Source organism: Thunnus thynnus, chromosome 13 (assembly GCF_963924715.1).
Source record: "Thunnus thynnus chromosome 13, fThuThy2.1, whole genome shotgun sequence".
Taxonomy (NCBI): domain Eukaryota; kingdom Metazoa; phylum Chordata; class Actinopteri; order Scombriformes; family Scombridae; genus Thunnus; species Thunnus thynnus.
Window position 1 is genome coordinate 15,297,074 of NC_089529.1, and position 129,220 is coordinate 15,426,293.

At 40.3% G+C, this 129,220-nt stretch overlaps 9 protein-coding genes across 16 annotated transcripts; 3 read left to right on the forward strand and 6 right to left on the reverse strand.

The window, feature by feature from the left end:
- Positions 1-9,124: 9,124 nt before the first annotated feature.
- On the forward strand, positions 9,125-22,353 carry supt20 (SPT20 homolog, SAGA complex component). 3 transcript variants are annotated; one of them, XM_067608230.1, is made up of 24 exons: positions 9,125-9,277; positions 9,783-9,878; positions 10,066-10,101; positions 10,263-10,388; positions 11,074-11,200; positions 11,319-11,422; positions 11,603-11,719; positions 11,888-11,941; positions 12,319-12,458; positions 12,664-12,820; positions 13,091-13,147; positions 13,288-13,365; positions 14,218-14,387; positions 14,471-14,503; positions 14,617-14,728; positions 15,088-15,193; positions 15,898-16,053; positions 16,659-16,971; positions 17,104-17,216; positions 17,651-17,706; positions 18,257-18,367; positions 19,342-19,432; positions 20,145-20,233; positions 21,381-22,353. In XM_067608230.1, the coding sequence occupies exons 2-24, from the start codon at positions 9,876-9,878 to the stop codon at positions 21,525-21,527; spliced, it is 2,496 nt and encodes an 831-aa protein (XP_067464331.1). In that variant the 5' UTR covers positions 9,125-9,277; positions 9,783-9,875; the 3' UTR covers positions 21,528-22,353. The 3 variants fall into 3 exon arrangements, with proteins under 3 accessions (XP_067464331.1, XP_067464330.1, XP_067464332.1); XM_067608229.1 differs by having other exon boundaries at positions 9,126-9,277; positions 17,101-17,216; XM_067608231.1 differs by lacking the exon at positions 20,145-20,233 and having other exon boundaries at positions 9,126-9,277; positions 17,101-17,216.
- exosc8 (exosome component 8) lies at positions 22,338-25,947 on the reverse strand. The gene is made up of 11 exons (XM_067608232.1): positions 25,877-25,947; positions 25,428-25,464; positions 25,207-25,270; positions 25,045-25,118; positions 24,890-24,935; positions 24,218-24,323; positions 24,049-24,094; positions 23,851-23,947; positions 23,446-23,566; positions 23,243-23,349; positions 22,338-22,552 (listed from the first exon to the last, which is right to left on the reverse strand). Exons 1-11 carry the CDS (start codon positions 25,891-25,893, stop codon positions 22,434-22,436), a joined length of 834 nt encoding a protein of 277 aa, XP_067464333.1. The 5' UTR covers positions 25,894-25,947; the 3' UTR covers positions 22,338-22,433.
- Positions 25,948-27,216: 1,269 nt separating this feature from the next.
- On the forward strand, positions 27,217-32,429 carry alg5 (ALG5 dolichyl-phosphate beta-glucosyltransferase). The gene is made up of 10 exons (XM_067608233.1): positions 27,217-27,553; positions 28,135-28,303; positions 28,874-28,920; positions 29,271-29,339; positions 29,454-29,546; positions 29,641-29,754; positions 29,867-29,926; positions 30,021-30,172; positions 31,221-31,306; positions 31,788-32,429. The coding sequence occupies exons 1-10, from the start codon at positions 27,491-27,493 to the stop codon at positions 31,901-31,903; spliced, it is 969 nt and encodes a 322-aa protein (XP_067464334.1). The 5' UTR covers positions 27,217-27,490; the 3' UTR covers positions 31,904-32,429.
- A 3,519-nt stretch (positions 32,430-35,948) lies between these two features.
- smad9 (SMAD family member 9) lies at positions 35,949-42,275 on the forward strand. 2 transcript variants are annotated; one of them, XM_067608234.1, is made up of 8 exons: positions 35,949-36,088; positions 37,841-38,393; positions 39,178-39,393; positions 39,634-39,891; positions 40,064-40,174; positions 40,353-40,574; positions 41,159-41,415; positions 41,678-42,275. In XM_067608234.1, the coding sequence occupies exons 2-8, from the start codon at positions 38,195-38,197 to the stop codon at positions 41,819-41,821; spliced, it is 1,407 nt and encodes a 468-aa protein (XP_067464335.1). In that variant the 5' UTR covers positions 35,949-36,088; positions 37,841-38,194; the 3' UTR covers positions 41,822-42,275. The 2 variants fall into 2 exon arrangements, with proteins under 2 accessions (XP_067464335.1, XP_067464336.1); XM_067608235.1 differs by lacking the exon at positions 35,949-36,088 and adding an exon at positions 37,378-37,508.
- A 74-nt stretch (positions 42,276-42,349) lies between these two features.
- Positions 42,350-45,830, reverse strand: rfxap (regulatory factor X-associated protein). The gene is made up of 3 exons (XM_067608237.1): positions 44,814-45,830; positions 44,476-44,586; positions 42,350-43,679 (listed from the first exon to the last, which is right to left on the reverse strand). The coding sequence occupies exons 1-3, from the start codon at positions 45,240-45,242 to the stop codon at positions 43,575-43,577; spliced, it is 645 nt and encodes a 214-aa protein (XP_067464338.1). The 5' UTR covers positions 45,243-45,830; the 3' UTR covers positions 42,350-43,574.
- Positions 45,831-52,689: 6,859 nt separating this feature from the next.
- LOC137195682 (serine/threonine-protein kinase DCLK1-like) lies at positions 52,690-100,580 on the reverse strand. Of its 4 annotated transcripts, XM_067608238.1 has the most exons (17): positions 100,090-100,579; positions 99,132-99,527; positions 98,104-98,453; positions 82,125-82,224; positions 77,852-77,959; positions 69,795-69,889; positions 61,802-61,883; positions 60,715-60,887; positions 60,481-60,600; positions 59,052-59,198; positions 57,673-57,806; positions 57,368-57,445; positions 57,147-57,243; positions 56,937-57,017; positions 56,702-56,815; positions 56,368-56,441; positions 54,931-55,134 (listed from the first exon to the last, which is right to left on the reverse strand). In XM_067608238.1, the coding sequence occupies exons 2-17, from the start codon at positions 99,490-99,492 to the stop codon at positions 55,077-55,079; spliced, it is 2,172 nt and encodes a 723-aa protein (XP_067464339.1). In that variant the 5' UTR covers positions 99,493-99,527; positions 100,090-100,579; the 3' UTR covers positions 54,931-55,076. The 4 variants fall into 4 exon arrangements, with proteins under 4 accessions (XP_067464342.1, XP_067464339.1, XP_067464340.1 ...); XM_067608241.1 differs by lacking the exon at positions 56,368-56,441 and having other exon boundaries at positions 52,690-55,134; positions 100,090-100,580; XM_067608239.1 differs by lacking the exons at positions 77,852-77,959; positions 82,125-82,224; positions 98,104-98,453; positions 99,132-99,527; positions 100,090-100,579 and adding an exon at positions 71,463-71,650.
- A 3,781-nt stretch (positions 100,581-104,361) lies between these two features.
- Positions 104,362-109,621, reverse strand: ccdc169 (coiled-coil domain containing 169). Its single transcript, XM_067608244.1, has 8 exons — positions 109,258-109,621; positions 109,088-109,170; positions 108,754-108,864; positions 108,217-108,257; positions 107,120-107,218; positions 106,516-106,569; positions 106,008-106,081; positions 104,362-104,856 (listed from the first exon to the last, which is right to left on the reverse strand). The coding sequence occupies exons 1-8, from the start codon at positions 109,332-109,334 to the stop codon at positions 104,661-104,663; spliced, it is 735 nt and encodes a 244-aa protein (XP_067464345.1). The 5' UTR covers positions 109,335-109,621; the 3' UTR covers positions 104,362-104,660.
- A 125-nt stretch (positions 109,622-109,746) lies between these two features.
- sparta (spartin a) lies at positions 109,747-117,355 on the reverse strand. 2 transcript variants are annotated; one of them, XM_067608242.1, is made up of 8 exons: positions 117,162-117,355; positions 115,493-116,296; positions 113,715-113,909; positions 113,087-113,243; positions 112,714-112,908; positions 112,372-112,533; positions 111,816-111,906; positions 109,747-110,990 (listed from the first exon to the last, which is right to left on the reverse strand). In XM_067608242.1, exons 2-8 carry the CDS (start codon positions 116,270-116,272, stop codon positions 110,720-110,722), a joined length of 1,851 nt encoding a protein of 616 aa, XP_067464343.1. In that variant the 5' UTR covers positions 116,273-116,296; positions 117,162-117,355; the 3' UTR covers positions 109,747-110,719. The 2 variants fall into 2 exon arrangements, with proteins under 2 accessions (XP_067464343.1, XP_067464344.1); XM_067608243.1 differs by lacking the exon at positions 109,747-110,990 and adding an exon at positions 111,142-111,590.
- A 716-nt stretch (positions 117,356-118,071) lies between these two features.
- Positions 118,072-121,643, reverse strand: ccna1 (cyclin A1). Its single transcript, XM_067607092.1, has 9 exons — positions 121,417-121,643; positions 120,149-120,307; positions 119,814-120,033; positions 119,597-119,712; positions 119,208-119,434; positions 118,846-119,050; positions 118,631-118,744; positions 118,385-118,518; positions 118,072-118,185 (listed from the first exon to the last, which is right to left on the reverse strand). Exons 1-9 carry the CDS (start codon positions 121,417-121,419, stop codon positions 118,134-118,136), a joined length of 1,230 nt encoding a protein of 409 aa, XP_067463193.1. The 5' UTR covers positions 121,420-121,643; the 3' UTR covers positions 118,072-118,133.
- Between the last annotated feature and the right edge of the window lie 7,577 nt (positions 121,644-129,220).

The following is a 129,220-nucleotide window of genomic DNA, read 5'->3' on the forward strand; positions in this document are numbered from 1 at the left end:
TATGGCCAACACAGTTAAGTTCATAATCATACTGTTCGTCTTTGTTTTTTCTCCCAAATAAATTTGGCTAACCTGTTGCTTTTTTTAAACCACAAAAGTAATATCCAGGTTGTAACCAGGATTATCTTTTAGTCAATATTGACGCAGTAACTATCTAATTCACATTAACTTTTTAAAAGTCTCCAAAGTCTTTCACTTTCTTGACTTTGGTCAAAAACATGGAAGGGTAAGGACATAAAGGTCACATGAAAGATCCAGCTGTGATCTCAGCTGGACTAAAACCTCACAGCGACTCCTAATTTCCAAATTTTACCCCAAACAAAAAACATAATGCAGAGAAGTTTGGAATTCTTGTGAGCCTTCGGGGAGGTGTAATATTGAGCAAACTACCAGATAAATATCCCCCTCCACCCCCTCTACCCCCTCCACCCCCTCTCTGTCTCTCTCACACTCTCTCTCTCTCCCTCGCAGTTCTGTGATGGATGAGGTCAACGTAGACCGCACAGAGAGGACGAATGCTTCTACTGAAGAAAAACAAAAAAACTGAATTCATTTCTGCATGTGTTCAGGGAATGTCAAGGGAACTGAAGCCTTTGAACTGAAGATCAATTGTATAATTGAAGACAGCCTTTCAGAAAACATATTCCTTTCTTCCCTCTGTTTCACCATATTGTACATAATTACAACTTGCCCACATACTGCTTTCTCTAAGTCATAAAACAGCTCAAAACTCAAAACAACATATTCCCATATCTTGGTAAGAATTGTCTGAGACAGTGAAATTTTGTTATTTTAACCGCAAACGGTGGTATTTAGCAACAGTAGATATATGTATGTTTAGACCAGATACATGCAGAGAAAGCCATTTGTCCCGCTGCAGCTACCGGGCCAAATCTCTGTGAGTGTTTTGCTCCTATCCTCTGTGAAATCATGAGATTTTTCTTCAGCACTGTAATCCTATACAACACGACAGAATTGCTCATTGTTTGGAACAATAGCTGAGTCACAAGCTCATAGTGTGCAGTTCAGATATGCAGCTATAATCCCTCACTATAAAACTGTGAGTAGCGGCCCTCAGCACCACAAATAATTTGTTTTTCCCACATTCATAAAGTAAAAATGTACGTATGCTTTTTTTTTAACCTAACATGCACACTTTTGAGCAATAAATGGTTTCTCCAACTTGACAGGTGAGAGCTAAAGACTGAAAGCTTCTCGGACTAATGTGAGTGCAAATACAAACTGAGGATATGATCACTTTTGGAGAAGTAAATAATTAGTTCCTTGCTCACTGAGTAATGTTAGATAGATTTTCTCCAGTGTGAGGACACTTAATAGTGTTATTAAACTGTGTGAAACATTTTCAAGACTGAAGAAGTTTTGGTTTAGATGCATTTTTGTGCAGTTAATGGATGAACTTAAGGTAGAATAAGTAATGTTGCTGCCGCTGTTGTTTAATATCTCATGTTCTTGTGATGTATTGTCATTTGTTTGACACACAACATTTTCTTAATGCCTCTATACAAAAAAGCTTTTCACTATCCATTTGCATATTGTGAGTTAATGTTTTGCACCTAATTATTCATCTTAATTCTAACCAATAAGAGGTGTTTGTTATTTGTTATTTTGTTATAAAACAGTCAGGAAAACAGTGTGAGTGTAACACATCATAAAAATTTTAGTTCCTACACTTTTGCACCATATACTTTGAAATGTGACATCCTCTAGAGAATTATTTCATTTGAAAATCTGCTTTTGAAAGTTCTGGATTTGGAAAATCATGACATCGCTCCACTTGGGCCGAGGTTGCTGTTGTAAACTCCAGCACAGCTGCGGTCCTCATCTCTTTGCTCATGAGAAAGAAAAAAAAAAACCCTCACTGAAATGGAAAAGTCTTCTTGCCATACTGTTTCAAGGTTCCACATCTGTCAAGGTGAGAGAGGCATGAAAATGAGACAGACTAGGGAGTGGAGGGAAGAAGAGTAAGACTAGATAGAGCAGGTCCAATATATTTTTCAGTGATGCCCACTGTTTGTCAGCACTGTGTGAAGAATTGCCATTCCCACTGGACATGCAAGTTTGTGCCATATGGACACAAACAAATGCTATAATTTATGATCCACTGGTACATCTGAATGTCTCATTTATGTCATTATCCATTTCCATCTCTTGCCGCAGTGCTCTTGTTTATTTCACTCACAGTTCATCCTCGAGACTGGAAAAACATGAGCAGAACTCATGGCACAGCAAAAATAATGACCACATCTAGTCCCTCTGTCCTCTCTGTAAACAAAACAACATGGTTCTAATTGAGAAAGGTTTTTTTATCATGGGTTTTTTTATCACGCCTCAACACTTTTTGGATTTGAAAGCCTCCAACAGCTTAGGCTAAAAAGCCTGCTTTATGCAAGGTATTTGGAAAGTCATCTGATTCTTTTTTTTTATCCTGCAGTTTTACTTCTCATTACTAATCTCTGATATTAACATTTTACCTTTTTTTCCTTCATAAAGTTTTTATTCACAGGTGTTATGACTCATCAGAAGCAAATGTTGGCAGGTACATGAGACCACCTCTCAACCTTTTAACACTCAGTTATTAGTCATGTAAAATCATTGTGAGCAACTAAATATAGATAAATAGTAAGAGTATGTTGCCAAATGAGGGTTGGAAGAGTGTAATAATTAATAAATGTAAGAGAGGAACATAAAAGTGAATGAAAGCTAGCCAACAACCTCCAAAATCCTTGAGTCAAATACTTTTAGTGTCACCTTTAACAATGAGCCAGTTCCCAAAGCTACAGCAACATTTTCATTTTGTGTGTAGTTGTGCAGTTCTGAATAAAAAGTCAAGAGAATTTTCCATGGCCTATGTGTGACCTTTGCAATTTTCAGTTTAGGTCTCTTAACGGTCATGATCACTTACAACATCCACAGCAGAACAGAGTGGAGACTGCTATAAACAAAACCTTTCCAAAATATAAAAAAACAGCATTTGGTATGCATTAAGAAAATAAAATTAAACTGAATGAGCAGTGCATATACAAGCTGATTTCCTCATGTTAAAATCGGGTCTCTATCATTCTCTAAATGCCCGTACAAACCAAATTAGACAATTCATGTTTCCCAGAGGTCTCAACTCTGGGTGAACTTATGAAAATTAAGAGCTGTTTAAAGTACAATCAAAATGCTGCTTACATAGATGACCCAGACAGTAAGCGATGAGTGCAAGCCATTTGCTACCTCTACCTTGCTGGAGTGCACCTTGGATGAGCAGAGTAATTGATTCCAGGTCCTAATTTGGAGAGGAGCTCAAATCCTGCAGCTTTCTCCGCATGGTTGCAATGCAGGAATTGATTTAAGGGTTCGTAACTATCCAACTGTCATTTTCTATTTGTCAGGAGAGGAGCATTGGTATGAAAAAAAGTTTCCACACACTAACTTGATCTGAGTGCAGATCTTATATTGATGCTTTCATCAGTATGTTAATTTGACCGGAGCATCTTCAAAACCGTTTGGCTTTTAAATTGTAGTCTTAAATAGTATCCTTCTCTGTTGTTGATGAGGATGCAAATTGCAGTCGAGGAATGGCATTCAATAAGATCAAAATAGAAAAGATATGAAGCAGATGCATTGCACCAGCTTGTTCCAAATCTGACAGCCCATAATCATCATTGTCATCATCATGATTATCAAACTGGACTCTACTGTACCTGACTCGTAATATTGCATTCAGGAATAATGCCATGCATCTCAATCTCACGTATACTTTTGTCTTTTCTTCATTATGGTTTTCTTCAATACGATGTCCAATTCTCCAGCTGTTCAGTATTATATGCTTATTTATTCCAAGTTCCAACCAAGCACAATCTTCACTGGTGAGGACATAAAGATTAAATTATTGTGAGGACGTTTGTCAGTTCAACACCACAGCCTGGTTCTTTAGCAATGCCCTGGATGGAAACCAGTCAGAGGAAAAAGCTGCAGAGATGATGCTCATTGTGCAATTTGAAATTGAAATTTATACACATAAAAAGTCCAATGCCCATTGGTTTGATTATGGGATTTTTTTTTTTTTAAATCACTGTCCAGTTAGTGGTATTGCTGTGATCTACACTGATTAAAATCAGTGATGCGTCATTTCTGGTCAATTTCACATAATAAAGCACGCCCTGGGATTTGAGTTAATGGAGAATCAGGGATTACTGAGGCTATACAAACCTTTTTAGTTCAACAAAAAACACTATAAATGACGTGTTGGCAGCATCAGCAACAGCAAAATAACTGTGGCCATGAAACCCTGTCCTTTGTGTACAGAAGAAAGGCTTTTTGAAATGTGACTGACCCTATGCAAGCCCAGTCACGTATGTGGACTTTGTGTGCATGTTTGTGTGTATGTGTGTGTGTGTGTGTGTGTGTGTGTGTGTGTGTGTGCGCAGCAGGTGAGGACTGGTCCTTACTGAGCCCCACCCAGACCCTTTCTGCCCTCATAAAGGAGCTGCTTATACTGTTGAGACATTGATGTTGAAAGAAAACTTTTCAGGACAGACAGCCAGAAGAAAAAACAAAACTTGCCTACTGATGCTTAAACCAATAATGGTTACAATAATTTTATTATATAACTGTTCTGTTCCATGTGCTTACATAGTATCTTGCTCCTTTTATGTTGGCTTTTTAAATTAAGAAATCCATTTTTATTGACAAGTTTCTTAACCTTCACAAAGTGTTTAAGGGGAACAGTATGTGTTTTTGAGTTATGCATACCTTTATGGAAACATAATGTCTTCAACTGCAGTAAATGTCTGTTGTTTGCTGTTCTTACATACTAAAAACACCAATTGCCTCTTATATTTGCAGTTGGAAATGTGAAATTCTTACAAATCTATTGAATCCAGTTATCCTAATGAATCTGCTATCCTGCTCTTCCCCCTACTGTACAATTATGGGACTTCAACCCACCAATATGTATACATTGTATATAGTATGGGCTGCAGTTATACATAAATAGTTTTAATCAGTTGTTTTGATTTTCTCTCAAATTTGCCAAAATGTAAGACATCCTTCAAAATATAGAATAATTTAAGTTAATTAATAACTTTTCAAATTATAAAACTGTTCTCAGCCTATATAGTGAACACAGAGTAGCACACTGATGATATCTGGAAGCAGATTCAAATACATATCACTGCTTCCTCCTTTGTTACTGGTTTTCTTCACCTCTTCATTCTTTTACCAACTTCACTCTGACACTATTTATTTTATTTTAGCCAAGAACTATAACATTGTGTAGCATGTGATCCTGCTATACTGACACTCTGTATATTGGTTAATCAAAACCCTGCAAATGGTTTATGTTATTCTTTTTACATATTATATTTGATTAAGATGCAGAGTATGAGCTTTAGTTCCATCTGATCATTTATTCTGAAATTGTTGGTAAAGTGTGATATCTGGACTGCTGCTGTTTCAACCCTATGAATTAATCTTGGATTTTTTATTTGTTCATTTATTTTTTGTAACCTATATTATCCATACTGCAAACTTTGTTACTTTAAGTCAGAGTCAGCAGTCCAATTAGCCAATTGTTTGTATATTGATCATTATTTATACTGTGATTACCCTCTCTGGACAGACTCCCTGCAGGAGCCTGGTGGAGTTGGGTTGTCAGGGAGATTCAGCTCACCTGGACTGATGGGCTATAAGCTGCTTATAGGAGAGGAGGAGAGGAGGAGAAGAGGAGAGGAGAGGAGGAGAGGAGGAGAGGAGGAGGAAAGGAGGAGAGGAGAGGGGGCAAGTGAGCTCTATTTTTAGTTACAATGTCTTTACAATGTTTTTAGTTACAATGTCCTTTATTTTTAGTTACAACTCATGTGTGGTCTCTCTTCAGCCACGTTGTTACAATACTCTGGCTATCAATTAATTATTAATCAATTAATAATAATTTCAATTATGCCTCTATGGTCTGTTTATGGTCAACAGTGAATGCATGAATGAATGTAATACGTCAAATACACTAAAAAGGGCTTCAAAACAGACTTAGAGAGAAACAACATAAAGACTACTGGAAGCTCCTTCCTTGCACTAAATAGTAAATAAAAGTAAAAGTATTGATTAAAGCTTCTGATGTCCACAAATTCATGAAGGCACAGAGCAAAAGATGAACATCAGAGTGCCTGTAATAAATCATGCATTACATTATAAAGACACTTGCATGCTTTGTTCCTCCTCAGGCACAATATTCTGTGTGTTTTCATTTAAATGTAAGTGTCAGAATTTTTTTTTTTTTTTTAAAGGAAGGAGTTACCAATTTCCTTTACTGTATGTTAAAGTCAAGCATGGCTGGATTGATGATCTAAGGAGCCACTGGATAAAAACAAAAAAGTTGCTGGGCCCCCATTGACCTCCCTTTCCCTTTTCCTCAGTGCAACGTGTACAGTTTTTTTCTATGCTGGAATATTACCAGGTCGCAGATTTGCTGTGTGGTGCAATGATAAAACAGATGCAACATATCAATGCAAAGCTTAGTAATAAAGATCCTAAAACAATTTAGTCATACATGCTCTCAGGTAATAAACGGGACTCACCCTTTTCATTTCAGTTGATATTGTACATAAGTGATGCATATTCCCAAACAACTTTCAGTTACATTAGCACACACTAGTTGACACACAGTAAACCTTTGGGGCTCCAGCTGCCAACTTTGCAGTTACCATGACTAAGAACTGTCATGTGCTTTGTATTGTTTATGTAGCCTATTGTTTGTATATTTGGCAAACATCAAGTACCATCATTTTTAGGCCAACAGTAAATGATCGATGATGTGTATCTCAAATTTAGTTGAGATTTATTTCTGAAAGTCCCCCTTCATTCAGAAATGTGATTTTCTTCTTGCTCCTACAGTTGAATGTTTGAGCTTCAGAATGTTGTCAGTTCAGAGTTCTAACATTCAGCTACTGAAAGTGGAAAATTTCTTTGTGCTCATTGAAAATCAAATTTTAAGGGGCGGCATACGAGCACAATTTGTGACATCACAGCTAGTTTGGAAGTCAATCCTGATGTAATATTCAACTTACATAAGTGTGATGTGCAAAACCTGAAGTCTCCACTGTGTTTAGGCTACACTGAGAATGGACTTGAAGTAGGAGGATACTTATGTCCAGCAGTTAAACTTTGGAAATTAAAAATATTTGCATATTTATAAATTCTGGAATTTTTAATAAGGTTGAAGGTGTAGATGTAAACTTAAGGATTAAGATTTTATGTGTGTGTTTGTGTGTGTGTGTGTGTGTGTGTGTGTGTGTGTGTATGAAAAAAACATATCAGACACCCAAGGTGTCTGAGCAATGGCGCAAGTAGAGATAATTCATCCCCATTATTCAATTTGCAGGAGCAAAGTTATAATTTTGCAATCCCACTTTTTGTCTTTTTAAAAGACAAAAAGTCATACAGTCCCTGCAATCAGATGATTATATTTAAGCAGCCTATATCAATGATCATTTTACTGTTTTCAGCAAAATCAAACAAAATCAAAATCAACAAAATCACACATTGTTGGAATGTGTGATTGGAATTCATTAACTGCAATCATTGACTGATAATATAACATAGGAAAAGATAGGCTAGCGTATGTTGAATGAACCTGCCAAACTTTAAATTAGCTAAAAGTAAGATTGTACTGTCACCAAAATGCTGAACCGATTTGCAAGTCAACATTAGCTTTGCCAGCCCGCGCACCTAACGTTAGCTCGCTGATTGGACAGCATTTGGCTGTTTGCAAAGGAATCGAATCAGAGTTGCCTCTTTTAAAGGACCAGTATATAGGATTTAGAGGTGTCTAGCGGTGAGGTTGCAGATTGCAACCAACTGAATACCCCTTCCCTCCCCCTCCTCTTTCAAAGTGTGTAGGAGGACCTATGATGGCCACAAAACACGCAAAAAACATGAAAGGCCCTCTCTAGAGTCAGTGTTTGGTTTGTCTGTTCTCAGCTACTGTAGAAACATGGCGTTGCAACATGGTGGCCTCTGTGGAAGAGGACCTGCTCCCTATGTAGATATAAAGGGTTCATTATAAAGTGTATAAGGTGAAAGGTGTAAGGTGATTATACACTAATGAAATCATATTTATGGATAATATGTACCATTTCTGCCAATATTTCTGCCAGTTGATCCCTCTAAATCTCACACACAGTTTGGCCAACTCGCACGCATTAACTGTGAGACTCACGCAACTGACACTTTTCACATACTCTCAGGCCATATGTCCATTTTCAAATTCAATCAAACTATTCTTGATGCATTGTAGGTTTTCATAGCACCCTCAATCTAACTAATCTTAACTAGTGCAGGTGGCTGTTTCTTGACTTAATCCAAGAGGTTAGGTGGTGTAGAAATGCAGGAAATTTGTTTTAAATTACCTTTTTTTTCTAGGGGAGGACCCCCAGATGCCCCCGCCAATTAGAATCTTTCCAAGTTTACTCCTCCATTTTAAAATATAACCAGGCACCCGTGTCAGACACAAATTATTATTCAAAGTAAAGTATTTTATATATATCTTAAAACATGTCTGTGAATGACACCGATCACCCCCTCAATCCACACTTCACACTACTGGCGTCTGGACGTAGATACAGGACTCTGAAATGGAGAAGAGCTTGCTTTGGCAGAAGTTTTGTCCCTTCTGCCATAGGAGCACTAAACAAACTGACTTATTTGTGTGTGTGTAATACATGTATACTTGTTGGGATACAGGCGCTGGAATAAATGTATTTATGTATCTGTATGTATATCTGTACCTTGTGGTGAGGTTATCTGTATGTTTCTGTGTACATACAAGCTGTGAAAACAAATTACCTGCTGCACAATAAAGACGGTATCTATCTATGTCTGGAGGGGATCTTTAATTAAGAACCAATTGTATTAATTCATAGGCAGTTACAAACAACAGGCAATTACTCAGCAAAATACCTGCGCATACCTCATAAATGTGCACATTCTCTCGGTGCAAGGGGGCCAACAATGGACGTATAATAAGATCTTATAATACATCCGTGGGGCCAACACGTCTCAAAGTTGTCCCTATTGATCAGACATTGATCAGCAGCATCACTTGTAATAAAGGCACTTGATGTGGCTCCGCCCCCCGCTGCCCAAACCGGAAGTTTAGCTGTTGTTGTCACACTGGAAGAAAATGGCTGCTGCTCCGACTTTTTTTCAATGAAGACACAATTTCATTTCGTTTTCTTGCATTGGAGCTACAGTCGACCGCTATGCAATCCAGAAGGCAAGTCCATCCTGCTCGTTGAGATTGACGTCGCTTTATCGGTTTGTTTCCCAGACGACGTGACATCATTAGCGTAGCTGGTAACTTGCAGCTTGCCCAGGAACGGGCTAGCATGCTAACGTTAGCCATGTTAGCCTCAACGGTCAGGCGTCAACGAGCTTGTTGCTATTCAGCCACTCTCTTCCCTGAGCTTACAGTCACCAGAGTTCACTAACCCTTGCTAAGCAGTTTTAGCCACTCTGAGACAGATTGTGCATGTATTCACTTTGCTGAACTATTCGGAATATAGTCAAAGGATGAAACAACTTTGATGAGACAGTTTCGCTCGTCAGTCTTCTTAGCTGTTTGTGTGTGTGGCATCTGATTGAGTGCCAGCCAGGTTATTTGGCATCAGTGCTGTCTTAACAACCTGGCAGTCACTCCGACTGTATCTGTGTTTATTTATCTGCCCTCTGCGTTTGTTTGACCATGCTGCGTGCGATACGTCTGCTGTGTTGCTGTGCAGGGTGTGAATGGTCACTATAGGAAGGTGACAGTGTGGGGCAGAAAGGACAGCATCGTCTACCGTCACTCGCCTTGCAGCTGGCGGTGGACCACAATGGTAAGTTTTATCTCTTTTAGGTTTCATTTATCTCTGCATATTCAGTGGACATCCAGTGATGTTTTATGCCAGATGAATAAAATATTGCAATAAAACAAGCACCAGGTCCGGCATAGCTTTTTTTTCCATTCAGGAGTTTCCATTGTGACTATTTGTGTTTCATTTTACTCTTCATTATTCCCCTCAGCAACAAGTTTTGGAATATGCATTGGATCGAGCCGAGGTAAAACCTGTTATTTCAGTTTTGTAGGTTTGTAGAAAGATAAAGGAATAGTGTTTTCTCAAGTGTATCCCTGTGCACCTATTGCATGCACTAGGCATTGATCATGCTAGTCAGGCACTATATATCACATTTGTTAATGCAGTGTGTTATCTCTTATTCAGTACATTGTTGAAAGTGCTCGACAACGACCAGCCAAAAGAAGAATATCTTCAGGCGGGAGGAAGAGTTTGTATCAGAAACTCTATGAGTTGTACATAGAGGAATGTGAGAAAGAGCCAGAGTTAAAGGTTTGTATTATACAACTTTACCCTCTGTTATAACTAGGTAATTATGGCTACTCATGGAAACCTTGTTCATTCCAATCTATAGTGAATGAGTGGGGGGGGGAGCGATTAAACTGTGTTGTTACTGATTTCTAACATGCACAGGTTAATTTGCATTGAATAAATTTAAAGTTTATCAAGGCAAGAAGTTATAAGCAATAGATTGTTTTTGCAACTTTGCATTTTTTGCATAGTTTGTTTTTTATGAACTGGAATAGGCAAATTAAATGGTCTGAATGTATTTGTTTAAGTTGTGCTGTCAGGTTGATAAGTAAAATTGGTGTTTAATCAACATGGACATCACCCAAATAATTAAATGTAAGTTATATGGCATGTGTTGTAACAATTCAGTCACAGGGACGCTCCAGGCCCACATATATTTGCAAATATGTGAGATATATTTAATTTTATAAAAACAAAACATTGTCAGTCCTTGTTATGTTTTATTTTTTAAAGCATATAAAACAGTACTATTACTGTACTAGTACTAGTTACAACCATAACTTAAGGTAAACATGAATTAAAAGCCACAATATATATTTTCTCCTATATTGTTGTCATAACTGTGTGAGATTTGTATTGCTAGTACGAGGGATTTGTCTCATATATGTATGTGTGTTTTGGGGGTTTTTTTGTTGCTTTTCTGAAGAATTTGAGGAGAAATGTGAATCTACTGGAGAAGCTGGTGTCTCAGGAGTCTGTGTCATGTCTGGTGGTCAACCTGTACCCTGGGAATGAAGGCTATTCTCTAATGCTCAGGGGCAAAAATGGGTCTGGTAAGAGAAGTCAATAAAACAATTACCTAAGTCTATTCAGTCAACCCAGTTGAGTTTTTCTGATCTGTGTATCACATTTGCTCCATATGTAACACACATGTTTGCTCTTGCTTACTAGATTCTGAAACCATCCGTTTGCCATATGAAGAAGGAGAACTGCTGGAGTACCTGGATGCTGAGGAGTTGCCTCCTATTCTGGTAGATCTGTTGGAGAAATCACAGGTGTGTATGCTCATCTGCACATATACAAAATGTACATACACATGTGCATAAAGCATTTGGAAGATTTTAAAATGTTTTCAATTGTTTCAACAGTAAATTTAAGTTTAAAAATTATGTGATGTGAGATTACACTTCAAGTATCTTGAAGTATACTCATGCAACATGTGTATTGTGTCTCAGGTGAACATCTTCCACTGCGGCTGTGTAATAGTAGAGGTGAGAGACTACAGGCAGTCTGGTAATACCAAGATGCCCACCTATCAGAGCAGACACATCCTGCTGCGGCCAACCATGCAGGTAAACCAACAGAATGTGTGGAAAAGCTCTCTCACATAGGCCGAAACAATATGCAAATGCTATTTGAGCAAATGTGATGTTTGACCTGGAATGAGTGATTAACCTACATTTAACCTTTAATTTACAATGGAAATGCTGAGGTTTTTTAATCTGTTTTTTGCTCTGCAGACTTTGATCTGTGATGTCCATGCCTTGACCAGTGACCACCACAAGTGGACACAGGTAAAGCGTCAGCACGAATGCTATGAAACATTTTCATGGATAAATTCAGTCATACTTGCAAATATGTTCTTATTTTCCTAGCTCTGTAATAGAGTGCTTCAAGCACATCTCAGGTCTCTATTAGCGATCCAGCCATGAGAAGTGAACATTAGCACAAGTGATTTAAAATATGCAAAACAATACAAGATAAAATACAATTATTTGTCCTGCTTTTTCTATACTCTTTCTTCCTCTGGAGCACTGTTGACGTTATTGCCTTAGCCAGTGAAAATGTTCTTGACCATAGCATTTGGCTGTCCTCCCCTGTGCCTTGAGTCCTTTTAGCATTAGCACATTGCGCAGGTGTTTTCTGTAGCAATCTTTTTTCTCTGCTTTAGGATGACAAATTACAGCTGGAGAGTCAGTTGATTTTGGCAACGGCCGAACCTCTGTGCCTGGACCCCTCCATTTCTGTCACCTGCACAGCCAACCGCCTGCTCTACAACAAGCAGAAAATGAACACTCGCTCCATGAAACGGTACTTGACGCACTCACACGCTCACCAGGGATGGAGTCAACTCATTTTGAATTCAGTCACGCCAGGAAATAAACGCTCATTTACGAATGTTTTTCTTTTTAGTGAAAGAGCTGAGAATGAAAGTTTGGTGATTGTGAAAAGAAAAAGTCACTTAATAAAAAAAATTGATCATTTTAAAGACACACATTCTTTGTTTATATTTTAGGTGTTTCAAGAGGCACTCTAGAGCTGCACTGAACAGGCAGCAGGAACTGTCTCACCTGCCCATGCCACCGCAGCTACGACTCTACGACTACCTACAGAGGAGGAAGGAGAGAAAACCTGTTCCTGTCATAGACCTGAAGATCTCCAAGGTCGGAAACGTAAGTAGTCACCGTACGCCCAATTTGACTAGCATATATACACTGCATACGAAACATACGCTGACAACTATTTGGTTGATCTCACTCTATAAAAATTGTTTACCTACGTGTCCACCCACCTGTTTACTATGCGCTGTTGAGAAAAGTCTCTTATCCTACTACAGTATAGGTCAATGCATGCCGTCGTAGTGCCCTCTTATTTTTGCTCATACCTCTCTGTTTTTCCTGTGCTGCTGTCGCCCCGGCTTCTTGGCTGTCATCGATTCGCAGTGTGTTGACATGTGGAAGCAGAACAACTGCCAACTAAGTGTACCGAAGGAAATTGATGTAAGTAGCGCAGTGTTACTCTATAACACTGTCACTTAAATACTTGAGCCAACACCGCTTAAAAAGCACTAAACTCAAAGTCTGGCAGTTATAATGTAGCGGATAACAAACCAGATGGATTTGCCTGTATGTTGTTCTAGGTGGAAAAGTACGCTGTGGTTGAGAAATCCTTGCAGCTGGAAGACTCTCAGCCCACTACTGTGATTTGGCCTGCTGAGGTAAGCGTGACAGGAGCATTAACACTCTCTGAGGGTACAGATCAATAATGGCTGTTTGCTGTTAGAAATAGAGAAGGATAAGTTGTGTTTAATGTATAATTCCCTACAAAGAAAATGACACAAAGGAAAAAGTGTTGTTTCAATCCCCTGCATTGTCCAAAATTACTACTCAGCCTCTTGGTTTTTGCACACAGAAATATTTTCCAAGTGGTTGAACCAACAGTTTCCTTTTTGATGGTCAGCTGCAAATACTATCGTGCTCAACCCACAAAGCTGCCGTAAATGTGGAACCGCTCTGAATTTCACACATGTTTCCGCATTTCTGGGGGGAAAAAAAGAACCATCCTCAACTGCAGATAGACTGTTTCAGGGACATTGTTTCTTTCCATAAATGGTGCTGGTCTATTTTTCACATATGTCCAGCATACTTCATCCCTCATGAAAGTCAATGAGATGCAGGGTAATATTTTGTGGGTGCTGGGCCTTAAACAGGTGGTTCTAGACAAAGGCAGGATCGTGAGACTAGTTGCTAAACTGAACATTAGTGTTTGTGACTAGAAATTATATAAAACTTAATCTTTTCTCTCAGTTTACCCCTTCCTTTGCTTTCTCCTCTTCTGCATTCTCTCACCCTGTCTTGATATATTTTCTTTAATGTTGGGTAAAGTGAAAAATATTCATGAAAACCAATTAAGCAATACTTTTGCCAACACCTCTGTGTTCAGTCACCACTGAACCATGACTTCATAGCTGCCCTCTTCTGAAGTTTGGCAACAACATGACATGAATTTTATTCCGCATGTCATGCAAACCTCCCTCATTCAGCTGTCTTTGTCCACTTTTTACACACAGGAAGTTGTAGATGATTACACGTTTGAGTGTGAGGTCGGGGGTCAAGCCCAGAGGACCAAGGTGTCTATCTTCCAGTCGATGGGAGACCCGCTGGTGTACGGGAAGATCTACTGTGCTAAAGAATCAAAGGCAGAGGAGGACAGCACAGACTTAAAGCTCATACATCCCCCGTAAGGACAACCTCTGAGATAAATTCAGTACACATGACTGAATATAAAACTCCACTCTGAAGTCTCTTTTGTCTCATTCACAGGTTTCTCATAGGCTCAAAGATAGACGCAGACCGGTAAGTCACCTTTGTTTGCTTTAGTTGGGATGTTAATCATGTCCGAATACACGGTTTTAGGGATTTGCTGTTGGAGAGCATGGTATACATTATGTGTTGTATCTGTGTTACAGGTTTCTTACTCAGTACAAAGGAGTATATGAGAGAGATGTGAAGTGTCAGGTCAAAATGTCCCATAACTCAGGCAACGTGGGACAGGGGCCTCCCTCCCCCAACAAAGATGAGGTAAGTGCAGCCATGCATTGGTGAATGAAGAGTGCGAAGCTTCTCTGGGTTTGTGGAATTTAACTTTCGAATAGAAGCTGAAAGAAATTGACACCTTAACCAGGGAGTTAAAAAAGATGTGGTTCATCTTCAGCTTCATCTTACCTTTTCTGACATTGATTTTGTTTTTGTTGATGAAACACAGATTAGAATTTCCTTAATAAATTTAACTTAGATTTTTTTAAAGTAAAAACCATGAGCCTAATGAGCACTCTTAATTAAAGATTGACCGTGCTCTTGTGATTTGCAGTCTGCATTGTTGAGAAAATTACTTTTGTGATGCACTGTGGCTAACAAACTGCTTAAAATGTCATCCGCAGGGTGATGGTATTTCTCCACTGGTCCAGACGTCTGTGTTGGGAAAAGGGGTGAAGCACCGCCCCCCTCCCATCAAACTGCCTTCAGTATCAGGCAGCAGCTCCTCAGGTACATCTACTACCTCTGACAATGAGAAAGCGCAAACTTGTAGTGGCTTTACATCACCCCAGAGAGCATAAGCAGTATGGTAAAAAACGGCTACAGAAAGAAGGGGAAAAGTGATAAATAGCCTAATTTGTGAGTGTGTTTGTGTGTTTCCTCAATTGGAAAAACCTCACCAGTTGCTATCTATGGTACTCTTTCTCCTATGCACCCTTTCTCCTGGTGTTTGTTGAAAGGAATTCTGGAAATCATAGAAAATTTCAAACCAAAGTAGACATGACAGGTTGGTGGGAAAAGGTGCAACCACCAAACCTTAAATGGCAACACAAAAAAACTTCTGTACTGCATCAAAAATCATAGTTTGATTAACTTCAGCAGCACAGAAGTCTCAGAGTTACATTTTTCCTTTCGTGGCTAGCATTGAGACTGCAGGGGGATACTCAGGTCAGGTGGGGAAGGATTGACCCTGCAACACCTCTTGTTAAGATAAAGATCAAGACCAGGGCAAACATATATTGTGTAATTTACTCCAACAAGTTTATGAAGTTCTTAAATACGAAGTTATAGGGTTATAAAGTTATATTGCACATGGAGGGCTCTGTGTAAAATTGCCTCCTAACCAGGATGGATCCAGATCTGTTTAATACTCCCTGTTTATGATTGTGAAAAGGGTGCAGTACAGTATCTCATCTCCTCTTTTTTTCCATCAGGTAATCCATATAGTTCCCAAACCGCCAGTGGTCTACTCAAGTGTCCTACACCCCCTCCAGCCAAAAGCCAGTCTCTGAACAGGAAGCACTCAATGGAGCTGGGTCAGGTGGGCTTGCTGTCGCCCGCCTCCCTCTCCCCTATGGGCTCCACACAGAGTGAGTACAGCCGAGTCTGACTAACCGTTTGGTCGCTCGCTTTCATCAGACACAGTTGTGAGAATTAGTTGTGTTGGAATGTCTTCCATCAGCGCCTTTCAAGGCTTCCCAGTTTTCCAGCATTTGGGATTTTTTTTGACAAATTATGAAAAATGACTTTGACAAGGGTCCAAGTCTTAAGAAATATGGAAGAGGACATGAAAAGCACAAAACTACAGAGACGTTTCTGGACTTTAACAAGAACACGGAACATTGCATCACCACAACCTTTTTTTTCTTTAGTATTATGCGTTTTAACTAAAACCATCTGTTGTCTAAATTGTCACAAAACAGGGTGAAGTTTTGACAGCTTCATTATTAAAAATGTAACTTCTTAGCTGCATTTCAGGAAGATTAACTTCCATTAAGCCCAGCAGCCATTGTCATCAATTTAGCCACAAAAAAATTAAAAGAAAACATTTAATATACAGAAGTGTATAATTATATACACTCACTCATTATAATGTAATTTTATAAAGCTTTATAGGCATCACCTTCAATAGCAAGATATTGTCTGCGCTGTCTTAAATAGTTTTGTCTGTTTTGACACATTTTCAACACTTAAGGATCGGGGACCCCCAAGCCATCCACCCCCACACCCACCAACACGCCGTGCTCAACCCCACACCCCGCCGACTCCCTCAGCGCTCCTCTCTCGGTGACCCCGACCCCTTCAGACCCTCCCATGGTTCAGAGCCAGTCGCAGCCCACCCTCCTCACGCCTTTCGCCCAGCAGCAACTGGCTCTAAGTCAACCTCTGCCCGTAATGACCATTCCCCTGCCCACCATGGGTACATCCATCACCACGGGAACCACCTCGTCGCAGGTCATGGCCAACCCTGCGGGGCTCAATTTCATCAATGTGGTCAGCTCCGTCTGGTAAATATTGAACCGTCTTTGATATCTGTTCTCCACTTGAATCCTCAGCTTGTGTTTTGTGTCATTGTATCACAAACAGAACGATGCCACGCTGTCACTTTTCATGACCATCATTTGTTGTCTATGTAGCAGTCCTCAGACTTTGATGAGTGGCTCTAACCCCATGCTGGGTCCAGGCCTTAACTTGAGTGGAATCCTGCCATCTGGAGGCCTGATGCCCACCATGCAGTCCACAGCACAGACTGGTAAGAGATTTCATTGCCATGCCCGCTTATGTATTACTAGTACTATAATTAAATAAGAGCAGTTAAGACCAGCTGGGGGACATTAGGGTGATGAAGTGAGCATGGAGACTGCCCCTCAAATGAAATCCCCATGTTCTTTTGCATGATAATTAATTCCTACAAGCTACAGGACCCTGACCTTTGAATGGCATCCTAGAACATAGCCAGCCATTTGAAGCAAACCAGGAGCATGTGAGAATTTACTGTACTGCTGAAGGACATTTCAGAGGGTTGAACATATTGGCTGTTCGGGGGAATCAAAAAAGAGACTTTCACTTAAAAGACAGTCCACCCATGTGACCACAAAGTGACAGCGCCAACCTTTTGGAGCCTGCAGGAAAATTCTCAGTCTGTACTGTGCTGTCTGGTAAATGTAACTCTGATGTGTGTTCCAGGGAGTCCTTTTGGCCTGAACAGCAGTGCTGGGTTGAGACCACTGAACTTACTGCAGGTATAACTCGGCAATAATGTTAGTAGCATGCACTGAGTACATGTTGTTTAGAGACTCTGTCCCAATCCTGCACCTTTTGTGGAATAGCAATGAGCTGTGTGTGAATCAACTGCACAGCTTAATCTCCTCACACTTGTTTTCCTGTACTTCACTGCATATGCCATCGTTAACACCTTTATTTCAATTGGTCTAGTGCCATGAGGGCAAAAGCCTTTCCTGGTGGAGGTCAAGGAATAGTGGCAGAAGGAGTAATAATATATTATCTGAACACAAAAACAGCCTGCTTGTTGATCATCGCTTGTCCGATCCCCTTCATAGCCCTTTTGTAGTTCTGATATGTTGAAAGTGGTAATGGTTTAGTCACCCTGTGTTGTTTGATTGCTTTTGTTAATTCTCCCCTTTCCCTCTTGTTTGTTTTCGCTTTTTTGCGTACATGTGCATCATTCTACTCCATGTGCATCCCTTCCTTCATCCTCATCTCCGTGTCTGTTACTCCCCCTGCTTTTTGTTTGTTGGTGTATCTGTGTGTGTGCGCGTCTTACATCTCCAGATCCCCACTGGGCCTCTCATCTTTAACTCTCTGCAGCAGCAGCAGCTGTCTCAGTTCTCCCCACAGCAGAGTCAGTCAGCCACCTCCAGTCCTCAACAGCAGGGGGAGACGGTAAGTCACACTTTGCAATACACATGGACAGACTTAACAAAATGCATGTTAATTTGATGATTCTTTCATTTAGTGGTTTTGGACAGTTTGAGTTTAGTGTTTAAGGCAGAAAGACTTATAGTGTCTTCAGGGTAACTACACAACAGTATGTCAGAATGAAGTATACAGAGGAAAATGTTTGGAGTCCACAAAAACAGATTCCTTCATAGAGAAACTGAGAAATATGTAATAACCAAGACTAGCCATTTATCAACAAAACTGTGTTACCTGGCTTGGTTAGGGCGGTGTTAATAAGCCAAGAAACCAAAGTCAGTCAACAGTCATTACAGACCCTTACAAACCTGGGCTGTATGGAACAGAAGTCAGAAAATTAAGCCACAATAAAAAAAATAGGACCAAAAGCGTATTGACAAATATGGCTTCAGAGCAAGAATTTGAAATCGCTCGGGTCACCAAACTAAACTCCAGGCCTGAGTCTCAAAGGAAATTCTGTGGAATGACTGCGTGACAGCTTTCAAGATACTCTTTGACCTACAAGAGCAGGCTTGAACAAATTTGCAAGGAAGAACGGGGGAAATCCAGCAGTGCCGGGCTGATACTGACGTATTCAAGAATGCGTTTGATGAGAAGCCATAACCACTGCCAAAACATCTCATAACCACCTAATCACACAGGGCCTTCACTGTTCTGGACCCTCAGATGGGAATAAGCAGTATCATATTTTAAAAAATATTTTTTCCACGGTGTTCTTTTTTTGTTTTTATCTCTGATCTCTTATCATCTTCAACATTATTTTGCTTTGTAAAATACTTTGAATCCAAAAACATAGTGGTGTGCTCAAGAAACTTGTGCAAGTGCCTGAAGTTAACTTTCTTTAAACAAAACACAGTTGAATACAAGTGTTTAACATTATGGGGAGGCAAATGTGTGACGATGACCTTGCTGTCTTGTGTTACCTTTGACTTTCTTTGCAGGGCGAACAGGGGTCGGACCAAAGTTTAGGAAACCAGCAAACAGCGGTCATCAACCTGGGAGTCGGAGGCTTCATGTCTCCACAGGCAGCAGGTACGACCCACACACCAACACGCAGACAACCGAATACACACTAAACCCTCACAACCCTCTGTAAAAACATCTCTCTTCGTCACCTAACCTGTTTCAAAAACAAAATGACACCATGCCACTAACTAGTACTAATAAGATATATTTTACTAATGTATTTATTATTGTAATTACTGTACAGTAGGACTCATTGTCTTTAACTAAACCTGATCATTTTACTGAAGTTAGCCATTATCCCTCTTAATGGAGCATGTAACAACTGACAGGAGAGTCTCAATTTCCCCCTCTACTCTGCTACATTCTCCTTTTTTTTTTTTCTTTTCATCTATTGTTTTTCTTTTGCCCCCACCCTCATTTCTTCCCCCCTTGTCTTCCTGTCTTCCTTTTCAACCTCACTCTCGCCTTTCCCGGCTCACCCTGTTCATGCTTTTTACCCATAATCCAATGTCTATGCACACGGTCATTTCCCTGTGCCTCCCTGCAATGTTCCTTCTCTTTCTTTCACTCCTTCTCTTCTCTTTTTGTGTGGTTATGCACCCTCACCCCCTCCCCCCTCCTCCTCCTCCTCACTGTCCCCCTTTTTACCTGAATGTGCATTTTCTATCTTTATACTTAACTCCATTCCTCCTTCTGCTTCTCTCACTCTTGCTGTCACATCCTCCCTCTGGGGCTCCCTCTCTCCCCCTCCCCTCCTCCCCCCTCCCCTCCCCCTTAGTGCTGTCCCAGTTGGGCTGTGGGCTGGACGGGTCAGGGCCCCCGCTGCCTTCTCCAAGGCTTCAGCAGCAGCACCAGCCACAGATCCAAGTAATACAGCAACTTTAACATCTATATACACATATACATGTCTGTAGGAGCCAAATACTGAGGCAGTGGATAACTTTCTAGGAAAATAGATTCAACTCTGCCTTTATTTAGCTTTATTTAGTGCATACTTGTATGTCAAAGAATAAAAATAAAAGTTCTAAGAAGCTGAATTTTAAAGACTTTGAATATTTGAAACACTTAAATATTGTAAAGAAGCATTGAAGAATAATGAAAACATACTTTAGTCTAAATCTTTACTATTTTCTTCACCACTTGCCTTCTGGAATTTGTTTTTTTCTTTGTTGTAGATCCACACCATTTACTCCATTTTGTGTTGTATGTTTGGTTAATATGTTGTTTGACAAAGAACACAGCAGTCCCAGTACTCCCAGCAGCCCCAGACACCAGAGCTTGTCGCACTTTCCATGGCAATAACTAACAGTGTGTCGAACTGGGAGGCATGTTCTTACAAAGCACTTAGCGATCGGGTACATACTGTTGAAACTTTGCTGACTGCATCATGACAAATTACAGATGATAGGCTGCTACACTGTAAGCATGAACCGTAAGGTGTTAAAATACTTTTTTTTTTTTTTTTTTTTTTTTTTTGCCCAGTTGAAGTTGCTGACTTACTCAAAGCAGAAAGCACGGTTGCTAAGCTGCATGTCTGTTGTTGCTAAGGTCACAGCCAATAATTCTTTGTGTCTCCAGAACGCCACTGGTGCTGCTTGACTGTATCCTGCCTCACTCCCCAACACACCCCCGACCTGCCCCGACTCTGTATCTCTCTACCTTTCTCTCCCTCCCCTCTGCAACCCATTAACCACTCTTCTGTGTTTCTCTGCACACTCCTCTTTGTATGTCGAACCAGGCTTTAGTGTAGCTTCACTAATCCAACGCCACTCATAGACTGTCGACAACATACTGTAAAGCATTTTGCTGGAAATCTTAAAGGTAGTCTGATTCCAGTTTTCGGTGAGGGACTCTGCTGACTCTTTACCCCCCCTGCTGCAGATGCTTACACGTACTACCGCCTAAATAGAAGATCCACTGACAACAACATGCGTTATCTTGCTTGTAATAATGTACTGAAAGACCTTCTGATATTTTTTTTATTTTCTAATCTTTTTTTTTCTGCACCGGACAGTTGCAATTCTTGCAGCACCAAATGCAGCAGCAGCAAATGGCTATGGGAGCAGCAGCTCCTCAGGGGGGAGCGCCACGTCAACATACCGCCAGCCAACCAAGAAGTAAGAGGAAGAGAAGCACGCCGCAACCCCTCCCAAAGTCATGACAGACTAATATCACACTAAAAACCCTTCCCCCCAGCTACACAAGGACGTGAATGATCCATACTGTGCTCTTTGTCTGCCTCGTTGTGGAGACTGCAGACAAAAAAAAAAAAGACTTTTTTTTTTTTTTTTTTTTGTCCTTTCTGTTTGTCTTTTTCTAGCTGACGAATTTGTATGTAATGGTTGTCAGAGGTTTTGGAGAACCAAAACTGTGTCCACCATAGAGGATGGGGTGGGTTTTTTTAGAACAGGGGAGCCCTACACTTAAAGAACCTTTAGTGATATTTTTTGAGATGAAACGGAAAAAGATGGTTCTCGTAGGTAGCAGGCTTCCACAATAATACATTTCCCCTTCAGGAAGACTTTTCTCTATGGAGGCCCTGTGGACTGAGAGGATCGTTAATGCACATTCTCAGAGGATTCCTCGTGAGCCTGCCTGATCCTCCTGCCTCCGCTTGTTTGACCCCGGTAGAAACTGCCCTTTAAGCACGGATCCCAGCTGAGCTTACTGACACCAAACCCTCCACCTAACCATTACATGTGAAAATGCAAATTCTGATCTTGGAGTAGTGCCTGGGGGCAGCTCTCTACCTCTCAGTCTGTTGGAAGTCTTTCGTCTGTTAGCAATCCCGGCACAGGGCTCAAACCGAGGACTCGAGATCAACATGCAAGACGGTGTACCTGCTTTTGTACAGCACATTTTGAAAAGGCATTTTCCTTTTAATTAGCTCCGGAGCCATGAGCGTATTCTTACATCAACTGAGTGTGTGTGTGAGACATTTCTGGACACTGAGAAATAATTTTTTAAGCAGTCTTTGTCAGCAGTTTTATTGTTATTAAAAAAAAAAAGAATATATATTGACAGTGGAAAATACAGCTTTTAGATAAAAAGCGTTGTCTGGGACTCTTTATTGTGCCGTCTTCACACTGTGTATGACTTTGTCAATGAGTTTCTGGATCTCTTTCTGTCGTGCTGTCGCGCGGCTGATAAACTCCTGCAGCTTCTCCGCTGACAGTGACGTTCCACCTAAGCCAAAGGGAAAGATTAACAGTGATAACTTTTTTTTTTCTCCTTTCCATTCAACCTGACAGAAGAAAAGTTTATATTATTTTTCTTGATGCCTACGTACTACTGTCTGCCAGTTCTACAGTTGTAATCGGGATTCTGACTGACCACCATCCATTTGAGATTGAAAGAAAACGTTTAGGAAACAGCTGACCAAAGAAAAAAAACAAATCTACTCAACTAAAACTCACTACATGACACTATCTTTAAAGGTGCAAGTGAAAAAAAGAGCTGATTGACAGAGATGCTTGAGCACACTGCTGCCTCCAAAGCTCTATGAATTCTGGTAAGTGCCATTTTCATATGAATCTCTATAGAAATGCCAAAAACCAGCAACAGAAAAAGGACACAAGTGAAAATCTACGTATTCTATAAAGACATCTAATACTTAAAAATTGGTACAGCTTTTTTAGTTTTTACTAACAGCTCTGATTTAACCTTTTTTTTATGTTTTCTGACTCTAAAAATACTACTGAACTGCATACAGATGTCGAAATTAAGTCAAGATAAATAGGACCAATTGTAGAAAAAGAGCTTGAAAACGGGGAGCTCCTGTTGAGTTTTTCTTTGTGTGATTGATAAGAAATTGGAATCACACTGAGTATAAGGCGACACAGGGAGAGGTGAATCATCACAGACTTTGTTTCTGACCTGGTTTGTGTAAAGAGCAGAGTCGACCTTCTTCGTCCGTCACCACGGTGAGCTGAGCGGTCGACAGACACTCCTCCTCAGCTGTGGGGTCTACGATCAGTATGGAGCTGCGCAGGGAGGATTAACAAAAGATTTACATCACGCTTGTGAACGCAGAATACAGTTTTTATCCTGGTTAGACAAACTGAAAATGATTCACTTACTCATCGAAGATACAAAAGGAAGCACCGACTGGATGTTTGTGAATTTGCAGCCCTTGTCTCTTTTCTAAATTCACTTCTGGTCCACTTGTCTCTGTGTTGATGGTGACCTCTGGGAGTTGTGCTGTAGGGAGCAGAGAAATTGTGAAATTAATGAACTGATAAAAAAAAAGCAGCAACAGAGATGGAAGCTCCTTCTGGCCAACACCATAAAGAATGAGTTCACTAGATGACATGCAGAGATTAATAATTGTGGGAAAATCAATACGCTTACTGGATGAAAACAGAAGAATACCAAAGGTTTACATTACAATCACACCTCTGTGTTTCTAGTCATTTATGAACTCTGAAAGGGAAAAAAACTATTTGTTCTTGGCTTGAATCTGTTCAGTTCACTGCAGCACGTACTGTTCTTCAGGGCAGCCAGCAGGGCAATGATACAAGCATCCAACAGGTTCCCATCGTAGTCGAGACACATGATGTCGCAGTACAGCACCCAGCAGAGCTACAACCGGAACGAGCAGAATCAGGACCATCGATCCAACATTCACAACGATCAACAATCTTGACTACACCAGCGTTACATGCGTGTTTTTCTGGACTTACCTTTCCTCTTTCAATGCACAAGTCCTCTGTCTGGATCACTTCAGAGCTACAACATCCATATAAAAACAAACTTAGGGTTAGTAAAAGCAGTGGCAGACGTTAGGTGAGTCAACACACCTGATGTTGCTGTGAAATGAAAATTTAAGAAATGTGGATAAGTCAGTCGTACCTCTCGATTACATCAGCGATGAATTGGCTGGCGGATTGGGCTTGTTCTCCTGGTGGGCCCGGCCGAAACCGAGAGGAACACAGAGGCGGCAGGTCCACGTTGGGTACTAGCGTTGGGTAGCAAAGCACACAAATTGAAAACATTAAACTAACACAATTTTTGCTCCTGGATAGTAGGTGTTATTTCCTAATTGCATATGCCTAAAAAATATAGAAAATTTCTGTTATTCCCTTCAAACTTTGCTTTTGTGATGGGAAACAGACGCATTTGCACATTTTCATTCATATAAGTCAGAAAAACATGAAACAAAATGAATGTGTTTATATTAAAGTTATACAAAAGTGACCACAAAAGATTTAGAAGGGAGTAGTTTTTCTGAGATTCATGATTATACTGTGAATCACTTTCATATAGTCTCCCATCATCATATCCAGCGATTCTTATGCTGTTTTTTCTGACTTTATATGAATGAAAATGTGCAAATTCACCTGTTTTCCCATTGGAAATAGATAAATATAAATCAAGAGGCATATATTTTTGTTTGAATGAAACAATGCCATGGAAAACTATCACTGAAGTCAAAATGTCCAAAAAGCTACAAATATAAAAGTCCATATTCAATCAATATATTAAATTTTCAATCAAAATCTGATACCCTCCTACCGTACTCACCTATATAACCTTTTCCTGGTGCCTCCACTGTAGGGTTTGCCAGCTCCTGCATATAAACACATGCAACAAAGTGAGGCTTTGTCTCTTCATCATTAAACATCTGTTCACTTCATTTAAAAATGAGGTCTTGAACAGCTGCATTTACGATCATTTACCGCTTTGATCCCACAGATGACTGTAGTGTTTCCAACCTTAACCAGCGCTGAGCCGTCTGCTGTGGATATGGAGCCTGTACAGAGCAGCCAGGCAGATAAAATGATGAAAACACAGTTAATGCATCATTTACTGTAGAGGTGATCATCAACACTGTGCCTCACCTATGTTTAGTGTTGTTGCTCTGAATTCTGACAGATCCCGTCCATCAGGTCGACAGTTTTCTTTCTGGAAAGGAGGAAAAGTTTGAAGATGGTTAGATGATGTTATATGACAGCAGTGACGTTAACGATTAATTGCAAATCACATCCGGTAACTCAGCAGATCAAGCTTATATCAACTGTGAGCTGAAGGCGGACAAATGTTTAGTGTTTTAATTACTTACCAGGAAGCTCCTGTGGTACTCCAGAGGCTCAGCAGTCCTGCAAGTGTTAAAGTTGACAAGAAAAGGAAGGAGGAAGAAGAAGTTATTGGCTTACAGAGGCTGAAGCAGTCATAGATTTACTCATCAGTAGTGACGGATGCTGTTCATTCGCTTGTTCAGAAATAAACAGTTACAAACTCCTGCGATCAGATCAGTGACAACAGGACGGGATGTTGGCTGTTTTTTTGTCTTGGAGCAGCTGAACTCTTCAGCAGTCTGATATATAGTTTATGTATTGACACAGTTACTCTGAGCAGCAGAATAAAATCCGGTTCTAACGAAAACCCGCGTTGTTTTTCTAACAGAGGTCAATGATCAGGTTTAATGTAGCGCTGCTGATGGATTCATTTCGGAGCTAAAGATAACACTTCTTCTAAAAAATGTGTAATTTTCGATAAATACACTCTTACTTGAAACCAGCCGCCATGATGTTTTGATTGACCACATGGGTTTGGTGTAATGCTACGGTAGCCGATAGGATGAAACACGCCAGTTTCAAATGTGATTCCGCTAACATAAATGCCCCTTACATTTATAATAAATAATAATAATGATGATGAATTTAATGTGTACTGCACTTTTCATTCGCAGTACCGTAAAAATCCAATCTCCACAAACAGGATCGATCGGCTAGATTGGCTTATCGAAACAAAATATCACTGTACTCCAAATATTTGAAATATTAAAAAACACATTATTTGACAGTTGGGTTAAAATAATATTCTGCTGGTATCACAGTTGGTTATGTGCTCTTAGGCCTACACTGAAGACATTTGGTATTCCAGTAACTGCACGAGCAGATTATTTGATGCAATACATTCAAGTTTTTTTAAGACTGCTGCAAAGTTGATTTGATTTCATTTATCCAACAAACCCATTTCTAAAGAGTAGAAGCAACATCTCAATCCTGTGGATTTTGTGATATTGGCACAGAAATAATTATGAATGTGGAATTTTCTCGGATTGATGTGGAACATGTCTGAAATTTTTTGTGGGACTAAGATTCAATTACAGAAAAGAGATGTATTGTATTGTATGATAAAAAGACAATGACAGAAGTCATTATATTTTTATTTAAATGGTGAGTTTTATATCCATAAACGTAAATGATCACCAGTTCTAGGTGAGACCACTTATGCAGTGTTTCAAAGTAATGTAAAGTCTTGATGGTACTCTGATTCTCCATCCATGGACAAAATATTTTCTTTTCTTTTTTGTGTATTCTTTGTGGTTTGAATGACTTTGTACAAACCAAATGAAGTTGTTAAAAATATAGAAAAATAAATAAATAACTAAACAACCAATCTTTTCAGTTTTTACAAGCTTTCTAATCTTAATTAAGGATTCAGAAATGTGTGTGACAACATATTTGTAGTTGCCTATTTGTATAAGGAAGTAGGAGTTCCAGAAAAACTGGATGAGCTCTGAGGTTTTCCAAAATAATTTGGAAAAAAAGCTATCTATCTATCTATCTATCTATCTATCTATGTGAATGTCCCCAGCACACTACTCAAATGCAGAAAGGATCCTCGAACTAACACCTAAATTGAATGCTGTTTTAATTAATGTCATTAATTGCACAAGAGTTATTCCATGTTTCATCTATCAAGGTTTAATAAATTGTCTCCTCAGTCACACATACTATAATTGAGTTCTTGCTGTAGTTTCAACTCCTGTCCACTAGGTGGCAGCACGTGCGTCACTGCGGGCTGCTCGCTGCTCTCTTGCCTCAAACTGATGATGTGTCGCGAGAAGAGTCACTTCCACTTCCGCGTCGCCGTTGTGTTCACTTGTGATTGGAAGTGGAGTTCACTGAACAGCCCACAGAGTAATGGAGATATAAGGACTCTCATGTAGTGTCTCGCTTTTTAATTAGTCCTGTACGCTTGTATTTTCTTTAATTTCCTGGAAAGTCCGACCACCGTCCGTGGGACACGAAGGAAAGCAAAGAGGAAACAAGCTAGCTCTCAAGCTAGCCGCTTTGACTGGTGGGCTGTCAGTGATTGCAGGGAAACTCATGGAAAATGGATTGTCTCTGTGAAATAGTACAAGCCTTGGTCGCGTTGGCAGCTCTAGCTTTGATTGTGGTAAGTAATTACAATGTTGAGTAAATATTGTGTTGTCAGAGAGTTGTTGAAGCTTCTTGTAGCAAGTGTTTTCTATGTAAGAAACCTTTAGGCAATTGTGAACTAGAGTCTTATTCATCCTATACCTTACCTTGATTTTATGACACTTCCTTTTTGCATTGCTTCCGTTTATAAACACTTAAATTAAGTTGTGTATTCTGAGGGGGAAATGCTCCAAAGCAGCAAAAGAAAGGTGAAAAACCAAATTCTCAGAAGTTAAAACTGAGAAAAAGATAAAGTATTAAATTGAAGCACAACACATGATAACGACACCAAAAGTTCTTGCCCCAAATCATGACTGCTGTGCCTCTGCTCTGCTACATTATAGGCCTCAATGGAAGTTGTGTCATACAGGTTTAGTTACTGAAGATATTACACATTATATAAATAGTTGTAAAGATTACATGCAGTCAAGCATATTTCCTGTATCCATTTCTTTTTTCTTTTTTTTTTAAAGTTCATATATCTATGTTTAAAAACTGTAAAATATACCTGACGGCAAGAGTAACCAGAGTGCCATTCTCATTTTTCTTCCCTTTCAGGTGCTTGTAATAGCACACGTCACTGCCGGGATGGTGAACCTGACACGCCACGAGAAGGAGAAATACTTCCTCACCGACACAGGAGAGAAAGAGCTCTTCCCCAGTCTGCATGATCCCCACTCCAGAGACCTCTCTGTGGTGATCCCGGCGTATAACGAGGAGCTCAGAAGTGAGTGATGAGGGGAGGGTAAACCCAGGTTTCTGTCTGGAAAGTCTGCGCAGTAACTAGATGACAGTGTTGCAACTTCTCATTATCGTGAAATATTGAAAAATTGTTCTCACTATTTCCCAAAGCCCATGTTGACATATTCAGATTCCTTGTTTTGTCTGACCATTAATATAAAACCAAAACATATTCAGTTTCTTAAAGGAAAGGACAAAAAAACCCAGTAATTATTCACATTTGAGAAGCCACAAGCAGTACATTTTTGGCATTTTTGCTTACAAGATTATTTCTCTGTCAGTAGACCAATTCATTCATTGACTGATCATTTCAGTGTCAGTGACATTTGCTGTTGATGCCTGCAGATACAGTAAACTGTTAAAAGCCATGTTTACCATGTTTACAGGACATGTATAGAATGTATAAGTCTGTGTTTTAAAGACCTAATATTTTAATTTCCTCATTGAGCAGTTGAATGAAACACAGTTAACTCTGTGTTGAATGATAAATTCTGCACCATCAATTGAGGAGTAAGTGAGTAAGATTCTAATATGTGTGTGATTGTGTCATTTTCAGTGCCTGTGATGTTAGATGAAGCTATGGAGTACTTGGAAAATAGACCTGTAAGTACTCAACCTCAAATGGGCAGCACTAAATTCAATCTTAATCATAGTAGTTTGATAAAAGAATGATGAAAACGGCACGCCCCATCTCTCTCTCCCTTCATTTCCTATCATTTCTCCACTGTTGCTATAATAAACGCATGTAATGCCAAAAAAAAAGAATGATGAAATCAATGACCAACAAAGGGAAACAGTTTCAACAGAGTGGAGCATCCTCTGAATGCCGAGATGGTCAACAAAACAAGCTTATGACTGTATCTGTTATTCTCAAAGGTGCCAGTAGGTGGCAGCATTTAACTGGAAAAGTGCCTTGTGTGATACAAATCCCTCCTGTTGTTTCCTTACTGCAGAAACAGCACCCCTCTTTTACCTATGAGGTCATTGTGGTTGACGATGGCAGCAAAGACAAAACCACAGAGGTAATTTTTGGAAATATTTTCCCAAGAGTTCTATTTTTGCTCCACTCGCTTTTTTTCTCAGCTAAGTATTTCAAAGTGATACCAACAGAAATTTGTTTTGTGATGTGCTGCCAGGTTGCTTTGCGCTACACAAGGAAGTACGGTGCAGATAAAGTGCGGGTCCTGACGCTGGTGAAGAACAGGGGGAAAGGAGGGGCCGTGCGGATGGTGAGATTGTAGCTGTCAAACCCATGTGTGCAACAGTATGCTGTGCACTTCCTGTTGATATAACATTTGTAAGTTTTGTTTGTCTCTTTTAAAGGGAACTCTGAGCTCCAGAGGGAAAGTCATTCTGATGGCAGATGCTGACGGAGCCACAAAGTTTTCTGACATTGAAAAAGTGGAAGCTGGCCTTAATGACCTCAGTCCTAAACCGGTGTGGTGGTGCTCTGTTTTTGTTGTTCTGTCTCACATATCCTCATGTATAATGTATTAAGAGAGGGCAGTACAAGTGTGACCATCCTAAACATGCCCGTCTGTCTATGCAGGAGAATATGGCAATCGCCTGTGGTTCCAGAGCTCACCTGGAGAAAGACTCAGTAGCTCAGGTAATTGTCGGTCTTTTTGTCTGCTTGGACACCAGAGTATTGTAGACTATGCCTGTTTAAACATTAAGTGACCACTGTCGTGTCTGTGCCACAGCGATCCATGTTTCGTACATTCCTTATGTATGGCTTTCACTTCCTGGTGTGGTTCTTTTGTGTGAGAGGGATCAAGGACACACAGTGCGGCTTTAAGCTTTTCACACGTGAGGCTGCGCTCAAGACCTTCTCTTCTCTCCATGTAGAGCGATGGTAAGGACTTGCTTTCCACCACGGACACTTAAAGCTTCAATGTGATGCCGCAGTAATGGCTGTCATGTGCCTTTGTGCTTAAAAAAATGTACAATTAACCAAACATTAATCTGTATGATGTTAAAAAAAAATATGCCAATCACAAGTTTTCATACTGTCAACTAAGGGATGGTTTAAAAATGGCTTCTTGAAACAGGTTTTAAGAAACATGTTTCTAAAAGTGCAACCAGCTAACTGGTGCTTGAATAATTTTCAGTTATTTCAGTAATTGAATAATGAAGTGCTGGTTTAAAGGCAGTGCACATCCACACAGGTGTTTTCAGTTACTCCTGCTAATAAAACGTAGTCATGAGCTATGCTTGGAATTCCATAAAGTCACAAAACTCCCGTGGACCAATAAGAATGATCACAGGGTAAGTTGTCCCGCCCTAACAGGGGCAATAAAACTGACAGGAGAGAGGGAGATGTCAGTCAAGCCCAGTTTGTACCCGCCCACACAATCATGAGGAGAGGTCTAATCATCCAACACAAGAAAAAACACCTGTGTGTGTGTAGACTATAGGTGTGAAGGAGCTTAAATATTGTCTGATGAAGCTTGTTATGACTATAATGTGCTGGGAATTAACACATTTAGTGATAGTAATATGCTGCCTCAATAGCAAAAACAAGACCTTTTTTGATATAATACTGTATAAACATGTTTTTTTCTGCAATCCTGTTTTTCATGAAGTAAAAACAAACCATCCTTCTTAAATGTTTAATATCTGAACACAAGCAGTTTCACAATAACCTTTTTCTGAATAAAATAATCTTGTAATTAGATAAATAAAGATTTTCTTGCCTAAACATTCTGATTGGAGTCAGGAGCTATCTAGTCAAAGAATGAGTAAACAAGATTAAGAGTCTGACTAAACATTCAATGGCAGCTTTTGAGATTCTTCAGTACTCAATATTTTGGTCCTTACCAAAAAAAAAAAAAGTACTGATGTTCTGCACTCAGTTGTAGTGATTCGGCCAATGTTGTGCACTTTTCTCTTTCCTCTCACAGGGCTTTTGATGTGGAGCTCCTGTATATTGCCCAGTGTTTCAAAATCCCCATAGCAGAGGTGGCAGTCAACTGGACTGAAATAGAAGGTATGTATTTCATGGACATCTGTCCACCCACGATGCCACTTATCCTTAGTTCTATAAATATGTCTGTTGGATATGTTTGCTGTTTTATTTCTTCTAGTCATTCCTTAACATTTTGCCAATGATCGCATATTTTAGATGTTATCACTCGTTAATCTATGTAGGTGTTATTCCTTTTTAAAGATTATTTTCTTCTTCTTCATTTGTTTTACTTGCTTCTTCTTGTTTTTGACTGTCAAATATTCACCGTGTGAGTGTTGCTTTCTTTGATGCTCCTCCACTTCCTGGCCTGAGATTCATAAAGCGCCTGTCTTCCAACTACTTACCTAAGCTTACTCAGTGCTGCTGTGATAAAGACTTTTCTGATGGAGTTACTGAATGGCCTAACAGCAGTAAATGTCAGCAAACTGGCATATTTCCACTTCCATTTGCACAGTAAAAGCATCAGTTGAGAATTAAGTGCCTGTGCGTTTTGCTCTGCCAGGGTCCAAGCTGGTCCCGTTTTGGAGCTGGCTGCAGATGGGACGAGACCTGATTTTCATTCGCCTGCGATACATCACCGGGGCCTGGAAGCTGCAGTCACCACATAAGACTGACTAGCCAATCAGATGAGCCCTCGTATCATAGAGACAGCCTATGATCGGGCCGTCAAACCTTTGGATGAGGTGGGATTCGCGGCTGTGTACGTCATTCACTGTAATCAACGACAAAAGAACAAAGTAGAGTATTTCACATCCATTGCTCTCCAGATGTTGCCTCTGGATGTGAAGTAAGGACACGGTTGCAAGTTCCTCATGATCCTGCCTTTCTTTCTTTTTTTTTTCATTCAGATATCGGCTTGTGATGGCCACCGTTACGCGAACGTTTCTGTCGCCACGGCTTACAGAAGGCCTGTATGACTGATCCGTGTACTAAGTTACTTATTGTTTATATTGTGGCCAATCAGTGAGAAAGTCTTGTAGTAAAATGTGGAGGATCTGATCATCTTTGTCTTTTCTGATTCAGGAAGGTAGAATGAATGTTATTATTATAAAGGGAGGGATTGTATTTTTAAGGTAACTTGACTGTGAGTTGGTGTGCTGTATGACTTGAACCAAAATAAAAAAAAAAAATAATGTCAATGATTTATGATCTGGAAATCATTATCATTCTACTAACAATGTTTTGTTTTTGTTAAAAGCTTTGTTGCAGAGTTGTTGACCACTTAATCCTGAGCTAATAGAGATCTGCTGAGGCAGGTTAAGGAGGAATTATAGCAGTCAAAGCATGATGTCTTTTTCTGAATCTTAAAGCTGAAGAAGAGATCTGATTTTCCTTGTTTGTAAAAAAAAAAAAAAAGCAAGATTGAACCAGTGGTTTCACGCGGAGCTCAAAATATATTTTAGGATTGACTTGAATTGCACAATTTTTTACAGTGTTTAACATTTAAAGATTTTGTTGGTTTCAATCTGATATTCTTTCAATCAGCTTCCTGTCTCTTTGCTTGGTCACACTCAAAACCTCATCCTGCACATGTATACTATCTTGAGGCGCTGATATCTTGCTGCAGAATTCATAAATTGCAAACAGTGTGCAGTGTGACTATGCATGGCTGTTTTCATCTTAGATCACTGGTTACCAAATTGAGCTCTCTGCCTCTGTCAGGCATCCTGCAGAGTATTGTCAAGGAAATATCTGTAAAATTGTCTTGTCTAAAATGAATCTAATTACAGTTTATTTAATTTGGTATAAAATTAGATTTAACAGCTGTTATTTGGGATGAACTGTATGAAGTTTCTAGTGGCTGTATTATCATGAGTTTGGCCTTTTCTTGACATGAAAGAAACTGGGAAACCCTGGATTTTGTTATTTATCACCAAAGTCATCCCTTTGCCTGTCTCCTACAACCTCATGTGGACATCATCTTGGAAAGCGTCCAGTAAGCGTTTTTGCGGTCTGACTAAATGATCTTCTTGCTGTTTTCTTATGCAAGCCAGAGGTCTGGGTTCGCGCTGATGCAGACGGAGGTCTCTGGGGCCTCCCGGAGCCCCGGGGTGCGCATCCTGTTTGTGTTTGTCTGCAACCAGACGAGACGCAGAGGCAACGGAAAGTATCCTGGCTGCCCTTTTCTAGTTTTACACGTTAGAGGTTATCGATCCGTGTCTGATATCTACTCATTCACTGCGGATGATGGGAACACAGGCAGGATGTAAACGTAAAGAAACTCTCAGAACACTTTTTATTGTTAGAAATGACTCCTACAGTTTTTCTGCAGGTGACTGGACAACAACACTAAAACTGCTAGAATAAAAACAGTCATTAAAATAGTATTTATTTTCCTCGTCATGCTCATTTCTAACAGGAGTGAAAACAGATCGTTTATTATTTTGTTATGGGTCCGTCGTGGCTTCTGTCTGATGGACCACCACCTATTTATGGCACACCGGATTATCATGGTGCATGTCGATGCTCCACCAGGTGGCTGGAAAAAAAAAACCATAAGGTTTTTGACAGGGTCCCCTGAGTGGTTTCACTTCGTGTTGGAAGTATTGTTAGGTTCCGCAGCAGTTGCTGTAAACTGTGAAAATGTCAAACTTGTAGACTCACTGTCGCCAGCCGGGCTTGCGTCATTAACTGGACCAGTCACGGCACTCCCAATAAAGGATCGTATCCATCCGCAACGAGAAAGACCTCCGCATGGCTCCCAACAAAAGATGATGAAACAACTTAGATTTATAACAGGAAAAAATTATGAGGCTTGATTTCACAACACGATTGAATTTATGGGGGGGCGACGGCTGATAGTCCCTCCACTCCTCCATGCGAATTTTTACTTTTAGCATCTTTAAGGCTACAGGTGCATATATTGTGCATGGGCTTACATTTGTCTCCTTGGTCCCTGTGGGAATAGCTGTAGGCTATAATTTCATACCATAACCTAAACAACTATTTTAACATATGTAAACACAGGCTCGGAGCACCTACAATATAAGCAGTTGACAAACAGAAGCAACCTGTTGTAAAGTTTTTTTAAAAACTTATGAAGTAGGTGCATGTCACTATCACAACTACACCTAAATCCACCTTAATCGCTATTAATAGTGTAATCTATATAGCTAATGAGCAATCCACTAATAAAACTATAATGCAATACGGGAATGATATCCAAAAAAAATCATACCACAGACATTGTATGACGTTATGAATGAATAATACAAACACTGTAAAGCACAATAGCACCATTATAAGGCTACTACAACATTTGTCCTTTAAAGAAAGTTCATTTGAATATTCTGGAAAACGGGGAACAGGTGTGATTGTTTTTCATCCTGGCCCCTGTTAGTTAGAGCCAGCTATGCCTGACACTGGGCATGGCTCAGGTGGCACGCACTTCACACACACGCGCGCGTGTTTGCAGCACGGGCGCGTGCACCCCGCTGACGCTGCGGAGCCTGAATCAGAAATCCCTGAAATCCTGGGAAAGTTCCAGGAGGAGGAGGAGGAGGGGAGGCGGAGGGATCTTGCATGCAGGCGCTGCGGTTCCAGCCAGGCTGACGCCGCCGAGGCTGTGTGGCGCTCGGCTGGGGCTGCTGGAGGAGTGGAGGCTCCGGGCTCTGCAAACCTGCGTCAAGGCTGCCGCAGAAGACCAGGACAAGACCGGAACAATGCGGGGCTTTGTGTTCACAGTAAAGGCGGAAGTTCAGTCATCAGTCAGACCATTAATTACTGTAGGTCTGGAGTATGTAAATCCCTAAATGAAAATATAATAGTTTGTATCTTGTATTTAAATGAAGGCCTAAATGGTGCAAGTTAAAAATATGATTATTAACCTATATCTGTAAATAAGTATGTTACTTTTTCTTAGGCTAGTTATTCTTTATTTAAATTATGAATAGCCTAAATGTTATAACTCTCATTAGGTATTGCAAATTAGATTTAAGGATTTCATTTATTTATGTAGTGTTGTTTCACTCACTACTTTTCTGTCTGTGTTGCAACCAGACACACAAAAAGAAGTATCATTTAAAATCCCTTTTAAAGTATCTTTGTGAGTCTATTTGAACATTTAAAAACAGGATATTGAAAAAACATCATTATTATTATTATTATTATTATTATTATTGGAATAGTCTGTTATTGTATGTTCAAAACAAGGAGGCCTGCACTGCATAATTTGCACACAACATTTTTAAATGAGATTTTTTAATAATAATATTAATACAGGTCTATAAGTGACATTATTTAAGAATGTCCATTTGGTTATAATTAGTCACTGATGTCTTGTAAATTACTCCCCAAACTTCATATTAACTGCATTGTTTTGCAAAATCCAGAATCTCAAATATCTCCCTAATATGTTCTCAGCTCAAAAATACACTTTAAGTGTAAAAAAACAATCTGTTTTGTTTCTATTGAAGTTGAATTTGGCCATCACCATGCATCAATTATTTTGGGTAATTAATGGGGTTTGCACATGTTAAATGTGGAATAGCAACTGAATTTAGAATTTCACCGAACATTTCCCCCTTTTTGTTTTCATGGCATTGTCGTGAATCTTTGAGTCTGATTTTCGTTTTAGCTGACGCTTTTCAACGCTTTTAATGTGAATCACGCAACCGGATGCACTTTTTTATTGAGGCTGACTTGACACTTCACCGTAAACACACGCGCACAGACACAGTCCACACACACATACAAGCAGACACACACCTTCGCTGCCCCAGTGTGCTGGCCTGACCTACAGTCAGACAGGGAAGCCTCCACACGCTCACGGCTGTCTGCGATGCACTTGTTATCATAACAGAGGTGAGAACATCAACCAATCATTTCTTTTCATCACATTTTTTAACAGATTTCTTTGTTTTTATATGTTATTGCAGGACTGTAAACTAATATATTTTTTAAGATTGTTGAATACATGTTGCCTAATACCTAAGAAGTGCTCACTTGCACTGTCGCAGCTTTCTGTGGATGAAACGTAACTGTGATTATAGTGATATAATGGTTTAAACAAAGTATTGATTTTGTAATCAATATGCTATTTGTAGATGACTAAGAGAAGAATCACTGATATTCATCAGTATCCGCTTTGATACATGTGCCGTATTAAGATCTCTGACTTAAATTAATAATGACTTTGTTAGCAAACTATGACTAGAATAATTTTGTATGTCAGGCTTCTGGTCACATGTTGTGCCGTCAAGGTGTGCGTTCAGAGGTCAGGGCAGAACCCGGATTTTGTAGAATTGAAATGACTCAGTGTAGTGAAAGGAAGCTGGCGTGTTTACTTTTTTGGGAAGGGGGTGTCCTGGTGATAAAGCATTAGGTAATTAGCCTATCTGAGCCTGCAGACTGAGTGACGCCAGGCTCCATAAAAGCAGCAGCAGCAGCAGCAGCGGACTGATGCCGCATTGAGCTTGTGCGCTTTGCTGTCATTGTAAACCTCAGCTGTCTGTCTGTCTGCTTGTCTGCGGGAAACCAGTGTTGGTCACATTTCTGTCAACAAACACAGGACACTGCTTATTACCTGTGCGTATTTTGAGACCTAACTTATTTAAAGGCCAATCCTAAATAATAATAAAAAAAAAAAACTTGTGGTGAAGTTTTATATTTTAGAGTTATTGGATATTAATGCCAGAATCAGTGGCAAACTCTTTGTCTGCCTCAGCATCATGTGTGCATCTACAACACAAACAAACGACGTGGGTAAAGTGCAGAATGAAGAAAAGAGCGGCTGTAATCTGGCATTTTTACAATTGTAGCCTACTACATAATGAAAAACTGTGCGTTTTTTCTACCACATGGGTCAAAACGTGATGTCTTCAGAGTCTGTACGGCAGAACGTTCTGCTACAAGATATAAAACAAGTAGATCACAATAATTAACTTACTACTGAGTCTCACTTACTTTCCTGAATATCTGAGAAAAGTTGGAGTGATTTATCAATAAGTTGGTGCTGCTGGAGAGAAGGATCATTTTCAATAGTTTTTAAATGGACAGAAAGACACTAACACAAAAGCTCTCTCTCTTTCTCTTTCTCTGTCCCTCTCTCTCCCTCTCTCCCTCTCCCCCTCCTGTCCTGTGATGTGTTCTGGCCAGACAGTATGGCTCCTGGGCGTCAGTGGCATGATCATAGAAACAGAGGCCAGAGAGGACATTCCTCATTGTTGGTGAATCTAGAAATGAGCTTGGCCATGTTGCCCTGCTCTTTCTCAAACTGTTTTTGGTACGTGTTTCATTTTCTCCACAGAGAATATCGACCTTGTTCTTCATCATGTGGAATGTTTGACACAGGCATGGTCGGTCTCTGTAACAGTGCTCTGCTGATGCGTCTTACTTATCATGCCCAGGTTGTTAGATATGAGCAGATTTTGCTCATGTGGTGCTCAGATTTCATTTGGCTCTTGTCATCACTCCAGACCAGCCTACCACCTCAGTGACTCTGGCTTAATTCCCCTTACAGTTAAATCCCAAGTTCTCTTTTCTACCTTACTCTTACTCAATGCTTCTGTTTCAGCTAAATTAGTAGTTAATACTTTCTCTCACTTCTCTTGCCAGATGATTGAAACTTGACCTGGATTTCTGGCTGTGTGTGGAATAACCTTCCCTGCATGAGGCTTCGGATCCAGAGCTGCCGGATCCCTTCTGTGCCAACACAGATAGGGGATTTAGGGTTCGCACTTCACTGGAGGGAATCCAACTCCTCCACCGACGCTGCTCGGAAGTAACAGCGGAATACAAAAACCAGCCTCTGTTTACACAGACTCACTGTGCTACCTCTTTTATAGTTACCTCCCTGTTTCTTTTCTGTCCTGGCTACTCATTATTTGCCTCCCCGCTCCTGTCCCCAAGGGAACTTTTATCCCTTTAACAGCACCCATCAGCTCATCTTGCCCCCTATTTATCCATCTCATGATGAACTCTTCTGCCTCCATTACATCCCTATTCTCCTTCACCAGCCCGGCAGTGAAGCGCCTGCTTGGCTGGAAACAAGGGGATGAGGAGGAGAAGTGGGCGGAAAAGGCTGTGGATTCTCTAGTGAAGAAATTAAAGAAGAAGAAAGGGGCAATGGAGGAGCTGGAGAGAGCCCTTAGCTGCCCCGGACAGCCCAGTGAGTATCACAGTGTTGAATCTAGTCCAGTGGTTCCCAATCTGGAGGACCCATGTAAGGGGTCACAATATAAACCTGAGAGAGCTTGAGATGGTTTAAAGGATAGGAAAGAAGATAAAACATGCTTCTGCTAAACATAATGTATTTTTTCTGACCTTACTGTAATGTTTGCTCGCTTATCGTGAAAAACTTGATGCCATTTGTGATTGTGTTCTTGCACAAGACCCAGAAACCTGCCCCACCACTATTTTGATCTGCACTGAAAAATTCTGACTAAAAGCCTCAAATGTAAACACAGTAGTCTGATGTTTTATCCAGCAGATGCATCACCGTGACTCCTTTGTAAATCAATACTTGTCCGATTATCATCTATGTTTATAAAACTCTTCTCACTATTTATTGTTTATATTCATATTCAGCACCATCAGATTAAGTGAAGATGTAGACATGGCACAAGCAGATCATCCCAGTAAATAAATAAACATGCATGCAGCAGCAAATACAAAAGTACAGCAGAGTTTCTGTTATGTAAGTGTGACTTAAAAGCTTCAGCTGATTCTGCAGAATTCAATTTAAAAAGTGCATGATAGGTAGTCGCAGTATACTCTTTCACACTAACTGTGTTAAATACTTTGCATACCCTAGAAAACACAAGACAAAGCAGTAATTGTTAATTTATGTCTAATCACCAAGGTAACAACTATAATAAAGGCTACAAACAGAAGCAGTCCAAACATATAAACGCCTGCGCAGTATTGAGATCCATGCTGTTTGATTCTTTCAGGCAAGTGTGTGACGATTCCTCGGTCACTGGACGGCAGGTTGCAGGTGTCCCACAGGAAAGGTTTGCCTCATGTCATCTACTGCCGGGTGTGGCGCTGGCCTGACCTGCAGTCTCACCACGAGCTGAAAGCCCTGGAGTGCTGCGAGTTCCCCTTCGGCTCCAAGCAAAAGGACATCTGCGTCAACCCCTACCACTACCGGCGTGTGGAGACCCCAGGTACAAAAATGAGAGGAGAACATCCTAAATTAGGTCATTGTTGAATTTTAATATCGTAACAGAAAAGCTTTTATGGGTTCCCAAATAGAGACAGGACATCTGATCTATCACAGTGTTCCCAAGCCAAAAGCATTTGTAGTAATATGATCTTTTATAACAGCATCTGGCTCCTGCTCTGTCTCTCTTTGTCTCTGTTCGCTCCCAACCCCCCTCCAACCCCACACTCTCTCTCTCTCTTAGTGCTGCCGCCAGTTCTGGTCCCACGCCACAGTGAGTTCAACCCTCAACACAGTTTACTGGCAAAGTTCAGGAACGCCTCCCTGCACAACGAGCCTCTGATGCCCCAGAACGCCACCTACCCGGACTCCTTCCCTCCGCTGCCCTGCTCCTCCTTCTCTTCTTCCCCTTCTTCTTCCCTCGCCCAGTCTCCCACCTCACAGAGTTATCCAAACTCCCCCAACAGTTCTGCAGAGCCCGGCAGTCCGTATCACATCACAGGTAGGCATCAAAACAAGCAAGCTGATACTAAGATACTTGTTACAGTTTATGTGAAATATTCAAACACCTGCTGCACGTGCAGAATGCAGTTTAACCATTGCTGAGGCAGATTCCGACTTTTTTGATTTTGCCCATTTATCCTCTTCCTGTGCTTTGTGACATGCTTTTCCAGCTGAGACTCCCCCACCTCCTTACAGCATGATGGAGACAACCCCTCAAGAGGATGTGAAACCCAGCAACTCCACGGAAACCCCCAAACTCACATTTTCTGCTCCACACAGAGGTAACTTAAGTTCACATAACCGGAGATATACAGATAGTAGAAATACATACAATAGAAGTAATATTTATTTATATTAAGTAGTACGTTTACTGCAATATACAGCTACTTGTATATGATATGATAGATTTTATGTATAACACTCACCTATAAGTGAAACCTTCTTTGTGTTCCTGTTGAGATTTACGGCCGGTATGTTACGAGGAACCAGAGTACTGGTGTTCCGTAGCTTACTACGAGCTCAACAACCGAGTGGGGGAGACTTTCCACGCCTCATCCCGCAGCGTGCTGGTGGACGGCTTCACAGACCCATCCAACAACAAGAACCGCTTCTGCCTCGGCCTGTTATCCAACGTCAACCGCAACTCCACCATCGAACACACGCGCAGGCACATAGGCAAAGGTAGGCTGGACGGCTCAGGCAGGTAATTCATATCAGATCAACTCTACTGCGTATTTACTTATTGGATGTAATATGGAGCAAGGACTGCTGGGAAGTTTTTTAATAGATGCCCAGTGTGTATACCTCCTGAATCCTTGTGCTTTATGATCCTTCAGGCCAAATATTGTTTTTTTTTCTCCTGGTAAAAGAACACAGAAAGCCGGCCTTTGTTGGACAGACATCAAGTGTCTCTGTGGGTTATAGTAAACTGTACACTGCGAGGATATGTGTGGTTTGGAATGATAGGGGTGATAGAAACGGTGGAGAGTGGTCAGACAGAGGCCTATTTCAGTCTCCTATTCAGACACTATTAAGACATTCCTCATTTACAAGCATAGATGCCCTTGTGGGTTCCCTGTGGCAGGATATGAGGAAAACACAAAGTTTCAGTTTGTACACAATGAAGTAACTGAATATGTATATCTTTGATTATACATTTTCTATGTACATGCTTTAACATTTGAGTGATGTATACGATTTTTGCTAAATTTAAGTCAATTCACTCGGGATTGACTTTATCATTTATTTGTGTTATTTTCTCTCAGGTTTACACCTGTACTACGTAGGCGGCGAGGTCTACGCAGAGTGCTTGAGCGACAGCAGTATCTTCGTCCAGAGCCGCAACTGTAATTTCCAGCACGGCTTCCACGCCACCACTGTGTGTAAGATCCCCAGCGGCTGCAGCCTCAAGATCTTTAACAACCAGCTGTTTGCTCAGCTCCTCGCCCAGTCTGTTAACCACGGCTTTGAGGTCGTCTACGAGCTCACCAAGATGTGTACCATCCGCATGAGTTTTGTTAAGGTACTGAACTTTTTCTTGTTAAATTAAACATTTAGCCACATTTCCGCTTGGTATGGCTAAATAAAACGGGTTGGTTGTGCACTCGGAGTTTACAACTGTAACTTGACATGTTATTTTGATCTTAAAGTGCTGTTGAGCATGTCGAATCGCACTATACACAAGGATATAGATTACACTTGTTCACTTAGCACCCATTAATTTTAACAGTTAACTGAGCTGCTAACATGCACAGCTGAGATTTATGGTTGTGTCCTCTCCTCAGGGCTGGGGTGCTGAATACCACCGTCAAGATGTGACTAGCACCCCCTGCTGGATCGAGGTGCACCTGCACGGGCCCCTGCAGTGGCTGGATAAGGTCCTCACACAAATGGGCTCCCCTCACAACCCTATTTCCTCAGTGTCATAACATGAACACACACACACACTTTGAAGTGTGTGCGCCATTTGCTCCTTCACACAGGTAGTCGTAGATTCTGTATGTCCTTCTGACGGTCCTTCTCTTGACATCTCATGCAAAAGAACAAAAATATCTGTTAGAGCTTTGTGGCATCATGCCGGAAAAATGAAACACATGTATGACTGAATTTCATATAGCTAACTTACTACTGTTGTAGTTAAACGATCAAGTGTTTCTTAATTTCAAGACTAGCATTAATCCTCTGTGTTTCCATTGGGACATGTTAACTGCACTCCAAGACAAGAAAATGTGGTATATATTTGTAGGTACTCAAAGACTTGTGTTATTATGCATTATAAATGTTATTATTGTAGTATGTACTGTATTTCTATTTGTTGACTAATATTTGGACTTCATGTACTGGTTGCTTTGTACTTGTTCCATTAAAGTTGTTTTTTCAAGAGTCAAATGTTTTTTTACGGGGTTTGAATTTTAAAGAACAAAGTTCACATTGCACTCAGAAAACCGTCTTAGAAATTTCTCAATGTTAGCATCATAATTTTAATCTCATATTCACAACAGAGGATATACACAATGACATACAGCACACGACCTCTCTCTGCTTGTCACACTTTACCAACATGTGGTGCATCACTTCCACTTTTCTACACAAAGCTAAGAGAGCTAGCATAAACACTGGTCATTCCACCGAAACTTTGTTTCTTTTTGTATACAGTTAAAATGTACTGTTTGTGCAAGTTTCAGATTAATGGGTGTATAAAATTTTGTGTTAAAAACAAGTCCTGAAAGCCCCATTTGGCTGAAAAGACGCTACAGACATGCATTACAGGATTGATTGTCACACATAAAACAACACTTCATGTTAAAAAGAAAACATTAAAAGCACAAACTGTAACTAAAATGTAAGGAACAATAAGTAAAAGTGAAAAGAAATGCTGGCTTGGATTTAGGAAATTATTTCATAAACAGCACCAAACAATGTTTCATTATTACATGGTCAGTCTTAAAGAAATGCACTTTTTTTCCCCCAGCCTTTTTCCATTTCCAGTGTAAACACATCAAGTTGTGCTGGGTCACGCCTGAGAGTCAAAGTGCACATGACCCGCCTCCAAGTGGGTTGCGGTGACATCAGATGGGCTTTGTCATCATTGAGGGATAAATTGGCTACCTTCTGGTTTAGCCCTCCGCTAACTTGAATGAGATAAAATGATTCAATGGTGTGGCTCTTCTAGACTTTCCAAATGTTATCGGACCGAATGGTTTATATTCTTAAGTGAAATGAGTCATTTTATGGAGGTTTTGATGCTCCTTTGACCACTAGTCACAGCCTGACGCACTTCTTGGGGGCTTTAATAAACAACTCTAAAGAGGGCGCTGCTTTTAATGGTCATCAACTCAAGACAAGCACATCATCAGTTAAAGACAAACTTCAAGCTAGTAGCACTGTTGCAATGGAGACGCAAATCCCTGCTGCACTGGACTGACACACTATGTCAAACCAAGTAAAGCCAAGCCAGCACATGTGTATGGAAATCCCCTATTTGTAAGGGATTCAGATCTGCTCGCCCAGTTTCTAACGTCCCTTTATTCCTTTAATATTCTTTCTTCAGCATGGTTGTCTAGCAGAGGAAGCATATGTTTACAGTGTAAGGTAACAATCAATTTATGCATCAAGTGTCAGTGTCTCTTCAGTGCTCTCTGTACATCTGAAATACTACGGCAAAGCACTGGCCGGCCTGCGTCAGCAACCCTGGAACTGCTGCTGTGATTGGCTGCGACTCTGTGTGGCCAAGAGCTGCTGCTGCTGCTGAAGGAAGCTGATCACCTCTGGACTCCTGAGCAATGACTGGGGGACACACAGATACACATTCAAATTTATGAGGGAACACAACCACAGATATTTATGTAGATCCAATGCCTAGTTGTCTATTTCTGCTGTTGTGAGGTACATAACGCCTTGTGCTAAAATTTCTCTATACACTAAAGGCTACTGTCTCCCACTTTGGATGGAAGGACACAAGAAACACATTGGCAGTCGAACCTTAAATGCTTAACAGGTGCAGTACAATAATTCAGCTGTGCTCAACAGCACAGGGTTACTGTTGAGCGAGGCAACGTTAAATGTTCCCAGTGGTACTAGAAACACTAACATACAGATGGGTGACAATTTTAAGGGTCCGCTCGTGGCATGGTTGAGTCCACTTTTCCCCTTAGAAGTCAAGGTCAAGGGCACTACAATCAGCACAAAGTTATTCTGATCGCCTTTGTCCTACGATGAAAGATTTCTATACTGTTGGGAGCGGCCTCTTCTGGGATGACAATGTCCCCATTCATAGGGCTTGAGGGGTCACTGCATGGTTTGATGAGTATGAAAAGTATGTTAATCATATGCTATGGCCTTTAGAGTCACCAGATCTCAACCAAATTGAATGCTTATAGGAGATTTTGGAAGAATTGTGTTCATCCCCCCAGTAGCATCAGAGACTTGGGGAATTTATACCAAAAAGCACTGAAACTGTTCTGGAGGGTTGTGATGGACCAACACCTTTACTAAGTGACTACTTATTTTGTTTTTTCCTTTAGTTTTTCACCCATCTGTGTCATGACGCCATCATCAGTCAATCTCATTGGCAGTGACTTACCAGTCTCTTCTGGTTGAGGACCTGCTCTATCAGGGAGGGTCTGGCTGGCCGGTCTCCCATGGCACCCAGACGTTGTTTGTTCACAGACACAGGCCTTTCCTCTGAGTTCTCCTAATTAGCACAAAGAAGGACACAAACAAAGCAATTAACTGTGGGAGTTTTGTTGTGTTTGTTGTGGTTCCATAAAGTCTGGAAAAAAACAGAACAATTCAGCCCAGCTAGTGTAAACATAAGCACAGTAAGCTGAGGTTACATCTCTCAAATACCTTTTTTTTGGAGGGGATGTAATAAATATGTACCTATATATGGGTTTAACTATGGCCGCAACCTATTCTTACATCAAGTTTGCCGCTGGACATGGCCTGATCACTCTTCTTCTTCTTGTACTTGTCTTTGTACATCTTGTTGCGGTGTTTTTTGCACATCCACGGTTTCCTCTGCTTGGCCACCTGCGTTGTGGTCTCCGTGCATCCCTCGTAGGTGCACTGTTTGGGAGCGTTGTCGCCCTCCGACGTCTCCTCGTCGTTGAGCTCCTCCGGGCTGGCGGCGCTGTCTCTGGGATCCGAAGTGTCCAGAACGTCGCTCTCCTCGTCCGGGTCGTCCATGTCGTAGGAGGAGACGTTGTTGTCGGGTTCGTGCGGGGTTATCACATTTCTGCTGTCGACTACTCCGCCCTTACTCACATAGTACCTCTGTCCGTCTTTGGTGAGCAGGAGAGTTGAGTCTTTGTCTTTGTTTGCTGGTACCGAGTTGTCATCTTCGCTCATGATTGCGGCGTGTAACGTTAGCAGGAGCAAGCTAGCTAACTAAGATCCCCTTTCAGTCCGCTTGGTTAGCTAATGCAGCTATTTGCCGGCATTTCCCCGCCCAGTTTCCTATATTAGCAGGCGTTTGGCTAATTTGTGAAGGCGATATGTCATAAAAACACCATGATTTGAGAAGGAAATATTATTTCTAGCTGGTTATCGTGCCAGATACAACCTGTCAAAGACCTCGCTGCATTTCGATAACAATAATTGTCTTCTTCTTCTTTTGTTTTTTAAGAGCGGTTGGCAAACAGCTTTTCGGTGTATCACTGCCTCCTCCTGGACAATTACTATCTATTACATTAAATTCTCCTACTAGGTCCTACTGTGTTTTCTAAAAATCTGAAAATAGCTCTGTACCCTACATCACCTGAGCTCTTATCTAATACCAAGTGTCATGTGATTCCTTTTGAAGTGTAATTTAAAGTGTATTTCGCTCTTGCTGATATCTAGGACAGTATAAAAATACATGCTGCACTGTTTCCTGTAGTCCACAATGTTCATATCTACCTATCTATCTATCCTATTTATCTATGCTTATTTGTTATGTTTAATGTACTGTTCAGACCGGTGTGACCAAACCTCATCCTTGATATAACGTCCTTGTCGCAATCTGCTCTTCAGTCCCTCTCTGCAGCCACACGCTTTCATCCCCAGCCCTCTGCAGGGCTGCTCACTTCTCCTAGGCCATGTGCTTTCCTCCAATTCCCCAGACCTGCCGTCCTCAAGCTGTCCACCAGATGCCCTCAGACTTCCCTCTTCTCCCCCATCTACACACCTGTTCCCACTTCTCATCAGTCTTGCACCTACCTGGCCTACTCCGCCAACTCATTCCCTCATCAGACACTCACAACTTATACTGGATCGATCCTTTGTTCCCCTGTCAGATCGTTGTAGTTGTCATATTGCTTTTGAGTGTCTGTTTTCTGAATCCTGAACCTGTGTCATATCTGCACCTGCTTGCCTGCCTGTCTGGACTTTTCCCTGTTTCATCCCTGCTCTGTGGACTTTATGAAACTACTGTTTGGACTTCCCACCCATGCCTGTGAGCTTTTTAATCTTCTCTTTTGCCAATAAACTCACTGAACCATTCCTGCCTGCCCCTATTGTCTGCACCTGGGTCCACCTGCCTGCACTCCACCGTGACAGTCCTCCTCCTTTCTATTTCTATTGCTTCTTCTCATTTCTCCTACTCTTCCTTGAATGCTGTAGTAGTACTGGCCCTTATTTCTTCTATCCCACTCTTCCTGCCATTTCTTTTTCATTTCAGTTTTGATTATTCTTTTAACCTCAGCCTTGCTATAATTTACAACCATACCTATTTCTCCTTTTCTTCCCCTTTGCATATTTATCTGCCAGCTCATTTCCATCTACACCAATATGTGCAGGAATCCACATGAGTTTAATTTCTATTCCTTAATTCTGAATATTGTTTGAGCTATGTCAAGGACTATATCATGCCTTGTATCAGATTGCATGTATTTAATACTTGTTAGTGCACTACTGGAATCAGAACCCATCAAAACTGATCGGTTTGACTCCTTGTATATACTGCTAAGTCATCACTAACCCTTCTACTTGATATTGCATTTAATTCTTTAATGATAAATGCTATCCCTACTCTATTGTCCATTGCATTTTAGATGCAACTATATATACTTTAACATATTCTGAATAATTTCCTTTGACGTATTTCCGGACTTCATTTTTGCCTGTATTTTTTTCCTTTTTCCTTCTTTAACAGGTTTAAATCGGCCCTTGCTGCTTCTAGGGTCCATGGTGGGACAATAGAGAATGGCACAGTGGGGCTTAACATTTTATGAGCTATTCTTATCTCATTGACCTTAACTACCTGGAGAAGTTTATATCGCCCCACAGCACAGTCTCAAAACTCGATACTGGATTGTGTCCAACTTTTTTTCAATAATGTCTTTGATGCTGATTCATAGAATTATACATCCATAATCAGAAATTGACCTGATTAAACCAATATACACATAGGAGACCTTTTGCTCCCCACTCTCTGCTGCTCAAACATCTAATTATATTCAGTATCTTTTTACATTTTCCTACTATATTTTTCCAAGATGTGTTTTTCAAATGAGCTTCTTGTCAAACCAAATCCCCAAGTACTTAAAACAATCTACTCCTTCTAAGTTTTCTCCATATAGTTTAGGATTGATTCAATTATCAATTTTCTTTTTCATAAAAAAAAAAACTACTTTCCCATCATCTGAAAATGAGACCCCAACAGATCTATCTACATTACTAAACATTTCATTTATCTTAATTGAAAGCAATATTGGACTTATTATGCTACCTTGAGGGGATCCATTTTCAACTAAATAATTCCCACTAAAATCTTCCCCTATTCTTACTGAGATCATCCTATCAGTTAAAAACTTTTAATCCATCTTTACATTTTTTCTCTTATTTCCAATTGATGCAACTTGACTATTAATCCCTCTTTCCACATCATGTCATATGACATAAAAAAAACAGCCACTACATTCTTTGTTAACGAGCTTTCCTAATTTCGTGTTCTAAACACAGAGCAAGATCTATAGTGCTTCTTCCTTTCCTAAATCCACTTTGGTAACATTTTATTTCTCCTTCAATTTCTAAACAATAAACTAACCTTTCATTAGTCATTTTTGGCCTACATGAGATGATAGAGCTATCCAAAACTTTCTGCCAAGCTTGGATCTTTACCTGGTTTACATATAGTGGAAATAATCTATAATTATCCCTGAGTGGGGAAGGATCCCACTTCCCATATCTTATTATACAACTTTAATAATACTTCTTTACTCCTATCACTAAGATTATTTAACATAAAATGGCTTCTTTGATCTTTCCCTTGAGTTGTCTTTCCATATTTCTTTAACATATTATTCAATTCTGTCATTGAAAACATATTAATTGTATTTCCATATTGCTTTTCATCCTGCAGTGCTTCTATGTTTTCTCTATTGTTCCTTCCCTCCCTCCTTTTTTCCTCATTATTCAAATTTTCTATACTATGTACTTTAACAAAAGTCTGTGCCACTAATTCTGCTTTGTTCTTATCATCTATTATCATATGTCCACCATCTTTCATTATAGGATATCCATATTCTTTCCTATTACCAGACATTCTTTTAATCATACCCCAAACTCTTTCTAATGGTGCATTTCTACCTAATGAATCACAATATTTCCTCCATTACTCTCTTTTAGCCCTCTTAATTATATTCCCCACTGCTGCCTGCTTTCTCTTTAAAATTAATCAAAATGTTTTGGGGTTTTTTTTTTCAAAAACTTTGAAAGCCTTATTTCAATTTGTATTGCTTTAGTGTATTCTTGTGTCCACCATGGAACTAACTTTGACTTTGATCAACTCTTTCTGTGCTCCTAATATAATTCTACTGATTTCAGAATTCAAGTCATGAACTGACTAATTCATATTTACAACTTTCAATTTTCCCCTCACTTAATATTTTAAATTTGCTCCAATTTGCTTCCTGAATTTCCATCTCCCTTCTCTTTTATCCTGTTCTACATCACTTTCCATTCCTATATTAACAGATATTGGATTGTGATGACTACCTGCAGTGTTTCCTTTCAATACCTTCCAACCACTTATTCCAGCCAAAGATTGTGATACCAATATGAGATCAACTGCTGATTCTCTACCCCTCACCAAATTCACCCTGGTACCTGAACCATCATTTAAACGCACCAACTCCTTTTCATACATTATATCTTCTATAGTTTCTCCATTTGAATCTTCTTGGTCCCGCCATGTGTGCAGTGACGTCTCCACACCAGATTACTTTCCCTCTACAATGTTCCGAAATTGATTCTAATTTTTCTTTCTCTAATTGTTTGCATGGGTTATAGAAATTTATTATTTTCTTTGGTCCATATGTCGATAACTATTCATTCTAACTCTTGTACTGTTAGTTGTCTATATTTTACTCCTTGTCTGATAAATATTACACACCGTCCGCCATTTCCACTGGTTCTATCTTTGCGTACGCTAGAATATCCTTGAATAATAAAATCTAGAGCTGGTTTGAGGTTTCCTGTATGTATATAACATCTGGTTTTGTATTCAGTGTATTGATATATCCTTTAAACTCCTGTTCATTTGCAATCAGACTTCTAGCATTGCACTGAAGTATAAACATTATGGGATAATTTGAGGACTTCCCTCTGAGGTTCCTTCTCCTTGATTAAGATCTGCATGTATTTTTTTCTCAAGACAAGCCTTTCATGTTGTGACTGAAATGTTGACTTCTCACATATTTGACTTTATGTATGTAATATGTATTAATGTTTTAACATTAATATGTTTTAATGTAGATTTGTGAAACCACAGCAAGATTGCAGAAGTGAATTGTGTTCTGACCTTTTACTTTGCAGTATGAGTTTCATGTGATCAGCGCCTATGAGTCTGAGACAATGAACCTATGGATTAATTCTGCTTTCTGATAATCATGCTTTAACAGATGCATTCTTATATTCTACAATGTGTAAGTTGTTTTGAGAGTTTCCTATAGGAGATTCATTGTATAGGAGCCTCATATGTTTGTCATATGGTGAGGTTGCTTTAATAATGAGTATAGAGAAAACTCCGGCATACAGTAGGTAAACTGAAGCATGAGACTTGGGGCCCCTGGAGGAGTCCCCTGTCCAATGTGTCTTATGGCATCATGTGATATTCTCCTGATAGCTTTAACACAACGTCTGTTGTGCTATTCTTAACTGCTATTCTAGGATGTGAGTATGAAGCTATAAAACGGAGGTGCTCAGCTCTGTTCTTGGTCCATTAGCTCACAGTGGCTGGTGGTCCCACTTTGTGCACAAGGTGAGAATTAAAACTCTGAAAGAAGTATCTCTGTTTTATAATCCATACTTATTACAGAAATTTCCACAACAATGTTCAAGAACTTTGTTCCTGCCTTCACTATAATTTTGATTTTTTTCTGTTTTGGTATTTGCTTTCTCTGAGCAGTTGATAATAGGCTAGAAACAGGACTCATCAGTCCATTGTGATTCCTGTTTGGTAGTTATGTGACAGTCCTAACCCTGAGCTTGCTTCCTTACTTTGGATCATACTTCAATTTCTTTTTCCATTATCCACAATCTTCTGCCTGTTTTCTCACTGTGCATCCTCCTAGGCTGATGTGTGATTTCCCCCACAGTTGCAACATTTTACTGTACTATTACTCCAACATGCTCCATTTGCTTGTTCTCTTCCACATCTTCCACATATCTGCTTTCCCTTGCACACACTAGCAGTGTGGCCATATCTCTAACATTTAAAGCATCTGAGAGGAGGAGGAACATATGCTCTTACATTAAAGCTCATATATCTAACCATCACCTTTCCAGGAAGAACTTCATCTTTGAATTCCAGAAATACTGATGGACTGTCACCTTTTTCACCATTCCTGAATGCCTGCAGCTGTCTAATTCCTGTTATTGTTCCTCCTTTAAGCATTTCCACTTCCACGTTTTCTCCCAGGGAAAATCTCAATATCATTCCCCTAACTCCGTTTCTCTCACCAATTGTTGTTCTTTCTGCTATTTCTTTTTTACATACTGTTTGAAGTTTAAGCACATTATTTCTCTGTTCAGCATTTTTGCACTTCACCAACAAACTGCCATCTCTTAAAGGACCAGTGTGTAGGATTTAGTGACATCTAGCGGTGAGGTTGCAGATTGCAACCAACTGAATACCCCACCCCTCCCCCTCCCCTTCCAAGTGTGTAGGGGAACCTACAGTGGCCACGAAACTTGCGAAAAATGCAAAAGGCCCTCTCTAGAGCCAGTGTTTGGTTTGTCCATTCTGGGCTACTGTAGAAACATGGCGGTGCAATATGGCGGCCTCCATGGAAGAGGAACCGCTTCCTATGTAGATATAAAGGGCTCATCCTAAGGTAATGAAAACACAACTATTCTCTTTTTCAGGTGATTATACACTAATTAAAACATACATAAGAATATTATATTCCACTCTGCTAGATGCCGCTAAATTCTACAGATTGCACCTTTAACACCTTATGGGTTCAATATCTCCAAGTGCTTTCCTCAATCCATTTGTTAAGGCATGGACTTACAGGCAATATTTCATGTACTGCTTTAAATTTAAGAATGATCTTAAACTCTTCATCATCTTAGACTGCCCGTTTGCCTGACATCACCAGGTTATTGTTCTTTTCCTTCCTTCCTGCTCCTTTCCTATCACTCGCAATTCTTGTTCATTGAAGATCCATATCTTCATCCTCAGATATCCCACCACTACTCCTTGCTATTCTGCTCCAGTCACAATCCAGATTATGCCAAAACCACCAATTCAAAAATGAAGCTCAATAAACACCAACAAGGATTGTCTTTTCATTATTATTCACCATTATATTGATGAATCTGAATTACTAACTTTGGACCCAAACGATCAATTATCAGCTAAGTGACCTATCTGCTGTTGTTCAGTAGTTATTCAGCCAACAGGCACAGGGCGTGCATGTTCTTTAGGCTGCCAGGCACTGGAAAGACAATACTCTTCAAAAATATTTGAGACGTACAGCATCTCAGAAAGTTGAAAGTTATGCAACATCTTAGAAAGTTGGACAGCTTTTCTACAGGCAGATATATTTTACAGTTACCAAAGTGTTCAGACCTAAGATATCTCCCGTTCCTGCAGGTAAGAATAGAAATAAACTGTCAAGGTCTGGGAATATGGCTGGTAAAATCACAAGGAAAGCACAGAGGCAGCTGTCTGAGATGCTGCATTTGCTCTGTAACAGGCAGAAACCTGTGAAGCACACTGTGAAGAGTTTTATATTCTTTTTTCATTGAACTTGCAAGCTCCCATCTGGAAGACCTTATGGGATATAGGGGGAGAAACATTGTTATTACTATTGTTGATGCCACATGTGACTTCCCAGTTTCTTCAGATATTACCTGTCCATCTTTTATAACTGATGTACTTGAAGCTGAACTGTACATTGTGCTGTTCAGATTTTATTTATTTATTTTTATGTAACTGTAAAGCCAAAAAGTAAATTTGCTTGAATAAATTGGCCTGATAAAGTCCCTCTATTCTATCATCCCACCTTTGCACCTGCCATGTCAAGTACACAAAATACACATCTCTGACCACAACTGTTGTGGGATTCATAACAACATATCGAGTACTCTTCTAATCAAGTGTCACTCCAGCAGATAACAGTTAATAATAGCAAACAAAGCCTCATGTTTCACTGCATTTTTGGTAATCCAGTAATTCTGCGACTGGACTGCAAAGTCACTGAACTCTACAGGCTGAAGTATCAAAATCTAACAGCGCACCTTCTGAAATAGGAATGGGAACACAACATAGAAATCACACTTAAGCTCTATGAAAGACACAGACAATTAGTTTTTGAAACATATTTTAATTATTACTATTAGTATTGATAGACCATTGTTGAACAGAGGTACAGGTATTGGTATTGCAACAGATTGTAATATTGTGGTGCAGCTGTGAGAGCACTTTGGTAAACCACATGTGCCCATGTGCTGTAGTGTGTGGATTTCAGCAGCACGGCTAATTCATATTGATCAGGTCAATATGGCGGCACATTACTGTATGTGTGTGATAATGAGAATATGCTAAATACAGAAACTTACAGACACGTGTGACGACTGCAGGGAGATCATCTGCCAAAACTTGAAATTACTCTGCATTTCTGTCACTCCTCTGGCTTCTCCTCTGTTTTTTTTTATCTTACATCAGTTACTGGAAACTGGTTGCTTTTGCAAAGGAAGTGACATCATTCCCAGTTTTCTAGCAAGAAGCAAAGGTGGCGTCTTCCTCTCTTCTGTCTGTGTAGATGCATCTCATTCATCCAGGTGCTTCAACAGCAGGTTGAAATAGTGACAGGTGAAACGTCTTCAACAGAACTGTATTGTTTCATTTCGACCTGATGATCTCCTCTAGGTTATTATTTTTCTTTGCTGACTGATACACATGTAGGACTGATTGTTTTTTTTTAAGTTCTCATAGACTTACTACTAGTAAAGAAATATACTGTATTGTGAACTATCAAAATAAATAAAATTATGTTATTTACATAACATATAAACAATACTTCATCACTAAACTGTTTTTATAAGAATAGGCTACTGTATGTCTGTCATGCTTTCATCTGAGAAAATGAAGCTATGAATGAGGTTTCAGATAGACTTGTACAGAGCTGAAATAAATCCTCCTCCACTGTACTGCTGCTGGTTCTCCGATATCCATACTGTCTTCCTCTCAGACCTGTTTGACTGCACCTTAACTGCAGTACTTTGTGCAAATAGGCCACTCATAAGCTGTTAAATGTATACATTTACCATCTAAAATATTTCCCCAAACCCATACAAGTGGTACACCTGGGCTGCAACAATTATATATTTCTTTACTGCTGGAATATGTAGGTGAACTATGCCTTTAAAGTTGGAAAAAAAAATGTAAACAAGGCTCCATGTGTGTACATGAGCATCACAAAATATCAAGAATGGTTGTGAAATGTTGAGGAAAAAATGAGTTGAGTTTGCTACACAAGCACCTGAATGCTGCAGAATTTTGTGTTTCAAGATCGAATGAAGCGGTTAACAAAATTACAAGGAGCAATCAAATGCACCATTATTGTCTAAATAGCAGTCTGTGTAAAGTGTAAACTGTAATACTGCAATCCAACATTACAGCAAGGCAATGCCCAAACTGTGTGGAGCACAGAATTATAGCACAAGTGCTTTCTTTGATCGATTTCTGTCAATTTTCTTTCCCCTTTTCAATGAACACACATTTTGTAAGAAAAAACTTTTCCTCTACATACTGTAGCTCTCATTTCCCCACTATTCATCGAGTCCACGGTAGCCTACTGCAAAGTTTCTGAGCTCTACTTCTACACACTTTTCCATTATTCTCATTACACCAAGCTCTTAGGACAAGTCAAACAAAAACATACCCTTTATGAAAAAGGGAAATACATATAAAAAATGCAGTGAATAAAGAATGAATAAATAAGGTTCAATAAAACATGAACATTGGTCCATATTCTCATATTGCCTTGTAGAGCTGTTCCACCATAAGGAAGTTTCCATGTCGAGCCCAGATCATCACTGAAGGGTGAACAACACTGTCGCCCCTTTTTTGCTCCTTGAGGTCTGCAACATGTGCTCAGATGAGAGAACGTTAAAAATAAACAAAAGTCTTTCACCTCATTCTGCCTTTTCCCTCTGCCTTGTGATCCCTGTTTCTTGTTGCCTCTGAAGTCTTTCTCCCAATCTCTCTACCCTCTTTGTCCTCTATCCACCCTTTGATCGATCTCTCCTCCTGGTTTGGAAAGATGGATTCAGGAGAGCAGAAAGTTCTCTCTGATTCAACTTTTTTGTTTTTCCCTTTACAGTTTTCCCCTGTAGACCCTAGACAGGAGAGTGTGGGGAAGCGTACGTCTCCTCCTCCTCCTCCTCCATATTGAGGGAGGAGCTGGATGAGGATTTTTTCCCTCCTCACTTCCTCCTCCCCCTCCTCCCCTCCGCCTCCTTTCTAGAAGGGCGAGCTGGGGGAGCAGACGGTACTGGCTGAGCTGATGGAGATGTCATCAGAGTCAGATGGGAGGCTGGGGTTTGGGGAAGGGTCAGAGCAAGTGTCAGGGGTCAGAGAGGGAGGGGCCACGGGCAGGCTGGGGAGGCAACTGGGAGGCTCCGCCCAAAGTCTTTTTGTTGTTGATGATGTTAGCGTTGTCACTGTCTGCATCATCTGCAAAGGCAGCGGCTTCACATCCGGGTGGCGTCCTCGTCTGAGAACCTGCCCCTCCTTATCAAGAGGGGTGGCCTGAATGTGGGAGCAAGAGAACAACATTATTAAATCCTTTGATGCAGATATCCAGCAGCACAGCGGATCTAATCTAGCATGAAGGACCAGGAGAGCCCTGCACACATTTACTAAGTGATTCATTGATATTTAATTGGACAGTCAGAAGACGGATTAACAAACGGAAAAATGTAAATGAAGCAATTCAACATCAACGTTTTTAAATAATTTTTATATTTACATTTTTCATTCTGATCATAAATCTATTTTATTGTTTCTACCTCCACACTTCTATTTTTTTATGGGAAAAATTTGAGTCATTTTGTTTGTTTGTTTGTTTCACCAAATGTTGGTATTCATTAATGTATTATTAATTATATTAAGTGCTTTATTTTATTATTCCTAGATAGATAGATCTATTTATGACCTTTAAATGCTAGATTAATGCATTCAATTGTTGTGTTTATTCATGCATTATTTATTTGTTTGTTATTAATTTAATCAAGTCTCTTGTTAATCAATTCCTCTTGTCTGTGTCCAATTACTTTGAATATCAACCGATAAAAGGCTTTAACCTTTAAAACCATGAACCTCTTGGTCCTCCATGAATCATAATGGATCATAATCCATAATGGATAAAGTCACACAACAGGAGCTGAATAGCAAGCCGTGGTGTTAGTAGAGGCAGCCAGGTGGGGAGCATCACATCAGGCAAAAAAATAAATAAATAAATAAAAATCACTGAAAATCAATGCAACAAACACAGGAAGAGGGTTATTTCTTTGGGAAGGCAGCATTCACAAAGAAATTGTGTGAAAAAAACTGTTACTTTGTGAAAATCTCCATTTTTTTGCTTAGTTTTCAAAGAAATGGCTTTTATAGAAAATGGAGAAACATTTACAGGGTAATTTTCAGGGTAACTTGCACTTCCTTATTCATACGCTCCAAAATCCAGGAGACAGTGATATACAGCGACACAACGTAGAGGACAAGGCTTTAGACAGACGACAAGAGATGCATGTGCTGTATGAAATCTGTGCTCACAGCGAGCGAGGGATGAAAGGAAAGAAGCAAAAAGCCAAAGAACAAAGACCACAGAGCAGGGACAACATAAAGCTGTCAAAGCCGCACAGCAGCAGCCAGTCAGCAGGGCGGTGCGAAGAGACGGGAGGAGGGGAGACATCAATGTCAGAGACACTATTTTGGATTGTTTTGATTTCTTGCGGGTTTGTGTCTCTATGGAAACCTGCGTACCTTATCCAGTACATGGCCGGGTGCTGGTAGAAATCCAACGACCCAGATCTCTGCATAGAAAAGCTGTCATCCAACTGAGCACAAAGAGAAACCAGCAAAATCAATCTAAACACCAGTTCAATTGAATAAAGAAATACCAAAAGACACAAACTTAATTGAAAAAGTTGTATCTGTCTGTCTGTCAGAGGCGGAGAACTGAAAAGAAAGTTGCAGAAAACTATCGTAGACTTCTGTATAAACCAGTTAAACGAAAAGCTACAGCTTCAAATGAATCAATCAATCCCTCAGACCAGTTGGTTTATGGGTACTGTAGTTTATAAAGGTAGTGACTTACAGAAATGACTGACACTCCTGCAGTGGTGTCGTTGACCTTCGGACTGGTGTTGAAGTGCTTCTTTATCTTCCCTGCTACTGACAACTGGTGATCATTTTCACATAGACCCTCATCCTGTATTGTGCATGGAAGAGGAGTGGAGGAGAGGAGGGTTAAAAATAGACATTTTCATGGGAAAATATTTCAACTGGAAACATACAGGAAGCTCAATAAGCTTAATTAACACTGTACTTACAGTGACCCAAGGGTGCTCTAGCACCTGGAGGGCAGTGTATCTCTGATCCACCTCCACCTCCAGCATGGATCGGATAAGCTCCTGCAGCAGCAAGCAAACAATGTTGAGTTTTTATCCCCTCCGTATAAGGTGAACATAAAGAAATTCCCACCAACGTGTGACTGGATCCAGCTCACACTACAAACACAGCAAACAGATGCTGATATTCACCTTGGCTGTATCTGACACATTGTCCCAGTACGGTAGAGGAAATTCTAGTTGTCCCATTAGTATCTGATCAAAAAGCACTTCTTGATCGTCACTGCTCCTGCAAAACAAAACATTTCCACATGAATGTGTCCATATAAATAAGACACTGATGCATTATTATTGACAACCATTAGGGGGACTCAGACAAACAAAAGTGATAAGTGGGATTTCATGGAGCTTACCCTCGGAACGGTGGAAAACCACACAGCAGGATGTAGGTGATGACACCAGCTGCCCAGATGTCCACCTTAAGGCCATACCTGCACAAAGACAAAGAAATAAGATTAATTAAAGCAAAATATGGAGAAAAAGATGGTTATTGTAAACATACAGAGTTGTATAATTCCCTTTAAGACAAAATTCCTTTAAAAAATGCAAACGACTTTTCTTCTGTCATGATATTAAAGGAGTGATGTCTCGTCACATAAATGGCTGCTTTTCCTAATTCTTGTCTATGTAACCTAAAGTCAGCTACTGTTGCACTTACCCTGTTTCTGCGATGATTTCAGGTGCTACATATGTCGGGGTCCCGCAGACAGTGTAGAGGGGTCCGTCCACCACAGTTGCCAAACCAAAGTCTCCCAGCTTCAGGCTTTTGCTGCCGTCTGCATGCTCATACACCTATAGGCACATGAGAAAATACATACGGACACATACAACAAATGCTGTTGAGTGTTGGGTCTTAAAGAGCTGCAATGAGATGAGCATAATCAAGACTGTGTGTAGTATAAACAACTCCCCTGTCTGCAGCTGAATAAACAATGGTTGTAAATCTTGCCGCATTTGCGTGTGTGTAATGCAAAGTCTCCCATAAGGTGTGTGTGTGTGTGTGTGTAAATAATCTAAAGCCTCTATGTGTAGAATTGTATGTGATTATAGTATCTTTCAAATTATTCTGGTGGCATAAATTTTGTTGGGGAAGATTGATGCAGATTGATGCAGTTGGAAATTTTCAAATCCTACACATAGAGACTTTAATCTAATCCACACTTCAAGAGATTAACATTCACCAGTCTCACTGGTATGTGTATGCAACAGGCGGTGGGAAAAAATATTACGTAGCACTTTATAATATAACTTCAAAAAAATGATCTTAAAAATGACCATAAAGTTGCACAAATTCCTTTCTGACAATACTTCATGGAGGTCGTATTTATTGTTCAGCTATTGTATTTGCTTCCATACATAGTTCAGTAAAGATGCTCTTGTTATTTTGTCCACCTACTACGTGTATTCATGCTAAATCTCCACATCGGGACATTTGACATTAAAGAAAGAGCACATCTTTGTGAAGATAACTGACAAAGCAGCAGCACTTAGAAGTGTAAGCATCACTCTTTTGGCAGCCCACTCAACCTATTTAGCACTGCTTATTTAACTGAAACAGGTGGAAAGCAAAGACGTGGAGACGGAGTAGCAGAAACACGGAAAAAAAGAAGCTGGGAACCCATCTTAGGTCAGCAGGGGTGAATGTGGAACGAGAGGCCACTCAACAATGTCTGGAGTGGTATATTTGTAAGTCTTGCCCCGACTATGGCTTGTACGGGGTTACTCAGGGTGGTAGAAAGGGCAAAGGAGGGGATTAAGAACAGCAGTTGGAGGAAGAGGACGAGGGGACAACTAGGAGGTCGACAGAAGGGAGAAAGAGGGAGAGAAAGCACGAACGAGGGAAGCTAGAGAAGGAGTGTGCAGGAGAAGTGAGGGCAGCAAGGATGAGTCATCTCTCTCTGTGAGAGTGATATTAGTTCACTGTTCATTCAGAAAGGAGGGAGGAAAAACGAGAGGAAGAGGGAGTCTACACTGCGGCAAGTTATATGACCATGTATACAGATGCATGCAGTAAAGACCCACTTTGTGTGAACTCACCAGCAGGTTTTCTGGTTTGATGTCTCTGTGCACAATGTTGAGGCTGTGGAGGTATTTGATGGCGTTGGCCAGATTGTAGAGCATGCCACTGGCGTCTCTCTCAGTGTATCTGTTGGCAGAGGTGATGGCGTCGAACAGATCTCCGCCCTGTGGACAAATCATGATGGATGGGTGGGTTGTCACAGGAGTTAGTTTGGCGTTTTCTCACACATAACCTGACAGATTCATTTCCACAGTTGCTCATCTTTTTTCAGCTGAGAATAGTTTTCAGCTAAAAAAAAAAAAAGTTGATTTAGTTGCGAGGGGTTTTCATCTATTCAGCAGCTGCGGGGGTATACTGTGTTCTCATTCCACATCTTGGTTGAAACATCTCCTCCCTCTGTCTTTAATATTTCCTTTTCATTTTAATTTTCCCTCCCTTTAATTCACCCTTTTCTCTTTTTCTCTCAGGCTTTTGTCTGTCTCGGTTTCTCGTATTTTTCATTCTGTCTGAATCTCACCCTCCTCTCACCTCTCTCTCTCTCGCTCTCTCTCTGTGTCTCTCTCTCCCTGAGTGGACTAAGTGGGACATATAGGGCTGAATCTCTCTCTCTCTCTCTCTCCCTCTCTCTCTCTGCATAGACTCAAACACACTGTCAGCCTCCAACCTGCACAGCAGCAGTTATTTAAATATGAGAGCTGTCAGACACCACAGCTCATTAACCAATGCAAACATTTCATTATGGGTCTCATTCTGTCATTTTGATACAGGAAAGGACCCTCCGCAAAATGCCTTTCCTTGACTGGAGCTTCGGGACCAAAAACAGCACCAGGCAAAACAACATACAACTATATGGACACCATACTTGTGACTATATTGTGTATCATACTGCCTCCCCTTCCAATGCATTCATCTGTCTATCCCTCTCTCAGTCCCTGTCATTCTTGAAGTGCCTCATTCATACACACAGCCTCCTCTCGATCCTCCTACTTTGGGCACGCTCACACGTACGTTTCTCCCACAGATTGCCTCTCATCTACATTCTGTAGTACTCTACGCCGCAACACGAACAGATGGATCACATTCCTGGCTCCTGAATTATGCACAAACATTTCTTGACTCAGAGAGCAAGAGAGAATGAAGAATGTGAACACACGAGCGCTCCAGGCCACAGACCGATTCTCTCCATCCTGCATTGTGTGACTGGTTGGAATTCATCATTTGCTTTACCGGTTGAATGGCGCTGCTCTGTGTCTGTCACAGTTTCTGCCTCCCTGCTCCTCTTTGGTGCTATCAAATTGGAGATAATGATGCCATCATACATAGAGAATATATCTATCTGTTATCTGAGTTTGGGAAAAATCTGTCAGCCTGTCCTTAAGCAGAGCAGATGACGCATAAACACATAAAATAAACCCATAATTACAGTATACAAACATGAACACACACCTTGACCAGCTCCATGACCAGATAGAGCTCATTGTAAGTGTCCACCTCCTCTATAAGCAGGACGATATTTGGATGTTTGACCCTGCGGAGGATGGCCACCTCGTTCTGGATCATGTGCTCCTGGAATAAGAATTGAATTAAATTTTTAAAGCCAACAGAAACAGAATAATTAAAGAAGAAGTAATGTTATTTTGAAGTTGGGTATCTTCTTGCGGTATTCTTTTCACTGTTTACCTTGCCTCTGCATTTGCCCTTGTTGATGATCTTCAGAGCGTACTCCCGTCCTGTGGAGTGCTCCACACACTCCCGGACGACTGCAAAGTTCCCGTCACCTAACATGCGTCCCACCTTGTAGCGGTCCGATATGTAGGACGGCACAGCTGGAACCTCATCGACTAGAACCTCGGCTGCAGGGAGGAAGCATGACGTTTAGAGCCACTGAGAGACTCAAGAAGTTTATGCTTGTTCAGTTCAGTTCCATGTATACAGACAGGTAAGTACAGAGCCTTGAAAAGGGCTATAGCACAGGCTGAACAACTACAGTATAACAAAAAGGTGAGATTTATAAAATAATTAACAAATAAAAAACTTCAATAAATACAGATACACAGATACTAAAACATCTAGATAATTAAAAACAGATTTAAATGTAGAACCATTATCATATATGAATCTTTTTTTAATTAAGTTTCAGTGCCAGTGAGGGCTCTTATTACATCCAATGGTTGACATTTTTGTCACACTAAGGCTCTGCAGAGTGCTCTATAAATGATGACAATACAGCTGGCAAATGGAAAAGTATATGTGAAACCAAGCGGTGAATCAAAATGCAAATAAATGTTCATTTTAATATTAATTCATTAATTGATTCATGACATTTGAGACTACCTGAGTAAATAAAATCAGTTGAAAATGTCAGATAATATTTCCCTGACTGATCTTAATAGAGATTTATAGGTATTTCTTTAGTTCAGATGAGTGGCTTTTTTCCTTCATGATGTCACCAACTCATAGTTTGCCAACCTTCATAAGATTTACCAGCACATCAAAGTTTGTCGTGTTACTAAGTTTTATAGAGTCAGAGGTGTGAAATAAGACGCCCGGGGTGGGGAAAGGTGTGAGAAAACGAGGTGCTGAGAACAGGATGTACAAATCAGAGGAACTAGACAGAGACAGTCGAGATAGCAGCGAGAGAGAGAGAGAAAAGAGATGCATCAAAGGTCATGAACATGATTCAGACATGCATGATATTTGCAAGTACATCGCCTTTGCTCACTGACGGATCGGAGGGGACGTTCTTGTAAACGTTAACTTTCCTCACCTTCAGTAACCAGTCCGTTGCTATCTTCCACTGAGCTGGAAACTTTGGCGGAAGACAGAGAGGTGGAAGAACCCTGGGACCCCTGCAGAGAGGGAGACAGGTACACAGAGAGCCAGATGTCAAGAGGGGAAAGGGTTATTTCAATCTGTAGTTTTACAGTATTACCTCAAATGCTTTGTAATCTGCTTCTCACTCAACATAATACAATGAAACAGCCCCATGAGCCACAAACCCAGCTGAAACAAATACACATGTCCAAAAATAGACAAAGGGACATTGTGCAATTCATCCTCAAAACATCCCTAAGTCTGTTTTTGTGTTTGGGTGCCTCTCTGTTGTATTGTGCTGGTACATCATGCTCACGAAAAGAGCCGCAGCAGATTTACTTAAGCCTGTGAGCTGAATATAGAGCGGTTACTTATTCACCAACCACCTGTGTGTGTGTGTGCTTCTGTGTGTGTGTCCACATTGGACAGACGCGTGCATCCCAATGAGCTCCTCTCCATTCACAGAGCTTGAAATAATTGCTGTTTCATTGCACCTTGCTTTCACTTCCCACTACTACCTTTAATAAAGCATGAAAACACAGGTTTTGGTGACACTAATAAAGGTGGATGAATACTGCCTTTCATCTGAATTGATAAGTAGGAGGTCATTAAGGGGGAAGAGAGCAGCTGAGATGCAGCGTCTGCATCTATCTAAAGACAAAAACTCATTACGCCCTCCACCTTGTAACCTCCTGTCTGGTTGTCATGGAAGCAACAAGGACGGTGGAGCGAGGATCTAGATGGGACTGTAAATGAGAATCTGCTGCTCTCGTTTTTTTCTGCGCTTTCCCTACTCCAATCTGTCTCTCGGTTCTCATCCAAGATTATTTGTCGGCTTCAAATACTTGATTTGGACTTTTGGATTATACTTCCTTTGTTCTTATTCTGGCTTTCCACTTTCCTAAATCGTCTCCTCTCTCCATTTCTCTGTCCCTCTCCTCCTCTCAGCTCAAATCCTTCTATCAAAGACTCTCACAGTCACCTCTGAGGACACAGCAGTGACGGATCTTTGGGGGGTTTGGGGGGTTTCCAATGCTGGAATAAACCCCACAGATGCAACTGGCACATGCAGCCAGTAGCCAGTGATGGGAGTGGACCTTGTTACAATTTCTCTAAAATATAAGCGGAGCCCCCTGGCTGCTGTGAATTATTAACATGCAGTTTATACTGTGCTATGTCTGCGCTATGTGTGATGCATGAGCCCATTTCAGTGTGCAATCTGTTTGAAACGTTGAACCCAAATAGAGTTGGTGACCAGCTCTAATTGATGTCGGCTAGATGTTGGTTCTCCCTTTCATCTCTCAATTCAGCGCAGGTGTATTTTTGAAGTTCCCTCATATCACATAGTATAAATCACACATCAATTAGGCCTGACTGCTTGGCAGAGATGAGATCTAAACAGTCTTGATGAATTAATGGATGAGGGATTATGATAATAACCCAGCCAGCATTTGAAATAGGCTGCAAACAGAGTGAAACAAGTGTAGAAATTCAGCGATGCATTATTATTTCATGGTAAAAGTTCATGAAACAAAACTTCTTGAAACGGCATTTGAAGCTGTCACATTAAATCAGATGTTGTGTAACAAAGTGGGTTCTATTCAATGTAAAAAATATTTGCTGGGAACTTATCTTGGCTATAGTCTGAAGAAAAAGGTCTGTGCATGAAATAAAAGTATTTTTTTTCATTCTCTGATTTCAACATCTCACCTCATGTGAACCACTAATTTGTGTGGTGTCCAGTCAGACTGTGACACTGTCTGGCAGAGAGAGAAAAGGCCACCCATCGTAAAGACTCAGATCTGAAAACTATTTACAGAGCTGAGCTGCCCTATATCTCTGCTCGAGTAGCTGTCAGCTCTTTTACTCATCTCTTCTGCTGCGACCTGAAAGCCACCCAGGTGAATTTAGCTGTGAGTCAGGCTGAATTTGGTTTATGTAACATTGTTTTTGGTCGGGCACTCGTCCCAGAACAAGAAATCCTACTTAATACCCGTAAAACCAATGACCCTCCTGCGCTTTATCTGCAAAACATCCTTCTTCTGCTCTTTTTATTTTCTCATTGGTATATTTACCTCTCCTGTGCCCTTATCTCACATCTAGCTCTGTCCTCTGCTCGCTTTCTCATTTTGAACTCCTATCTCTCTTCCTGCCACCGAGGGAAACAAAATGCTGTTGCTATGGAAACTGCTCAGAGAGGAGAGAGGCAGCTTATGAGACTTCCAGTGTGGAGACAGAAGCCTATATATGGCCATTTCCTGTCTGCGGGCTGGGAGGTGGATTCAACCTTCTATGAACATTGTGTCTTTCTTTCCTGTGTGAAAAAAACTATCAGACAGATGGAGTGACAGACAGAGTGAGAAACAGAGAGAGAGAAAGAACGAGAGACGGAGAAAGCGAAATGAAGAGACAAGAAGAAAGACGTATGGAGTCTGGTCTGGTTGATATTGATCATTAGATTTGGCAAGAAAGGCAAGAACTGTCTTGTTATTGTTAGACCATCCAGCTTTCTCCCTGTTGCACAACACAACGTCGACTATTCCTAACTCTACATCTCTATATTTTTTGCTATGGCTATGACTCACAAGGCTAAAAAACACACTGACAAACCTTTTGCATCACGGCTGCAGCCACTGCTCTTCAAACCCGCAAGGGCAACACTCAGCATCTGAATACTGATCAGTACATGAATATGAATTAAACAGGATGTCCATGATTAACCTAAAACATAGAGTATCATCTCAAAGGCGGATGTGGAGCAGCGCAAATAATGCTTGACTCTATGGTTAAAAAGGAAGTCTGTCAGCTGTAGAATGCAGCATTAAAAATGCACTGTGCATTTACATAACCAACTTAAGTGTAATGCTAGGCTTGTCCTCAATGCCCCCTGTGTGAATCTGATTACAAGACACATCCTAAAGCCTTCTTCCTCTCTGTCCCTCAGGCTGGGAAGAGCTAAACCTCTTCTCCGGCAGCATTTCTTGTCACTTTGGCTGTCACGCAATATCCAGCAAAAAGGCAGGATTTATTAGTATTTGCTTTTGTGGGCAAAATCTAATATGACATGATAGAAACAGGATACTTTGTTTTGTCCCAAGTTGCTACTCTGCCTCTCATAAGAACACGAGGTACAGGAGATAATATTTCTTTGCTCATATTTTGGTGTCTAGACAGAGAGGAAACCTAATCTGTTTGACTCTCATCAGAAGAGATCAGCACTGTTTGGGGATTCAGTCTTTCTGCTCTGCCAGTTGGACACGGGGGGAAGTTTTCTAATCACCAATGTAATCATCAATCCTTATGGACTGCAATCCTGGGGAATCACGGGAATGTAATTAAATGCTTCAGGGAAAATTTAAAAATGCGAGGGTGACTTGGGCACTCCTAAAAAAACCCAATCCAGAATAGAAGCAATGGGACAGGGAGATTAACGCACCTGTGGGACTGAGTTTGTGTTGTAATCTCTCCTCTGCAGGATATAGAAGTAAGTTTAACAAAACAGCACCATTGATAAGTAAGTATATGAAGACAATCATCACCATCATCATACTAATCCTCTCTGATCTCTGTATTTGTTGATACGTGAGGAACATGATGAACAGACACTTTGTTGAGATGAAATGAGGAGCATGAGGGGGAAAAAAAAAGAACACAAAATGAAAATGAAATGACATTGAATTTAATGATGACATCAACAAATGGAAATTAATACATCAAGCAAAGAAAATACAAACAGAAATGAACGAGCCGAGAAGAGCTGGCAGCCTTACATGGGAAAAATCACAATATGCAGATGACTTGCCTGTGAGTCAAGCACACAGGCGATTATTTACATATCTTTTATGTATGTAAATGGGAGTGCAAGAAAAAAAACTTAAAACACCCTGCAAAAATCTGATGTCACCAACGTTTAGATGCATTAAAGATATGTAAATACGAGCCGGATTTGAATTATCTGTGACCAATTTAAAGGATTTTTTTGTTGGGTAGGAAAGTGACTTCAACCAAACACCTGCAGTTTTCCCATGCGATGCCGCCAGTTTCTTTTGGCAGGTATAGAAACAGAAACTGGACAAGCCATTCTAATGACATCAACACAACATGAAATAAGAAATATAATACATCCAAATAACAAATACAATCTTTAGTTACAACACACTCACATGGATGAGATGAGACAATAATTAAGTTCAAAATACACACTTTTTTTCTTTAGTCTGCTCTCTGTGTGTCTCTCTCTCACACACACACACACACACACACACACACACACACACTCATACACATAATTTAATTATGAATCACCCAACACAAAATATGGATAAGAATGAGAGATGGAGCATGCAATTCAATGGATGATGAACACAGATGAGTCAATGGTGAGAGGAGGATGTAGGTGACAATTAGCACTTTCTTCCTCTCGTACACTCACACAGTCAGCTACCTGACTGTATCACAGCTGTTGCATTGGCATCATAACCCCTCTGTTTGCCTCGTCTTCAATCTGTCTGTCACTACTCTCTGTGTATTGTCTGTTTTTTTTTTAATGATTTATTTCCCTGTCTGTGTTTTTAACATCTAATGGCGCAAACATACAGAGAAAAGCAGTGACCTTGCTATCTCATTCAATTTATATTGACAGATATTAATAGAAAAGACTGTGTTTCTGCATGTGGTTGTAGGTTAAATATTAAACCGATATAAATTTAGAAAACTATGGTGCTCTTAGTGAGGCGGGTTGCCCTGAAAGGACTAAAAGGAGATGGATGACCTCATGAATGTAGACCACTCTTTCATGCTTCTGTTGTCAATTCATGAAAATGGGTCACTCTAGCGTGCACCAAACGTATAAAACATAACACGTGCAAGTCCGCATCGAGCTGCTGTCTACCGCCAGTGTGCAAATGGCGATTTCATGTATAAAAGTGTTTTTTTTCTGAAGCATACATGAACGTGTAAGTGATTCTGTGCATATTTTCTGCGAAAATGTAATGTCTTTCCGCTTGCAGTCATGTATGTGTGAAAGCGAAAGGGAAAAAGGCATGGCGCAATACTATGTCTGTATATTCTGCTCGAGGAAATAGGTTATGATGGACTGAGCTGTGTGAGCAACCTACTTCAGGCAGCAAAGTGCCTTTAAGAGTTTAAATGTAGGGTCCAGCGAGGTGAATTGTTTAAACGCAGTCCTCGTAGTAGGTCACTAAGGCTCTGTGGATGCTTAGGAAAATAGATTCATGGCAACTTTCATGACCTTATTAGCTGAGTTTTCATTTTAAACTGTGATTTTTGAGCCCCAAATGTTCTTTTAAAAATATAGATGTATTTTAAGGAAAAGGGTCATTTCTGACACGAGTTATGTCTTTCAAGTGTGAGGATGATCGCCAAGGATTTGAATGTGTGTACGCCATACTTATGAATATTCAGGCATGTTTAGACAGAGGTGACACAAAAGGAGCAAAAATGTGCAAATATAGTGCTAGAAACTTGGCGCCTTCTCCTTAAAAGAAGCTTAGAATTGATCTACAAGGGAAATGATGGAATATAATTTCTCTCTGTGAAATTAATACCTTTTCATATGGGGAAGAAGGGGGGATGGGGATGGGTGGAAGATGAAGTGAGGGAAGGGACAGAGGGAGAATCGCTAGCAGGGCGGATAGAAAAAGTAAGAAGTGGGTGGGGGGAGAATTACATTGTAATATAGCTGAAGAGTGTGAAGCTGCAGCGTGGAGAAGAGAGATAATGGGTTGTGAGGCTTCCTTCCTTCCTTCCAGCCAAGCCATTGCAGGCTTAGTATAGGGTGTCAAGATTTTTATTCCAGTGTCAAAGACTGGAATAATCCCTTGCCGTTCTGTGTTCTGTAAAACTAGAATTTAATCCCAAAAAAGTCAGTGTGAAGGCTAATGTTTGATGAGAATTTAGAAGCGAAATGACAGGCATTTTGGAGCAGATGGGGCAATAAATCTGTTTCTTTTTACATCTGGTTACTCCACCTTCACCTCTTTGACTTTTCAGGATCTCGTTCTGAAAATGCAGAAAAGATCTAGGAGGAAAGAACAGAGCAGCAGAAAGGGAGCACTGTAATTGTCTACGTTATCTGCCCCACATTTATTCATTCAGAGGGAAGTGGACAGAGAGAAAGAGGGAGTTTATAAATGTGTGTGCACTTCCCCACTTCTTTCCTTTTCAACACTGCAATCTACAGTGACCCACTTCCATTACCAATGACTGAGGAGGGTCTGATGCACCTTGTTCTGTTAACAACCCAAATCTGATCTGTTTCTGTTGCCCTGGCTGACCTTCATATCACATCGATATAACCTTGTCACTGGGTCAGACCCTTCGCCATCCATTAATTTTTCCTTGCACATTAAATGTAGCACAAGACCGAAGCTACTGAGCCCAAGAAATTAAATCTTGATGCTTGGTTTTTAGTGTATACAGCCACTCGTACACAAAGCCATACACGCCTATGTCCTATATTTGTGGTATTGACTCCAACCATGTGCCTTTTCTTCCTACAAAAAAAAAAGCTTTGTGAATGCACCAATAAATAGCTAAATAATTACAAGATAAATCATAGCTGCACATGAGTGTATGAATATATGAATGCGTTAGATGCTGCAGGTTTCAGCGAGTATGTGTGACAAAACACAAGAGACATGCAAGTGGCAGCCCATATGAACACATGACAGGTTCAAATATACTGCTGTGTCTGCCTGTGACTGTAAGAAGCTTGAGGTGAGCTGAGCGTGTGAGTGTTTGTTTATGAGGGAAGTCAATCAGCAGCAGGCTTAGAGCTACAAATTAAAAAAGCTGCTTTGAGAAACGAGGGTCTGATTGGGATTGAGACCGATATTAAAAGCTCACCATCATCTCTGTCAAGGACTGGATTAACGAATACTTGATACTACTTGATCTTGAACACACACACACACACACACACACATACACACACCGTACATGAACTCAGCCTCTCTAATGTGGAATTCAAGGTTTTCCATTTGAGTTGCATGCTCCCCCTCTGCACAGTAGTATTTTCTCTACAGTAACGAGCTTTACAGTGTACATAGTGAGTTTGCATCTCAGATCCTCTTTCTCCCCAGTTAGCTATAGAAAACAGATTATTATTCTTAGTTTGGGAGTTTGAATGGGATTTTTTTAAAACTCAGGCCAAGCACTGAATACTTGACAAAAAGAATAATGCCTGAAATAATCTGATTTGCTAGTATAAAACATATTTTCTGAATTGTTTGCACAAAAGTACATGTACAAAAAGACATGACTTGATAAATAAAAGCAATCTTAGATCAACAATAGGTTCTGATTGGGTCTTTTTTTTTGCAAAAAGACACTAAAATGCAACACACTGCTTGGTGGCTAACAGAGGATGCAGACCAATTTTAGCAGAATAAAAACCGCTTGGAAGATTGGAGCGGGCCGCTCACAAAGCCAATCATCAGTCTCATCTTTAAATCAGATATTGCACAAATTGACAGATCAGGTCATCTCTAAAAGTCAGTGATAGCTTAGCTACCAGAGACAGATAAGAGTTCTCCATGAGGATCAAGGAGCTATGGGTCAGCATATGTTGGAACATGACAAAGTATCAGCATGAAAGGAGGAAATGCCCTTGAAAACTATCAACACTGGATATAAGAGTTGTAACATTTAGAGGATCCTAACATGAGCCTGCAATTCTCAGAATCCCAGATCAGCACTGCGTGAGGTCAAAGGTCAACGCCCCGCCCCCCTCTGAGACACTAAAGATGTTGGGATGTTGTGGTTTCTTCGGTTTCTAGCGACTCTAAGATGTAGTCGGCCTATGCTCAGTCACGGCTTTGTCCTTTTCCTGAGAACATAGAAGGAATGTGTTATAGATTTAGTGTCACTAAATGTTTTGTGTGCGTGTGTGTGTGTGGATGTGTGTCTGTGTATTCTGGTCTTACCCGGCGTTGGTTGAGGCTGCCCGGGCTGGTCGGGGAGGGACTGGGAGATTTTCCCGAATGAGGAGTGGACAGCTGACTGGCCGGTGTCCCGTTCACTGGAGGAAGAAAAGAGATGGAAAATGGAGCAGGGTGGATGAGAGGAGTAAGACCGAAGAGGAGTGAAATATTGAAATAGACAATCCTTTAAATGTATGTTTTCTAAAACTGTTATATTTCTGAGTGTCTAGTAGCTGCCCACACTTCCGCCCTCAGCATCCATCCATTCACATGAATGAGGCAGAGGAGGAGGAGGAGGAGAAGCGGAGGAGTAAGAGAAAATAGAAAAGAGCACTGAAGTCCTCATTGCTCTTTTTTGCTTTTTACTTTAGCCAAAATACAAATCCTGTTCTCTCTGAAACAAGCCAGTTACACCTGAGCCCTTAAAACATATGTCCACCCAATAATTACATCATGTTCCATGTGCATGGCTGGAAGACAACATACACACAACACCAGGCTGTCCTCATTTTCAACCAGATCCTCGAATTCAATGCACTTCTGACCTCAGCTCGGTCTACTTTTCCAGCTGCAGCACAGCAAAAACCCAACGGCATAACCTCATTAAACAAGAACATTAGATTAACTAACACATGCACCCGGATCCTGTGTGCGGTCAAGCATCAAAAATACTGAAAACATGGATTATTGTCTCTTGGCTTCACCTCAAGTCAACTCAAGGTAGCCTTAAATGACCAACAGATCTATAAAACTGCAGTAATCATAGAATACAGCTGTTAGCTGAATCAACTCCTTGACAGAGATTCAACCAATGAGTGACTGGAGAAATATGGAGGTAGGCAGGAGGTAGATCAGCAGCTTCTTGTTAAATAAATAATGTGACTTCTAGGGTGGGGTAAGGTATTTAAAGTAACTCAGATATGGCCGAAAATGTGACTCCTCCTTAAGAATTTAGGGGGACAAATCCAAATTAAAAAATAATCCAGTGTAGAATTCAGAAAAATGTCATCAGATTCATTGTTTTCTGCCATTTCCTAGTCCTTTTTTTTTTTTTTACCATAATCTTTGCCATTTCCCATCTTTTCTTGTATTAGCCTAAATAATTGCTGCATGTAAACAACATTTCATTTGTAGCCTCTAATTACATTTTCAGAGACTGTCCTGATGCAGCAGAGAAGTGAAACCTGTGGGAGTCGTCCAACCTTCACGTAATGTTTATTCCCCTGCTGAGATCAAAGAACTTTCTGAATTATTCAAGACAAGGAGATAAAGCCCACAGCAGACTAAAATAACACCGGCTGCCACATAATTCTTTTCATTGTTTCAAACGCGCCATGAAAAAAAAAACGAAATACAGTAGAAGAAAGTGCCATTGTTTAAAGAATGCCTGAGCATCTTCATTGATGAAATTCAGCATCACCGTTACGCACACGGACAGACACTCCTCCCGGTTACACAACGACGAGCATTAACATCTCTCATTGACTTCACTCTACAAATCACAACACGGCAAAGTCGAGCAATATGGTGCTCAAAGACACATCCATGGCAACCGGCGAATCGGAAAGAAACCGCATACATCCCAAACATGATCTGGCTAGGCATAGATAAAAGTTGTCGAGGGGGGAAATGACAAATAAAGCCGAATGAAATGTCGTTTTAAGATCCTACCTTCCACTTCCAGCATGATGAAATACACAGTGATAATCCAAAAGCGGGGTAAAAGAAGAAGAAGAAGAAGAAGAAGAAGAGGAAGAAGAACAGCACCTCTGTACGCGCTCCGTCTGTGTGATAGTAAACTGTGGTGAATGGGAGAGACGGAGCAGCGCTGTAGTACACAGACGGCTCAGAGGCGGAGAGGCTGCTTGCGCACGCTCTGACGCGCACCGGGGACAGAGAGAGGAGGAGGAGGAGAGAGAGAGAGAGAGAGATAGACACAGGAGAGGGATAGAAAAGTAGAAGAGAAAAATACATTTTTATATCTGGCGACTTATGCCAGGAAATAACGCTGAGAGTAAATTACTTGAACTAGGAGAGAAACGGGGAGAAGGAGAGAAAATGAGATATATAGGCCTAAAAGTGGGGCGGTCAAAGGGGAGGCAGCCTGTCAATGGATTCTGAAGACTCTATTGTTTGTGGTCCAAACATCCTCAAGAATAATAACTGCTATTTTTGAACTGTAAGCTCACCCAAAGCAGTAAGCTAGTGCCAGCATGCTCATGAAAGGCTCACGTCCTTTCTTATTCTTGCAATTAGCTGGCCAAACTAGAAGATGTTCAGTAATCTGAAACATCACTGCTGCATAATTAGTGTTATTTCCCCAAAAATCAAAGAACAGGTGAAGCAGGTCAGCCATCATTCATAGGCTCGGTGGTTATAGGTCAACTGCTCCTCCTGTCCTTATGTAGGTCCTGGGCTTCAGTGTCTTGCTCAAGACATCAAACCTGCTCCCAGTGTGTGTGTATGGGAGGTAAATTGCTTTGGACAAAAGCATCTGCCAATCTACCAATTAGACCAGAATCCAGTGCAGCCACAAGAGATGGTGTGTTTCAACTTCTTTCACACCTACTGAGTTAAACACTGTGGTTCTGCACAGCTGCGTGATCAACGATTCCATAAAGAAAAGAGATTTCCTCACAGAAAATTGTTGTTGATTGTGGAGTACTGAGTAGATATGAAGCAAAAATTACTCATGACCTGACAGGCACATCTTTATTTTTATTTAGCCTGCAGTTAAAGTAAAGTAACACCTACCTGTCAATTCAAGCATTTTCAATGCAAAAGCAAAAAACAACAATACCAGGATACTAGCAACTCTGTGAGGCTGTGCTTTGGTACAGTGGTTGTCAGCACACTAACATGCTCACAATGACAATGACAACATGCTGATGTTTAGTAGGTGTAATGTTTACCATGTTGGTTCACCATCTTAGTTTAGCCTGTTAGCATGCTAACATGTACTAATTAACACTAAACACATAACAGCTGTGGCTGATGGGAATGTCATTAGTTTTGTAAATATTTAGTTATAAACTAAAGTATTAGACATATTTATCTGGCGCTAGATGAAAGTTTAAGAGATCACCAAAATTATTACAATTCATCTTCTTGGGACAGTGGATATTTGTAACAAATTTCATAGCAATCCATCCAATAATTGATATCTCAATATATATCAACAATATTTCAGTCTGGACCAAAGTGGTGGACTGGCAGACCGAGAGTGCCACTCCTAGAACCACAGAGCTAATGTGGCTAAAAATCCAATATATGCAACACTAACATCAAAACACTAAATAGTGCCAACACAATTCTTTAATGCGGCAGCAATGTGTATTTTCATGGGAAACAAACAAAATGCTGTTGGCAAGCAACACATTCAACACTTCAGCTGTGAACAAAAATAAAATCTACAACACACATATGCAGAAGTTTCTATTTAATATTGTCAGAATGCAGTATGTTGGTATTTTTTGTTCTTCTCCATCTTGATAAGACTTAATATGTAATCGCCCTAACGAGTCTAATGATCGGTCGAAATGATCTTATCATATGTGTTCAATATCACACATGTATATTATCACACGTTTATTTTAAGAACAACACCTCATCGTACATATACTGTATAGTTGAAATGAAACGTGTCATGATACACAGATGGTTCTTAATATAAACATAACATATGGAAGTTCATGCATGTTTTCTGAGGGCTGTCAAAAGGTAAAGGAATTTTACTTTATGACATACTGAGGGACAACTGCTACTACAAAACAGAAAAAACAGTGTCAGATATTACAAATATATGATGGTTGAAAGTATTTGAGGGTGTAATTCAATGCACTAACACAAAGCTGCCTGGAGGCATGTCATTATATTGCTATTAGTGCAAATATCAATACTGCCTCGGTCATGAATTTATTTTTCTTCCACTCTCTGTTATTTGGTTTGGTCTCTGTTATTTGTTACACTGCCTGTGCTTATCAGTTTTCAGAAACTACATTTGTACCCTTCATGAGTAGATTTTATAGAGCGGTAAAAGTGGCAAAGGCTTCAGATATCACACGATCACAGTTCAGAAAGTGTCACTGCCAGCAGCTGATCCTCTGTGAGAAATACGGGATTGATTTGTGGGTCGGCTGCCCCACACATCGCAGCATAAAGTCTCTCCTGTCATAAGGAGTTACCCGTGACAGATATTGAAAGGTGAGACCTTCAAGTATCAGAGTGATGCTTGCTGACACCATCCGCAGTTCCCCGCAGTTAATTTTAGCTGACATGAGGCATCGGTGGAAACCGGAGAGACAGATGGTGAGACAGGGAGAGAAACTATGAGTGCAAATTGTTTTCTCACATTATTTTGGGTCTGTATGTGCAGACACTCAGTCAGGGTTGTGAGATCATCACAGAATGAAGCTCAAGTGATGACAATGTCAGGCTGACATGCAAGAGCCTTCATCGCCCCCCCCAATACACATACACACACACACACACACAAACAGACACATATCCAAAAGTGAGAGCGCCTAACGCCACATCACCCTCCACCTCTCACAATATACTGTGGTATTTCAATTAACAAGGAAAAATTTCTTTCACATTACCTTGAAACTGTAAGGTGATTGCAATTGTACTGAAAAGTTGAAATTTCATCAGTTGTTGTAATCATCAATGGTCAGTCAGAAAGAGACGTGATTTGTATCTTAAGTTGTAGATGTAGTTAATTCTCTGATTCCAGCTTCTCAAATGTGAATATTTTCTGGATTCTTTATTCTTCTATGATTGTAAACTGAATATCTTCAGGGTGTGGACTGTTGATCAGGACAAAACAAAACTTTTGAAGATGTCATCTTTGGCTTAGGGAAACAGCGATCAACATTTTTCACCATTTTCATTAACCACACAACTAATCGATTAATCAAGAAAATAATATCGATAAAGACAATAATCGTTTGTTACAGCGCTAGACTTAGATTCATAAACAAATGATTCATTTTAGTGTGACTTTTTCATTAGCAGGCAATTATTTGATACTTTTAATTTATAGCAAAATTATTATTTGATTAGTTCTTAGTGCTGAGAAGCACACATCAGATAAAAATGTATGATTCATGAAACATATACGTCTCTGAACAAGGAAGGAGAGGTAAACTCTATCTGTGCTGGGAAGCAGCCTGATAAGTTGTTTATTATTGCTGTGTTTCGGAATTGATTTGGCTTATTTCTCAGAAGGCTAATGTTCCTGAAACAGACAAGACGAGACAATGTTTTCATCTGGTCTAGATGAAGCAACACTGAAGAAAAAACATTTGACCAAAAAGATTCTTAATCCTCTTTGTTCCACATCATTGGACACAAATTGCTTATGAAATGTTTTCCTATAATTTACACTTTTCCCTCTTGGTTTATGTAAAATACTTTATTACTGTATGTAATAGTTTACATGGAAACTTTTTACACATTTGTCACTGTGTGATACACTAATGGGCAGAAATACTAACAACACAACACATTAAATGACTGTGATTGCTTAGTTTAATAAGCAATAATCTTTCACTTCTGTCAGATATTTATAGTTTTGCAAAGTTTCTTTTAGGTTAAATATCTTAATGATGTTTACTACATTCATATCTACTTTAGAATTCTGCATGAAACACAACAGAAATAGATGATCTGTACACTGAAAAAAATGGCATTTTTTTCTGCTATTTCTCATATTTGGAACATGTTAGTTTAATTGTAATTGTACATGAACATATGTTGCAGTCTTACTGTTTAATCCAAGCATGGAAATCTGGTATAGTGGCAGAATTGATAAGTTAATACTTTCCTGCAAAAATAATCTGTCTGAGCTATATGTTGGCAGTCCACTTAATTCTCTTTGAGACTAATTATATCAGTATGTTGTATTTATACCCTGTGGACAAAGTTTTTGAGACTTTCAGTGAAATTAATTAACTGTTTGCGATTTTCTATAATTGTCTGTTCTTCTAGAAACTACAAACATTTACCAAGTGTAAACTTGTACAGCCTTCAAGCCAAGTACTAAAAAACCATATGAGACATCTTCTTATGTATTCTGACAGATACACCTCAGTGATTAAAAACTCCACAACCAGTGATACTCACCATCCCAACACTATCATAATATAAAATAATTTGCTCCAGCTTCTTTTCATTTTCATTATCAGTGGTGAGACTGAACTGTTAGGCCTTCTTATTAACACATAATAACAACAGAATGGGCGCCTACTGCATATAAGCCATGTGATACAGCACACAGAATCAATCAACTGCTGTTCACTATTAGCATTCTTGGACAAAATGTCCTCAAGGGAGGTGGGCATGGTGTGCTTTTAAAGTGGAAAAAAAAAAAACCCTGAGTAAAAACAGTCAGTACAAGTTAGGGTCAAACAGCGGATCCATCAATTATTTGTCATATCACTCCACTCTTAACTCTGCTGGTAGAAATTGATGATGTTTTAGGGAATGAGTACAGTGCAGTACAAAACAGCAAAACAGTCAACAGCGATATGGGAACATTTGATGATGTTAAATGGCAGAAGCAGTGCCAGAAGGGGAACATTTCTCAGAAGTGAAAACGCCGAGATGGTCTGACTCAGGGTTCCAGCGAGGACCGAGCGTCAGTCAGCTCCACTGCAGGCCGTTTCACAGGAAGTTGGTGCCATATATGGGTGTCACAGGCTATTATGTCTGTAGCTACATGCTCCTACTGTGCTATGTCTCCATGGCAACCAAGACGAGTCAGTCTCCCCCCTCCCCGTCTCGGTCTCTTGTTTTCTCTCTCTCTCACACACACACACACACACTAGTACACATCTTCCTTTCCAGACTGCCTCAGCCAACAAGATCAGATAGTGTATGACTCACTCTCATAACCTTTTCCCCAAAGTTTCCTTGCCATCAGCATCCAGAACTTTCTCTGTTCACCCCAGCTGTTCCCCATCAGCTCAACACAAAGCATACGCCTATTAACAACGGCTGGTTTTCCATTCTGAAATGATACATAGCTGTTTTGAGATTAAAAACAATAAACATGTGTCCGTGCATTCTTCCGTGCTTCAACAGCAGGTAGAACCACTTCTTTCTGGGGAGTTTCTGTGTGTTGCATCATCCCGTCGAATCATCCCAAACCCAATAAGACAGCAAAATCACAAAATAATAACACCTAGGATGAAAAGTCAAGTGCGCTGTTACATAACTAGGTGTTTTACACACAGCCAAAGCTCACGCTGTGCAATCACGAAAAAGAACAACGTGACATTTGTTGAAGTTCCAAACTAATCACCAAGTCCTCAACAGCTTGGAGCCAGACTGAATGTTTGGCACACGCAAACTGGTGCACGCATTAATGAATGAATCTCAGTGCATTCGGTCGTTAGAATTAATACTCATTTTTTTGTGCTTCGTTGTAGCCTCAAAAGGGTTTTTTGAGACATTTATATGAGCATCATTATCAGGCACAAACAATGCGGCAGGTACCGGTGCAAGCTCTCACCATTTTATGACATTTCATTAGTATGTCAGGTGAAGAACGGCTTGTGTGGAGCTGCAGGATTGAGTCACCAATCCCCTTCCCTCTTTTTTCCCTCTCATCTTCACACCAGCTCCCCATTTTTTTCCCTTTTTTTTTTTTACCTCTCTCATCCCTCCGTTTGCCTATTTCTCCACTCCCTTGTGAAATCATTCTCATTTGAATTCATACTCTGCATGCAACGAAACACAAATCGTACGCGCATGCATGCGCATGCACGCACACACACACACACACACACGGTAAACACCACCAGACACTCCGCAGAGCTCTGATTTCATTGCAGTGTTTATTCATACTGTTTTCATTTGCTGCAACACTGATTGAGTAATGAGCTGGAAAATACTAAGCAATCATATGAGGAAGTATTAGGATACTGTGTCCATCAGGTGTGAGACACTGTGCGCACTCTTCATGCAAATACACACAAATGCAAGGATACACAGACAAACACAGTCACAAGGAGAAGGAGATGAGAAGAAAAAAGGAACTTCATTTATTGTCTTACCGGATGCTGGGGACTTGCTGCGCCGTGTTTGGATGATAGTCCTGGGGGAGCCTCGGTTCAGAGAGCCAGAAATCTTTCCATAGGTCACCGACTTCATCACACGACACTCTGCAAGCACAAAAAACACAGAGAGGTATTCAGAAGTTATTTGGAAACCCATTTATTTATTCATCTACTTAAATAGTCTCCGAAACTTCAAGGGTGGGTTCAATGAACGTTGAAACAGTTTGTGTTTGCTGTAATTATTCCTCCTGCTCATACTGATCATTAGAAGATCCCCTCCAAATGTGCTTACAATGTAAGGGATGGGTATCTAAAAGTTTAGCTGCAGGTAAATAATGATATTTCAGCTGTCTGAGTTGATCAAGTAAAGTGGATATCTTCAGTTAAAGTCTTTTTCCCTTTGTGTTGCAACATGCAGCGTTCAACAAAAAGAGGGAATTTGGCACTAAAAGGAGTGTATCTTTGAAAGATATCGAATTGATTTTATTAGCTTCAAATAAACTTTTAAATACAGTTTTGCACAGAATGAGGGCTGTGGATTTTGTCCCCCATCACTTACATTAAAAGTGCATTATGAAGGAAATCTCTTATTGGTCAGTATGAGCAGGAAGAAAAACATGTGTCCAGTGTTTATTTGGGCACCTGACTGTTGTTTTAGGACACTTGAAAAATTGGCAAACCTATTGTTTAAGAGTTTTGGGAAAAGAGTGTTAAATTAGTGTTTAAATCAAAATCCAAGCAACTAGACTGCTACAGCTGGTCAAATAAAGGAAGGGAAAACTGCTGCACTCAAACAATATGATGCACTGTAGTGGTGACGTGATATTGTGTTTTGTAATATAGCTTTAACGCAGTAGCATCTTAACAGACCAAAATTTTAAATTGTATGGGTCCCTAAGCAACTATTGTTTTAATATTTTTGACTGACTTTGACCTCTTGTCATGCAAGAAAACAGCAAAGTACTAATGTATCAACAGCTGTAATTGGTTTTAGCCTCAGGTGACCTGCAAAAATGAGTTCTGACCTTCACTGGGCTCGCTTTCATAAACACTATTGCTGTGATGTTTCAGGACACACACACAGTCCTGATAAATGAGCCATGTGATGGTACTCACACATCCTCCTTGCCTCATTCATCCCCAAAACATTGCTCCTCTCCTGTTCATTAACCCAGCCCCATTATAGCTCATTACCATTTTAGACCAGCGATGTGTGTGTGTGTGCTGCTGTCTGCACGTGTGTCTATCAGTGTGTGTGTGTGTGTGTGTTATTTGCTTGTGCGGCAGTCGTTGTTGCCCAGTGATTAATGTACAATGCAGAGTGTTAACATGATGACAGTGTGCCAGAGCTGAGGCAGAGGCGATAATTATAGTGATGCTGAGAGGAGGCGAAGTTGTCTGCAGCTCTGATTCCAACTGTCTCTCTGCTCGCTGTCTGTTTCGTTTCTCGATCTGCTTTCCCGCCTGACTATTTCTGCCTCGTGCTTTCTGCCCTCTGCCTTTTGCTCCATGCCTCCCTGGGCAAGAAGAGGTGTCAAATTGTGTTGTCTGTCTTCTGGAACAACAAAAAAATGCATGTGTGTGTACTTGCACTGTATTTATCACATTGTGTGGGGACAAAAATGTGTTCTTAGACACATTTTGGGGATTTATTGTACCTCACATCTGAGGAAAAAAAATCTAGCATTTACCTTAGGGTTAAGGTTAAGACTTAGCTTTTGGTTAAGGTTGGGGCTAGACATTTAGAAGTTATGGTTAAGGTTAAAGTAAGCTCCCAGTGAAGGAATGTAAATCAGCATAATGTTCTCTCACAGGAACAAAAACAGAAAAAGAAGAAAGAAAATAAAGATATATGAGGAGACTAGCTGATACTTTCTTTAAATGTAAGATGTTTTTTTACAACTGTTCTCAAACTGCTTATTTCAAAATAACACATTTTGCTGTTTGATTATTAAGTTAAAACAAAACAGATTTCTCCATAATATGCTATTAACAGCTTATTAGATGTCTATTAAGGGGTCATATCTGTCACACATCAAGTCTAAATCATCCGCTAAGAAATGCCTGAGCAACTAGACCAATAAGCAAACCATGAAGAGTGTTTAGAATACGTTGGTAACTCGCCACATCTCGAAATTTCTGAACCTACTTTTTTCAACTACATGTTACTGAGTCGACATGAAACACACTCCAGCAACTGCACGGCCTATTTTGAGTCTTAAAAACAGATTTCAGTGGAAGTAAAATTCAGCCCTGGAGCCAAAAACCAGGCAAATAAGACACAATCATGCAATGTTTTTCTTACTTAATGAGTTGGTGAGGAGCCCCTATTGACAAATGAACAGCATGCAATGATTAAAGTGGATTATGAGACACTGAGGGCCATAAAAGACACACTGGTTGTCTTCCCAAATTCAGCAAAAAAAGAATGCCGAATGGCAGACGTGTTCATGTATAGTCTGTGCACACAGTCCTCGCAAACAAGACCAGATGATGATATTACATCATGCAGACCCTTACATGGATAAGGAAAGTATACTTTAAGCATAAATGGCTGACCATAAGAGGTGCTCCACTTCTTAGCTGCAGCTGGTTACTACGACAAACCTCTTATGAGGGACTATCATCAGTAACTAATAAAAATGCAGATACCCCGGAAACATGGTCTTTTAAACGCCTTGATACATGTACGAGGATCGTCTCTCTTTCAAGAGTAAAGAAGGTTACGAAAGGGGAACTGGCTAATGTAACAGATAGCCATTATATTTTTCAAATGAAAGGAGAGTAGGGTGGGAAGAGAGGGAGGAAAAAAGAGAAAGAGCAACAAAAGGGGGAAGGAGGTGGAGGTTGGCGACCCAGGTGGGATGGCTATTATGAAGGGATGAAGGGATACAAGGGAAACAAATGAATTTAATAAACCTTTGAACAAAAGCCAGCAAACACTCATTCACGGGAGACAGGAAGATGAGAGGCTGCGAATGCAGATGAGTGCTAAATGGCAGGAGTCTTCAGACAGCAATGGAGAAGGGGGAGAGAGACAGCGAAACACAGATGGGTGAAGTGAGAACAGAAGTGCCAACGTATCCTCAGTAGACCGCAGAGGGGACAGGAAGAGAGGAGGAAGAGGAAGAATTGTGCAATAGGTTAGACGATGGCTTAAGTGCAGGAGAGTCGTTCTGAGAGGAGGAGAGGAGAGGCAAGAAACCATGGAGCGTAATGAACTGGACAGCCTACACAATCCTTTGCCACCTGAGCCAAGGAAATGTGTTATACAGGGAAGACAGGGGGACACTGTGTAAAGTGCAAAGACATGATGAATGGGGGGAAAGTACAGAGAAAGACAGGAAACAAGTCAGAAAGAAAATAAAGATTTTGTTTTACCAGTAAAAAAGGAAAGATCTATATTCTGACTAATGAACAGAAAGCTGATATGGACAAAATGAACACTGAATCTCAAGACATTCATTTGATTTTGATATGACTATTTGGTAACATATTCATTTGAAACCATGGCTACTTTTCATACTGGTCTACTACTGGTCCATGTGCGAGGCAAATTCACAGATGTCATTTTGTGCTCTGCTTGTAGTCTGAAGAAAAAAGAGCAATATGAATTCAACTTAGTTCAATTCATGAAGTTTTCCTCAAACAGGATGTGGGTAAATAAAGTTTAACCATTGATGAGGGTTTAAAATATTTGCACACCAGCACCCTAGAAAAGCCTGAACTCCTTTTTCCAAAATGTGCGTAGTCATATTCATCAGCTGTAGCACATTGGTGCTTGTGCATGTAAACAGGAGGTAGAAAAGATGTCGGATATCATGTCTAAGTTAAGAGCGAAATTAGCAACCTTATAATTATGTCAATTACAAGAGGTGCTTTGCTTCAATTAAACTGTCCATTAACCTTTAGAGTGTTTTAGCAGTGTATTTCTCCAAATTAGCTCTTTTTGGACAACCTTTAAATAGCCAAATTGTTAAGCTAGTAATTAAAAACTAATCATTCCCTAATTTGTAGAATTATAGAGACAACAGATTTGTGTAGCTCCTATTTTATCACAGCGTGATTGTATTAAATGATAAGTTGCTCAGCCATAGCAAATAGAACATACAAAAAAAAAACAACAACAACTTTTAAACGATCAGGAAACACAGCTGGGAGCAGGAATGAAAGGACGAAAGGAAAGGAGGAGAACATAAGAGGGTCAGACTGAACACTCTAATATGAAATGTCAGCATGGAAATGTCAGAGAATCTACTAGTCGCCTCACCACTCTCATCCAGCATCAAGTCATCTTGGTAGCGAAACTTCTCTGGTCCACACGCCACAAAAATGTCCTCGTCTCCAAAGAAGTCTTGCAGACATGCCACCTGGGGAAAAAAAAAAGACACACACAGAGGAGTGAAACCTTTATTTATCCAGACATTGACCTCTGGAAGCTGCTAAGAGCAATGACAGCTTTTTGCTGTTAAGGGGCTAAATGTCTTACTCAAGGGCACCTTTTGTTTGGGGAAAAAAGACAGATTTTTGCAACACCTGATTCCTAGCCTGTCTGTGGATTTTTAAATGAATTCTTTACTTCTAGGCAACCACATATACACAAAGCATCCTGTAGAAGACACCACACATACTCTGTTCTGCTCTGCACTTCACAGTGTTCACAAAATTGACTTTCCCTTCCTGAGCTCAGGTGAAAAGGCACATACGCCGAGCCCCAGGAGACGGATCAGGACAACCAGGGATGTGTCTGTTTGTACGTGTTTTTGTTTGTTCATCAGTGTCTGTGAATATCTGTGCGCACGCCTGACAAGTCCCTGAGCTACAGCACTGTTTTGTTTCTGCAGTTAATCAGTATATCAGCGACTATAATGAGACCTCGCTGACTCACTGATTTTCTGAGGCGCTGCAGCACGTGCACCAGACTTCCAGAGAAGAAAGTGGGGAGGTTTGTCCCCACCCTCCCCTCCCCCCCCCCAAAAGACCAGCATCCTATAAATAGCAATGAATAGCAGAAGAGATGAAACAAAGACAAAAGAGAGAGAGCGCATATATGACTTACAGGAGAGATAGCAAGTGTTATGAGAGAGAGGGAGGGAGGCAGAACATTGAAAGAAGAGATTAATGTTGAATAAGTAGAGCTGACTAAGTCTATATGTGACTCACAGAAAAACAGCCACTGTCTTAATGAGTCACTGTCATTCTTTTACAGATTATACTGTGAAGCTAATATCAAAGTGATTTTAAAAAATGCCAAAATTTGAAAATTGAGTCACTAAAGGCGACGAAACAGGAACTAGAACATTAAAGAAGACAGGTTTTTGGTGAGAAGGTCTGCAGAATCTTAATTATTTTGTGTACAGGTGCCAATTCACAAATCTTCAACTTATGGTCTTTTCATTCTGTCTACACAGGACAAGTTTTTTGATCTGTAAACTCACCCATACCTGTCTGGCAGGAAGTACTCTCAGCCATAGGGTGTTCATTGTGATGAATACGTTACTAAATACTCTGCTGTTCATTATTTTCTATTTGATTTAGTCGACAGCTAATTCTATACCTGATCTAAACTATCCATGATTTACTCAGACAACTTTCATTACACCCCACAGGCCGATATTTCAATCCCAAACCATCAATATTCCAAGTTATATTTCACTATAGGCAACGGTACAGTCAGAAAGGGATTTACGGGAAGACAATAGCTCATTCATCCACTATGACAAATCTCCCACCAAAAACCTATTAAGAGCTATTGCAATTTAGGCTGCACGCACGTCTAGCACCGCCTGGAGTTAACACATAAACACAAAGCTACCGTTATTGCATTTTCATGGCAATTAAGATCCAAGAATCCATTTAGATTCCTATTAGCTACCGATCAACAGCCCAAAAGAAAGTCACAGCTGATGTAACAGCATTATCGACAGCGAAGGGGCCATTCTGAGTGTGTGTGTGCGTGTGTGTGTGTATGTGTGTGTGTGTGTGTGTATGAGGGGAGATGGGAGCCACCCTATTTCACCCCCCATAGTCTCCAAATTTGCCAACGGGGAGACAAACAACAAGTTAAATCTGAGACAGACTCTCTGTGGTGAATGGATCGTTTTCCTTTTCAAATCAAGGCTCTGCATCTGTGTGTGTGTGTGTGTGTGTGTGTGTGTGTGTGTGTGTGCGCATTCAGCCACACATCACTCGAAGATACACGTGTCTGCACAGGCACACATGGATACTTTTGGGTGTGTGTGTATGTGTGTGTGAAGAAGTGATATTATTCTAGTTTCATAACAGGGTGCATATTGCTTTGTTCCCTAATATCCCCTGATAGTGTGTTGGTGATTATTTCAGGAGCGAGAACAAGATGGCTGTGATACAGATGCTGGCGCCGTTAACATTTCCCCAGAGTGTCAGTGCTGACAGGTAGACATGACCTCTTTTACCTCTTTTCTTATTTCACTGTAATTTCACATTATTTTCATCTTTATATCATTTTTATATTACTTGCTACTGTATAATTATTGTGTCTGTTGTACTCTGTCCACTGAGTGCAGTCATTTTACTTGTCAAAGTGTAGAAAGTATTAGATTATGTTGTTGTTAGCTGTTCTTTTCTTCTAAATTCCACAAATTCATATACAGGTTCCCCTTCAGTAAACCAGGCAATTTGAATATGTCACATTGTGTTGAGCATTTCTAACTATTCATGAATTCATTTATTAATAAAAGGAAAAAACCCACAGATGAATTGATATTTAAAACAACAGTTAGTTGAAGCCCCGGTAAAAGCCATAAATAGTTCAGTTATTTTATTTAGTTTATTTATTTATTTTTTAGTTTATTTATTTTCTCATTTAGGATTGAGGATTTGTTTGATACCAGCATGCCTTGCCAAACAAGTACAGTAACGATAGCTGTGAGATATCATTACTGTCTGAAATGTAGTGAATGGAGTAAAAGTCTATATTCTAAGTTTAAGGTGTCAGAAACTCAAAGTAGCTCTTTGATACACTGTAAAATGTAATTTGTTGTTTCAAATTAAAAATATGAGTGAAATGACTGCCTTAAAATTTTAACTGAAGTACTGAATACCAATACTTCTTTTAACACCACCAAACATTTCAAAATATAGCATGTTGTATAAACCCTTGTCTTCTGTTAATTTATTGAACCGGTCAGGTTGTTGTTTGACATTGTAAATCTAATTCAGATTAAATTTAATTTCATTCAAACAAAGAACAAAGAGCTATAAATGCTTCTGTTGCTCTGAGGCATCAGCACAAAGACAATGTGCAATGCTGATCTCGGTGATGTTATTATTATTAGAGTGTACGGGGGTAGGCACTCAATTCAATGCTAACCTTCATCAGGGTTTGCATTGTTTTCATTATTATGAGAAGAAACAATCACTTACGTGTATTAAAGACACGCAGCAAGTTTCCATCATATATTTTTTCTTCAAACTACAAAAAAGAGAAGTCTTTGGAGAATTTTAATTCTCAAACAATACATGCTGGGAAATTTGCTAATATGTTGATAATTTTTCTTTAGAAACTTAATTTAATGAGTTGAGTGAATTAGCAGCTTCACATTCATTCAACTCATCATTTCAAGTCAAAGGACTTCAAGTCAAAGGAACTTATAAATATGAGTTCTGAAATGGTGCTGAAATAAAAACTAGAAATTTTAGGTTGAATTAACTAAAATTATAAAATTTATATATTTAAGTTGCGTTAATGACAAAGTATTAGTTGATTCCACTGAATTCCTGTATGATGTTTTACAGTGTACAGTACATCTGTACGTCTACTTTTTAACCACAAAGACTGGTATAAACTTTTTAAAGAATGCTAACGTGTTAGCTAACAACATTATCACACTTAAACAGACCGGATGATCACCAGAGAGTAAACAAAATAAATGGTTCATCTAACAATATGAAGAAATCCACTACATGTGGTCTTATATGGTGTTATCTAAACACCTCTCTGAAGCTTTACAAAAAAAGTTCATCAGTTAACTGTTTATTCTATGAAATGTTTTTGTTTTGACCAACCAACAGGCCAGCACTCATATTCATTAAATTTACAGTGATATAAAACAGAGCAAATAAGAAAATTCTCACATTTGAGAAGCTGGAGCTGGCAAATATTTTGTATTTTTGCTTGAGAAATATCAATTATCAAATTTGTTGTAATTTCTTGCTAACCAACTAATCAATTAATCAAATAATCATCCCTGTAATGATACAATAAATCTACTTTATAGAAGTGTTGTTTTTGTCTGAAAGGCCCATGGGTTTTTGCTTCCAATAAATACATTTTTGGATGTTTTTTCTCGAGACACTCCTGTCAAAGAGGATTTCTGTTGGATGTGTGTTTGTTGGTCTGAGTCAGTCTGGCTATGCGTCCTCAGGCAAGGACTGCTGCAGCTGCTGCTGCTGCTGGAGTAAGAGGAGATTGCTAAAATGAGGCCCTTTGAAGCCGCTTATCCAGAGATAGAAACTGTAGCGCACCAGAAATGTCAGGTAAAGAGGGAAGAAAGAACACATGCAGAGTATGAGAGTATGTGATGAGGACAGGAAAAGGAAACAGAAGGGAAAGAAGGGCAGTCTTCTCTGAGGGCACCTTTAAGCTGAGGGTAAACTACTATGGAGCAACCCACAAACACATACTGTACTGTATACTGAGAAGGGTGTGAAAAGTATGGTTGCCATGGTGATAATGCCCTCCAGGCATGGCTGGTGCGTGCCACTGACTCTCACTACCCCCCTGATAGCATGCCGTGCGCACTGTGATAGAGAGCTCGATCATTCATATTTTATCTACTATGGGCACGATACTCTGCAGAACTGTGTCATTCACGCAAATCCACGCACAAGCACACAAAAGTGGCACATGGTTTATACTGAAATACTCATATGACATCTCCTGTTCAAAAAAGATGATGTTAAGAAGAAGAGCTCTCCTGAAAGTCTCGGAAAAGACAGAAGGACGAATACATGATGGAACGGAAAGGAAGGGAGCTGGTAAAGGTGAAAAAAAAAAAAGTCACAGATGAAACCAGCTCACCATATCCTCCGACTTAGAGAGGAAGCTGACAGACAGAGGGAAAAGAGCAATAGAGGAGGAGATCTATTCCTGACTGCTGCTCTGAGCCCTTCTTCCCAGTGACAAAACCAGCTGCTTTGATGTCTCTGGCTCCACTCTCACATAGAACCAGTGCAGTTACACAACATCTACCGCTAAAACAAGCACAGGCAGAAACAAACAGATGAAAAAGAGGGACTGAAATAAGATGATGAGGAAAGAGCAGAGGAGTGTGGAAATTGGCAAATTTCACAACCTCTCATGCATCTTTATTGATTACAGTGAGAAATGGGCTTTAAGACTGGGTGACAATGATTGAAGCGCTACCTCACATTAAACTGGATCTTTAAATTTCTGTAATCAAGTGTATTCAGGCATTATTTTTGGTTTAGAGCAAAACAAAACCAAGACTCCAGCAGTGAGGTAGAAGGTTAACAAGTGCACTGCATGTGTCACATCTCATATATGTGACAAACATCAATCCCCTTCTCTTATTGTCCACTGCCACCATGACTGACAGGACAGTTTATTATTTATCAAGGTACTAAACATAACAAAAAGGGGAAAAAGGACAGTGTTTGATATTTTCAAGAGGTTACAAAACAGTAAATCTAGAATTTCATAGAAAGGCTTTTACAAAAATACATTACTGCATGATGAGGTGTGACTCTTAGAAGAATCTCAATGCTACCATCATCCCCTCCTTATACAACAAATGATTGTTCCACATTAATATTTCTCAGTAAACTCATTCATGTTCTCACTACGCCACCTAGTGTAGATGCACCAAACACTGACTAGAGTGTCAGTTTCTCCCTTTCACATCAGCACTCCTCCTCTTCATACTTTCTTTGTTCTTCTTCTCCTACTTTAAGGTTAAATACAAAACACATTCAGACCACCTGCTGGTTTTGGTCAGATACCATGTTTCAACTCATATAATCTCAGTTTGTGATCTACCTTTGCAGCAATGTAATGAGACAGACAAATCACTTACACCACAGGGTGGCACTGTTTAATAGCCTCATGATGTGGAGAGACTGATAAGCCATTCCTGGCAACAAGAATAACAGTATATACCAGGAAAGAAGGGTGATAGAGATACTAAATGTCCACTTTTCTGGAGTTGTAGACAGTCAGTTTGGCTTCAAAATGCAGCAGAAATTCCAGAAACTATAGTATTTGGATCCAACTCTAGAGAAATAAAGTGAGGCAGAGAGTATTTTATGTAAAGAAAAGCAATGGTAAAGAGGTAAACATTTTGTCTACAACCTAGATGCTCAATTACCAACACGTGGAACACGGAGGGACTTAAAAAATGTGTTGTTATTTGAGTCAGCCGACAACAGCAGCAGGCAGATTTAAACATTTTAAATCTAGGTCTCTGCAGAGCAATACTTTTGGTCGATAATATCTGAGTGCCTCTTTGTTTGGGGCATGTCATGAGGGATGACTGTGGAGCTGCTGTGCAGATAATTAGTTCAGGACACATGGGGAAATGTGTTGAATGAAAGCAACAGCTGTAATAGTACAACAAGCCTACAGGGACACAATAAACATACTATCTGATCTCACTTTTTATGAGAGGACAGAAACACATTGGCATATAATCCTATACAATCTTAGTTATTATTTTGTAAGGACATACACACACACACACACACACCACCTTCTGAGTAACCTGGTGGTGCGAAATCTTAGCTTTTTGTGTTCAAACAGTCTGTCTGGTTCTCACCAGCAGCTCCTGTGAATCAGCTGCTGGGAACAAATGACAGCGACAGTGACAACACCACTCACTCTGCTCATTTAGATCGGCTATTCCTGTCTCCCTGTCAGATTTCAGGTCTACTTGACGACTGAGCTGTCAGCTCATCGCTTTTTAGTGGGAGTTTATCTGCATTTACTGACAGCCACTCAGAGCTAACTGAAGTATAAGTGGGCACATGTAAGTGTATTTACATTTGGAGAATAAGCAACAGAGAATTTAAAATGCTGCAGTGGTTCAGTCTAACTGTTGTGTGTGTTTGGTATTTCTCTGATAAGAAACAGAGGGGCAATTCTCTTAGACTGAAACAAACAGACAGGGGGAAAAAAAAAACAGAAAAAGAGATTGGAGTCTCAACCACTAATCTGCTGCACCACAATAGACTCACAGTGGTAACATAGAGGACACAGTGAGGTCAACATAATCCTGCCCACAGAAAGACCACATTTTGGAGAGACGAGCTGTCGCTGCACTCTGCCAGGGGAGCTTAGCTCAGTGGAGCTGTCCACGGTGCTGAATCAACTGCAGCTGGCCGATGGGGCCTGGTGTGCTAGCTCTGCAACACTTAACACAGAGAGACTGAAGAGACAGGCTGACAGAGGAACAGATGGATGTATTGATGCAAGATAAAGTGAGACAGAGACACAAAGGGCAAAGTATTTGTTGCAAATACACAGAGCAGCTGATGTGAATAAATAAAATTAGCAAAGGGATGAAAAAACTAAGAAACAGATTGGTAAAGCCTTAATATTTTAAAAGTAGCAGCATGTTGAGGCTACAACACACATCATCAGGATTTCAGAATAGCATGCAGTATGTGGCCTAAGGGTGCGATCATAATCAATATAACTACATAGGTTTGACATTCATCTCAAAGAACATGACATTTTATATTAACTAAGAGTCATGTTGTAGTAGGTAGACCAATCAAACCTGGGCACAGGACTTAAAAAGGCTGTCACCTGGTACTGGGGGTATTACAGTTAAAATCCCAAAAGGCACAAAACCCCTTTCCGTCTCATTCTCGAAATGAAACAGCCAAAATGCATTTTCTTCCTCTCTAGGGGAATTTAAAATAAATCTCCCCTCTCCTCGAGACACAGAAATAGGCACTCAAAGAGCCACACCAGCTGACATGGGGAAAGGTGGACTGAAATCGATCTGAAAGAGGCAAGAGAGAAGGATAAAACCATCTGTGTCCCAAAGAAGAAGTCAGACACCGCATGACCTCACACTGCCTCAATCAGCACACTGCGCACTGCCCAGTTTCATCAGACAGCTGACAGGGGATGGGATATGACAGAGAGGACCGGGAAGTTAGAAAGATAAAAAACAAATAGAGGGAAAGAGAGCAGCGGTGACATGAGGCCAATTAGCTGTGCAGCGGGCTGAGTTGGCACTGGTGTTACTGCGTTCACCTCAAACCGGTGCAGCAGACTGCCTGGCTGGCTGGCTGGCTGCTCTGTTGCATAACAACTTATGTAACAGCTTCTGCACTCCACAGGGGCATAGCAAACTTTCTTTTGGAACTCTATCTGTCTGTTTCTCTGACTGTGAGTGCCTTTTCCTGTCCTTCATGTGTGTAAAGGGAACTGAATAAAAAATGACATAAGGACATATTCCCTGAAGGACATAAATCTGACACGATATAGCATCACAACACGCATTTCATTACCCTCAGCCTTTTCTCTCATCTCAACCTCATCTCTCTTGTCGCCATAAACATCTGATTTGTCAATTTATCTCATCCCGTCTTGCTTTATCTGACTCTCCCTCTTTTCTCTTACCCAAATCACCCAGTCCTTCACTTGTTTCCTTTCATCTCCCCCTTATTGATCTCTTTCCCCCTTTAATCTGTAGGCTTAAATCAATTTTCAAGCATGAGTGTGCGTGCACTGGTGTGTGTGTGTGTGTGTGTGAGTGAGCCTAAGCGTGCATACAAATGTATAAGGAGTGTGCTGAATTAAGGAGCCAAACATGTTAGTACACGTGTTTCTAGAGCGGGTATTGACAGACAATGTACACAGTGTAAGTGAGTGAGTGAGTAAGAGTGTTTATGACATACATGGGCAATTCTAGGATCTGTTAAATGGGCAAGAAGCAGCCAAAACTAACCTGAAGAGGTCCTAAGACCTACAGTAATTGGGTTTGAGAAATATAACTAGAATTTGATGTAGTCTGTATTAAAATAAATTGTGTGGGCCATGATTCACATATGAAGTGTGTACATGGCCAGAAACTTGCAATAAAAGATGTTATTATCCAGTAATGATTTAGGTGATAAATATAGAGAGAACCAAAAGTCAGGTAGTTGGTTGATTAGTGAGTGATTCAGTATACTTTTTAAGTTAGTTTGTTAGTTTACTTACTTCAATATAAGACTACAACAAAGGCCAGCTCTGAAATATGGTAAGATTTTAACTCTTTATGATTTTGGTCTATACATATAAAACTGATTCAACATGACTTGACTTAATCTGTGAATTACTTTTTGACAAACAAAAGAATATATATTTATATCATATATGTTTTATATTATATATATGCTGTATATATAACCTAGAAAACATGAAACATTACCTTATTTGGTGTAATAATGTTTTGTGGTCATATTGTCTTTTGTTTTAATTTGTCATCTTCATCAAATGTGAAAGCCCAGTTTGTGGCAAAGTGAAGGATTACTACTTCAATACTTTCAAAACAGAGAATCTATACTCATATTTTGGAAAGTGGTTTGATGGCTCTGAGCTCAGAAAAGAAGAAAACAATAAATCACTGGAAAAACAATGAAATGGCTCTTTGGGGTGCTTTTTAAATTTGATGATGCAGTTACTTTTGTTAGTTCAAAATGGCGCAGAGTACTTTGTATCAACACGGGACACAGTTTACATTAAATTTTAATTCTAAGATGGTGCCTCTAACGTATTTGTTAGCAACGCACAACAATCCTGCCTTCCAATCGGCTTGGGGACGTGTTGGTCCTTCTAATGTTTACAACCTGGCTTCTCAGTGACTCCCTTCACCCAGTCATGACTGGATAAAACCTCTGGCAGTTAAGAGATATGCTGCTGGTCCCACTCTTTAAGCAGCATGAAGCAGGGACAGAACCTTTCAAATGCAGATTTACTTGAGAGAGATTAGAGAGTGAGTAAGTCAGGAAGTGCATGAGTCAGACAGTGTGTGTGTGTGTGTGTGTGTGTGTGTGTGTGTGTGTGTGTGTGCGTGTGTGTGTGTGTGCATGTCTGTGTGTGTGTGTGTGTGTGATAAAGTTGGGGTGTGACTTTTCAACAGTCTGCCAGTGCTGGAAACGTCTGCCATCGATCCTAATTTGGCAGCAGATCCTCTGACAACAGACAGCCCTCCAATCTGCCACAATCACTCTCAGCCGGTAGACACAGTATCAAGCTAAATGACTGAGACACACACAGACAGAAAAATACAGTTAAACAAGCTGTTTCCACATAATAACAGCAGTTAAAGCATAAGATTTCTGCCGACGAATGCTCTACATGCCATTTACTGAAAATGTATCGTAACTGTATAGTAGCAAATACATATACAATACTGTATACTACTGCATGGCACACACTCACACACAAACCTACACACACACGCACACACACACACACAGTGCTGTGCTGAGTAACTGTGACTCAGCAGATCAGCAGGAGGAAATGGACTTTGCTTCCCACAATCCTCCTATGCAGAACAAAAAGTGACATCATCGACATACAATCCATCAAATAAAGATTAAAAAACAGCCTAATGCTTTGCATATGAGCAGAGCATAATCCCTGCTCTTCATAATATGACATTTTTTTCAAGTGATGTTGCTGTAGGACCCTCTGTGCAGTCCCTGCAGAGCTGGATACAGACCAAAGAGAATAAAGAAAATTAAAAATTAAAAAATGAAGAAGGAGTGAGTGTAGAGGGATACACAGAGTGACAGAGAAAAGGGGGAGAGGGGGGAAGGAGGGAGAGACAGAGAGTGGGGACTGGGGGAGAGAGATGCCATATGTTACAGCTCTTGGATTTGGGGGTGCATGCCGAGTGTGCTAATTAAATGAGGACTAAACAGCCGTAAAAACAATGGCGTGTTGACAGAAACCACAAACAGACAGAGAAAAATGTCCAGGAAGGAGAGAAAGAGAAGATCAGAGGATGCAGGGATGAGTTGAGGATGCAAATGTGTTGACAGGAGGAAAAACAAACATTGTATAACAGGAGAAAGAATTATGCACAGAGAGAGAGAGAGAAGCAGAAACAGTATAGGTGGAGAGAAAAGTAAATGGGAGACAGAGAGAAGGCGGCTGCAGAGGAAGCAGAAGAGGGAGATAAAAGGATATTAAAAGCTCTTCAGCCTTGCCAACAAGGAGAAGAACAGGCCTACAATGCGGTTTGAGAAGTGAGAGCTGCACTGCAGATAGTGAACAAGTGGTTCATCCACACTCTTCTCCTACATGTAGCCTCTATTTAACATGTGCCATTGAATTATGAAAACATGCCACAGTACTATGAGTACTATGACTCATATTGAAAAGAGGTAGACAAAGTACTGTAAATAATACAGAAAAGGACATGAACTCTGAGGTAACTTGTTTACAATTTGAAATGTTGTTATAAAGATCGTATTAAGCTGGATGCCAAGTAGCAGCATAATGACAATCAGTACTTCAGAGTTTGTCAAGCAACATGAGGCAAAAAAAACAACTCCAAAGAGTTGCATCAGGTGCATCAGCCAAACAAAAAAAGTAAATCATTTGATATGTCGATAGGAGAAATCTCAAAAATCCAGATAATATAGCTAATACACAGACAAACTGCACAACAGAACTGGAACAACAGTTGCAACAGGAAAGGATAGTAACTGTGATGACACGTGCTGTAATAAGTCCCACCTTTGTAGTCTTGATTGCAATGGTGATTCGGTTAACTCCAAAGTTAAAATGTTCACCTAGATTACAAAAATACCTGCATCTTTCAAAAAGCAATGTCTTCAGTTTCAATGAAAACTGCTTATAGCATGTTTCAACTGGTTGGACATTGTTTTTGGAACAAGATTAAATATTTTTTCAAAGGGGTGCTCTTTTGACTTATCTTTAGGAGTACTACTCTGTGACAAAAATTGTATGATGTCTTCTGTGGTCCAAGAGTTAGCAATCCAAAGCTTCAGAAAATAAGCCTGATGATGGCTTTGAGACTTAAAATGTATAAGATGTGAGCTTTTAGGATGCAGAGGGAGGGGGGGTTTATAAAAAAAGCTGTTGAATTGCATTAAGGAAGTTTCGTGATACAGTGTTTTTTGAGCTTGACCCAGAGACTAAAAAGTCTCTAGTATGGGCCTCTGCTGCTTCAATTTGAATTTTAAATCACCAGAGTACCCCTTTAATGGTAATTTCTGATCAAAACTGGAGCAAATAAAACCAAAATTGAGAAAATATGCTGTTGGTCATTTGGATGAACTGACCCTTTTAACCCTTTTCATAAGTTTTTACATTGTTTTCTCTGAGCCCTGTATTTTTAGCATGGATGGTCAATGTGGGAATCAAACCTCTTGCCCTTGCTCGACCCACTGAGATACATACGAAAAGAGTTTATTAATGAGAAACTCAAACACAGAACGCAACCAACCTTAGGGATGACTAAGTGGCATCGCTTCATGCACTGGTTGATAATTGCCTGCAGTTAATGGCTAGTGATGCATGAGCAGAAATCTAGATGAGTCCATTAAAAAGAGTGTGTGTCGCTATTGGTGCCTAAGTATGCGTGAGCCTTGCACAACTCAAGGCCGACAGCTGGGGTCCCACATAAAGGTGTGTGTGTGTGTGCATGTCTGTGTTTGTGTCTGTGTGTAAACAGAGCTTAGATGTATTAATAGGCCAGCCATGTCCGTGTCCTAAGCCACTTACGGGCCGTCTATCTTCTTGATCAGAACAATCCAGCCGCACCATCCCGCGCTGCGTTACTGTGGGACATCGTCGTTCCGCTCGTTCCTAGGCAACTAGATCAAATCATCATAGAAACTGGACAAATTGAAGAGCTTGCTGAGAAATATGAAGTTGTGGTAACCCCAAAGGAGAGGGGGGTGGAGCTAAAAATACCACCGATCACATACAGTGAGACCTGAGACAGTGGGACAAACAGTGTAGCGGTGGGGGTGGAACTTGATATATTCTTCCTCACTCAGTTGCTCGTATTACAGAAATATGATATCCGAAATGGTCACAGCAGAGTAAGCTCTCAGTGGGCAAACTGAGTATATGGGACATATCAGATGCTCAAAGATACATATTCACAGCCTTTTATATGTTGTATCTTCTCTATCACCATCTCATTAGCATCATCAGTTCCACAAACAGTATAGTTTTTGGTATCAAAACCAAAGCTTAGTTATCAGCAATAGTGTTGAAAAGCCCGACCAAATACTGATACACAAACACATACACATAAATGAAGAGGCGAAAAAAGAGGTCGGACAAGCAACTATAGCTGAAAACAGACTCTCTGCAACTCTTAACCCAACTTCAGATGCCAAAAACATAATCCATTATTCATCTCAGCATACTTTTGCTGCAATATTTTTAACTCAATTCTACTTTTGAAAAAAAAAAAAGAGAGGAGCAATTCTGAAAAAGAAAATCAATGTAAACTGTCTTGTAGGCTGCTGCAATCCTCGAGAACGATTAGAGACAAAGAGAGAGAGAGAGAGGTAAGAAATGGGCTGTGGAGATGTAGGTATACATCCTGCCCCACTGTCTCTGGCCTCATTACAGGGGTTAATGAAGGCAAAGAGCCTGAGCTCCTGTTCTCAGATGCTCTCTCTCTCTGTAGGCTCTGCGGCTCTGCTGGGACTCAGAAAGGCCCAGAAACCTACTTCAGCCGAAGGCTCAATGACTGACACAACTCAGCTGACGGCAGCGGCCCACACACACACAAAACCATGTACGCACACAGTCACACACACACATACTCTACTTAACCCTTAAAGTAACTTTATCCTAGTGTGCACTCAGGTAATTACCTTTAGCGTGCTCCCGATATTCAATAATGTATATTCAAGTGAACATACACTTTGTTCACTAGTCATCCTATCCTTCCTGCCTTCACTCATTCATACAATATTTACCTTTTTTTTCAAACATTCATTTGAATTATATCAGACATAGTTTACTTATTTGTTAGTTCATCTTAATTGATTTTGTTATACTGTCTTACAGTTCTTTATGTTATAAGAGTCCTCTTATAAGCCTGATTCTCTCTCTCTATATAATAGTCAAGTGAACATGGATTAACCACATTTCATAGGGGGTTTACATTTGCTACAAGCTTATCTAGTGTTTTCTGGGACCTTTCACCTATTCAGAAACAGGAGACTATTCAGGTTTTGTACAGACGTGTCTCTAATGCATGAAACACGTACAGACACACTCAGTCCTATATGCAAAGCTGCTCCGATCTAGTCTGCTACCTAGTTTCCCCATCATTAATTCCCATCTTGCTTTAGCATCCATCATTCTCCATTTTTCTGTTCTCTCCATTATCACCAACTCTCCCACACGCATTAACCCACGCCTGCACACACAATCACACATAAAAATGAGACAGAGTTGCTTCTGCACTCAGCTCAGCGCAGCCAATTTGGCAGTAAGCGTGTTACCATGCCTACAGGCCCCAATCAATACCATGTCTAAAAATAGCATAAACCATAATAGTCTTACTTCCAATCGCAGAGGGGTGAACCGGGCGAGAGCAGCATTTATTAAGTAATCTCCAAGATAACTGTAACCAATGGCGACCACAGAGTTAGTGGGCATTGTACAAAAGCGTGAGTTTAATCCCCAACAGGAGGTTTCTCAAGGAAAACCTGATCCTGGGATTTTATTGGCTGGTGCTTGGATCTAACAGCAGGTCAGATCAGGAAATCTGGAGTGACTTCCTGCTGGGCTAACAGTGGATCATTAAATAGACGGCATGGCTTCAGACACAGGACGGCTTGCCAGCGCCACTGCCAACACATGAAGATTACTGTGTAGTACTGGGATGAACGGTAACACAATAGTACTAAAATGGCAATTAAGAATGAGAAGCCCACAGGGCAAAGACCATATTCATAAAAATGAGTCACAAATTGGCCATTTAGGAAACGATTACTGTAGCATGACACAAAATGGCAGGACGCCCTTGACGTCAAACGCAATCTGTTTCAAAATAACGGTGTCATTCTGATGGTGCTGCCAGAGGAAGAGTGGTTCTGTGTCGCTACATTCAATAACTTGGAGCTACAACATGATCTAGCGAGAGGGGAGCAGACAGACAGAGAGAGACAGAAAAGACGATGATGTGGGATGACATGAGAGCTGGGTAGGTGACATGTAGGCAAACAGGAAGAGACTAGTAAGCTAAAGCACGTCACAAGTATAACCTGAAAACCCTGACATCCTGGCAGAGACGCCGACTTTCTCTTTGTGTCTTCCCCACGCTGACAAATATACCCAAAAGTGAACATGTTTTAACACACCTCACGGCAGCAGTGAAGAATATATGCATGGATCTGTACATGTTTATGTGTGTGTGTAAGGTATAGCAGTTTTGTTTAGAGTGAGCAGGCACGTATGGTTTGAAGCTAGTTCTTTTTATAGTGTCTCCCTCCTCAGCTGAGAGAGGGAGCTGAATAGGTGGGTGGACTGTCAAGGGGGCCGTGACTCAGTTTATTTCTGTGTTCGAAGGCAAAGCACTGGCACGTATCGCTACAGCGTGGGTGAGAAACCCAGACTCCATTCATAGATTTGTTTAATCTTTACCTTCTCTTGACCTCTTTCTTGTCTCTGTGTGTCACTCTTTCTCTCTCTACAGCTCTGGCTGTGAGAAGGGGACACAAATGTTCTTCATTCATGAAAGCAAAATGAGAGTGTCGTCATTAAATATTTAGCTATTTTGATCCTTGTATCAGCCTGCTGATCTTTTTTCCCCTCTTCATGTAACACCGATACAAAAGCACCACAATGATGGCTTTTAATTGCTATGATTTTGAATCTTTCTATAAAACCATGACCAAACAGCGATAGAAAATGTGTCTCTTAGTTCAGCGTCTGGTCTACTTCCTTCAATGAAACCACTTATCATGTGCAACACTTGCAACAAAACATCTGTTTCCACTCACTGCATTGCCAGAGATTACATTTAGCCCACAAGCTTTAGAAACAACTTGAATGCAGGCAAACAACCAGCAATGGTAGCCATAATAAAATCAAGTTATAGACATGTTTGATGTCATTTTATACCACAAAAACTGTGCTTAGTGTTGCCCTCCCAAACACTACCAATGTTTATAAGATTTGTTGCTACGAAAACCATAAAAACATGCAATCTCATGCTTTTGCTGAGAACCTGAGGAAGATTTCTCACCAGTTTGCCCTCCAGCGTGTAGATCTTCTTAACCACTCCGGAGTCGAGCTTGATGGCATCGGTGATGTCGGTCAGGACTTGTTCGTAGGAATGGGCCGTTTTCTTGTTCAGCAGGATCCTCACAGCTTTGCGGGGCTTCACTCCGCTCCGCACCACTGTCACAAGCTTTGGACGTATGAAGTCCTTGGTTTCGCGGCTCTCCGGGCCACCGGCCTTAGCGCTGCCCAGGGAAGGAGGCCCACGGGAGGCCGCCGCCGCGGCCTTGACGTTCACCGACCAATTGGGGTTCACGTTTTTTGTGTAATCCACCTTTTTGTAAGCTTCAATGGAGCTGCACACATAGCTCTCACCTGTTGGGGTTAGGGAGGTCGAGAAGAGGAAGGAGAGGAAAGCAACAAGAGATGACTGATAATATGTAGATATAGGATATTTTGCAGCTTGCTTTTCTTCCTTTTTTTGGTATATATCTTCTATATCTCAAAAATGATGTCAACAACATATAGCTCTTTCCACGTCACTCTCATGACGTAATGATACTGGCATTTAGTAGAGTAAAACAGATCAAGAGAGAGCTAATCTGAGTTTAGACATATGTCTGTATCACCATATGGTCATCAAATGAGTGATATAATCTACATAATATTAATCTACAGTGTGTTTAATTGGATTAGGCAGTTTTATAGAGCAGCACCCATAAAAATATCTTGTTGAGCCTTATTTCAAACCAGCCCGTATATATGTAAGTGGGTCTAATGTTGCTCATTTTTCAGAGTCTTTTGTAACAGGGATCATCAGGGAGAGATCACATAAAATGGCAGCTGACAGGCCATTAGGTCTGGCAGTGTTCTTGAAGACAGAGAAAGAGATGTACAGACACACAATTAGATTTTGGATAATATTATGGATGCTGGTGGATGAGAACAATAACTGTCCTGCAAAGCTTTCATGTCAAGCATTATGTGATCAAACATAGACCTGCAAACTTAAGTGAAGTACTCCAGGTGTGCTGTGTGTAACAGTTTACTCACCTTCTATCAGCTGGTCAATACTGGAGATCTTCTTGGAGCCATCCAGGGTGTAGATGGTGCGGACTCCCTGGGGCAGGTTGACGTTATCGGACAGGGAGCGGGTCAGGTCCGCCAGCAGGGCGTCAAAGGTTCGGAATCTATCTGTGGAAATGGCGTAAACAATCCCGTTGAAGTAGCGGTCTCCGTTGCGGTAGAAGCGCACTTTCTTGGCTCTCTTCTCCGCGCTCAGAGTCTTCAAGGTCCGGGTCCGGTACAGGCTGCAGTGGGCGCTGTGTGTGGGACTCAGAACCCCGTTCATCTTGCCACTGGACCGGCCGTGCCTCTGACCTTTGTCCCGGTCGTCGAAATGTTCCATCTCCATCTCACTGCTCAGGCTCACAAGTACGGCTGTACTGTCTGCGACACACACACACACACACACACAAGAAAAAGTTTTCACTACCGAATAAGTAAACAAAAACAAAAGGTTGCAGACACCTCTCGAAAGGAAGAACCGAGGAGAGGTTTGGACGTCTGATACAAGGTAGCCAGTCGATGTCCGTCGCTAGTGCACGGTCTCAAAATAACCCCCTAATGACAGATTAAGTGCTCTTAAGCCGAGCAGCGGACAGCATGCTTCATGACGACCCACACTGTCTGTCAGAGTGCGGCTGACTTGTTCAGAAGCGCAGATGGATGGAGAGAGAGCGACAGTCACGAATCGATAATTTATTTCCCTCTTTATAAATATTCAGAAGCTCCGCGTGCACCCGCACGAGCAAGTCTTCATGAGGAGTTGCCCAACACGAAAAAAAACCCGACCTAAAATAACGATCACTTAAAACAATTATTAAAAATGTGACAGATGTTTCTAGTCTTGAGATGAAGAGGCGTGAATCGTACCACCGAGAAGTGTTTTAAGACAATGGAGCGAATGAGAGACTTGTGCTGATGAAGAGGAGCACATTGACAGGCTTACCTACGTGAGCAATTAACGCTTCTGTGACGGTCACCTCCAGTATGACTGATTCTTTATTTCCCAATAGATGTGAAAATGGAGTTCAGTGAGCTTGTCGCTGAACCTTGGATGCTGGTAACGTGTGATGCTGTCCTGTGCGCCCCTTTGTTGTCCGGTTGTTGTGCTCCACCACCGACACCAGTGTGTGTTGGCTGTTTTCGTGTGTGTGTGTGTGTGTATGTGTGTGTGTGCATGAGCAAGAAGCAGAGGCTGGACTGGAAATGAACTGGGTAGCAGCTGCTTCCCCTCCCATTCTCTCTTTTCACCCACCTCCTCTCTCCTCCTCCACGTCACTCTGTCGTGATTTTCATTCAGCGCCCCCCACCCCTCATTAGGATGCAGACCCACGCTTCCCACCCGTGCTGGGGATGCTTCTGGTCCTGCACCCCCAGCCCCGAGGACACCCGTCAACTAGAAGGGGGGTCGATCCTGGCCCCCCACCCCACTTTTGTGACCATTTCACAGCCTTTCTTTCAAAGCAACATCACTTGCTGTTTAATCAAAAGGAAGAAAAATTACTTTTTTTTTTCTTTGATTTGTTTTAATCCTATAATGACAAAAAATACATTTCTGGAATATTCACTGGTCATAGTGGTTACCAGACTCATCAATCATACCTAACTGATCTGGGATATATACTTATTTCATTCTCATACAGGCTACACATACGGTTAATATTAACCACAGTGCAGAGTTATGTTTAACCCACAAGAATATTTGCATGTTATGTAATATACACTTACTCTATTGTATACACTAGGGGGGCTCATGGAAACTGAAACCTACACTTTTGCATTCAAATTGCAGTGCAGCTCACAGTGATCAAAATGCTGTATGCTAGGCTTATTTTTTTCTTTTTTTTCTTTTTTTTTACCAAATCACATTTTTTTATATCTTGTATGAAGACTCAGTTGGGATTATATGAGTAAATTATTTAGACATATAACATAATACGTTGAGTTACACAGGACTCCATAAAGCGGCATAAAGGAAGAGAACTATGCTTCTTCTGCTCTTTTTCAAAACCTTGTTTCTTCCTTTAAGCTCTGAAGTTGTATGCGATGGCAGGAAATGGACTCTCCGAGCAATGGAAGCGATAAAGACTGACCCACATCCTGGCCTCCAGAGACCACCCAATTCCGCTCCATCATCCACTCCCTGGTGAACCATATGTGTGTGTGTGTGTGTGTGTGTTACCCAGCACTTATCTGTGCCAGTGCTGATGAAAGTTGCAGCCCCAGTCTCTTACAAAACTGCCATTCTATCATTGTATCTACAGTGTTTTAGGTGTTGAATGTGTAAAATGTTTAATGCTTGTTTTAAAAGGCCACATACCATCCATCCAGTTTATCTTATCCAGAACTTACATGACTATACAAGACATTTTAACAGTCAAATACAGTATGTGATTGCATCTTTTATGGTGTTAAGTGCTTCCGTGAGGAGACCTGCATGCGTAAATATGCACATCAGAATATGTGAATTACAGGAAGACATTTTTTTCCCCCCGTACAGACATTTCTATTTTGGGAGGACACACATAAGTACCCAGTGTGCGTCACAAACTGTGGGCTCACAACGTGTTCCTGTCTAAATAAATTCTAGGGAAACAGGGCAGATGTGGGGGTGAGTGTCTTTGGACCAGCGCAAGAAAGATGGAGGACAAGGCAGGACAAAGATTTAAAAAGCAGGGTCATGGTCTCATTTCCTTTTTTTAGGCCTAACAATTTGCAAGTCAGATCTGTTATTTGTCAATGTCCACATATATTTGCATCCATATAAGTAATAAAATGTGCACAAGGCTTCATAGAGATCTTCTTTGCATGACAAGGCAATTTCCTGTAATTCAACTGACTTGTATATAGTGAGATGGAGAATTTTGGCAGTAAATTTTACATTTAAATTACAATATACAGAGTAAATTCCATGTGTATTGGACAAACAGTAAACCGTCTCTCATAAAAAAGGACAGGGATTACTTCTTTATGCCATGACTCTCAGTTACTTATCCCCTATCAAGGGAGTTTAAGTTGCTCCCATCTGGCCGCAGATACAGTCTGCCGACATGCAGGACCAATAGGCTTATGCATTCTTTTGTTCCGGCTGCCATTGGCCTTTTAATACCCAACATGTTTTGTTGTATTTATTGTTTTGTCTGATGGTTGTGTGGTACTGCTGGCTGTACAACAAATTGCCCCCTGGGGATAAAAAAAAGATTTCCTTGACCTTGATCTATGACTGCCATTTTTTTGACTCTAACTTTAATAGTTCTTACAGAGACACTAAGCACACAAACAGGAGCGTAACTGAGTGCATCGGTGGTATTTCTGCGGAGTGAATGATAATAAACACACAAAGTTGAGGCTCATACAGATGTGGTAAGATGGTCTTATGCTCTGTATTGTGGTGAATCCCATCAGGAATCATTCTGAAAATTACATTCAACTTAATTTCACAGCCCAGAGGAGAAATTTAAAGACCCACCTACTCATACTGTTGACAGATCCTACAGAGAGACTCTTTCCATTCATCCTCTTTATGCTAAAATCATTCGTTTATAATTTCACACAACATAGTATGGTGTGTGAACATAGTGATGGCCATGAAAGTCCTTGATTTTCTCAAATCTTGTAGGTGTTAAGGCAGAAGCTGACTCACATGAATGCATATGCATATTTAGCTCACGTGTATGCATGTGAATATTCGCATGCGCACTTGCAAATGTGTCTCTTATACAAGCACGGACAGATATGCGCTTGGACGTACACTACATTGTTTGCAGCAGAAGTGTGATTCATGGTGTTTTGATAGATACTGTAGTGATTTGTCAGTGTGTTTCACCTGTCACCAGAAGTTGTCTAGGTGGTTACTCAGTGGCTGTGATTCATGGGCAGGATGCAGTGAACTGCACTAAAATGAGTTTGCGCACAAAAACAGAGAGAAAAAAAAGAGAGGAGATGGAGAGAGAGGCAGAGAGTGTGGTGCACTGTGAATGTGCTCACTCTTTCATAAGGCAACGTAGACTGGCTATCCTTAAATTAAGTCATTAATCTGAGACAAACAACCTGTCACTACAGCACATTTAGGACCGTACACCAAGTCAGCCAGCCATATCAGAAATATGAGAGGACCTGTAAAGGGAAAATGCACCTAAATCAGAATTCACTGTGCTGCTGTACCAATGATTTTAGACAGTAAAGTCAATACCAGCAACATGTCACCCTCAGCTGGAAATTAGACCATTATGACCTGAATTAATGATGTCATCAGGTGATACTCTTTGGAGTGGTAGTACAATATCACAGCTCAATTAAATGTTTGCATGGACATTTTCGTTAACTGCTATCAGGTTGTTTCAAACCCAGATTTGTAAGAAAAAATTAAATGTTTTTATTCATTCATGTAAGGACCATTGATTGTATATACATCTTTATATACAGTCAATGGTAAGGACATTGTCTTCACAGCAAGGTGAAGATGATTGGCCCTCAGTGTTATGCTTAAGGACAGATCAGAAGGCCTGATGCTTGTTGACACCAGGGTGTACGACTTAAAAGCCAGCTCCCTTGTCACTACAACACGTTACCATGCCAGGCTTGGACACAAAGTCATGCATTATTCATCTTTATGAATTGCTCTTCGCCCCAAAACCAAAGTTTGGGTCACAAGCCATCACAAGCATGAATTAATATGATGTCACTGCACTTACAGACCGAGCAGTGAACAAGGAAATTCACAAGATAAAGCCAAAGAGACAAGACAGAATTAAGAATTCATGCTGTTCTTGCCTTCAACACCACATCCTTTGTTATGGGATAATGTTTCAATTCAGTATTGTGAGGCTGACAAGAACTGAACCCATCCTCCACACTTCTTCACAATCACGAATGAAATAGCTTCTGGCAACTTTCATATTCACTACTGCGTGTCATGTGGATACAGATTTCTTACACCCACATTTCTAAAGGCGGTCAGTGGGTGGGATGGGGGTGATTGGTTGCTCATGTAGATGAACCACATACGGAGAAAGTGGTGGATTTACGTAAATGCGAGCCGTAGGAGGCGCTTCAAAAAAAAATCGCAGTGACACTAGAAATGTCAGACTCAGCAGGCACTGAAACATTAGGTGATGACCTCACTGCACTGAAAGCCTGTTATATTCCTCCCTCTTAAACTTCTCTCCTTATAGCTACGTTTTTTTGTTGAAACATGTAAGAAAACAATAATGCCAGATTTCATTATAAATGTAACATTTTATAACATGAGATTAGTGTAACACTGTATTTGCCATCAGTTGTAAAATAAACACTGGATTACAACACTGACTGTGGCACAGAAACGCTACAAAGGAACTGCACTGTTGCCTCACAACCAAGCTTTGAGGAATGTGAACAATAAAAAGCTGAAGGACATACTGTGTTCTTGTGCTGAAAATATAAATATATGTCAATTTTCAATCATTCCAGCATACCCAGAAGAGAGGAACATTACCACTTTATAAAAAAAAAAGGGGGCTAAAACACCAGGCTGAGTTAGGGGTTGTGTTTCAGGTAGTGCTTTAGGGTGGGCAACCTGCTTCCTTGTTGGGCTTTCTTCTCTTCTCTTCTCTCCGCTGTTGTTCCTTCACCACCACCACCACCACCTCCTCCTTTCACACGTACTCCATCTTCTTCTCTCTCTTTTCCTTTCTTAGTATCAGCCTCCGACTTCCTGCTGGTCTGCTTCCCTCTATGCCAGAGATAACAGGGAATGATGATCATATGTGAATGATGATGAATGATGATCATATGAGTAATGAAAAAGTATTATTAGTTTAGCAGAAACATGCAGAAAATAAGTTTTCTATTAAAGTGCTTAACAAAAGCTTGAGAGCTGAAATACCACTGAATCATTTCTCAGTTCAAATGTTGTAGCAATAATAGTCTTGGAAGATACATCTCAGAATTTATTCATTTATTAGTTTGGTGTTAATTTATCCACCACCAGCGGATGTCACCCGGTGTCACCATTACTTTATTAACTACAAATCAAGAGCTTGTGCATGAAAATTAAGTCTGATCGCAAAACAAATAAATTATGTCACATGGTGAATGTAGTTTAAAAAAGTCTGGGGGGGGGGCTACAGTATAAACTGATTTTAGTCTGTTTTGTGCATAAAATTAAAATCAAACTATTACGGTTTCTCTTCTGTTTTGTGACTTTGTCTCCCTTCATTGAGAGGGCACCCTAAAATATCTTCCATAAGAACTGTTCCCTTTTGTTTCACTGCATTTGGGGAGTCAACAGTGTTGCAGTTCTAACATTCAATTTAAAGCCAAATTAAAATTTGGTTCAAAGCAATAAAAAAACCCTCTGCTTTCTACAGGATGTTTGCACTATATGCACTTTTTCTGGTTTTTAACTTGGTTAATATCAGCTTCATGTTGCATTTGTAAGGGACGGAAGGGATATAACAGTTTACACAGCTTAGTATTATCTGTCCTGTATGGTTTTAGTCAAGTGTATCATTAGTGTGTATATGTTTTATTGTGATCTGCCAATAGACAGCACATGAACATTATCTCTCCGCTCACTGTGTCTCTGCCTCACAAACACATTAGATTGAAGCCTTTACTATATGTTGCATATCATATTGTACATGGCTCCTTTTAAATAAATCTAATAAAAAAATGAAAATAAATTTAATCTGGTACCAATATAAGGCATTCAAACACAATGAAACACTACCTATGCAGCTTAAAATGTTCTGTTTTTGAGATGTTAATACACCTTTAAGGTCATTTTTGAGGACATAGTTTGTTGTGTTGCACTGACTGCATTTATTGCACAGTTGTTCATATTTCTGTGTCCATCACCTGTAGGTGCTGTGTCACACTGACCTCTGTTTGCTCTCTATCCCCCTCTGTGGCTGAGTGGAGTACTGTCTTCTTTGGGCATCGAGGGTTGAGGACAGCTGTGGCAGTGATAATGCATGAGTAATTACAGTAAGTGTACTCCAGACACATAAACATTGTGTTTAGCTGAATGCACATGTATGTGTGTTTGTGTGTTCACAGCAGGCATAAATCAGTCCCAAGCTGGAGAGAGCTACTTCAAATGTAGAGATTTGTTGCAGCAATGTTTCAAGAGAGAAATGTAGCTGAGTTTCCATGAGATTGCGTTTGTTTGAGCCCTGCAGGAACCAGAGTTGCTGCAGCATAAGCCAGAAAGTCCTTGACACACTTTTTGGTCAAGTTAACCTCTTATATAACAAGAGAGAACAGCACTAGATGATGAATGAGAAATCATAACTATGCCTGAAAGAGAAGAGATGGAGAGCACACTTATTTAACTTCCCAGTATTTATGAGAACTAGTGTCGACATGGATGATGAAAGTGAATGCTTACCTTAGCAATTTCTGAAAGATATGCCCGTCTCTCATCATTGGTTTTATGAAATGCCTGATATTTGAAAGAAACATAGGACTATGTTGTTACATTTTTCCATTCATGGACTACACTACATTCTGTCTGTCTGTAATAATCTGTCCACTCATGAGTGTAGTGCTTGTTGTGTGTTTGCTGCGTGTGTATTAGTGTATTTCAGCTGGTCTTCAGTGGTAATGAGCAACAGATTATAACAAGGATTACTGGCTGCACATGCTGCCTGTTAAACCTTTTTTCAACTAATATCTCTCTGTTGGCTGAGCAGAACAATAAACAAAGAACCAAGTTGCTAAACTAACAGCGCACTGGCCCAGTCGCAGCAGTAGGGACAAAGGTTAGAGTTTGATTTTGCGTGTAAAAAATAAAAGACTGTGAGACAAAATCATCAGCCAAATCTTTTTCAATCCTTTGTTAATGGTGGTAATTTGTAACTGGAATATTTACAAACTGGAAAATATGTAAAGCTGCTTGTCTGAGAAATAATAAAACTAGACCAGCAGACATCGTGTCAACAAAATCCCCTCTAACTGTGTGTTATATCAGCAGGAACGGCTGAGATCCACACCTTTCCTTCTTGTTCGATCCTTCGATGACAGTCCATCAGCTGACTCTGGAGGTCAGACTTCTCATCAGTAAGGAGCTTCAGACGCTGTCTCAGTGTATCCTGCAGAAAAGAGTTTCCATTAATCAGCTCATTATATAACAAAAAGTCCACAGAGTATAAAGATGTTGCACTGCTGATGTCTAATTACAAATCAATGTGTACTCAGATTGCACTCTGCTATTAGCCATGATCAAACGTTTCCACAACAGTTCATGCTGGAACATGGATAAGATTCATAAATTATTCCGTTTCCACATAAACACATAGCAGCTGAGATGAGACATGAGATTTCTAATAAAGAGATGAGTTTTGAGACTTAGTATATACTGTATCTGGGTTTGGAACAGTTTTATCCTTCCCAAAATAAGACATGTAGCCAGCTTTAGGCAGCATGTTTCCATGTGTGGCGTTACATTTTGAGGAATTAGTCCGGCGCTAATGGATCACTGCGTCATTAGAGAAATGTTCAGGTCTTTCTTTGGAGATGTAAACACTGCGGCATGCTCTTGTTTTGTCACTGCACTAATTAAAAATAATCTATATCCTTCTCACACACTCAGGCTATCTCAGCGTCACATTCGCAAATTGTCTAAAGATCTTCAGTCCAAAATCTCGCAGATCAAAGTCACTCCTCGGATACACTAATGAGCATCTGTTAGTTCTGCCTTAAGGCACATGAACACACACATATTTAGACTGTACGATGCAACATTTCAGCGTGTGTAGGAGTGTTAAAGCATTGTAATTAGAGTGCATTATTCTCCCATGGTTTGTAATCCCATGATTACAGTGCTGTGATTAAACTCTGGTTTATTTAGCCTGTATCAACGGGAGGATGGAGAGCAGCTGGCATCACAATCCTCTGCCCTGCCCGCCGTCTCCTCCAGCTACTAATTCTGTGTCTCTGGCTCTCTCTGCTGGTATGTATGTATCTTGAATATGCTTTTAGCTCTCCCTTAATCTGCACTTGCAAAAAAAAAAAACTCACTAGATAACACTAGTACAACAAAAAATATTGAGAAAAAACCTCAATAGAAAACGAACATGTTTGCACTCACTACTGGCATGTCGTCATATGATCGGATAGAGGCCAATCGATCTGTGAAGAACAATAGTGAAGAAGAGTCAGTGCGTGAGAGTGTTATGTGTGTGCTAGCTTGAGATGGGTGAATATATCACGTTGTACATTTTGTCATGTTATTTTTTTTAAGTTATGTTGTTATTATGTGCTAATACAGTTGAAAAGTGAGCTTGCTTTGAATAGCTCCAACATCCCCTACTTGTCTACAGGAAGTATGTGCCAAAAACAGAATAATTTATACAGTTTCTTTCAAACTAAATGGCCTGTTGGACCATGCTACATTTGACTGTACAGCTTAGGTATTTATATACTTTTATATGACTCACATAATATACATAGTTCTTTAGGAAAGCAGCAGCCTGTTCTAAACACTTTCTATCATATTTGCCTTTTACATGGAACAACCTCCAGCCAGGGAGGCCAAGCATCAGTCCTTAGCTGTGCATGTAGGTATTTAGCTTCAAATAAAACCCAGCGAATGTACTTAAAATCTGGCAAAAGTCTGTAAACCTACCCATGGGGTTTCCTCGTAGGTCCTCCAGTCTCTCATGAATGAGTGAGATCTGTCTTTCTAACTGTCCGTTCAGCTCTCTCTGGGTCTCAAATCTTGTCTTCCACTCATTTCCTGGTGCATCATAATAAAACAGGAGGACGATGTCAGACTATTTGTCAAATTTGGAGCAGGAGAAGATATTACAGACAGAACATCAAATGTATATATATATATATAGTGACTGGGCTGATAGAAACCAGTGGATACAACCTGTACTGGGTAACATGTTGCCACGTGACAGATAGATATATTCTGAAATCACTCAACATCTGTGTCAAATAAGACTTTGACTCACCTTCCCCATCAACACTGTGCAGCCTTTCTTGCAGTTCACACATGGTGCTCCGCAGATCAGACACAGACTCCTCCAGCATTTCTCTAGAATCAAGAGCCAAACAATGCTACGTTTGCTGTGGAAAATAACATTTAACTTTCAAAGTGTAAAGTCACTTCTACAATACTTACTTAAGTTCCCTTTCTTGCTCAAGTTCGGCCTGCAGTCGTGCCAAATCGTATTTGCTGTAGTCGCTGTCTGCTGTCATGTTCCTGAACAACTAGCATCAACTGGAGAAAAGTTTGTGCCTCAGCGTATCCATGGAGACCGCTGCTTCCTGCTTGTTCAAGAGGCGTCGGAAATGATGGCGCAGATAAGCGGGAGGTTTGAAAATAAAACCTCCTCCTCGAGGCGATATTTTTTCCTAGGATGGCGAAGTCATAACCAGCCCTTCTCTGCCTCTAATTGGCTTACCCGGATGTTTTTACCCTTACCCTAACCAATCTCACTCCTCATGCCTAAACCTAACCAACCCAACCAACGAAGGCAACGAGTGCTAGCCAATCAGAGACAGAGTAGGGCGGCCCTTGACTTCGCCATCCTAGGGAAAAAAAAATGGCCTCCTCGATTTGCAAGTAGAGCGCAGGAACATCCGTAAATTAGACCATCTTCACATGTAGTAACTTTGTTGCAAGTAGCCATTTTATTACGCTAATTTCGTGCTTAAAGGACCAGTGTGTAAGATTTAGCGGCATCTAGCAGTAAGGTTGCAGATTGCAACCAACTGAATACCCCCCTCACACACACACACACATAGACACACACCTTGCCATCCCCTTCCATGTGTGTAGAAGAACCGCGAAACCCGTGAAAAAACTAGAGCCAGTGTTTGATTTTTCCATTCTGGGCTACTGTAGAAACATGGTGGTGCAACATGGCGGCCTCCGTGGAAGGGGACCTGCTCTCAGATATAAAGGGCTCATTCTAAGGTTACAAAAACACAATGATTCTTATTTCCAGGTGATTATGCACTAATTAAAACATACTTATGAATATTATATTCCATTTGTGCCAAGTCCGTTCCACTAGATGCCACTAAATCTTACACACTGGTCCTTAAATTAGTTCTAAAAGTTAGCGTCCTCCGTACCAAGTTCTTCTCATTGTGTGCGTGTGTAAGAGCATTTGCAAAGGCCTATAATATGTTTTTTGTTCCCTCTCTAAGACCTTGTTCCCTCTCTAAGACCTTTCTTTTTTTTGTATTTTTCTTATGGCCACTTTCATATAGATCTCAACATTATATCAGGCAATTGTCAACTCTGTTGTTTACTGGAATGTTTGGTCAAAGAAAACAAATTATATGTTAATATAGAGGCTATAAATATATAATGCTAGCATAAAAATAAAGTTATATGTGAAAGTGTATACAATCATGTACAAAAAGACAAAACAATGCCAACCTAGAGAGACTTGTGAAGTTACACTTTGACTTGGGCTACTCCCAGTAATCAACAACTCCCATTACATCAACAATTAATACAACAAAAAATCTACTTCAGGAATGAGTGGCCTATATTTCCTTTCAAAAGGAAAGAAATAAAGAGGTGAGCCATCAATTTAACAGACAAAATTAGCTTAATGTACTGTGGAAACTTATTTTTGCTTCTCTTCCTCCTCTTTCTTCTGCACATTCATCCTCTCAGTCTCTGTTTCATCTTCTTGTTTCTGTGTCTCCTCCATGGATGTCTCCTCCCCCTGCGTTTCTGCTGGTTTTCCACTCTTCAACATAACCTTGGCTGCTTCCTTGCCTGTAGTCTTCAGGATGGCTCTGAAGCGCAGATTGTCAATGTTGTATGCAGTCAAACCAACATTGGCCACTGACTGGAGAGCAATGTCTGTGGCTTGGCCTGCATCACCACCATGCCTTTACCATGAATAATATGGTGGAGTTAGGGAGGAATTGGTGTGAGAAAATAAATGAAGATGTGTACAGAAGTGACATGCTGGAGCAAATATGTGATATTGATACTGTTGTTAACACACCAGAGGTCAAGAAAACACATTTCATAGTCATATTTCACTTTGTGGCATTTTTATTAGTAACAAACCAGGAAAAAGGGATACAGATCAGCATCAACAGCAAGACCACTACCACCCACCACAAGCAAGCATTTACATCTAGCTGCAGTCGACATGGACAGATCAAGAAAGACATACAACAGAGGTTTAAACTACACCAAGTCAAAAAACAACCCAAAATATTTTATTTGTCCAGTTATAAATTAATCACCAAAAGTCAGTATGATGAAACAAAATGTTTTAAAGATAATTATGTGCTAGCAGTTGCATTAGATTTGGAATAAATCTTATTTAGGGTTATTTTCTGATTTAATTAGAGTTAGTAAAAAGAGTGAACATGAAAGGGTTGAACAGGGTCAGTTGTTAGTTCACAGGTCTTTGCCTTTTCTCCCCATGCAGTCATATGTTGGTGGACATGTTTAATAGATTCTCTAAGCCCTTAAATCTGAAAAGACATAGGTGTGAAAACAGATCAGCTCCCCAGCGCACCAAGAAGAAGGCAACATTTAGGGAAGAGTCAGGCTAGTTTCTGAATCCAGCGTTCTACTGTGGTTTAAAGTGATCAAACAGATTCAGGAAATGGTTGGGATCAAGATATGGCAATGACATTAACGATCAGAAAATTTCTGTAAACTAAATAAAAACAGAAATGGGAAATGTCTGAACTTACTTGTACTTCACAGTTGTGACAGTCTCTGCTGCGACACTTTTGCCAATAAGTTTTGCTCCGGTCTCCAGACTAGACCAAACAGTAGAGAAACCTGGTTTGGATGTGAATGAAAAAATATTTTTTTAGTACTTTAAAAACACTTGGATCACCATCTTTAATCACACATTTCAAAAATATTTTTGACATTTTGTGTTAAGTTGGATCTATACTTCTGCATTGCAGCAATTTGTGTAGGCTCAGAGGTTGGTGGCAACGGATATACTACCACATGGGGATCACAAGAACTGTGATTGGTCAACATGGGCTGCTTGTGTTTTTAAGATGAGTTATAAAGGAGTTAAAGACTCACAGTAGTCTTTTCCTTTTCAGTACTACAACAACTATAAATCAAAACCTATGCCACAGATATTTGCAGTGGTAACCCTTTGCACCAACTATAAATCCACCTTCAGATAGAGATAGCAAAAATATGAGAACAGCAAGACAATGTACAAAGATATGTGTAATAATATAACTTTAAGTTTGATCCTGAAGTTTCCATTATACTGGTACATACCTTGTACACTGCTGGCTGCCACAAACTTGGCTCCATCCAGGTTTGAAGCGTGGCCGTCTTTGCTCGTCTTCATAGACTCCGGGATCAGCTTAGCGCCATGTTTCTTCACATGGGGTCCCAGCTTCTCTGCCACATGTCCTGCCACCATGCTCACACCATTGACTGTAAACATATACACAATTATACAGTTGAAGCATACATATAGGTACATGACCATATTAATATACAGTACAGGAAAATAATGGCATGCAGTTACATGAAAGAAAATCAAGGGTTTGTATGAATAATTACATCCTCTTTTGGCTTATTTCTAATCCTTCCCATATTGGTTTCAGTCCTTACCCAAGAACTGGCTGACTCGCATGGCACCACCGCTGGCCTGTTTAGCCACCTGCAGACCTTTGGTGACACGGGGGCTGACCTCCGCAGGGGTTTCCTCAGGCGAGATGTGGTCCCGCATCTTGGATGCTCCTTTATGGATGGCTCTACCAGTGACCTCTGCTCCTTTTGCAAACCCCTGACTCAACCGTGTAGCGCCTAAAGAGAGATGAAATATCAATTCCAGGAAAATGAAGAGGTGGTTGAACATTTTCCCTGCAGCACTGAATCCTGATACTTGATAAACAGCACTCTCTAGTGGTCCTTTTTGTAGGAAGAAGAACATTTACTGTATACATAGTCTGTGTACAACAATAAGTCACACTCACAAACATACCTGACAAGATTCCTTGGGCCATCTTCTCACTCCATCCTGGAAGTGGTAGTTTTTCTTTCTCCTCTGTTGCCACTGTCAGTCCTGTTTGCTCCTTCGGGAGACCAAGGGCGACTTTCTCACTCAGGTTGATGACCTCTGACCCTGCCCCCTCTGAACCCTGTCAGAGAAATCATATGTAACACAGTTATTATGAGAGGACACACAGTAGGTGCTTTTAAAACCTATATACACTCAAACAGATAACATTCCTGTATGTCGCTCAGCTGGTTCAGAATGTTTTTACCCACAATATAAAAACTGTTTTGTTCCTCCAGAAGTGTGTGACAAGCACTGTGTGTCGAAATACACCACTGCATCTAGTTTAACAGCTTTATCACATCACAACATGAGCTTTCGGAGTCACCAAAACAGCAGCATGGATATTTTTAAGACAGAAAAAGAAGGTTACGAAGCAAATGGAAGGCTATGTGGAGCAGTCAGGAAAATCATCAAATATTATTAAATTTCAACCAACAACCCATGACTTCCTTTTTTCTCCAAACACAGAAAAATGCCCCAAACATATTGTTCTAAAGCACATGCATACGTTCATTCTTACATTTTTTCCATACTGACAGTTAAGACTGACCTGGATCCTGAGTTCAGCCAGCTGCAATATGAGGTCCTTAAATGTCTCACGGTGAGCAGCAGGCAGTTCGGAGGACAACACAATGCCCACGTAGGACCCTGGTGTCTCTGCCAAGGTGTCAGGGAACATGAAGATCCCAGAGTTAGCCAACAGCACTGGAGTGTCTGTTGTCAGCGGGTACAGCCAGTCACACACCTTGAAAGCACACAGACACAAAAAATAATCCTTGATATGTGCCTTCATGTATATCCCTCGACGGCAAGCAGGCAAGAAAGTGGGGAATGGTGAAGTGAGAGGTCATTGTTACCTAATTAAATTGATCATGGCTGTAATTGGTTCAAATTCAAACTAATGGCAAACACCTCAGATCTTTGAAATTAGAAAAGTAGGACATGATGGCCTCTGTTGAGTCCGTCTTTGTTTCTCCAAACAGCAATTCATAAAATGGGAACTGAAAATCATCCCATGTACAATTAACTTACAATTCATTTCTTATGTAAGTTGTGGTTTCTTGTGTATTTCTCTTTTAAGGCACAAAAATTCATTGTCATTCCTCAGCAAAGACAGTGTCCCTTGTTCCTTTTGACCCAATGTTTTTCCAGTCAGACACATTATGGGATTTTAGCCCCATCAGGACTTATGTCAGTCATCCACACAGACATAATACAGATACAGATTTGCCGCTGCATCGTGCCCTGGTATGCCGCCTGACCGAATGACCCCTATGAGGGTGCAGGACACTGACCAGCAGCACAACAGAAGCGCAAAGTCATCTGTTAATGGGACCATTGTCTTGCTGGGAAACAAAGCAGGCCAGAATACAGGAGAGCAGCCAACCAGCCTGGACGGGTGGGAACAGTCATGGGTTGAACTCCAGTATACAGCACGGAATAATACGCGCTTTGTAGAGGCGCTAAAATACAATATTGTTGTTTGTAAGTTTTATATTGACTGAATACAAAAATTGTCACCAGCTTGTCAAAAGGCTCTCAATGAAAAGGTCACACCCAGGGTCAGAGATGTAATGTCATGCTTTTGGATGTGAGTGTGTGCCATAAAAGTCATACAACTTTTTTTTTTTTTTTTCAAAAAACTATAATTGTTTTTTAGATAGGTATTAACCACCATTTTTTCCATTTCCTTGAATATTGGCATAGTTTAGAGTAATATTGCTCAAACATAAATATAACAGATTTGCATCGAAACAGCTTAATGTCATCAATTTAAGCCTCAAACATAGCAAGTTTCACATCACTCAAATATATTTTAAACACTGTTAGAAAAAAAATAAATAGTGTTTTAGCATCTCGCCAAACAATTCTCTGTAGCTTAAATGCAATGATGTCTCAAAATTCAGCACAAATAAATACATTTCAAGAAAATAAATTAGAAAAACGATACATCCAAGTCAACTTTTATCACTCAGTTTTAACATATTTTATCGTAAGATGAGCATTTTGTCGTCAAACTCACATGATTCCATATAAGGATATATCACCAGGATAACATCATCATTTGTGGGCAGAACATTTGTTTGTGACTAGTACTCAATATACAGCAACATAATGACCCATAGTTAGTTATAAAACTGGTCTGATGGTGGTGAAGTGGTTTCATCTGGCCTACTGTGATCACTGGAGACTGAAAACTATTCACATTCAAGTCTATGTTCATGTTAATAGAACACTTTGCCATTCACACCTACTCACCTCTAGGACACACACCCGACGATCACACGCTTAACATACCCACACTTGTTATACATACTCTATACTTACATGTAGAAAGGCTGAGGGACTTCCAGCAGCAGAATCCTTGCACTGACTATCAAAAGCAATGATGCGAAGGAACCCTGGATAAGACAGGGAGCTGACCTGCCCATTTGGTGCCACAAAAAACATCTGCACCCCTGAGGGGATGAAAAGCAGCTCGTTTCCATCTCCTCCTGCTGTTGCTGCTGCTGAACCGAAACCACCTCCAGCAAGACCATAAGATAGGCTGCGATGGCCGTCTGTGGGCTGTGGTGTGTAGGCTGGAGGCTGGTCCCCTGGGTTAGCCATGGCTATAGATCCTGGAGCCGCTGCAGGGAGCATTTGTGTGTGTGCAGCGGCAGGGAAAGCTGTATTTGAGGTTGGCCTTGTGTCCTGGGTGGTAGCAGGTAATGTGGGGTAGAGATGGTGGAGGGCGCTATGGGGTGGCTGACTGTTTGGCGCCAGGTCTGGATAGAGATTAGGAGGGAGATTCAACAGCAGTTGGCCTCTCTGGCCTCCTGTTGTCAGCTCAGAGGTCTCCAGGTCAGAGAGGTGGGTGCTGACAGTCCTCAGAGTGTCCCTCATCCTCTGCTGAAGCTGTCTGGCTGTGTCCCAACTAGTTCCCTGCTGCCTCTGCCCCCCAGTGGGCACTTCCAGTCCTTGCGTAAGGTGCTGTTGACCCTTCCTGTAATACTCCAGGGCCTCTGCTCTTTTACCAGCCTCCTCAGCAGCCAGCCCGCGGCTCAGAGAATGAAATGCTAACTCATACTGGTCCTTGATGAGCAGCAGCTCAGCAGGCTCAGCCATACTGAGGAGTTGATCAGATAGAGACTAGAAGGGAAAGAATAGAAGGAGAGAGGAAATTGTGCTATCTCCAAAGTGATACAAAGCTGCTGTTTCAAAGCTTTTACAACACAGTAATTAGATATTGAGTTACTGGGGGGCCTGTTTGCTTTTAGTCTTAATGGTTTTGAAAATGAACACTTCGGGTAGTTGGACAGGAAAAAGGAAAAGGAAACTTAATTAGTAGCATTCCATAAACCAGTGGCTCTCAAACCTTTTCACATTAAGGACACCTAAACTGACACAAATTAGACCACTGACCACTATTTAATAAGATTTTGTCCCAGGGTCCCCCCCCCGCCCCCCCCTTTTGTGATTTCAGATGTTTTATTACAGAAAGTGTATGAAACCCATGTTCAAAGAAGTCATGCATTCTGTCATTGTGTTATTTATGGATGGAAATAGAGTGAAAATAAATTATTCCCCTTTTTGCTGCAGACCCCCTGGAACACCCTCAAGGACCCCTGGGGGTCCTCGGACCCCGATTTGAGAACCATTGCTATAACCTAACTAAACTAACTAGACTAAAAAAAAATATAACTTCTGCATTAATTCTCAACAGTAACATAAGACAGTGACGGAAGAGAAGATGAGTTAATGTGTGAAAAATCTCTGTAATGTCGGTCCAGTTGTTGGCGGCTGTAAACAAGTTGGGCGCAACAAGTTTAACCTGAATAACCAGACCAGGACCTGCGTATGAGCATGAACAAGTCCTCTCTACACAGATTTATATTTAAAATATGGCTTACATATTTATTCTTTATGTCAGAAACAAATGTATCAAACAACAAATGCGGGTTACTTTTCCAAATATTATGTCAGACCATTGAAAGAAAAAGTTAAACTGCCTTACCTTGACAGCCAAAACTTAATATTCCCGGGGGGCGGGGCGGAGACAACTAACAACAAAAACTGGTTTCAGTGTGTCCTTACTTCAGTTTCCTACAGTTGTCTACTTTCATTAATGTGAAAATGCTGTCTCATATAAATGTCTTCACTTCACTCTGCTTCAATGTGACGCACCTCAGCAGCGAAACACAGCGTCAACAAAACCAGTGACAACACTGGCTTCCGGCCAACACTTTCAAAATAAATCCCACAAACTACACGCGCTGATTTTTATAAACGTCATTTATCTCTCAGTAATCTGAGATAAATGAAAACATGTTTCCTCTTAACTCCAGTAATTTGATTTTATGGTGAGATCTTTTCCTTGTGTCAAACAAATTTCTTTTGAGATATTATCAGTGAAATTATGACATGAAAAATAAAGCACATAAAAATGCTTGAACATGTTTTTGAATGACCTTACAAGATATGGAGGATGTTGCAATTCATTATTTAAAGGAAACATCTGGACAAAATATAAGTATACTGTATAATACAACTGATGACTTACCAGTTTTAAAGGAGCAGTGTGTAGGATTTAGTGGCATCTAGTGGTGAGGTTGCAGATTGTAATTGAACAAAAACACGACTCTTATTTTCAGGTAATTATACACTAATTAAAACATACTTAGGAATATTATATTCCATTTCTGCCAAGTCTGTTCCGCAGGATGCCACTATTCTACACACTGCACATTAAAAAAAAACTTTTGCAGGAACACCTGCAAGTATTAAAATTCATAAGTCATTAAGTATGTTTTTTTAAAAATAATTTTATTGTATTTTCATACCATTAGAAGAAAATTTCAAGTTCATAAATTGTCCAGGGGGGTGTGGCACATGCGGTACTGATAGTATGGCTGTTTTTAAAAAAAAAAAAAAAAAGAAATCTCATTATGTTCTGGCAGAAGCGTGAGAAGAAGGGTGGAGCAGTGATTCATAGGGGTGGCAGAGCAGCAGGTGGAGTGAGCCAAGAAACACAGCAATATCTGTAAATGGAGAGATAAAAGACACTCATTTAGGGATATAAAATTATGTCCTGGAAGCATTTACAACCCGGAGAAACAGCACATGAAAGAACCCAAAAGGCCTGTAGTTTATGTAAGATATAAAAGCTGTTCATCTGTTAACTTGTCTCAATATATATTTAAAAAACACATTTAAAAAAACCTATAAGCTATGCCTTACTTTGAACTCTTATACTTTTCCCTGATGGCCTGTTGTGGGCGACTTTCTGCACTAATGTAAAGCTTGTGGAGGTCAGTCAGGCAGGGCGCAATTTCAGCCAGGGCATAACCAGTAAAGGTATGTAAGACTTCAGGCTACAATATGAAAAGATTGGGCTTGTTAAGTCTGATTTTGGCAAATTCTTTCAAATGAAATTGTCATAAGAGGATCTTTTATCACTCAGAACAAGGATCTGGACAAACTTACCCAGAGAGATTTGTTTACAGAATAGTTGGCTAGACAGAAAGCTCCAGCTGCAACTATAGATGGGCTGTATTGTAGGAAAGGATTGATTTCCAGCAGGCTCAACTCTGCTACATACTAGAAAAAGGAGAATAAAACACATCACCAAATCAAAATATGATCAAAGGACATGGAAAACTGTATTTTCAAAGGCAGTGGCCATGAGCTATTTTACTCACCAGGGCAAGGTTCTCTGTATTGGCACAGACAGAGTGGATGGACATGAAAAGGCGAAGGAAGTGGTTTGTGGTGGGTGCTGCCATCTTGAATGCCAGCACCCTTAGGAAAACATGTTCCATCCGAACTAACTGCTTCTTAGTGTAGGTACTGTCTGTGATATACACAAACTCATTCAGCTCAGGAGGGAAGATCTCCTCATATTTTCTAAAAGGTGACAGATCAGGTTGTAAGTTGCCGTAAAACATCCAGTTGATGCTACTACATGAGGTAGATTCTTAGAATGACCACAAAATGTTTTTGACAAATCACTGACAGGATTGGACAGGAACAGTATCAAGTCTTTTTCGACACATTTGCTTACGCAGCGATCAGTAATGCAGCTGTGCCAACCAGCTGCAGCTTGCCCCTTTTCACATATGCTGTGCAGGAGAGAAAGCGGTCCATGTAGTTGACAGCGAGGTGCAGGGTTTCAGAGCGAAGCTTGTATTCCTGGACAACCTCTACCAGCCAGTCCACCAGGATGACCCGCATGCCATTGGTGATCTCTGGGTGTTTCTCTAAGTAGCCTGGCCTTGACTTGAACTTCATCTGACATTAGAAACAAAAGCAGTTATCATGAGGTATTTGCAACCTGAGCAACAATACGTCACAGCTACAGTTCATTTAATGCAGACAAAACACAGTAATATAGGCACAGGCAGAAATAGTAAAGTAAATTATTTAGTGGTTATAGTTTGGATAATTTCGCACTTCACTCTCCCTCAAGTGCCGGTAAATGTCCTCTGCATACTGTGACACACACAGCATGTCCTCTGACATCAGGGATTCATCTGGTTCAGACCTCATAGAAGCATCCTGGCATGAACCTACAAGTGTAAACAACAGTTGGGTGAAGAATAATAAGGCACAAGAATAAGTAAAAGTAAAAGTCTTGCATGGTAGATGTTTTTGTGTAGGCCAAACTCACTTGAACTCAGCTGCAGCAGGAATCTGAGATCTTCATTTTGCAAGGCAGCAGCCTCATTATCTAGATAATAGCTGTCTGAAACCACTTCTTGACCAGAAGCTGCGAGAACAACTTCACAAGCCTCTTCGACATACACGTCGTAGCAGGAGCTGGATGGACAGCCGAGGAAGGTGAGCTGAGAGTTGTCTGAGACTGAACTGTGTTTGGAAAATTGGCTTCCCTGTAGAGAAAAATGAGTCAACATGATTGCCACATTAAGTTGAAACGTGAATGTTCTGTGAAGTGCAACTCAATTGAAAATCACTCAAAATCAATGTGGTGCCTCTCTCACCCACCTGGCTGAGGGATCGACCCCGCTGCTCATTTTCTGACAACACGCCGAGCACTGTCCGCTGCTTGGCCCTCTGGACCTGCGATGCATCTACTTTGCTTGAAAGTGGAATATTGTCTTTGCTAGTGTGACTGCCACAATGGGCGTTGGTGCTGACGTTCATCTTTAAACAAGGAGAGAAGGTAAGATAAAGTAAATGGGAAGAAAGCTGGCCAACATGGTATAAACGAAAGGCAAAATAACAGAAAAAATAACATTGAGGTACCTAAATCATTACATATGCACCTGAAAGATGGACTATAATAGGGTGCATTTGCAATGCTTGTCAGTCACTTATATGTATGTGTATGTGTATGTGTAAGTAGGCCTTTGGTTTCCAATATGGGGGTCTGGACCATCCAAGGGGTCGCAAGATGATTGAAATGATAGTAAACAGGACAAAAACTTGATACAACACACAAATACAAAACTGATGCAACAAAATGTTTATTTTTTTCAAACTTTTCCATAATCTTTTTTGTGCTGGAAAACTGTTTTAACTCCCAATGCCCCTAAAACAATTCAAATGAAATAACCATACACAACAACATTCAGTCATAAAATCTCACAGACATACTGTATGCAACCTCTGATACAGGTCAAGATTAGACGACTTTGCTCTGAAGAATAAATTTCAAGGATAGGTAAATTTTTTCAAGTGTGTCTCAAAATAATATTCGCATGCCCATATGTGAAACAACTTTTGTTCCTCCTCTGCATACTGGCCCTGAAGAGATTCATTTATAATGTGATTCCAATGTAAGCCACAGGGAACAAAAACATAGAGGGACTTTTGACTGTTTTATACTAAAAACAAAGCCACTTTGTTTGACTAACTAAGCTGAGGCCTCATTTTAGCTTCTACTGAATTTATATAATTGATGTGGCTCATTACCACATCAATTATACTGGTTGGTTTCCCAGACACTGGTACCAAACCAAACCACAAAGAAACAAAACACATTTGTCAACTTAAATAGTTGTGAGGATCAACAGTGTGACTATTAAGTGTGCAAATAAAGTCTTAAAGTCTACATTAAGTCAGAGAAGAGTGAGAGAAACATCATCACCATGGTTACAAGAAGTCCCTCCATCACAAGCACACACAAACTCAGATAAACAAGGAAGAAAAACAAAAGGCTACAAATAAGAGCATCACTTCAGTGTATCACAGTGCACAGACCAACTGTGGTTTCCTGTCGGTTTCAAATGTGTTTCTACTTGCAAACTCACCATAATCTGGATCAGCGTAGTTAACTGTCTCACGTTAGCAGGTGGAATCGAGAAAATTGTACATTCCAAAAAAACACCTAACCGGATGAATTATCACCGACTTTGTTGCTTATTTGTAGACAAACAGCGACCTCTCGCTGCGTTCAAGCGACTCAAAGCAGCTTCTTGGATATTTGTCTAGCTGGGTAGTTTTCTTCAGGTTGCCTTGTAAACTAATCAGCTGTTTCCACCGAACGGCTCTCTGTCCAATCACGTGCCAGAACGTAATGGATGACAGCTAAAGACGTAATGCGTCACGAATCCCCAGATTCCTAGTGCTCCATTGGACTCCAATTTTAAATGAATAAATCTTCTTTTTGAGCATTTTTAACATGACTACCTCGAGTACACGTGGTATTTTTGCACTTATTGGAAGGAGGAACAATAACAATATTTGATAAGGGATTTAATGACAGGGTTGTAAGATAATAGCTGAAAAAGAAGCCTCTAGTCAACTATCAATTTTTCCTCATCATTCAAGCAAAAAAGTATTGAAGACAGATGCTGTAATGAAGTCCTCCCCAAATATAATCCTGATGTCAGAAGCAAGTTATTATGTAGAAAATGATTCCACAGAGCACATATTTATTAGCTGTCCACATACTGAGAAATTATGAAAAGCTACATGTCAGAGAAACTCAGTGTCAACATATAAGTTTATGTTGATATCTTACTCTACTGCTCTCTGAACAACTCCAGACTTCAATTCATAGTAAATATTTAAATAATTCTTAGCAAATTCTTCATTCATAACAATGAAAAGCCATAAATAAATAAATACAACTATAAAAACTAAATGAAATACCATTAAATGCATGAATATTTATCATAAGGTGGTAATCCTCTTCTGGATTGTATTTGAAGTATGTACCTCTGGCTAAATATAAAATATATTAAATTATTTTTTAAAATCTATTTATTTTCCCTTTTTGTGTCAGTATAATTTGTCTTTCTTGTACATAATTGTATGCCATTACACAGTTCTTCCCCTCTACTCTCTGTACTTGAGAATCCAATGATCACAGATTATTGGCCATACAGACCGTTGTCAGTTGACTCAAGAGTAGAGTCAGTATTGTCACTGCTGTCATCATAAACACTGCACCTGTTTATGATGACAGCAGTTGCTTTGTTGCTTTGTGCTCAGCCATTCTTCTCTTAGCCAATCCTGTCAGCACCTATTCCAGTTTTGACACTGTCCTTCAAGCCTAACAAGTCATCCTCTGCCTACCAACAGTCTATATGTCATTTCATCACATGATGACAAATACTCTCCTCACATCAGTGTTTCTAAACAGACTCACCATCCACCGCCACACCCAAAAACCTCCTTTCCCAGCTTTCATTCTCTCTGGCTCTACAATAGAACCACAATGTACACAGTTCATCACAATCAATGATTGCGGCTCAGTTCTTGAGTAATTCTTTGCTGTGAATTCATTAATTACAAAGTGGGAGACTTAATGATTATGCTTAAGCTTCTGCTGTAAATCTGCTGATTTCTGGTCACAGCAGAGTGAATGTTTCCTCTATTCAAAACCAAAAGAAAATCATCAATGGCACCATTTTCTTTACTTCCTTCTTTTATGGCAAGAACAAGATCAGTTTTCACTATAAATACAACCTCGTAATATTGTGACATTTGTGAATGTTGTTGTTATTTAGACTTTCTGAGGCTATTGCATGGTGAAATCAGTTAATTTTATTTTATGAAAAAATTTGCCCCCTGGCATTTTTTACCAGCCCCATCAGTCACTTCATCCTGCCACCAGCTTGGTGAAGAGTAACCTGCTGACTGCCTGTAAGTTCTACATTGTCCATTAGATGGCAGACTTTCCCTTCAGTGATAATAGTCTGAAGTTTTTCAGACTAATTCAAGCAGACATGTTATTATGTCAAATGCACAATTTATCTAGAGCTTGTCAAGTTATGTAAACATATAGATGTAGAGTCTAATCATGTGGCTACAACCCCACCAAAAAACAAATACCAACAGGAATGTTTGAATGAAATTATAACTGACCATTTGACGCATATGCAAACCTGTTATGTGGATTTTTACAAATTACCAGACAGAACCTTTGCTCAGTCAGACTCCTCAGGGATCAAGATGGTGCAAAGCAGTGAAATGCTCCTCTGATTAAAATTCCAAAGTGACTCAAAGTAGTCAAACTAATATTTATCTTTACAGGCTGCACCAAGTTTAGATACATAGTGCATAGAATACATAGACTTATTATTATGATAATAATAACAATTATTATCATTATTTCTTAGTCACAGCAAGAACTACAGGAGATAAACTGAAGAGGCAGACATGTGAACATGGAGACATCCAGCAGCATTAACTGCAGTCTTGTCATGCTGCTGCTGCTGCTGCTGCTGATGCTGAGCAGCTCCAGCGGAGCAACCAGGGATTAAGGATTCCAATTTCCAACCTTTTGGTCACAAATGTTGCTTCTTGAACTTTCAACCAATCATCACTCCTAATACTTTCCTGATGTCTGTGTTTGATGGAAGATTATTTCACTTTTTGTACACATTTTTTATTGGTGTTTTATCTTAATCTATCCAGTTTTATTTTAGTTTTATCTTAATTCTTGCCAAGATGTGTTGACTGAGTTTTTTAAATCCATCACTGAGGAAATCTCCCTGGTCAAACAACACATACTAATCTTAGGGAAGGAAATATAAAGAGGATATTCTTGTCTATGTGCTTTTGTACTTATGTACTTTAAAAAAAAAAACCCATAGAGTATATCAGGCAGTAAATAAGTTACCCCCAGAACATTAAAACATTACACTTATACTATGTTTAGGTATTTACAAGGTCATGACTCAATAGAATGTTTCATTTTAGATCAGTTTCATTCAAGATTACATATGCCTTTATCTCGACAGGAGATACAGTCTGGAAGAGCCCTAAATGTAATTAAGAGAAAATTGTATAACTTACAAATTCCAATTAAAATCTGTCATCATAGCTCTACCTGTCGGGACAAACATCCAATAGAATCTTTACATGCTGAATTCTGCAGATACATTTTACACGTATACAGAGAAACACCAGCAAATGCAGCAGAGCAGAGCCTGGAAAAGAGTCCCCTATGTCAGCTGGTCCTGAGACTCACTGCCCCCTCTCAGACACACTCTGAACAGTCTCACAGCAACGCTGCTTTCCAAACACCAACCAGAGTAAACCAAATTTAACAAAATGCAAAGAAACCAATTTGAAACATTGAAAAGAAGAAACCAAAAGCCAAAGTAGATTAGAATGTTATCTGGCCTCAAAAAGAGATTATGAATTGGCAGAATATCTCTGTACTGTCAGAGATAGAAAGCAGAGACAGATCGTCACCAAGTACAAGCTCAATGACCACAAACTGGCAAACGAAAAAGGACGACACAAAAAATCATGGCAACCAAAAGAAAACAGAATATGTTGTCACTGTTTGACAGGTGAGGCTGAGACAGAGATTCACTTCCTCCTACAATGGAAAGGAACATTTACTTTAACAAGTTCAACTCTAAAATGTCAGATTTCAAAGAGCTTAACAACCTCTTAAAATTAAAAAAATACTCCTAGGAGAAGGAGACAGGGCAGATCTTGCTGCCCAATATGTATTGGCATGCCATGCTGAGGGACAGTGAATGACCTAGACACACACACACACACACACAAATACATGAATAGGATATACTGTATATATACAGTTTTGCACCCTACTATATACATAAATACATTGATATACTATATATAATTAATATATATCAGTTCTAATATTTTGTAAATGTTATTGCCAATCAAGCAAATTTGAATTTGATTTTAATTTCATGAATACAGATTAAGATAATGAAGTCATTTTTCTCAGTCCCACTGAATCTTTTTCTAACGCAGCTGCAGATGCAAATTTTCACTAACTTGTGTATTTATTCACCTGAATCATTCAAAAATGTAAAATGTAAAATTTCATAATTTGTAAAGCTGAGATAGATGTCCAAAAACTTTCCCGGGGCTGGGGAGAAACAAATACCCAAAAAAGGAAGGATGAAAAAATACAAGTTACAGTGAAGAACAGGAGCAATTTTCTCTCTGACAGATAAGATGCATTGGATCTTTGTTCTACCACAGAAACAATGAAATATCCTCACCTATTTGGTCCAGTAGAGATAAGGGATAAGGTTGCCTGCTGTGGCTATTTTCTCCTCTCAAAACAAAATCGATATCAGTTCACACTGTGCTGAGAGGCATGAACACACACACGTGTTCATACTCACAGTCTGAGTATACACAGACACACACAAACACAAACATGGCACCTGCTCTCAGTCTCTCAGTCTTTTTTATATCTCTTTCTCATTTCCGTTCAGTCCCATAAGCAGATGCAGATCGCTTATGACAGATAGCATTGGGCTGGTGCCATTTCATTAGCATGATGTATTGCCGGTGACAGGCCCGGGCCAGATGGGCTGGCGGTTTAAGCTTCACCTCTAAAATACTCTTCCATCCAGCCAGGAAGAATCCTCCCAGCTGAGGATGGAGGCGTCTCATCTCTCAGCAGCACCCTCATCCAGCAGTGTTATCCCCTGATGGGAGGGATCACAGCTGAGATTGTCTCACACCCTGAGCACGGAGAGATAGGCCTTTCGGTGTTAATTCAAAAACTGCAGAAAAGCTGAAACAGGCTACTAACTAGGAGGATGAAGAGATGGGAGTAAGTAACATAATCTGCTGAAGGGTCACTCATGTTGAACAGACATTTTCCCATCACCAAATTTAAGTCAAATGAGTGTCTCAACTGGTGCTGTTGTGCAATATTTTATGGCAGATTTAAATGCCAGGAGAGTCACTGTGATATCCACTGATATATCACTGTTATCGCTTTTTCTTTTCAGTCTCCACTCCTCCACTTAATCATCCATAATTCCACTGACATGATGACTACTCAAAGCGAGAGTGAGTAATAACCAGCCAGGTTAGTAAATTGTTCGGGAAAACGCACCATCATAGGAGCTTACAGCTTTCATACACCATCAGTGTACAGTTTAATTGGCTGATAGCAACTTTTATTGGCAACTCAGGCAGATTCCCATGAGGAGTCTGTTGTACACTGATTGGTTGATAAATCTGTAGTATGGTGCGTGTGTGTGTAGTCTAGACGAAATACTGCAAACACCCCATGAAAAATACTCTAAAGTTTGTTGCAATTACAAACACTGCGACATGGATGGTTCATATCAGGTTGAATGCCAATTAGTAGCATCTGCTGGCTCTAAAAGAGAGTTGGCAATCAGCACTTTGATGTCAAAGCTTTCACAGCAACATGAGACAACTAACAGAAGCAGAGAAATCATCTGTGCAGAAAACAAGAACTACAAAATTATTTAATATCTATTTTTCTCATTTTCTCTCGTATTACGGTCACATTTTTCACATAGTTTTTGTAATATAATAATGTCTTCTTTAATGACCCTCATTTGGATCAAAGGGCCTTTTATTAAGGAATATGATGTAAAAATTTGGTGCCAATCGACTCCATTAAAAGGCCCATCACTGTAATGAGCCAGGGGCATGAAAAGAAAATGAGCTCTGAGATGGAGGGAGGGGTTGGGTGGGTGGGGGGGTTGTGTCAAGACTGGAGCACTTATTGTTTGTTTCGTACGATGGTGGACTAATTATGCTGCTTAAATCGTAACACCACAACACACACACACACACACACACACACACACAGACACCCATACACACTGTTTAACCAATTTATAGCTATAGGGCAACACTTTATAGAATATCACAGCATGTGGCTCTAACCATAATGATGTGACAAACCTTTGATGAAAGTTTAATTGTTTACTTTTTTGGGAGGTTGCTGCCTTTTTTCTTCTCTATTCATTAACTATTGAATCAGAGGGGAAGACAGTGAGAAAGAGAGAGAGAAGTAATATCCACTGACTGAAATGTAAAGACATACTGTAAACTGAAAGCCTCGCAGCTTTGTCCTTGTATCCTCCATGCATTCTGTGGTTAACTTGTGTATCAAATCTCTCCCCGTCTCTCCACGCCTGAACCATGGAATGTATGAATTATGAATGTGTGAAGAGTAAGGGCTTTTTTTTATTTGCAATTTAAGGGCCCCAAAATCTTTTGGTGCACTAAATTATTCATATATTCAAATGAATCTGACTTTGAGGACATTTTTTCCTTTCTTCTCCTCTTTCATGAATTTAGAGTATACCCTTCAGAGGGATAGGGCAAATTGCCAAGACTATTAGTGGTAAAGGTTTTAGTCGAACAGTGATTTCCAAAGATTTTAGTCCACTTTTGGGCGTCTTGCTCAGACATGTGTTCTTGTATATGGGTGCTGTCGTTTTTGCCTGTTTCTCCACTCGTGGGGATATTTTTGAGACAGTGCCAATATCGTGTTGCCATCTATCTCATTGTTATTCCAAACAAGTACGGGCCTGTCAGGCTTCTGTCCTGTGTGTGTATGTGTGTGTGTGTGAGTGTGTCACTGCTCTGCCTCAGTCTGTTTTCTTGGCTCCGTGCCCTCAGATCTGTGGAGATCATCTTGATTGGCATGACACTGCCATGAGACCAAAAGCTGGAGTGAAGCGCACATTTATTGGCCGATGTCTGATTTTCAAAATCTTTGAAACCGAACATCACAAATAATTCTGCGGAACATCTTGGAGATAAAATATATTATATTTTAACTGTCTCTCCAAGATTAGGGATGCAAAGATGGTCTCTCCTGCAATAAGGAGAAGAAAAGTGCAAACATCAGCTTTTCTGCACTCATCAAAGTCTTAAAATTTGCTTTTGTGAGCCTTTCACTCGGTAGGGTGCTTGGCAAATTAGTTCACATTACCTTGGAGATATGAAGCATATCTGACAGTACATCTAAAATGCACTGCACATATTTGCAGCTCATATCTTGACACTTTCCCGTCATCTCAGAGTTTAAAGTTGTTCGCACGAGATTAGCACGATGAGATTGGCAAACAGGCACGCTCACTCTGGCCCAAAGTAATCCCCAAATGCAGTTGTACCCCCCCCACCCACCCACCCCACCCCACTCCCCATTGCTGCATGCCTCCCCCTCATTAACATGCAGTGCAGAGACTGGTGTTCTCACAAGGGCAGCGCCAGGATGGCATGGAGTCAGAAAAGGCTGGAATATCAGGGAATGACATGGAATCGGCGGCCACTTCTTCGCCTTCTGGGATTAGTGACAAAAAGCCAGCTGAGGCCAAAGCTCTTATCTCTATCCTTCAGTCCTCTCTCGCTCTCTCTCTCACAAACACACAAACACACACACACAAAGGGAACACAAAAGCACACAAGAATACTCAAGTTTGCACAGAGACAAGCACACACACTCACACAGGCCATTATTAGCTTTGCCAAACATATTTCCTCTTTTGGACAATAAGGAATCATGTGAGTGTAACATTTATGTGATATGTTATGAAATGGTCCTGCAGAGTGATTATAAGAGTGTAGATTAAGGGAAGAATTAAATGATGTGCTAAATTGTTTTCCACTGTCCTTTGGTTCTCCCTCAGCAGAATCAACACAGATGAAACTGCCTATATCATCTAATTAAAATATTTATTTAACTTTTTTTTTTTCATTTGGGTGATTCAGATTAAGAAAACATTCACTAACGGATATATGCTCATCACATCAATCCCAGACCACTTCATGGCCGTCAAATTTTTTTTTGTGTGAAGTACACATGAATATCAGCCATGCGATGTCAGT

Coding starts and splice junctions, on each gene's coding strand:
- supt20 (XM_067608229.1), top strand. Junction 11,201..11,318: donor CAGGGGCAAAAATGGGTCTG/GTAAGAGAAGTC, acceptor CTTGCTTACTAG/ATTCTGAAACCATCCGTTTG. Junction 12,459..12,663: donor AACACTCGCTCCATGAAACG/GTACTTGACGCA, acceptor TTTATATTTTAG/GTGTTTCAAGAGGCACTCTA.
- exosc8 (XM_067608232.1), bottom strand. Junction 25,271..25,427: donor AGTACCACAGGAGCTTCCTG/GTAAGTAATTAA, acceptor CCTCCTTTCCAG/AAAGAAAACTGTCGACCTGA. Junction 24,095..24,217: donor ATCGCTGATGTAATCGAGAG/GTACGACTGACT, acceptor TGGATGTTGTAG/CTCTGAAGTGATCCAGACAG.
- alg5 (XM_067608233.1), top strand. CDS start 27,491: ATGGATTGTCTCTGTGAAATAGTACAAGCCTTGGTCGCGTTGGCAGCT. Junction 27,554..28,134: donor CAGCTCTAGCTTTGATTGTG/GTAAGTAATTAC, acceptor CTTCCCTTTCAG/GTGCTTGTAATAGCACACGT. Junction 29,755..29,866: donor ATGACCTCAGTCCTAAACCG/GTGTGGTGGTGC, acceptor CTGTCTATGCAG/GAGAATATGGCAATCGCCTG.
- smad9 (XM_067608234.1), top strand. CDS start 38,195: ATGATGAACTCTTCTGCCTCCATTACATCCCTATTCTCCTTCACCAGC. Junction 39,892..40,063: donor CAGTCCGTATCACATCACAG/GTAGGCATCAAA, acceptor ATGCTTTTCCAG/CTGAGACTCCCCCACCTCCT. Junction 40,175..40,352: donor ATTTTCTGCTCCACACAGAG/GTAACTTAAGTT, acceptor GTTCCTGTTGAG/ATTTACGGCCGGTATGTTAC.
- rfxap (XM_067608237.1), bottom strand. CDS start 45,242: ATGAGCGAAGATGACAACTCGGTACCAGCAAACAAAGACAAAGACTCA. Junction 44,587..44,813: donor TGTCCAGCGGCAAACTTGAT/GTAAGAATAGGT, acceptor TGTGCTAATTAG/GAGAACTCAGAGGAAAGGCC. Junction 43,680..44,475: donor TCCTCAACCAGAAGAGACTG/GTAAGTCACTGC, acceptor TGTGTCCCCCAG/TCATTGCTCAGGAGTCCAGA.
- LOC137195682 (XM_067608241.1), bottom strand. CDS start 99,492: ATGGAGATGGAACATTTCGACGACCGGGACAAAGGTCAGAGGCACGGC. Junction 57,244..57,367: donor GGTTTTCCACCGTTCCGAGG/GTAAGCTCCATG, acceptor TTTGTTTTGCAG/GAGCAGTGACGATCAAGAAG. Junction 55,135..56,701: donor CAGGAGTGTCAGTCATTTCT/GTAAGTCACTAC, acceptor TCCCACATTCAG/GCCACCCCTCTTGATAAGGA.
- ccdc169 (XM_067608244.1), bottom strand. CDS start 109,334: ATGACAGCAGACAGCGACTACAGCAAATACGATTTGGCACGACTGCAG. Junction 109,171..109,257: donor GAGCAAGAAAGGGAACTTAA/GTAAGTATTGTA, acceptor TCTTGATTCTAG/AGAAATGCTGGAGGAGTCTG. Junction 106,082..106,515: donor ATCTTTCAGAAATTGCTAAG/GTAAGCATTCAC, acceptor TCACTGCCACAG/CTGTCCTCAACCCTCGATGC.
- sparta (XM_067608242.1), bottom strand. CDS start 116,272: ATGGCTGAGCCTGCTGAGCTGCTGCTCATCAAGGACCAGTATGAGTTA. Junction 113,910..115,492: donor GTCCCTCAGCCTTTCTACAT/GTAAGTATAGAG, acceptor TGTGCTTTCAAG/GTGTGTGACTGGCTGTACCC. Junction 113,244..113,714: donor TGGCTGAACTCAGGATCCAG/GTCAGTCTTAAC, acceptor TTTCTCTGACAG/GGTTCAGAGGGGGCAGGGTC.
- ccna1 (XM_067607092.1), bottom strand. Junction 119,713..119,813: donor CCTGCTGCAGCTGAGTTCAA/GTGAGTTTGGCC, acceptor TTACACTTGTAG/GTTCATGCCAGGATGCTTCT. Junction 118,519..118,630: donor CTGTAAACAAATCTCTCTGG/GTAAGTTTGTCC, acceptor TTCATATTGTAG/CCTGAAGTCTTACATACCTT.